We start from the raw sequence: 144,179 nt of genomic DNA, 5'->3' as shown, positions 1-144,179 counted from the left end.
GGGGACTATATTAATTCCTGAGATATGATGGCTACTTAATAAGTTTTTGTTGGATGAATGAATGAATAGATGAATGAACCATATCAGACTAGGTGCCTAACCATCCTGATAAAAATAATTGCTAATAATTCTCTTTTAAGCAAATGTACTTTTCAGTGGGTTATAGAAACATGCCTAACATACTTCATCTCCTACTCCCAGTCCAATGCGTGCTATACTCATTCACCTCCCTCCTGATAGTCCATCAAAGATCTTAAAATGATGTGATGATCTACATACCTGCTCTGCAGCATGTGATCCCATGATAAGCTGCCTCAGCATTTCCTGGGAGCTCGTAAGAATTGCCAAATCTTGTGCCCTCCCTCCTCAGACCTACTAAATCAGAATCTGCACTTGAACAGGTTTCTGAATAAATCTGAGATCCTGAGCAAATCGACCCTTGAGAAACTTGAAGAGCACTTCTCTGGGTCACTGATTTCCCTGCCCTCCCCTTCCCTCCTCCTTCCTTCTTCTTTCCCTTCCCCTCTTTCTTTCTTTCTTTCTTTCTTTCTTTCTTTTTTTTTTTTGGAGACAGAGTCTTGCTCTGTTGCCTTGGCTAGCGTGCCCTGGCGTCAGCCTAGCTCACAGCAACCTCAAACTCCTGGCGTCAAGCAATCCTTCTGCCTCAGCATCCCCAATAGCTGGGACTACAGGCATGTGCCACAATGCCCAGCTATTTTTTTCTATATATTTTTAGTTGTCCAGCTAATTTCTTTCTATTTTAAGTAGAGACGGGGTCTTGCTCTTGCTCAGGCTATTCTCGAACTCCTGACCTCGAGCGATCCTTCCACCTCAGCCTCCCAGAGTGCTAGGATTTTAGGCGTGAACCACTGCGCCCGGCCCCCCCTTTCTTTCTTGAACAGAATACTTTCTTAAAAATAAAAATTAACAGAGAATTTGATATATAAAACTGTTAACATAATATTTTGTTCCTATGATTGTCCATATAAGTTCAAATTAATAATAATTGCTTTTAAAACAATAATAGAGTTGTCACAATGTACACAATACTGGTTACTGGCTTTTATGGTTGTCAGTTATAGCATTCAAATCATTTAATGTTTCAGCATTCAATTTATTTATATATTTTCTGCTTTGTTGAGTAGTATCAAGAAAATGTCAATCATTTGGAACAGTTTTTACAGGTGTTGACTGTTTTTTTTTTTTTTACCTTGTTTTACAGTGTTGGGATTATCTGTAACTGAACAAAAAACCCAAAGGGGAATTATTAGGACATTATTTTGTTATAAACCCTAAAATTGTAAACCATATTTTACAACTGGTAACATTCCTTATTGTAATTGTAAAAGGAAAATGATAAGGAGGCAAAGCTTATCTTATAAATGGTAATACAGTAATGTGCATTAAAAAATGATGGACTGTTCTATGTGAACTTATTGAACAACTGTCTTGGCAGAAGCTGTCTTTGAATGATATGCCTTAGCCTTGACTAGCTTTTTAGATTAACACAGGGATGCTGGTACTGTAGCCCCTCGATCTTCCACGTGTGTTCTAGGGATGACAATATCAGTATCTGTCATCTGGGAACTACAGAGATTCAGAAATGCAGACTCTCAGGCCCTACCTGGAGACCACTGCATCAGAATCACTGGGGCTGGGCCCAGCAATCAGTGTTTTAATAGGGCACCTGTATGATTTTGATGCTGTTCAAGTTCAAGTTTGCTGGGCTAGAAGTCTATGCACTTGGACAGTATAACTACATAGACATACATAAGGCACAGATAACATAAGAGGCCAGTTTAGAAGCTCTAGTGTAGTACAAGTCGTAATAATGCCTCATTTATAACATTCCAAATATCTGTGGGGAGAGGGCAGAAGGAGATGCATTTAAATTTCCGGCTGGGCGCAGTGGCTCACGCCTGTAATCCTAGCACTCTGGGAGGCCAAGGTGGGCGGATCGTTTGAGCTCAGGAGTTCGAGACCAGCCTGAGCAAGAGCGAGACTCCATCTCTACTAAAAAATAGAAAGAAATTATATAGACAGCGAAATATATATATATGGAAAAAATTAGTCAGGCATGGTGGCGCATGCCTGTAGTCCCAGCTACTCGGGAGGCTGAGACAGGAGGATTGCTTGAGCCCAGGAGTTTGAGGTTGCTGTGAGCTAGGCTGACGCCACGGCACTCACGCTAGCCTGGGCAACAGAGTGAGACTCTGTCTCAAAAAAAAAAATAAAAAAAAAATAAAAAAAATAAATAAATTTCCGTATAAAATAAATTAATTTGAATGCAAATGGATATTCCAATATATCCATGTTATAATATATAACTAAATAATGGCTTTGATTTTTATTATTATTTTACACATAGATAAGTATATTTCAAACAGAAATCTGGATCAAAATTTCTGGAAATTCTGAAATTAAAAATCCATCACTGCTGTGTAGTTGGTCACAATTTGGTGGGAGAGAAAGGCAAGAGGAGAGACAGTTAAGTCTCTGGAGCCTCTAAGAACCAGGAAAAAGGTATTATGAGATAGAAAGAGACAACCTCTGGCCAAGAATGTGGAGAGAAAGGAAGTCTTCAGGCAGCGGCAGGAAGGAATTGCAGAGTTAGAACTATAAGGCCATGGATATGACCGTGGGGTTTTGTACTCTGATAGGTAAAGAAAAGTCAGATTTTTAAACTTTTGATTTTCTAACCACTTTATTGAGATTTAATACACATATCGTAAAATTCACCCATTTCAGGTATACAATGCAGTGGTTTTTAGCATATTCACAGTTTTATAACCATCAGCACTATCAAAATTTAGAACATTTTTATCACCCCACAAAGAAACTCCTGTATCTAATAAGAGTTAATACTATTCTTTCCCCCACCCACCAACCCCAAATCTAGGCAAATTCTACTTTACTTTATGTGTCTGTGGATTTGCTTATTCTGGACTTTTCATATAAGTTAAATCATCTAATATATGTCTGTTGTATTTTTTATGCCTAAGTTCTTTTACTTTGTATGTTTTCAATGTCCATCCACGTTACAGAATGTATCACTATTTCATTATTTTTATTGCAGAATAATCCAGTATGCAATTATATACATATAACAAATTTTAGTAATCCATTCATTGACTGAAGGACATTTGGGTTATCACAATAATACCAACAGATGGGCTGAAAACTGTCCTAAGGTATCAATTACCCTCACTTGAATTGTTTCACGACTATTTGAAAGTCCAAAACAGTCTGATTATAGTATTGTAGGTAAATGTGTGTGTGTACTTACTCAATTAAAAGAAAAGAATTAAAGACTCATATCCAAAGCTTTTACATAGCTAAGTGTTTAAATAGCCAAGGGTTTCCAGGGAGTTTTGGGGCACTATACCTCATACTTTGAGAATTGCCACCAGATGATTTGTGAGCATGTCTAGTGTTCACATGAAGCATCAGCAGCAGAAAGATCAACATCCATGAGCTTATATTCACAGTCTGGACAATGCTAAGTGCTTGTCAAAATCTTGGCCCCAAATGTAATTCCTGGGAGGGACATATTTAGGAGACATCATTGTGTTTTTCCAGTATCCATGGACCAACGTCTGTTTCACAGAGCCAGAGCCCTGGAAGAGCCCTGTGTCAACTAGTGAATCCATTTTTTCCACAGCCACATCTAACTGGTCAACCAAAGATAGATGAGAACCATGACTGTTCTGAAAGCTCTCTGGAGAATATTTCGCAAACTCAGCCATTCATTCTTGTGTCGAGTGACTCTTGCTTGTTAAGGAATTCTTCCTTGTGTTTAGCCTCTGGAGTCTGAGGCTAAATCTGCGTTCACTATTACGCCTTAGTGGAGATGAGAAAAAAATTAGTTACTGTATAATTATGGCCATTAAGCCCCTTTCACCTTTGTCTCCCGTGGTTTACAAACTCATTTCAGGTTCTTTCACTTTCTTTGATTGACATATATCTGTTTTTATCCTTTCTTAGTGATCTTGAACATTCTTATATTTTTGTAAAACAAAGATTTACTGTTGGGAAAGGAGTTTAACCTTTAGGTTCATTGACTCACAGGCTAATGTTCTTTTTGCTTACTGCATTTTAGGTCTCTAGAACAACACCTAGCATTTCTAGAACACAAAATTTCGGCAAGTAAGGGTTCAGAGTAGTATGGTTATTTGAGGAAAGGTGGTAGCTGTTAGGAGAAAAGAAAATTGATTTATTATTTAAAGACTTGAGAGTGAGAATCAAAACAATGGTGGGTTTCCCATGCCTCTGAGGCAAGCCTGTTCTACACTGCCTGTCATTCTCTAAACAGGAGTGTAAACATAGTTGAGTTTATGGTCATTCCTGATCTTGGTTCAGGGTTTTTGGTGATGCTAACACTAATCATTATGTCCCTCCACTGCTGGTTCAAGCACAGGATAGCTGGAGTCATAAAACCTGCTGGCTTCAACTCTTACTCTGTGAGTGTATCCTACAGCCCTGGCCAAAGAACACTCCTCACCTCCTTAAACACCTACTCTGTATTTTTATTTATAATAAAAACAGAACAAACACTTATTGGGAGCTTATAATATGCAAGGTATTTTTCTAAGGATCTTATATCGATTACGTAATTTAATTCACTCAACAATGCTACCAGGTGGGTACTGGTTTTTTCATATATTTTACTGATAAGAAAATTGAGACATAGAAACTTCAGTAACTTGGCCGGGCGCGGTGGCTCACGCCTGTAATCCTAGCACTCTGGGAGGCCGAGGTGGGTGGATCGCTCGAGGTCAGGAGTTCGAGACCAGCCTGAGCAAGAGTGAGACCCCGTCTCTACTAAAAATAGAAAGAAATTATATGGACAATTAAAATATATATATACAAAAAATTAGCCGGGCATGGTGGCACATGTCTGTAGTCCCAGCCACTCGGGAGGCTGAGGCAGTAGGATCGCTTAAGCCCTAGGTTGAGGTTGCTGTGAGCTAGGCTCACGCCACGGCACTCACTCTAGCCCGGGCAACAAAGCAAGACTCTGTCTCAAAAAAAAAAAAAAAAAAGAAACTTCAGTAACTTTCCCAAGATCAACATCTAAAAACTATCAAGGCTGAGTTTCGAATCTATGTTCTTTTTATCCACAGCCATGAATTCTTAGCTTTCTCTTTCCTTCTGATACTTAAATTCTTCCTGTTTGTGATGGATTGATTGTAAATAATGGTCCCAATTTTTAACCCATCTCTGTCTGTCCATTCTTTGCAAAGTTACATTGTAGCTTCTTTCATTAAGAGATAGGTTTCATTTACTTACTTTCCTGGCCTTATGATTGGTTTTGGTCAATAGAATGTTGCAGATGCAACAGGGTAGTAGTTTCAAGCCAGAACTCAAGAGATCTTATATAATTCTACTCTTTCTCTTAGGGACCTGCCTAGCTGCCAAGTGAACAAGCCCAGATTAGCCTGCTAGAGAATGAGATACATGGTGGAAGAGATCCCAGCTGTCCCATCCAAGGCTGTTCTTACTCAGCCTGCAGCCAGCCGTGTGAGGGAGTCCAGCTTAGATCAGTAGAACCTTATCAACCTGCATGTGACTACAGGTACATGGATGAGCCTGGCAGAGTCCCGAAGTGCCCACTGACAACTAGAGAACAATAATGAATACATATTGTTTTAGGCTGTTGTATTTCTGAGAGTTTCATTATATAGCCAAGTTAATAGATGCATCACTCTTGAAGTCAATGGGTCAGATGACTGAGCTCCCGTTTAATCCCTCCAATTAGATTTAATCCTTTACCTCATATTTTTTTACTCTAGGCGAGGGAAGCAGGATGGGGCAAGGGAAGAAGCTAAGCAAATGTGTGACCTTAGCTCGACACCAGTTTTGGCCTGATCCTATGGGAGCTCTGGGTCACGAATTACACCACAGAGTTGGTTCTACCTTGGGGCAGGTGGCTCGAATACTCCTGTGCAGTTGCCTAGGGGTGTGTGTGTGTGTATCTATACGTAGTGTGTGTGTGTGTGTGTGTGTGTGTGTATGAGGGGCTCCTATGAGCCATTGGCTCTCATAGCATCTAGGGTAGGGCACACTGGTCCAGTGAAGGGACTTGGCAGGGCACCTTTAGCTTTTCCCGAAATTTAGTTGAAAAAAAGTGAAATCACAGACTTTCCTTGACCTATTCACAAGATGAAGTAGGTCTGCTGCATGCACGTAGCCTAGGACAGAAGAAAGAATCAGCAACAAGAATGTGTGTGTGTGCATGTGTGTGTGTGTATAAAATGCATATAAGAGAAAAATTAAAGAAGGGTATATAATAGAAAAATATAACTGTGTATATATTATATACATGTGTATATGTATAAAATGTACAGTTGTCCCCTGGTATCCAGGAGGGACTCATTCCAGGACCTCCCACAAATATCAAAATCCATGAATGTCCAAGTTCCTAATATAAAAAGACATAGTATTTGCATATAATCTATGCATATCCTCCCATGTACTTTAAATCATTGCTAGGCTACATATAATACCAAATACAATGTAAATGTTATGTAAATAATTGTTATACGATATTGTTTGCAAAGTAATGACAAGAAAAATGAGCCTAGACATGTTCAATACAGATGTGATTTTTTTCCAAATATTTTTGATCTTCAGTTGGTTGAATCCATGGATACAGACCTCACAGATATGGAGGGCTGACTGTGTATATAAACAAAAATGTATATACATATACATGAAAATATGTAAACACTACCTAAATAGACACACAAAAACACATATATCCCTTTATGTATAGAATAAGGTATGGAAAGAAATGTAACAAAATATAAATTGTGATTATCAAAGACTTGTGGGATTAGGATATTTTTGTTTACTTTGTGCTTTTCTTCCTTTCAGAACTTTCTTAGTTGAGTATGTGTGGATTTAATAATTACAAAGAACAAGAAAAATGTTGGAGAAAGTAATGTAGATTCCAAGCATGCAAAGCAGTATAATGTTTTAAAGCTTTTTATATACATTATCTCATGCACTGCCCTATTGGAGTCACCAGACCCCATCGTAAATAGATAAGGTTTTGCTTTAGAAGTCCTTTTCCTGTGAAGTCTCTGTGACTACAGCTTTGATTTAGGGAAAAGGCCAGCTTCAATGAGAAAGAATTCTAGTTCCCATAGTAAGTGAACTAGGGGCAGCTCTCTATAGCTTTAAGCAAGTATAAATAGAGCATTAGACAGTCACTTAAACTTTTTATTTAGATTTTTGTTTTCTCACATGTAACATAGGAAATTTGTACTAGTCTTTGAAGACGTCTTCAAACCTCAATATATAGGATCCTGAGTTTATACAAATTCTATCTCTAAATGACTCTCAGAACCTCCCAAGGAATAATGGATTCAAAGATGAAGGATAAATGAGAACCTTCAATTTAAGTCCCAAGAAGCACTTTAAGAGGAAAGAGTCACAGGACAGCTCAATTTATAGTAAGAGAAAAACTTTTCAGTTTTTACTAAAAACCACCTTTAGTGGTTTTTTTGTTTGTTTGTTTGTTTGTTTTTTCTGCTGTAGTTAAAAACACCCAAAACGAGAAGGGCTTGTTTGGTGGCTTTTTGGACAGCTTGAAGGGACAAATGCAAATTTACCTAAAAAGACACAACTTTGTGGAGAAGAATCTAGAAGGTAAAGTGGGTAGAAAGCACCAAGATTGAGAGGTCGATGATCCAAATTCTTAGAATCTGAAGGAATAGAAAGCATGGTGTGTGGAGGTATTTTCAGAAAGATACATCTACATTGTCTCCCAGAACATAAACCCATCTATGGGCTGAGAGTGTTCAACTTTCTGTCTTTAGGCCATGTGTTTCCTATAAGCCTGAGATTCAGACATCCAATTATCCATTTAGCATTTCCACTCGGATGTCCTGTAAGCATCTCAAGCTTAGTATGGCCAAAATAGAGTCCTTAGTTTCCCCCTAGAGCCTGGCTCTCCCCAGCCTTTTCCATCTCTGAAAACAGCACTACCGTCAACCCAGTTACTGTAGCCAGCAGCCTGAGAGTCATTCTTGACTTCTCCCTTTCCGACATCTCCCACATCCAATCCATCAGCAAGTCCTGTCAATTCTCTCTCCAAAATATACCTCATGCCCTTCTATTTTTCTCAATCTTGAGAACTCCTGGTCTATCTAAACCATCACCATTTTTACCCAGACTCCTGCAATTGTCTCAAGATGGGTTTCTTCATTTCCACTCTTGTCTCTACAGTTCATTGTCCACATCACAGCCAGAAGGATCTTTTAAAAACTTAAAATCAAGTTACGCCACTTCTCTACCCTAAATCCATTATTCTTAGAATTAAAACTATGCTCCTATCCATGACCTACAAATGCCCTTATGATCTGGCTCATTCTCTTCATCTCCAGCTACCGTTCTTTCTTTAGAAATATGTATGAGGTCTGACTTCTTTTTAAGTCTCAAAACACACCTGCTTATTTAGGCTATAAGGCCATTCTCTCTCTTTCATCTTTCTGGAATATTTTTCCCCCCATGGATAAAAGCTCACTGTGGCTTGCCTTTTCTGCCAGTCTTCGGCTTTAATTTCATTTCACCTAATAGGGTGATCACTTTTTACAATGATTGTCCTACTGGAAATTGGACCTTTCTCATTCTGTTCCATAACACCTTGTTAATTTTTCTTACAGCACTGATACTTATCAGATATTATCTATTTGTTGATTTGTTTAATTGTGAATGGCCAGTCTATTCCATTTTAGTATACGCTCTCAAAAGACAGGAACTTTGCCTTCTTTGCAGGGTCCACAACCCCTACACAGTGCCTGGCTCATAATAGACACTTGGTAAGTCTTTGTCAAATGCATGCATAGATTTGTGAACTTGAGCCTCAACTGGTAGGAGATTCAAGCATATTTTTGACCATGGCAGGATCACAGAATGGAGAGTAACATCTTCAGAAGTGACTACTTTGAAGATTGTTCTCAATCTGATGCATAATCATTAGAGAATTTAGCTGAAGAAAATAAATATATCTTAGTACATTATCAGACCTCTTTCTGTATAGTACCTGCTGATTGGAATGGATTCCAGATCAGTAGTGACAGCTAACACTTTGCTGGCATATTCCCAGAGGAATTCTTGGTCCCCCACCCTGTTCCTGAAATCTATATTTCAAATAAAGACCCTCTTCCAAGCCTGTGCATTAAATTCAAAACACAGTTCAAAATTCAGTTTTTCCCAAAAATATTTGTGTGACTTTAGTGGTCAATGACTTTCTAACCTTTTATTTTCTCATCTATAAAATAATGGAGGGAGGGAAATTTGGAAATATTTCTCCCCAGTTTCCTTTGAACTCTAATGTTTCCTGATTTCAGGAGACAGATTTATTTCCTTTAACCTACAAGTAGCAGGCACTAAGGTATAGCATGGGTTTTTCAAGCACTTATGTCCTCCAGTTTTTTACCATATACAACTGCCATCTATACAATAACTGATCAACATCTTTCTTTAAACTGAATCACCTCTGTTTTGTTTACAATATCACTGACATATACGAAAAAACAGAATCATCATAATTAAAAGTAAAATTTAAAAATGTAAGAATATGTTAAAATTAAGTATAATAATTATTTTTATAGCTTTAATAATAATTTTTATCCTGGAATCCACATATAATAGAAAAACATAGTTTAGAAGTCACAGACTTGGGTGCAAATCTAAGTTCTTTCAAATCCAAGTTGGGAGATTTGAAATAAATTTTTTGAACTATAGCTTCTTCAGCAGCAAATAGGAATATAGATGCGTATGGATATAGGCATAGCTTGACTCAACAGAGGGGCTAAACTGGTAAAAGAGGAGAATTCAGAGCTAATTACTTTCTTATTGTGTCTTGAGCCCCCCTTATTGTCTGGGGCAGAGAACCAAACTGACAAAAACAACCCTGCCATACCTACAGGAAAGCATGTTAAGACATTCACTGAACAAATGCCCAACAGATTCATCAAAAATGTTCCATGTGCAAAAGCAACAATTAAGACCTTAAAATGTTGCATTGCCATTGTGGCTTTTTACAAGGGGTGCTTATGAAAGTTGTTAATACTTACTTTGGCTGCACCTGTTCTATTTAGCAAAAAGAGGGATGTTTTTTAAAAAAAAATAGATACAGAAAAGATGTGAGAGTCTTTTCCACTGCTGTGGTTCAATTTTAACCAAATAATTTTCCTCTGCCTCATGTTTACGGTGCAAACAAGTCTAGCTCCTAAGTCTTTTACTCCACGACTTAGCCATTCACTTAGTATCCTTAAAACTCCAAGAATGTGCTTGTTAAAGTCTTGAGCTACGTTGAGCCTGGCCAATGGTCCAAAGCAAACGTTACATATTCTACATGAAGCATCAGCTGAATTTCTCAGCACACATTGCTGAATGTCCTTCCCATGTCATGTTTGCGTTTTATCCAATAGCCCTTTACTAAGCCTATATAGTGGTCTTTGCCAATGATGTAGTAGTTTATAAGGATACGAGAAACTTCCTAATTCTATCTTGTGTAATTTCAGACCTAGAGGAGAGTTATGTTGCAACAGACTTTCCCTGGATTCACAAAGTATATAGATGATTTTTGTTTTGAGGGCTATTTTGCTCATACTTGTAAATAAGTACCTCCTCCAAGACATAGTCAAAAGAACCTTCCTTTTTGCTCTTATTCATTCTTTTCTCACTCTTCACAGCAAGGTGGAGTCTGAATCTGAACCTAATTGCCGAAATCTTGGCCCTGTTAATATTTTCTGTCTGGTAAGTTACATTCATCAGAGTCAACTGAATTTGTAAGCCCTCCTAAATGGCCTCTGGAAGAAAACAGCTCCTGGCAATTAAGAAAATAATAATTTGTAATCATCATATATTGACTAAGGTTGGTCATAATATTTATAAATAACCATAGAAACACATGACTAACAGGATCTACACAGTTGCTTCCAAACCTCCTTCCAACACCAGGAGAGTCACATAACACTTATAATCTGAAATGCCAGGTGATGGCAAATATTACTTACATGAAGATAGAGAAACTAGACCTGCTGGAGTGATTCCTTAAGAAGTTCCTTTGCAAACAGCCCAGCCACATTCTCAGAGTTCTGATGACGGATGATCAATGAAACCTCAGTCCAAACATGCCTGCTGAGCTGAGAGAAGGGATTTCAGCAACAGTTGAAATATTTCAAACAGAATTGCTTTATATTCCATCCTATAAGATAGTAGAGGCAACTTTTGCACGTGGAATGGAAGCCATTCATTCAGGATCCAGACGAATGTAGTATTGTCTTGGATAATGAATTAAACCAAGGCTGTGTGAGCATCCTGCCACCAGACAGCTGTGGAGCCGAGTGTCAGGGGACGGGTGCTATTTGGGAAAGTTGTTTCTACCTAATTAAGCTTGACCTATGAAGTCACATTGGGAAATGCATTGTCCCACATCATTTACCCAGGGATGACTTAAGGGGGCTGGAAATAAGGATTGTCTGGCACTGGGATGGGATGAATGCAAGCTGGTTTTTCACGATCACAAACGTTAGAACTCCTGCCTGTTTTGATGCCCTGACAAGATCTCGTCCTTCTCAACCTTCATTTAAGCAACACATTTCCATCAGGTTTCACATATCCTGCCTCCTAATTTAAGTATTGAGGCTATGGCAGTGAACACATTCAATGGTCCTGGCTTGAATATGAGGGTGGCTCCTATAAGTTAGTCGTCTCAGATAATTGACTTTATTGACAAACAACACTGTAAGTATTAGTAAAGTGGTATGGACTTAATTTCTATCAGTCTAAAGTTTACTTTGGAAATACTGGCTTATGAATAAGGTGCCAAATTGGAATTCTTTGTTATTTATTTTTATTTTAGTCTTTCATAACAAGGTAATTCTATTTGAGATGTGTAGAATCATTTAACCTTAGATAGATCTTCTATGTTTTAGGTCATATTCAATTAAAATTGAAATACTATATATATACACACACACACACACACACACACATATACATATATATAAGTATGTGTATGTATGTGTGTGTGTATATATATATATATATATATACACACATTACTCAAGGGTAGGAGTTCCAAATTTGAATCTTTTTATGCTTCTAATATATTAATACTGGGAAGGCACTAAATAAACATCAGACAAAATTACACAAAATGGATCTTTTCCCTTGCTTTAAGAATGACTTTCCTGACTGCTTTTTAATTTGACACATTTAAAAACTGTAACTTGGAGACTAAATTGGTATTGCCCTTTGATTTAGGATCTTTCAAAGTCAGGGGCAATAGATGTACTGCCATTATGTGTGTGCGTGTGTGTGTGTGTGCACATGCATTTCTATTTATACGCATGCTTATTTCCTCAAATGTTTGAGGGTAAGTTGTGAACATGATTTTCTCTTACTTCTAAACACTGATGTGTGTGTTCCCTAAAAACAAGGACATTCTCTTATAACCACAATACGATTATCAAAAGCTGGGGCGTCAACATGTATACAATAATATTATCTAATCTACAGATCTCTTCAGATCATGCCAACTGCCTGCAGTGTTATTTTTTTGGCCCAGGATCCAATTCAAGATCCTACACTATCATGGCTTTCTGGTGAAAGTTCATCTGAAACCATTTGGGGCCCTTCCTATTCCATCATGACCCCAACATCTCTGGAAAGCACAGGATGGTTGCTTTGCAAAATACCCTTGATTCAGGCGTGCTGTTTCCTTATTATCAGATTCAGGCTGGCAGGAATACCACAGAATCAATGCTGAGTCTCTGTTAGTTCATCATATCTAGAGAATGAGTTTTGAAATTATAAGCCACAAATATCAGGCAGTGTGACCTGGGGCAATTATATAACATGTCTGAACTTTAGTTAATATTAATAGGAATATTAATACGAACCTCACAGTGTTGCTAGAACATTGATAATAGAGTTAATTACTTAGCCCAATGGCTGGCACATACGAATTGCTCAACAAATGTTAGTTGTTATTGCACCCATCTTAGAAGGTGGACATAAGTAGGTCTTCAGAAATTATGGTAATTGGTACACAGGTTCCTTAGTACCTCCCCAAGAAAGCAGCAGAATCCTTGTGATTTGTTATTAGTTTTGGCTAAACACTCGGGAGGAGGCAGAGGTGGCTGCAATTGCTGTTTCATGTGAGGTTTAGGATTAACTGAATCATTCAGTTTAGCAGACTAAACCAGTCCATGATAACTCATGGAAACCTGGACTTCAAGTCGTTATCCAGCAATACAGTCAACCTAAAATTCATTTCCCACCCTTGATCTGCAAGTCCAATTTGGATGAAGGGAAAATGGGAGGATTTGGGGGTCTATTTGAGGGACCAACTGAGAGACATGAGATACATACCTAGCCACATTTGTCTCATCCAATGAAACTTTATTTATTTAATTTTTTAAGGGTTTAATTGTCTCCTGAAGAGGTCATCTTAGTCTAACTGTCTAGTTTTTCTTTTTTTAATGGATTTTATTTTTTGGAAGAGTTTTAAGTTCACAGCAAAATTAAGCTGAAAGTACAGGGATTTCCCATAGATACACTGCCCCCACACATGCAGAGATTCTCCCTGTACAAAAGTCCTGCATCAGAGTGATACGTATGTTATAACAGATGAACCTATATTTACATGTCATGATCACCCACAGACCATCATTTACATTAGGGTTCACATTTGGTGTTTTACATTATATGGGCTTTGACCAAAAATGTGCAATGGCTTATATCAATCATTACAGTATCATACAGAGTAGTTTCACTGCCCTAAAAATCTTCTGTACTCTGTCTATTAATCCATCCTTCTCCTCAACCCCTGGAAACCACTGATTCTTTTACTGTCTCCATAGTTTTGCCTTTTCCGGGATGTATAGTTGGAATCATACAGTCTACAGTCTTTTTAGACTGACTTCTTTCACTTAGTAATATGCATTTAAGTTCCCCCTATGTCTTTTGATGGCTTCATAGCTCATTTCTTTTTATCACTGAATAATACTCTATTGTCTAGATGTTCCAGTTTATTTATCTGTTCATCTACTGAAGGGCATCTTGGTTGCTTCCAACTTTTGGCAATTATGAATAAAGCTGCTATAAATATTTAGGTGAAAGTTTTTGCAAGAAGTATAACTCATTTAGGTAAATACCAAGGAGTGCAATTACTGGATCATATGGTAAGAATACGTTTAGTTTTATGAGAAACTGCCAAACTGTGCTCCAAAGTGGCTGTACCATTTTGCATTCCCACCAACAATGAATGGGAGTTCTTGTTGCATTACATGCTCACCAGCACTTGTCAGTGATTTGGATTTTGACCATTCTAACAGGTGTGTAGAGGTATCCTATTGATGTTTTAATTTGAAATTTTCTAATGATACATGGTTTTGAGCATCTTTTCATATTCTTATTTGCCATTTGTATATCTTCTTTGGTAAAGTGTCTCTTCAGGTCTTTTGTCTATTTTTAAATTAGGTTGTTAGTTTTCTAACTGTTGAGTTTTGCGAGTTCTTTTTGTATTTTGGACAAATGTCTTTTATCTGGTATGTCTTTTGCAAATAATTTCTCCTAGTCTGTGACTTGTCTTCTTGTTCTCTCGACAGTGTCTTTCACAAAGCAGAAGTTTTTCATTTTAATAAAGTCTAGCTTGTAAATTATTTTTTTTTTCATAGTGTGTTTCATTTCCTATCTAAAAAGTCATTGTCATACCTATGGTCATCTGGGTTTTCTCCTATGTTATTTTCTAGGAGATTAATAGCTTTCCATTTTACATGTAGGTGTCTATAATCTAGTTTGATTTCAATTATTTGAAGCATACAAAGTCTATGTCTAGATTCTTTTTGCATGTGGTTGTCTATTGTTCTAGCACTGTTTGTTGAAAAGGCTGTCTTTGCACCATTGTAATTGCCTTTGCTCCTTTGTCAAAGATCAGTAGACTATATTTACATGGATCTATTTCTGGATTCTCTATTCTGTTCCACTGATCTATTTGTTTATCTTTTACCAATATCACACTATCTTGATTCCTATAACTTTACAGTAAATTTTGAAGTTGGATAGTTTCAATATTCTGACTGTATTCTTCTCCTTCAAGAGTGTGTTGGTTATCATGGGTCTTTTGGCTCTCCATATAAACTTTAGAATCATTTTGTCCATATCTACAAAATAACTTGCTGAGATTTTGATTTTGATTCAATTGAATCTATACATCAAGTTGGGAAAAACTGATACCTTGACAATTTTGAGTTTTCATATTCATGAACATGGAACACATCTTCATTTATTTATTCTTTGATTTATTTCATCTTCTTTGATTTGCTTCATATAGATAGTTTATACTTTTAGATTTATACCTAAGTATTTCTTTTTGTGTGTGTGCTAGTGTAATTGGCATTGTGTTTTTAATTTTACATTTTTATACTAACCTTGCACCCTGTAACCTTATTGTAATTACTTACTAGTTCCAGGAAATTTTGTTGATTTTTTTTTTCTTTTTGGATTTTCTACATAGATAATCAGGTCATATGCAACCAAAGACAGTTTTATTTTTCTTTTCAATAAGTTTACCTTCTCTTTTCTTTTCTTCAAAGATGCTCTTTTTTTTTTTTTTTTTTTTTTTAGGAAAAAATAAACATGAATAGAAATGCCATATAGACAAAATGAAGGAAGGGTACGGAGGGAGGGTGTCATCAGACTGCAGGCTGTGTAAAAGTCTACCAGGCAGGATTTGATTTGGAGAGCTGTCATGGTATGAGGATCTGCTGATAATTCCTTCTGAGTCTCAGCTGTTTGAATGCCCTGCATAGATGTGGGGGGCAGGCTGTCGAGATGTTTGCTTTAAAAATCCTATACCAACTGTATGGATGATGTTGGATTTTCTCACGAATTCTTAAAACTCCCTGTATTGGCTATCCGTTTGTCACCACTCCCTTCATCATTTGTCTGTCTGCTGTCTTATCGCTTCCTATGTTAGTTCTGTTTGTTATCTATTGTTGTGTAACAAACAACAACAAAACTTCAGTGTTCTGTGATAATTCGAGTTTATTGCTCATATGTCTGGAGTCACTTGGGAGTTGTTTGGGAGTCTTTGCTGAACTATACTGTACTGACTTACATGGCTAGGGGTGCCCGGCTGTTGCCCTATGTAGACTCTTTTAGCTCAAGCACCTGTGTAGCGGGAACAACTTGACTCTGTTTCATATGTCTTCATCCTCTAACAAGCCATCTCAGGCATTTTCTCATGGCAATGGTAGAGGCAGTAGAAAGCAAGACCCAATGAACAAACCCACTTCAAGGTTCTGCTTGCATTATGCCTGCTAACACCTTATTGGCCTGAGAAAGTCACAGGACTGAGCCAAAGTCCAGGGGTGGAATGAGCCACCCCAACCCTAGGTGGAGGTCCTTGCAAGGTTACATGGCAAAGGATGTGGATACAGAGAGGGGTGAAGAATTTAGATAATCCTTTCAATCTTCAATAGTCTTCTCTTCCATACTTCCTGCTTAACTTTTTATGAAACAGTTTGGTATGGTTACAATTCCTTTCTTTTTGTTTACAATTCACTCCATGCAACCTATGTCCTGGAAATCTTGCATGCTATTACCTTTGCTTAGGATGTTCTTTCTGCTCTTCCTATTAATCTTTTAAAGTTTGGTTGAAATAATAGCATGTACAAGCTCTCCTAGTATAATATTTATTTGTATGCAATGCCACAGACTAATCAAGAAATCAAAGGTAGGATCAGTGTGTCTTTCATCTCAGCATAACCCACTGTGCTTTGGACTAAGAGAGTCTTGAAAAGAGCATGGCTCATTTTATGAATAGAAGGCCTTGCCAAGAGGTACACAATTGATGAAAGAAGTAGCAAAAATATGAACTAGATTGAAAAAATTTTTTTACTTCTTTTATGAGTTAAAAATGAAAATCTGCAGAAGAGGACAAATTTGAATATTTAGTTAGGACTTAGATGATAACCCATATAGCATTGGGTGTAAGGGTGGAAATATCATATATTTTAAAGTCACTACAACTTGCATACAAATCAAGATAATTTCATTTGATTATTTGTGTAAACTTAGGTTATGAACTTTCTAAGGCTGTAAGTTTTCTCATCTTTTCATATATTTATTGTGAGAATTCAATGAGACATTTAATCATATATACAATGACATAAATTATTTTAACATAAAATATATATATGTGTGTAATTTTTAGGGCAACTGACATATTACAGGCATTCAGAAATGTCGGTTTACAATTCCTTTTCTTCTTTCAAAGGAAAGGAAGCAAAATAACATAAATTAACTTATAATTTAATCTTTCCTTTAGAAATCCCATGTACTCAGTGTGACTCACTTCTGACCTTGTTTCCTATTCTATCATTCCTCTAATAGCCACTAGAGTATCTTGTGGCACACACACAGAAAAGAATGAGGCACCTTAACCTCTGACCACCAGTCATTTTGGCCAATGCTGGTCAGCTCATGTAATGTCCTCTGTCTGAAGTATCTGTCACACAATCCAGGTGGTTGGCAAAACAAAGTCTGAAAACCCTCTGCGAAGCTTTCTGTGACATCTGGAGATGTGCGGATGTTTGATGTCCTGATCCAATCCATCAAAGACCTTGTGGAGAAACCATGAGTCTGCGCTAGCGTCTGCATGGAATTCAAATGCACTGCCCTTGGGCCAAAATAACTTGGCAGATTCAGAAGCAAGAAAAAAATAAACTGATGGTGGCTCCAAAGTGACCCTAAACCCACCCTATACCTTGTTCTGACATTGCTCACCTACCCGGAGGTTTGTTGCCAGTCTTGTAGAGACTCAAAACAACCCTCTAATGGCTCCCTGAAAGTGATTTATGTGCAGTGGAGGAATATCACAATACCAGTTCTGTGGTCAAAGAGAAGTGAATTGTTAACCTTGGTGCTTTGGGTTTTGGTTTGTCAATTATGTAAAGAAGCTCCCTGCAGTATACTTGTCCCTCAAATATGAAACACCTGGCAATCTGCCACATCCTGTGGAGTAGAGATCTTGCTTTTGATTTGAAAAGCAGCATCATAGTTGGGTTTCCACTTAAGTGACTTTCAGCTGTTTTTGAATTGCCTGAAGTTGAATGAAGCTGTGTTTTACCAGGTGTTTTCCAAGCAAGAGTGCTCAGAAAGTTGCCAGAGGAGCTAGGAACTGATTTGTTCATAATCATGAATGGGCTCTTCAATCTCTAAAAACAAATAATAAAAATAGAAAGACGTAGTAAATCTGTAATAAAACCATTCTTTATATGTTATGAGAACAGGTTCAACTTGTATTTAGGCTCGAGAAAAGCAAAGAAGTCTTCATTTAATTAAACCATACCACATAATGGAAGACCAGGAAGCAAATACTTATTATTCTAGGTAAACTCTTACTTTCTGCTGGGATAAAAATAACAAGAAGCATTTTCTTGTGTGGGTTCATGCATGAGGCAGCTTGATAAAGTAGAAAAAATTAATAGGAGTCTTAGCTCCTAGTTCTCTGAGATAGAGATTAGCATAGAGCATCTCACTCATTAGGGATGCTTTCATAATGAACATCGCAAAAGTGAGGGAAACGGAGCAGAATTGGACAGAGGAATGATATGGTTTGAATTTTTGCCCCCTCTAAAACTCATGTTGACACTTAATGCCCAATGTGACCATATTGAGAGGTGGGATCTTTAAGAGGTGATTGGGTCATAGGGGCTTGTCCACCCTCATGAAAGGATTACTCCATTTGTGAATTAAGGGATCAATGGGTTAATGAGTTACCATGGGAGTGGGACTACTGACTTTATGGGAAGTGGATGAGAGCTACCACACTCAGCTTTCTTACCCTTGATGCCCTGTGTTGCCTAGAGACTCTGCAGAGTCCCCACCAGCAAGTCCCCGCCATCCAGCCCTGACCAGATGTCACCCCTTGACCTGGGATTCCTCAGCCTTCATAACTGTAAGAAACAAATTTCTTTTCTTTATAAGTTATGCAATTTTTGGCCAATCATGGTGGTGATTCCTGTAATCCCAACACTTTGGGAAGATGAGGCAGAAGGATCATTTGAGCAAAACCCCAACTCCACCAAAAATAGAAAAAATTTAGCCTGATGTGGTGGCATGTGCCTTTAGTCCAAGCAACTTGGGAGGCTGAGGAGGGTCACTTGAGCTCAGGAATCTGCAACTGCAGTGAACTATGATTGTTCCACTGCACACTATCCTGGGTAACAGAGAAAGACCCTGTCTATAAAAAAAAATTATACAAGTTCAGATATTCTGTTATAAGCAACAGAAAATGAATGGACTAAGAGAAGGGGGATTTCAGTTCCAATAAAACAGTAGAGTGCTGGGGCTAGGATAGTCCTTTGGAGTTGATCCCCATTGAGATTAGAGGACTGCATCTTTATAATTCCTTTTTGATCAGCCACTGTATGTAGGCTGCCCAGGAAGGAGGCATATTCTTGGACAAGGCTGTTTCTTCAGCTGAAGCAATCCCCAAGAATGGTTGGCAGTAGAAGCTGTCTTCTAGCAGCACTTCCAGCAAATGGAGGGATAAGTCCTTCATTTCTAAAGGGGCATTTGGACACCATAGGATCCACCACAATACCTCACCACTCAATTTATTTTTTCTTACTACTTGAGTTTCCAATCCATAAGGTTTACTTCCGTCACTGCCTATTTTCAAGCATCAAGAAATGATCAAAAGTGCCAGATTCATAGATAAGTTTGCTCTTTTTATTTTTACAAAATGATATTGATTCAAGACTATTGATTTATATTAATTGAGTGTTCACATACTCTTTGAATTCGGCAAATATGCAAGGTGTTGGGGACACTTTGGTGAACAAAACAAAGTCCCTATGCTCATGGAGCTTACAAAATCATGCATGATTTATCCTATCAAGTGCAATTAAAGAAGAGACAGTCTTAGCACATTTCAAAGAGAATTTATGTATGTACCATATACCATCTACGTGAAGACCTTAACCTCTATCAAATTCATGGACTCTGTTTTTGCCTCTGAGTAGTAATTGGCATCACCTTTCAGGATCGCACTTGTTGGGCTTTTCTCTGTCAGTTCCTCTCCATTGCCTCACACACCAAAAGCTCTGATCTAATATGTGACATTACTTAGTATAACATTTTATAATATGAAAGTTACCAAAAAATGTCTTTATATACTATTAAGGAAGTGCCATCCTAGAGTATTAATACTTTTCTGCCAGAAATTAAGTAAAAGATAATGGAACAAGAAAAAATAATAGTAAAAAGAAAAATACCCCCCTGAAAAGATAATGAAAACATTTTGTTTTGCTTCTTTCCTCAGTAGTGATTCAGATTTTATTTCAATTATTTGTTTATTTAGATCATTATAGACTAAGCATTCCCCAGTTAAGGTGTATGAGAAGCTACTGTATTATTTTAGGAAACTAGCCACATCCCCTCAATTGACACTAGTGGGTCGATGAACCACAGTATATTTCAAATTATAGAAGGGTGAAAATATTGAAAATATATAGGGCAACTGTCCCCATTCTTGACTTCAATTTATGAAGTATGTCTGTCATAGAATGGCTTGTGATTTGGGACCACAGCAGAATAAATAGAAGGCCTTTGAAAAGCAATGTAGTTTTTCCTACTTTCCATCATCAGACCAATAGGTCAATTATGTGGCATAAACATATTTGTAATTTACATTAAAAACAGAAATCCAACCATATATTTGTAAATAAAATTTGAAGGATGCCATGTAGCCCATGACTTTCTAGTGCTATTTATTAATAATATTCACTTCTTGGTTTTGGTGTATTAAGTTGAGAAAATACTTTGAAAGAAAGGGTTTTATCCATAAAGAGAAAAAATACTCAAGACATTAAGCCAAATGAGAGGTTTTTTTTTAAATTAGTTAACTGTACCATTCTTATATTCTTCAAAATTAACTTAATCACTCTGGCTTAATTACTCCTCATTCCATTGTAATTTTGATATGAATAGGTGAGGAATAGGATGGAAATTATTGGTTAGAATTCCTCTCCTCTAATTAGCAAGATTCTTAGTAGCTGCTCTATGATTGTGCCATATTACGGCTCAAGGGTTTATTTAACAGTGGCTTGAGAATGACAAGTGACAAAGCCATTATAACAAGTGTGTTCAATGCAAGTAGAGGCCTCTTTTCATGGGCACTCTTTTGGTTACTACTGATGTGTAACAAGCTGTCCCCAAATTTAGTGACTTAAGACAACAACTGCCTATTGCTCATGATTTTGTTGGTCAGAAAGTTAGACTGGATTCAGCTAGGGAGGTTCATTTCCATTCTGCAATATCTGAGGATGACTACACAACCAGGAGCTGGAAACATCCAGAGTCACCTTTATTCTCATGTCTGGCATATGGGCTGTGATGGCTCTAGGACTGCCAATTGGAGTGCCTATCAGCGGCTTTTCCACATAGCTTGGCCTCCTCAAGTATGGTGGCCACAGGATAATTGATTTTCTAACAGGGTAGTTTAGGACTCCAAGCATGAGTATTCTAGTGGACATGAGGTCTTTCGTATTCCTAACTTGCAGTAACACACCTAACCCCTTAATCTATTGGTTGAAGTATTCACAAGCCTATCCAGGTGCAAGTAAGTGGATATAAACTCCACTTTTGTATAAGAAGAGTCACAGTGTCCCCATGTTTAAATTTGTCCTCATGTTTAAAAAAAATATTCCACAGATATCATAAATCAAAATTAGAGAGCCGTAGAAGGAATATTCTACATCATGTAATCTAGAAAGAGCATGAAAAAATTAAGGGGTGGAGAAGCACACAATGCATTTTATCTCTTTTTACACCCATGACAACCCTGTGAAGCATGTCTCGCTGTCCTAATTTTACAGTTTAGCCAATTGAGGTCAAGTGAAGCTAAGGGACATAAACAAAGTCTTATGGCTCACATTCTTAAAGCCTGAATTGCAATTGTGGTTTTGGATGCTGCATCTCTTGCTTTTCCACTCCAGCATACTGAACTCTTTCTGTGATATCCTGCAGAAGGTTAGAAAGAGAAAAAGAAGTAATTCATGTGCAATCTAGAAACAGTCATGTAAGTGGAAATCAAGTCAGTTGGTATGAGATAGTCAATGTCTTTGGACTTCAGTTTTCTCAACTCCGAATTGAAAAGATTTGCCATTTCTGAAGATCCATGCAATATGGCTTATGGGAGGCTTTTTGAGAAAAAGTTTCATTTAATAGGCAAATAATTGAGAATTCCTGCATTTCGTATTTCATTTCTGGACAATATACTTAAGTATCTCAGCAGAATTGCAGTAAGAAAAGAAACTTTTCAGCTGTGTTTAACATAGCCTTTCTCAGATCTCTTTAATTATGAAATATTTGCCCAATCTCCCTCATACAATAATAGCTCCTGTTGGTTTACCATAGAGTAATTTGCTATGGACTACATTTTGGACATAAAAAGTGTTATGATTTTGAAAGTGCTCTTAAACTCTAATGAAGTCTTTCTAAGTTCTAATGTTATCTAAGATATTAGATCCACTTGGAAATTTACATCAAAGTCAGTGGACTAAAATTTCTTTTTTTTGAATTTCAAATTTCAAGATTTAGAGAATACACATTGAATTACATTACATGTTTATATTGTATAGTGGTGAAGTATAGGATTTTAGTGTACCCATCACTTGAATAGTGTACATTGTACCAAATAGATAATTTTTCATCCCTCATCCCCTCCCACCATCCGCCCTTTTAAATCTCCAGTGGACATTATACTATTCTGTGTGTCCTTGTGTAGCCATAGCTCAGCTCCCACTTATAAGTGAGAATATGTGGCATTTAATGTTCTGTTTCTGAGTTACTTCATTTAGGATAATGGCCTCCAGTTCCATCCAAGTTGCTGTGAAAAGCATTATTTCATTCTTTCTTAGGGCTGACAGCACTCCCTGTTTGTTTGTTTGTTTTTTAATCCACTTATCAGTTGATGGGCACTTAGGCTGATTATATATCTTTGCAATTGTGAATTGTCCTGGGGTAAACATACAAGGGCAGGTATCTTTTCAATATAATAATTTCTTTTCCTTTGGATAGATACCCAGTAGTGGGATCGCAGGATCAAATGGTAGATCTACTTTTATTAATAGTTCTTTGAGAAATCTTCATACTGATTTCCATAGAGGTTATACTCATTTACATTATAAGTACCATTGTATAAATGTTCCTTTTTTATTGCATCTACACTACCATCTATTGTTTTTTGACTTTTTAGTAATGGCCATTCTAACTGGAATAAGATTGTGATTTAATCTACATTTCTCTGATGATTAGTGATGTTCTTCATTCTTTCTTATATTTGTTGGCCATTTGTATATCTTCTTTTAAAAAATAACTATTCATGTCATTTGCCCACTTTTTAATGGAGTTGTTTGTTTTTTTTTCTTACTGAGTTGTTTGAGTTCCTCATAGATTCTGGATATTAGTCCTTTGTCAGATATATAGTTTATGTATATTTTTTCCCATTCCATGGGTTGTCTATTTGCTTTTTTGATGATTTCTTTTGCTGTGCAGAAGCTTTTTAGTTTAATTAAGTCTTATTTGTCTATTTTTGTTTTTATTGCATTTGCATTTGGGATCTTAGTCATAAATTCTTTCTCTAGACCAATGTCCAGAAGAGTTTTTCCTAGATTTTCTTCTAGAATTTTTATGGTTTCAGATCTTACATTTACGTCTTTAATCCATCTTGAGTTAGTTTTTGTTTCTGATGAGAGGCAGGGGTCCAGTTTCATTCTTCTGCATATGGCTATCCAATTTTCCCAGCATCATTTATTGACCAGGTTCCACTTTCCCCAGGTTGTCTGTTTTATCTGCTTTGTCATAGATCAGCTGGTTGTAGGTATCTGGTTTTATTTCTGGGTTCTCTATTCTGTTTCATTGATCTGTGAGTGTGCTTTTATGTCAGTACCATCCTGTTTTGGTTACTATAGCCCCTTGTAGTGTAATTTGAAGTTAGGTAATGTGATGCCTCCAGTTTTGTTCTTTTTGCTTAGGATTGCTTTGGCTATTCCTGTTCTTTTTTGGTTTCATATAATTTTATGATTATTTTTTCTAATATTATGGCAATTTGATATGAACTATATTGAATCTGTAGAATACTGTGGGCAGTATGGTCATTTTAACAATATTGATCCTTCCAATCCATGAGCAAAGCACGATTGTTCATGCCTATAATTTCAGCAGTTTGGAAGGCTGAGGTGAGAGGATCACTTGAGGCCAGGAGTTTCAGACCAGTGTGGGCAACATAGTGAGAGCCTGTCCCTACAAAAACTAAAAAAAAAAAGTTAGCCAGGCATTGTGGTGTACCTCTGTAGTCCCAGCTACCTGGGAGGCTGAGGTGGGAGTATCAATTGAACCCAGAAATTTGAAGTTACAATGAGCTATGATCAGGCCACTGCACTCCAGCCTGGGTGACAGAGTGAGACCCTTTCTCTAAAACAAAATAAAAGTTAAAAAAAAAAAAAGAAATTCTTTTTTTTAACTTAAAAACTCTTAATTGGCTATTTATCTCTAGGAAAAAGTTCAAGCAAAAGTACTGACTTCTGTAATTATATAGTTAACTCCATGTGGATTGGAGTTAACTTCTAATTTATTTTTATTTCAATCTGAGCCACTCTTTGTAGTATCTCATTTATGGCAAATCTGCAAACAAATTCTCTCAGCTTTTATTCATCTTGGAATAGCCTAAATTTTCCTCTATTGTTGAAGGAGAGTTTTGCCGAATATAAAACTCTTGACAACCTTTTTTTCTTTCAGCCCTTTGACGATGCCATTCTGGTCTTTTATGGCCTCCAAAGTTGCACTGAAAAGTCAACTGTTAATTTTATTGAAAATTATTGATGATAAGTCACCATTTTCTTGCTGCTTTCAAGATTCTCTCTTAATTTTTGCCTTTTGTCAATTTGTTGATTATTAATATGTGTGTAGGTGTGGATCTCTTGAAGTTCATTACGGTTCTTGGATGTATAGATTGTTTTTGTTAAATTTGGAGAGTTTTGGCCATTATTTCTTCAAATATAGTTTTCTTCTCTTTCTCATTCTCTTCTCCTGGGACTCTCATTATATATATGTTGGTATGCTTGATGTTGTCCTATAGGTGTATGCAGCTCTGTTCATTTTTCCTTTATTTTTTTTTCTTAATTTGTCAGACTAAACAATTTCTATTGATGTATATTCAAATTAATTAATTCTTTTTCTCTGACACCTCAAATTTTTGAGGCTCTGAGTAAATATTTTATTTTAGTTGTTGTTCTTTTCAACTCCAGAAATTTTATTTGGTTCTTTTAAAATATGACTTCTATTTCTTTATTAATATTCTCTATTTGGCAATACATCATTGCCATACTTTCCTTTAATTTTTAGACATGATTTACTTACTTCTGTTAATGTATTTAAAATAGCTGATATAAAGTTTTTGTCTGCTCAGTCTAATATTTGGCCTCCCTCAGGGACTTTTTCTGATGGCTACATTTTTTCCTTTGTATTTAACACTCATTTGTATTTCTTTTGCATCTCTCATCATTATTTGTTAAAAAGTGAATATTTAAAATAATATATGGATATAACTCTGGTATCCCATACCTCATCGCCCCCACCCCACAGGGTTTATTAATGTTGTTGCTGTTTTTTTCTCTTGTTGCTGCTTTCCTGGACTAAGTATATTGATTCTTTATTATCTACATTGTGAGAACACTGAATCTTCTGCTAGCTTTATTTTTTTTTAAGTTTTCATTTTTATTTTTAAGGCTTAGCTTCCTAGGGGTTACCACCACGTGTTCAGTATAATTTAGTAATAAGACCATGATTTGTCAAAAGATTTTCAATGCCCTTCCTTTATGTCTTTCACATTTTGTTAAGGGGATCTGCGAATGAAAGTACACCTTTAAATTTCAGGAGGTTTAAAAGACAAAGATTCAGGTTTTACTTCCTGCTTGTGCAAGTCCTCAAGGTCAGCCAGAGGTGAATGTCTAAGGTCTTACACTTTCCTGTGTTTTTACTATACACAGGACTGTGCATGCCAAATCCATTTTAGATCCCCAGGAATATGTTGGAGCTTTTCAAAGTTCCCTCTGGTTCTCAAGTTCTCCAAGAGTTCTTTTAAATATTTGTCCAAGATCTAGCTTTTCCTAACTCAAATCACTGCCTGAGGCATCTGCAATGTTGCTAGCAGATTGCTATTTTCATTGATTCCCATAGATAGGACTTTTCGTTTTTTTCTGCTGAGCTGAACTCATCATTAAAAAAAAAAAAAAAAAAAAAAAAAAAAATAGCTACACAAGTCTGGAAATGGAGCTTTTCCAGGAAGCTACTCATTAGGACATAATATTGACTGTGCTTTGAGGATGCGGCTTTTAATATAGCTCCAAAAGATGCCAATCCTTTACTGTGAGGCTGCTGGCTTTTCATGACTGCAGTGCTGCTAAGCTGGTGAGAAAGAACGTGGTGGGAAATAGCCTCAAGTTAAATGCCACACAATCTGTTGTCTTACTGAGATTTAGTCATTTCTTTTGTACAGCAATTATGTTTGTTTGGTGGTTTTCTTTAATTTCAAGAATTATGAAATTATTGGTATTAATAGCTTTTTCAGTAATTTCATTGTTTTTGTAGGGGAGCAGGTTCACGGACATCCTCCCTTCATCATTCCATAACGCCTATCCAATCCTGAGTTTTAAAACTTCATGGCGATGTGCATTGGTGTGATCTTTTTATTTTATTTTATTATCTTTTACTGTCCTAGGCTTTTCCAATTTAGAAACACATGCTCTTTACCTCTGGTAATATTTCTCATATGATTTTTAGAATGTTTTCTTTTTCTTTCTTTGCCTTTTTCTCTCCATGTGAAATGTCTATCTCTCATTAATTTCCCACATCTCCTTGTATTTATCTCATTTTTGTTTCTTTTCTTTGTCTTTCCATCTCCTGAGATGTTTCCTGGTATTATCTTCTCAAGTTACTTTTGAATGTTTGATTTTGGTGATTGTTTGCTTAATTTCTAAAAATTATTTATCCCCCATTATTTTTTGAAAACAGCATGCTATTGCTGTTTTGTGAATATAACAATTTCTTATGTTGCATTGTGCAAACCAATTAGCATTTCTTATAAAGTTTTGCTTGATGTTCTCTAGGTTTCCTGGAGTTTCCTTCTTCCCCTGCTTCTTTGGTCACTCTCTTTTAAATTGAGAGCGTATTTCAATTTCTGGTGGTCCTTGGTTGTCTATTCCATATTGAGAGTGAGGAACTAAAATTTATTGGTATCTTTATATGCTTTTAGGCTGATGGGCTTTGCATTTAAGTGATTATTTAGTTGTGAACAGAACATTTAGCTTGGGGACTCATGCTAGTATGCAAGAAATATTCTTTACTAGGGCCATTAAGCTCCTTCAGAGAAGAAAATTTTTACTACTTTCATTGGAGCTGGAAGTCTGGTCTCCATCATCCTATATACAGATTTTTACTTAAAAAAAAAATTCTTATTTTTCAGCTCCACACTTTGGCTGTTCTGTTCACTTTAACCACCATATTGTTATCTCTGATTACCATGTCTTTCTAGGGTTCTTCAGGGAAAATTAGCCCTCTCATTTTCCCTGTCTTCTTCCTGGTGACATAAGCTGTATTTTTCTGCATCTGCTAACTCAGTTACCATCCTTCAGCTGCTTTCTGCCTTTCAACTTTTTGAAATCTCTTATCTGTTAATGAAGATTATCTCTAAAAGAAGAGGAAAGAAACCATTTTTAGATGGAAGTCTTTTACATTTGACTTTATAAGCAAGACTTTTGGGCTATTTTTTATATTAGGCTTGTTGTTAACCATTATTAAGTTCCAGCATGTAGGCAGCTTTCACATTTGGGTTTGAGGAATATTTCACACAATGTAATTTGTCATATTAGTGACATTTTGAAATTAAAATTGTTAATTAAGTTGTAACGTAAGAAGTGTATAAATCATGTGTCCGATTAATGATTACATACGCAGACATCTACTTTATCACCCAGAATAAGATGTATTCATTTACAGCATTACAGAAGGCTCTGCACACTTCCTACCAGTCAATACTTCTCTTGAACACACTTATGTAAATTTTATAGCTATATATTAGCTATGCTTTTCTTGGACTTCTTATGCATGAAACCATACAGTATGAACTCTTGTGTATGGCTTCTTTGAGTCAACATTGCATCTGCGAGATTCATCATGTTGTTATGTGGTGCACTAATTAACTTTTTATTTCTGTATGATATTTACTTGTATAAATATGCCATCATTTATTTATCATTTTGTTGTTGATGAATGTGCTGTTTTCAGGTTTTTTCTGGTTATGCATAAAACTTGTATAAACATCTATCTACAAGTTTTAAAAAAACAAATATTTATAAGGCCATTGGTACATATGTAGCCAGTTAACAAAAATTAAAACAGCATGAAAGGAGAAATGGATTTGATATAATGATACTAAGACATATGATTATCATATGAGGGAATTAGTGTGATGTCCTGCAGCTGGTATGGAGGGCAGAAATGCTGGAGCTTTTCAAAGAGTTGGAAAAAAGCTATTGCCTAAAAAAAGAAAAAAAAAAAGCCATTATGAACCTGATAAATAGTTTGAATTACTGCCTTCTTGATAATCTAGGTATGATCATGCAATTCTCTTTCCCTGATGCTCCACCTGCTCAAATTTTCAAGTGAGCTGTATGAAATGAACCAGATACTTCGCGAAACTGATCATAATCTGTACCATTTTACAAGGGTTACAATTTCACCTAAGTGCCACATAAGTGGTTTATTTAAACATCTCAGTTATATTTTATGAGTTGGACTTCTTGTATATTTGGGAGGGAAATGAAGCCATTAAGATTTGGTCTTTGGCACTGTCACTGGTATTTCCATTAGTTTGTCAAATTAAAAATTATATAATGCTGTTAAAGTGGCCAGTTGTATTAAACCAATTGCTCTAAGATGTAAACATGTAAAATGCTTTATTTATTCTGCCTGAAATGGTCAGATCAATGTAGTCACATAAGACATTGGTTCTCAAAGTAGTGTCCTGGTACTAAAAGCCTCAGCTCCAGCATCACTTGGGAGCTTGCTAGACATGCAATTTGGGGGGCTCCCCACAAGACCTACAGAATCAAAAACTCTGGCATGGGTGCCCAACAATCTGTATTTTAACATGTCCTCCAGGTGGTTTTGAATATACAGTACAGTTTGAGAACCACTGGCTTATGTCATTATTTTTCAATCCTGGCTATGCATTGGAGTCACCAGTGGGACTCAGAAAATGCTGAGTCTGAGCCCCACCCCCAGGGGTCCTATGTGAATAATCTAAGGTGGCGTGGGCATTTGGATTTTTGGAATCACCTGAGGTGATTCTAACATGTGACCAAGGTTGAGAATCATCCATTTAACAGGATCCAAAGAAATAGTATCCTACATTTGCAAATATTTGATCATGCTAGAACAAGAGCTAGAAGTTATCATTTTGCATTTTGAAATAGGTCTTTGATACAGTCCCTTTCTTCATTTGAGTCCGATTAAGAAAATGTGGTGCCTCCAGAAAGCAAGGGGACCACTGATTGTTAAAAGTGGCTCTCTTGTTCCCATTTAGTAGAAAATTCCTCAGTTAAGAAAATAGAAGTAGCTCATTCAGTAGTGTGTATAAAACGAGTATTGTAAAATGAGCTTTTTGGCTTAATGAAGAGCTTCAGTCAGCAAGGATAATCAATTCTGGATTTTGCTAGGTGGAGGGAGTCTGGAGGGGGTGCTACTCTGCTTTGTAATTTTACATCTTGTTCTTCAAGGTAATACCATGCTATGGGCCTCTCTCATTCTCGGAGCCCTCACTTAACACATTAACTGCCATGTGAGTTGTATTTAACTCATGCTAGTTGTGAGCCCAGGGCCTGCAGTTGGTTTGTGAAAATCTTACTGGTTGATATTCTTATTGTTACAATTAATATTGACAATTTAATTGCATGTAAATCACATACAGAAAACAATAAAAAATAACAAATTTTTCGTTGAATTAGAAAGAGTCATTTTGTTTTTGAAGTTTTTATTCTATTTTCGTAATAAAACACTATGGCCCCAAGGAAAAAGGTTTTTTTTTTTTTTCCTAGTGTGGCAGTCAATGTGTTAAACCAAGACTCACGCAATAACAACCTGGGTTTCCTTTCTTTTAGTTTGTTTTGCGTTCTCATAAATAGCAGCTTTAGAGCTGCTATTTATTTGTGAAGCATGGTGGGGTGGGGAGCCATAGATATTCTAAAAATCAATATGTGCAGGAAGGTATTGATACTTTAGTATCAACTCATTGATATAATACTAAATGGAATGTTGATACTTTAGTATGAAACCATTCACAGCTAATGGGTTGATATTAAAGTCACACAACAGCTAAGAATTTACAAAGTGATGACCTCCTACTCCAACCTATCTGAATTAAGGGAGAAATTTGCCAAACTAAAGGTGTGTTATTCTTACACTGATAACATCTCCTATTAAGGTGAAGAGAAGGGGTTGTGAACAAGTATAATGGAAGAAGTTTTTCTCTAATTTACAGGAGCTTTATACAGATATATATTTTGCTGAGATAATCTTGGGACATTGTTGCCATTCCCAGGAAGCCACAAGCCACAAGTTTGCAAGCCAAAGGAGTCTGACATCTCTGTCACAATAGCAACACAATTACCTAAGACTCTGAAGGTTTAACAGGTTCTCCTTTCTCTCACTTCATGTCTTCATCCACAGTGGACACAGCTAACTCTGCTAAGTCTCTGGGTGATGTCAGATGATCAGGGAAACAGAATGCCATTGCCCTGCTCTGTGTAGGGTGACCTTGGTCTTCTGTAACTATCAGAGAACTAGTCTGGATCTTGATCAAAAGGACCCAATGACAAACACCTTGAGAATTTCTCTCTTCTGGGTTTAGTACTGGTTATATTAATAATGAAGATCTAGGGAGACAGGACAGCTGTCTTCATCAGTTTTCTCTGTTGGAAATTCAGCCATGATTTACCTGGATAGTGGTTTTTCTCTGACCAGAGAGCCTTGTAGTCATTCTGTGAATGTTTATAAGTTACATAATTATAAAACTGGTGGTCTTGGAATTATTTATATAAGTAGATATTGGCTGCCTGTGATTATGCCAAGTTTCAGAGATATAATTACTTACTCTTCACTTGTTTAGTGGAGCTATTATAGCAATCCAGAAATTATGCTAATATAATTCTGTCAAATTCCTTCAAATGTGGGATGATCAAAGCTAGAAAAATTTTACCATAATCTTAGCTTACTACAACTAAATTCATATAAAACTCCACTGGACTTCCCCAGGAATTAGGGGCTTTTTCCTCACTCCCTGTCCAAGATTTCCAGTGATTTTCACTTTTGAGTTTCATAAAAGTTTCTCAGAGTAAAGGTGTTCTGACTCACTATAGAGTTTGATAGGGTTCAAATCAAGTTAGATGTGTTTTCCATCAGCATCTAGAAAATGTTATTCCAAAGTGACCTCAGATTATAAATATTTGCAGGATTTCCTGGAAATGAACAGATTTGAAAGAAAATATCCTAGGCAGCAGGGCTGAAGTGCTGAATTTTTAGCTGCTTTTGTGATAAACTGGGAACTGGATTTCCCTGGAAGTTTTAGCAGGAAGGTGGCTGCCATGGGCCCTATTATTTTTATGTCTGGTTAAGTAGTATATCTGGTAAATAGTTGCTACATCAAAGTATCTGAGAGAAAAAAACCCAACCATTTGTCTGTCCAACTTCTCTGGACTTCCTCATGTTAATGTTATAAGACTCTGGATGCATTTTTTTTTTTAAATGAGAAGAGTCTTGATATTTTAACATACAGTTCTCATTCATTCCCAACATTGTCAGTGTAGAAAAACACAGAGCCTGAGAATGGTTGTTTCTTTCTTCTTACCAGCAGCTGGGTGGTCCAGTCCAGACCATTTGTTAAGCATTATTGAAGGCCACTGAGTACAGATAAACACTTCTTGGCAGAAACAGGAGTCAGGTAGTGGAAGCTGCTATATCCCGTGAATAAAAATGGATATTTATATCTTCATTTGAAATAGCCTGTTTGTAACAATCCTGTGGAGAGGACAAGATGCTTCTCTCAGATGAAGTCATGATTTCTGAAAAATAATACTTCTTTTCTGGTTTCATTTATTTATTTAGTTTTGCCCCCAATTTTTGTCCCTCAAAGTGCTGTCAGGTTGTTCGGGAAGGGGGTTAATGAGTGAGGCACGTACCCCTGGGTGGTATATATCTTTTACCTCTCATGACACAGAATGTGGAGCCCTGTTCCCCTCATTCAGAAGTTCTGGTTTCCAGCCCCAGCTCTGGATGAACCAATTAATGTCTTTCTATTCCATGTCCCCTCCACCAAAATGAGGTGGCCAGTGACTCTTTTCAATCTCTCAGGAAGGTAACAGTTGAAGCTGACACTTGAAGAAGTGGTGGTGGCTCTTTGAAGACAGGCTCTATGTAAACACCAGATAGTAATAATAATGATAAAAACTTCAAGCATCTTGTGTACAGGCAAAATTAATTTAGGATGAAATCACATCTAACAGAGATTTTTTTAAGAGCTACTTCCTATTCTACATTTATCTTTGATGAATCTAATCCAGCCTAATACTCCACATGTGCAGCAATCTCTGCAGTGGGCACTGGAAGTCAGGGGTAGGGAGAGTAGGGAGGTGAGGGATTGGATTTTGATGCCCACTGTGGGAGTTGGATGGTAGGAAAAATATCAGCCATGGCCTTTGCCTTTCCCTAATGACAACTCACTTAATGGGACCCTGCCTATGTCAGAGGCTTTTTATATTGTTGTATCTATTATAGAATTATGATTATTTGTGGACATACTTCCATTTTCTTCTTGACTGTCTGTTCCTGGTATTAATATATAAGGAATATGTCTTGTTCATCATAGTGATTGCAGTGTCTATCCAAATGTCCTGCACATAGTAGGTGCTCAAGATGGGTTTGACAAATGAAAAATAATGTTGACTTGCATTTAAGAACCCAGGCTATTTGTTAGGTGCATTTCTAAACAATTTTACAGGTGACAGCACGTGAAATCCCCACTATAGTCATGGATACACTCACCATCACCATTATGCAGTGTAGATATAAAAGAGATATCATTGGGGGAAAACATATGAGGGCCATTGTGAATATAATGAGAATGATTAGTGTGGCATTGATGTAACCTGGCTGCCAAGGAGAGTGGACTGGAATGTGCATGCGTGAACAACGACGACTTTACTGTACTAATCAATGGGACATTAGATGCTGTTGAGTGAGCACATGTACTGTGTGGCTGCCACATTCAAAATGAGCAAGTAGAGCAATGAATCTGCATCAAATTTTTCATTAAGCTTGAACAATCCTCTGTGGAAACTATTGGGATGATTCAGAAGGGTTTCAGGGACGATACAGTGAGTGCAGCACAAGTAAAAGTGTGGCACAAATGCTTCAAAGATGGTGGAGAATCTGTTGAAAGTGATCCACATTCTGGAAGGCCTGTAACAAGCAGAACATCTGAGAATGGTGAGTGTGTATGGGTTAGGTTAAGAGACATTGGGAGAACTGTGTGACTCCCAAAGTGCCTACTTTTAAGAGGACTGAGGCATCATTGTATGTACAACATTTCTTGTATCTTCTTAAGTAAATATCTCTATTTTTCATATTACATGGCTGGATACTTTCCAGACAGGTCCTATATAGTCAGAGAAGTAGTAAAGTGTGCGTAATCCTCAGGCTTTCATGATACCCAGTGGTTCTGCAGAGAGGAGTCCTGTCCTTAAAGTGCTCTACATCAGTGGTTCCCAAGGTATATCTCAGGTTGACACCAACATTACTTGAAAACTTGTTAGAAATGCAAATTTGGTCTGGCCAAAGGCAGACCAACAGACTCTGAAACTCGGGGGGTAGGGCCAGAAACCTGTGCTTTGTCAAGTCCTCCAAATGGTTCAATGCACACTGGAGTTTGAAAAATTATGATTGTACATCACTGTGGTGGGAGTCAGACTTGGGGGAGAATATGCAGGGAATGTGTATGGGATTATGAAACAATGGAAGTTCCCAGTTGGGCACATGGCCACGTGGCCACGTGAGAGGTGGGTAGAATGAGGCTGGGGCTGGTATTGAACAAACTAAGAGCTGCTGAGTCAGCTCCCTGCTAAGCTTACCAAAAATGAAGAAGGAAAAGGGTCTCTAGGGCCATTCTTACCATCCCTCATCAGGTGTGTCCTACCTTCTTAGCTTTACAGATGTGGAAAGTGAAGTACAGATGGGTATGTAACTTGTCCAAGGTACACAGTTGATGGTGGTGAAGGCCCAATTCAAACCCATAGAGTCTCATTCTAGATCAGTGGTTCTCAAAATCGGTAGGTATCACTGGGGCAGTCAGTAACTACAAGAGGCCAGGCTCTGTTCTACTTCAAAGTTGCCCTATGTGTCGTATCAGCTCTCCAGATGATTCTGAGCCTCTCCAAAGTTTGAGAAGTGCTGTTCTAGAGCATTAGTTCTTGATTCTTGCAGGCAGCATTGACAAAACACAAAGGCTCAGGTTACACCTTAGGATAATTTCATCAGAAACTCTCTGTGTGGAGCCTTGGCATCAATATCTGTGAAAGCTCCGTGGTGATCTCAGATTTAACCAAGGCTGGCAACCACTGCTCTAGAATCCATGCGCCTGACCAACAGCCTGCAGCTGCCACCTAGTGAAGGCGGTTTCCAAAGCACCTGGTGCAATGCTGACATGTAGGTACACTTGGTCAATGTTTGCGGACTTGAAATTTTCTTACACTTCTCAAAACTATTCTCCCCAGAATGGGTCTTAGGTAAAGTTTTGTAATTCTGAGGTTTGTTTCTAGCAACTGCTTGCCTCTACTTCCTTTTCATCTTCCCTTATTTTCTGGAATATCTTGCACTCGGGATTACCTATCACTCTCTGCTTTTTGAGGCTTCTTTACTTCAGCCAGAAACCCCTGCCAAATTCCTACATTACTCAAGTTTCTCAAATACTCCCATCCCTCAAATTAAGTGGCCTTCAATAGAGGCATGATATTAATCATCATTAGTTTCTCCAAGTCTTGCGCACAGACTACCTGTATCAAAAGTACCCCTGCAATGCCTGGTGAAATGCAGATTCCCAATTCCTCTACAATTTCTGTGAATCAGACTATTTGGTGTTGAGTCTCAGAGATCTGCCTTTTAACGAAATTTTCAAGTGATCCTTTTTCACATCTAGGTTTGAGATTGATGCCTCTCAGCCTAGCACAACGTCACATAGATAGTAGACTTCATAGGCATCTGCTAAACTTCCTAGAAGGAGCAGCTAATTTTGTGTCTGCTAAAGTAGTGTCTCCTATGGCGTTGGCAGGTGTGTAACTTTTCCAGTGGCCCTTTATGTTTAACAAAAGCTGCTTAGAGCTACCAGCCTTGAATCCTTACTACCAAGGATCACTGTGCATGATCATTCAGAAAGGTCTCCCAACAACACTCTTTAATCACATTTATTTATAACTATCTACTACCCAGACTTATGCTACAGCATACTCTATCGTCCTCCTTTCCCTACCCATCAAGGGGTACTCAAGGACATAGCAGGTGTCTTACTTTTCCTGGCAGCTGTGTATCCTCCACCTGCAGCCTAGAGACTCTGGCTCCTGTATTTGTAAATATTTTTAGAGTTTTCTTATTACTAGTTTCTGGGATAGCATAATAGGTAGGGCCTGCTCTATATTTGGAATTGATGGTTTTCAAAGACTCGATTTCCAAATTAAATACCTAAATTGGCACCCAATTCCTAATTTGCCCATTGATTCTCAAAATATCCCATGAACTCCACCAAGTTGAAACGGGAAATGAACTAAAACCTGCCATCTGCCTACCGGACAGATGCTATTTGAAGGAGTGGTTTCAAAATTTCACTTTGGTTTTAAAGATTTGTTACTTGGAAGAGGCTGTGTACTTGGCACTATTTTATTTTGATGGGAAAATAATTGTAGAGTATTAGTGTTTTTCAAGAGAGTTTATTTTACTGAATCTTCACACTCACAGTTTTGTTCTCAAATATAGACAAAGTTTTCTACAGTTGACAATATCATGTGAAGATAGACATTACATTTTAAGCATCTTCCATGATTGATCGCAGTCATGGTTCTCAAGTCCTCAACTCTCATTTTGCATCAGAATCAACAGTGAACATTTAAAAATTATTGCACCCCAATTCCCACACCCAGAACTTCAGATCAAATTGGTCTTTGGTGAGAGCTAGTTACGTGTATTTAAAAGAAAACAAATCTTCCCAGATGAGTCAAAGGGATAACCAGGGTAGGAAACACTAGACCAGAAATGAAGTGTTTGAAATTAATTAATCTGATGGCCAAGATAATAGACTTTTTAGTTTGTTATACAACTATTTGTGAAAAAAGATTCCTTCATTTTAGCTTTTCCTACATTGTTTTAATTTTCTATATAAATGTAAATGAAATCACCTTAAATTATTTTTGGAACAAAATGAGCATAAATACTTAATTTTAGAGTAGAAATAAATAAAATATTCAAGAATTCTGATTTCTAATGGAATTAAGAGAATAAACTTAAGGTGTATATAGACAAGGCTAATGGAAGTTGAAGAATTCTTTTATAACACAAAAATTGACTGAGGACTTTAAGTGCTAGATATTGGGTTTTTGCTACTAGAGGTTCAAACATACCCTGTGTTAGGGTTCTTTGGTTGCAAGCAACAGAATTCAATTTGGGTAACTCAGGCAGAAAATAAATTTATTAAAGGGGCTTAGGGAGTGAATGGGAAGGTATGGGAATGAAGGGGGAAAAAAAAAAGAAGAAAAGGAAGAAAATTCAAATAGGATAAAACCAGGCATTCCAGGGATCTCAGGAAGAGCAACTATATAACTGTTTTGTTTGGGTTCCAATGTTGGAATAAACAAACTCCAATTTTTTTCAACTTTTCATTACTCAGTTCAAGGTACAAAGTCCCAGGACAGAAAGTCCAATTTGTTGAGCTTAAGTAATGTGCCCACAATGTTGGCAAGAGAAGCTGGGCACCTTGATTTATAGCCTCACTAAACAGGACCTAATGAGGAGAAATAATTCCCCAGGAGGCTGTTACCAAAAGAAGGATGCTGGAAAGCCAAAAGCAATCCTTCTCCAGGTCCTCATTAAATAATTTAAACTCGAAGGCAGACACAGATATACAAGATGTGATCTCATAAGAGCCACGTAAATGATATTTACTGTGGGCGAATTTCACTCATTTATACCTACCCAAGCCTGGAGAGGTAAATGCTGTTGTCCTAAGTTTTTACAAGATAATGCAAAAATCAAGGCACAAAGCCATTTTGTCAGTTGACAAAGGTCACAGAAGTGGCAATGTCAATGCCCGGGTGCAAACTGAAAACTCTCAGATGCAATTGCTACACACATTTCCACCTACTCATTCCTAAGAAGTTTAAAACTGTGGGAGAGAACTAGTGAAAGACGATAGGTGTTAAAGGAGGGAAACTTTCTTTGGGGAAACCGGGAAGAGCTTCAGGCAGGGTTGGGACCTGTGGAAAAATAGTAGTCCAAGTGAAGCCTGTGGTTAAAACGTATTTTAGGGAAAGAAAAAAGAGTGAACAAGGGCTCAGGGGCAGTTCAAATGCATCCATGACGGAAGTGTTGGTTATGTAGGTTAGGTGGGGTCTTGGGTTTGCATTGTATTTGCTCAGAAATAGGAAACAGTCAACACTTGTTCATCAGGGGTACAGAAGGGAAGAACAAGAAAACTTATGTTTAAAAAAAGTCCCTTGTGGCTGTGTGGGGTGGCAATGGGGTAAGTGGGGCTCTGAGAGAAAGGAACAACTGAAAGACAATGAAGCTAATGAAACCTGTGTTAGAGAGCTGTTGGTGACAGGGGAGGGGAACTGATGGGACACAGCAGCTGAGTGGGTGTCAGGGGTGGTGGTGGGAGGGAGGGAAATGTCAAAAAAGTCTCTAAGGTTTTGAGCAAACACGGCAAGCTGATGGTGGTACCATATTGTGGGCAAGTTAGGAAGAGGAGAAGGATGGAGATGGTCAAAAGCCTTCACGTCTAGGGGACTGGTGCTTAGAAGAAGGAAGTATCCTAGAAAAGATATGGGAAGTTATCTGCGTAGAAATCATGCTTGAAGACACGGCAGGGACCAGACGGACTGAACTTTTGGTTACTCAGTTGAAAAATGATAAAAGCGTACTAGTACAGCTTTGAAATGCTCCCTAAAATTAATCTGATCCAACCCTGGTGGCATGTAAAAGTCAGAGCTAATTGAGAGCGCATTTTTATATGAGGAGCCTCCTAGTGTTTAAAGCAATCATTAAAACTGTTATTTTATGTCTCAAGCTTGAAGGATTACAGACAACATGCATATGTACCTTTCCTTAATTGGACCCACTATTCCTACATTGCATTGAACTGTCTTATATGAGGATGGAGTAGATGAGAAAGAAAATCATCTTTGCTACAAGCAGGCAATTACCATAGAATAGCAGATCTGGAAAATAAATATATCAGAGCTTTGTATTGGTTCAAAGAGGCTTTGAGGATCAAAACTTTCAAAGTAAAAGTTTTATTTTTACATAATTTTGAGGTTGTCTATTCTACCAGATGAAAAAAAAAAAAAAAGACCATTTTGCCACTCTATAGGATCAATATCTTAACTAAGTTAACCCTGGTAAACTCACAGAGACTGGGCCCTAATCAAGTGCAAATAGCTAATCAAATAAGTTTTATTCTCCTAGACTAGACCAAAAGTCCCCAAATTACAGTAGATCAAAATTCGTTCACTGGATACTTCTTTTTGCAAATAAAATTTTGGGGAAGAAAGCAATGCCCATTCATTTACTTCTTATCTATGATAGCTTTTTTGCTATGGTTACAGAGCTGAAGAGTTGTGACAGAGAGTCATATGTGGTCCTCACAGCCTAAAATGTGTACCATCTGACCCTTCACAGAAAAAAGTTTCTTGTCTCCTGGCATAGAGAATGAAATGATCTTTGGGTGGACTGTCAATGAACACGAAATCGTCGTTTTGCCTATTTGTACATTTTCGGTAATTTCTCTCAATAAAGGAAAGGAATGGAAATATTGACAATGGAAATCTTGTAGTATGAGAATACAAAAGAGCAGAGTCGAGGGTACCTGTGTAATTTGGGCAAGATCAGGGGTCACGTCATTAATGGGGGGAGGGGAGGGAGAGAGAGAGAGAGAGAGAGAGAGGAGAAAGAGAGAGGTCTGTCTGTATCTTTGCCTCAAGCACCTGGCCTGAGTATGTCCTCCTGAAGCTAAGAGTGTGGGTATTATTTCCTTGCCCCAGTCCTGCAATTCAGGACAGCCACAGAAAATGGGTTGGCTAAGGTGTCACTCCGAGAGCCAGAAGACCTGCTCAGACAGAGGCTCATTGTTTTAAGATTTGTATTTACTTTGGGTCCAGAGGGACCTGTGTTTTCAGCTCCTCAAACACTCAGCACCTCCCTTCTCAGAAATGGCCACGGAGATGAACCACATTTTCTGCCCACAGAAACACTGAACTCAGGCTCAGAGTCAATCCACTTGGGGGGCAATGTGCCTGCCCAGTTCTAGAAGAGAAACTGAGACTGGCTGACCCCTGCTTTTCCAAAATCGGCATTGTACTTCCAATGGTACATTTTATTCTAGAAAAAACCAGGAACGTGCTCTCTAACAAAGTAGAATTACCACTTCTACTCTTCTGGGACAAGACAACATTGGCTTTCCCAAAATGTAACAGATTAAAAATCCCTGAGAACGTGTTCTTCTTTTTCTCCCAGCTGAGTGTGACCCTGTAGATACCAACTATTATTACTAGTGGTACCCATCGCTGTCACTACTAGAAAAACCATTCTCATTCATCTCTTTAAGAAACATATTAATTAGAACAGTTTTTCTAATTGACCTTATTTTTTTTTTTTTTTTTTTGAGACAGAGTCTCACTCTGTTGCCCAGGCTAGAGTGAGTGCCGTGGCGTCAGCCTAGCTCACAGCAACCTCAAACTCCTGAGCTCAAGCGATCCTCCTGTCTCAGCCTCCTGAGTAGCTGGGACTACAGGCATGCGCCACCATGCCCGGCTAATTTTTTTCTATATATATTTTTAGCTGTCCATATAATTTCTTTCTATTTTTAGTAGAGATGGGGTCTCACTCTTGCTCAGGCTGGTCTCGAACTCCTGAGCTCAAACGATCTGCCCACCTCTGCCTCCCAGAGTGCTAGGATTACAGGCGTGAGCCACCACGCCCGGCCTCTAATTGACCTTATTTTATGTCAAACTTGAGTTTTAACAAATAGATTATATTTTTGTGTTTAAGTAGTTAAAATATGCCTATATTTCAGAACCAGAAAGTAGAAAATGACATAGGATGAAAAGTATTGCCACCTAATGCTCCCCTTAAGAAGAAATGTTTCCAGTTTCTTTGTATTCTTCTAGGAATAGTGTGTGTTCTTATAGGTGTATTTAAAAATAATGCTATTTATGTAAACATGTATGCTACATTCATTTTCTTTTAAAAGTCATCATAAAAATATGATGCAACAAAGGAAACACAGATTAGCCTCTAAGGTGTGGTGATCATGCACTATTGTCAGAATACTTAAATGTGCTTTAATTTTCCAAATGTGAACTCTGAACAGAGGATACCAGAAACAGCCATAGTGATCATGGCATTTAGGTTCTCCAGTATTTGAGTTTATGCCAGTTGTACAATTGTTGAGTGAGCAGGCAAGTTGGAAATTTGGCTGTCATCTTGGTTTTAAAAAGTAGGGAATTTTGAAGCTTACTTAGAGAGATAGTTGTGAATGTCATCATATTAGTGACTATCTGCACCAAAGTAAATTCAAGTGGGCAATAATATTAAGTTCACATAGTGGAAATGATATGTTCATTTTAGAAGATTCAGCTAAGGTACAACTCCGTTTATCTTCAGGCTAATAATGGTAGATTCTTGTTAGTAGAATGACCATGAAAGTTGTCATTGAATTGTCACATAAAGTCCGTATAAGATATTTAGAGTTTAATCAGGTATAACTTAAAATCTATAATGGTTATATAGTCCCAAGAAGATAAGAATATAGAAATGTTGGATTTCACCAAGATTAAACTCTTAATATTCAGAGAGAAGACATATGTATACTTCCTAAGAGTCAAATAAACAATGAAATACAAACTAGAGATCAACTCACATTGGAGTTGCAGACTTTATCGTGTAGTATGAATTGAGAAATGTTTTGGACTGAGTGGCTACTCCCTCATGTAATTGTGGGTTAATTGATATAGCAATTATAGGTAGAGAGAATCCACTCATGTCTACACTAAGAACACAGTCAAATTCTTTGACCAAAACTGCTTGTCAAGGACACAGAAGAGGCAACCAGTAAAATTATATGACATGATATAATAATTTATGTAGTTCCAAATATTATCATTGACCGAAATCTCTGGTGGAAAAATAACTTCAATTTCTTTGGATTGGAACTCTCTTTCTCAATGAGTAGATATCTTTTAACGTCAATGAGATTTAGAATTAACTATAAGATGTGTAGAAAAATCAAAACTGTATTATCATTATTATCTCATTAAGAAATCTGTTAGTTTAATATTTTATAATTTTGTAATGTTTAAGAATATTTAACCTAGTAGAGCACAGAAAAGTCCAGTTTTAAAATTTATAATCGAGCAAGTATTTAAATTTTGCCGTTTATATATAGAACTAGAATATTTTAGTAGTACCAATGTTTCACCAAAATTTTAAATTAATATATTAAAATTTATATGAATCAAAGGATAGATGCTTTAGCAATGGAAATATTTAAGGACTGAACAACTAAATATTTAAAATGCAGTTAAAATGTTTGAGATTGTTTAGTAAGGAAGCAATATTATTTAAAAGTCCTTTAAATGCAATTGCTTTTAAACTTTGCTAAAATATAGGATTTTCAAGCTAAACACATAATAACTTACAAATTAGGTTCTTGATATTTTAGCATTAGTAAATTAAATGTTAGTTGGTTGAACACAAAATGAACTTCTGAATAATCTTCTCTGCATGCAGAAATTATACTTATGAACACCCCTGCCCTAACATTGCTCATTTTGGAATTAAAGAAATGGTATCAAGTAGAAGTAAGGAGTAAAGAGCTAGAAAAAGAAATCCCATCTCGACAGCCAAATTTTTTTTTCAGTGACATTATTTTATCAGACATACTGAATATGGGTGATGCTATTTTAATGATTTATTATGTCAGATTATGGCTTTTTATTTCTCATATTGGTATATCAGTTCTTTGAGATGTGTGTAGTGTTATTCTAACTCTACAGTGACTTCACTGTTATAATTTTCTAATGGCATTTATTTGTGGGTATATTGAGAGCGAGACTGCACTTATATTTTTCTTAAATGAATGTCTAGCTTAACTTTTCCATACTAAAATATATAAATCTATTGTTAATAGAATTTGAAGTACAAGAAGAATTTGAATAGTTTCTATACTAAAGGACACCAAGAGCATAAATAGAATTTTAAAAATTCTATTGTATCAAACATAATTATTGGCAGCTCCCGATTTATTAACAGCCACATTCAAATCTATCCTGTTTGTAAGCAACTATGCCGCGCTGAAATAAAGTTAGGGTGAGTCAATGTTTAACACAAACCCTTTATTGTCTGGAAGTTGGTAAGGAGACAGGAGACAATCTGATCAAGTAGGAGAACCTACAAACTCTCTTCATTTGGATCTTGTCTTGGAGGTGAGCATTCAGGAAGAGGGGTTATGCATTCGAAACCCTCTTCCATGACCTAGTAGTTTGAAGCGAATTAAAAAACCAATTACAATGGAGATTGACACAGACAAAAAGAATACATGAGACATACATACTGTGTACATTTTGAACTTCATAGGATGGGAGTTTTAAAATATACCTCAAGGTAGAGAGAACAACCTGGACTCCACAATTATTGCTATTTTACCATTCTTATTTCATCAATCCACATATATATGCATTTGCATGCACTTTTCTTTCTCGCTGTAGTATTTTAAAGTGTATCCCAAATATCTTACCATTTCACCTATATATCATCTTTATATCTCCATAACTCTATATATCTCTAATAGATAAGAATTCAAAAAACAAAAACATAGCCACAATGTCATTTGCATACCTAAAAATTAATGATAATCTAATCCATGTTTGATTTTTCCCAATTGTATCAGAAATGTCATTTTACATTTGCTAAATTAAGATCCAGACTAGGTCCTTATGTTACATTTAGATTCAATGCTTCTTAAATCTTTGTAAATGTATAGCAGCTCCCCTTCTTTTTCATGCCATTCATGTATTTAAATAAACTGTATATTTTTTTCCTGTAACATTTCCAATGTTCTGACTCTGCTGATTGTATCTTCATGGTGTGGTTTAACATCCTATAGTTCCAAAACTGCTGGTGCTAGAATGGTGTGTCCAGTAGAACTTTCTTTGGTGATGGACACACTCTGTATCTGCTCTAACATGTTAGCCACTGAGTCCCATGTAGCCATTGAGCACGTAAAATACGGCTAGTGAAACTGAGGAGTTGCATTTTTAATTTAATTTAAATTAAAGTTAAATTGCCACATTTCTAGTGGTTACAGCAGCCATTGATGATCGTTACCAAGATCCATTGTTTCATTAGGTATTGCAAAATGCGTACCATCTACATTTTATCTTAACTTAATACTAATTTGAATACTCATCTGTCACTTTATCATGGTAGGGCCTAAACTCTTTCTTTGAGGATAGATTTTCCTGCTAGAGTTTCACATCATCTTTTAGCACAAACCATGCTCAAAATACAGCATCCATGATTAACAGTTTCAGTTTGATTGAAGAGGGATGAGCCCTTTAAAACACTTGGAGAGCAATCTCTCTGCAGAATCCTTTTAGATCATTATGGTTCTTTGTACAAGCTTCAACTTCAACAAAGTTTTGATGTCTCCATTTAATTGTATTATTCCAAAACATTCAACTTTGTTTTTATAACAATTCCTTTTCATTTTGAATGTAACATTTAGTTAAATTACTTAATCACAGCATAAGAACAATTGACCCAATTAAATTTGGGAACAAATAGCACTGATTCTTGGTAAGCAAATTACAACACAGATGAGAGCAGAAGTTCATGGGCATTATAGAGTGGCTTATGAGCCATATGTGTTCGTCAGTCAGTGTGGTTCATAGAGGGAAAAGAGAGCGCTAGTTATCCTATGCATTGGTTGGGAGGAGGCTGGGAAAGTTTCTCTTGAATCTGTATCACTTCCAGCTTCCTGGATCTACAGGCTTAGATGAGAGCCCCGTCTTTTTTAAATAATGTTATTATATTCTATATGAATATATATTTTGAATGCAATACCTCATTGACCATATACATTATAATTACTTCTCTGAGTCTTTGGATTGTCTATTTTTAGTGTCTTTTTTATACAGAAGTATTATATATTATATTTTAACATAATTAAATTGATCTTATCAATGGAAAAGATTTTCTTTGTTTTGTATTTTGTGCCTGTTTTAGTTTTGCATGTCTTAAGAGATCCTTCCCTTTAAGAATACCTTACATTTACTCTCATTTTTTTTTTTAATGCTTTGACTTTCACCATCTAGGTCTGATATTTGTTTTTGTGTGTGATGTGAGATAGAAATTTGATTTTATCTTTCTGTAAATGTATGGCCAATTATCCTTTTATGATTTACTTAATAAGCCATTGTTTGCTTACTATTTTTAATGCCATTTCTATCACATATCAAGTGCTAAAGTGTCTGTTTCAAGACTCTCCTCTGTTCCATTGTCCTATTTGTCTTTTTTATGTGACTGTACCTCTTCATTTTAATGTTCATGTTTACTGATTCCGAGGTGTCATCATTTTTAAAATGATCAATTATTTTAAATATCAGTAACGAGGAAAAATGCTGTGAATTAAACATAAACTGTCATTAATAATAGAACAGATTCTGATTTCAGAGATGTTAAAACATGACAAAATGAGGAACTGTGATAAAGTAGATTTTTAGTAAATCTTGAAATAGAATTTTTGGGGTGAATCATTTTTCTTCAAATTAATCTTATTCGTCCTAGGACTGTTATTTTTCTGTGACTATTGGGGTGTACCTGACAAATTTCACCAAAAATTCTTAGGGAATTTTAAATGAAATTGCATTGATTTGAGTAGAATTGCCTTATTTTTAATATCAAGTCTCCAAGCTCATGAGTATGTTTCCCTTCATGTAAGTTTAAACAAATGTCTTTCAATAAAACTTTATAAAGATTTCATTTAGAATATTGTACAATTCTTGCTATAGTGGTTCTTAGGTTTTTATATTTTTTGTTGCTATTGGAAATATCATTTTTTTAAAAAGTTATATTTTCTAACTGTTGTTGGGGCATTGGTTTTTGTGAATGTCTTTTACTAGTTCTAATTTGATGAGACCGTATCTTTCATGTAGGCAATCACATGGTGAATAATAAACAGTTTTGTTTCTTTCTTTCCAATCCTCTCACCTTTCATTTCTTTCTCTTTTCCTACTGCACTGCCTTGGATTGTCAGACAATGCTTGCTAGAAATAATGATAGTACATATCCTTATCTCTTTTATATTTTCAGTGGAATAGTTTTAATGTTTATCATTACCTGTGATCAAGTTTATGATTATCTAGGTAAGGAGATTATCTGCTAAAAGCGTTTTTGCTTTTTAATAAAGACTGGGGCTATGGTTTGAATGTTTCTCCTCCAAAATTCACATTGAAACTTAATCCCCACTATGATGGTAGTAATATGTGGGGCTTTGGGGAAGTAATTAAGTCATGAGAGTGGAGCCTTATGGATCAGAGCCTTATGAAAGTGGTATAGGGCACTAGTTTAGGCCCTTTTAGGCTCTTCCTTCCCTCTGCCATGTGAGAACACAGCCTTCAAGGCGCCATCTTAGAAACAGAAACTGAACCCTCACCAGACCCAGAACCTCCTGGCACCTTAATCTTGGACTTTCCAGTGTCCATAACTGTGAGAAATAAATTTCTATTCTTTATAAGTTACAAAACCTAAGGTATTTATATAGCAGCACAAATAGACTGAGACAACTGGGTGTTGAATTGTACTAATATTAAATACATTCTGTGACTCTATTGAGATTAAAATAATTTCTTTCCATAATTTGTGAATGAGATAAATAATATTACATATGTTAATGTTATAGTGGTGAAATAGATTGATATTATATTCAATTTAAAAGAGTTAAATAATTTAATTAATCATCTAACATTTAATTTAAATAACAAATATTAATATAATTTAATGTACATTTTGCTAATATTTTATTATGATTTTACATTTGTACCAATAAGTGAAAATTAACTTGTATTTTTCTCCTCATATATTTATTTTCTGGTTCCAGCAGCAAAACTTATAAAACAAACTGGATATATTCTTCCATTTCGTGCTTTGAGTTTCGGTTAAATTTGTTTGTAAACTCCCTGAGCCTAGTGTTTATTTTTGTGATTTTTTTTTTTTTTACACAAATGATTCCCATACTGTAATGGTTATAGGTCTATTTAGATTTTCTTTTAGTAAGATTTATTTAGATTTTCAACTTTAGTAAGTTCTATTTTTGCTATTAATTTTTAATTTGCATTTTCAAAGTTATTGGCATAAAAATAATGAATAAAAAGCTAAAAATGAAAATAAAAATGAATATTATATAAGGGACACAATTTAAAAACAAACAGTAAGGTGGTAAATTTAAATCCAAATATATTAGACATTACATCAAATATGAATGTTCTAAATACTTCCATTTAAATACAAAGATGCTGCCTAAAGAAGACAAACCTTAAATATAAGGATGCAGAAAGGGTGAAAGAAAGTATCTGGCAAAATGTATATTATACAAACATTAAAATAAAGTTAGTATAGACATACTAGCATCAGACAAGGCAAGAAACAGAGATTAAGGGAGATATTTAAGAAAAAATGATATCACCAGGAAGATATAAAAATTTTAAATCTGTACATACAAAATAGCATAGTATCAAAATAACTAATAAAAAATTGACCAAAATATTAGGAGAAATAGAAAAATTCATAATCATAGTTGGAGATTTTACCACCTCTCTCTCAGGGTAACACAGGGAGAAAAAAATCAGTACAGATACATTAGCTCTAAATGACACAACTGATTATGCAATTTGACAACCAAAATTAATAAATATGGAATACTGTATCAGCAACTGATATAAATGTGTTTTCCTACAAAAATTGAAAATTTACCAAATAGGTCAAACACTGGACCATAAAACAAGTCTCAAAAAATTTCAAATAATGCAACCATATAGAGTATATTCTTTTACCGTAGTGGAACTAAGCTGGAAATTAATCATAATGTAAACATTAAGAAATATTTTTTTAAATAAGACAGGTGTTAAAAAACAATCCCATGGAAATTAGAAAATATTTTGAACTAATTGATACTGAAAACATCATGTAACAGAACTTGTGGGATCCAGCTAAAAACATAGTTAAAGAGAAATTTATGTTTATTTATTAGATATGAGAAACCACTTGAGATGAATCCAAGAACCCATTTCATGATGTTAGAGAAGAAAGAACAATTAAACCCAGGATGGAAAAAGAATAACTAAATACAATAAAGGAAATGAGGGGAAAAAAAGAGCTGAAATCAATAGAATTAAAAAACAGAAAGTATCAAGAAAGCCAAAATATGGCTTTCAGTGAAGACAAATAGAATGATGCCCAACTAGTAAGACAGGTAAATAGAAAAGATACTGAAAAAACAAATAAATAATATCAGGGATGAACAGGAGCATCATTATGGACCCTGCAGACATTGGAAAGATAGCAAAATAGTATTATGAACAATTTTATGCTAATAAATATAAACATACAGGAAACAAAAATATTTATAGGAAAACAAAACTTTCCAAAATTGACATAAAAGATATAGAACATTTGAATACTTGCATATCAATTAAGGAAATTGATTCTGCAATTCAAACCTACTGGAGAGGTGGGAGACAACTCTGGACTCAGATGATTTCCCCAGTGAATTTATTTATTTATTTATTTTTTATTTCATCTTATTATGGGGGATACAGAATTGCAGGTTACATACGTTGCTCCTGTACCGCCTTTCCCCCCAAGTCAGAGCTCCAGACGTGTCTGTTCCCCAGGTAGTGCGCGTTGCACCCATCGTGTAGGTATATATCCCTCCCTTCCTCACCCCCCCTTCCCGAGTCAGCACCTTCAAGCGTTACCAATCCCCAAATGGTGCGCAATGCACTCATTGTGTAGGCATACCCCCATCCCCTCCCCCACCCCCCACCTCAGTCTGATATCCAATTGGTGTCGTTCCCAGATTTGTATTTAGGTGATGATCAGGGAAACCAATTTTCTGGTGAGTACATGTGATGCTTTTAATTTTTTTAAATTTTGAATTAATTACAGACTCATAGGAAGTAACAAAAATAATTGAATCCTGTATATCATCGACCCAACTTTCTTATATAGTACTATCTCACGAGTTAATTTTTATCAAATATTTAAAGGGGGAAAAATAACAGAAACCTTATGTAGACTTCCAGAGAATAGAAAAGAGTCATCACTTCCCAGCTTTCTTCCTGTGGCCAGCATCATCTTGACACCAATTCCTGATAAGGACAATGCACATAGGGAAACTATAGGTCAACATCTCTGATTCAAAAATCTTAAAGAAAATATTTTAAAAAACAATATTCAGTGATTTATAGAAATAAAAGCATATCATGATCAGACTGATGATTTATTTGAAAATCAGTAAATGTAATTCCCCACATTAACAGAATAAAAGAGAAAACTCATATGAACATATGATGAGAAAATACGTGTGATTAAATTCAAATCCATATATAAAAGAAACTCTTGTCTGGGTGCGGTGGCTCATGCCTGTAATCTTAGCACTCTGGGAGGCTGAGGTGGGAGGATCACTTGAGGCCGGGAGTTCCAGAGCAGCCTGAGCAAGAGTGAGATCCCATCTCTGCTAGACTCCCCCCCCACTAAAAACAGAAAAAATCAGCTGGGCATGGTGGCACACAACTGTAGTCCCAACTACTCTGGAGGCTGAGGCAAGATGGTCGCTTGAGCGCAGGAGTTTGAGGTTGCAATAAGCTACGATCACACCACTTTATTCCAGCCAGGTGGACAGAGTGAGATTCTGCCTCAAAAAAAAAAAAAAAAAAAGACTCTTTAATCTGATAAGGTATATCTCCAAAAATCCAAAAGTAAGCATGCCATGATAAAAGGTTGAAAGCTTTCCTTCTAAGATCAGAAACAGTGGAAAATATTATGCTTTATGTTCTAATAGTTCTACATCAAGAAGAAGTGACTATTTTAGGGCAGTTGGGCACTTTTCCCCAGGGAAGATCCGAAAACCTATGGGCAGTATTCAAAAGTAGGCCTGCCAACAGTAGTTTCCTATGAAGAAATCCATTGTCTTTTAAAGGAAAGGGTTTGACCAAAAGGCAATGACCTAATCCAACTATTTTAAATGGCTTAATTGTATGTTTTGTTCTATTTGGATTGGAAGGTAACTATGAAATTAAAGATGATGCATTTTGTTAATGTTGAAATCTGGCTGGGCTATGATTAATGAGACTCCTCATATTCTAGTCATGCAGATTGCCTTAATCGTTGTCCATCTATTTTTTCATATATTAATTACAATATAAATTTGTGTATTTTTCAGTAGACTGACGTTTTCTACACAAGGGAATGAGTTTAACTTAGATGAGTTGTTAAGAAAATTGACTTCAGGGAACCATCTGATACTTATCATCCATCTTCATGGATTTGATGTTATTGAGAAAAATGATTAAAAAGTCTAATGTATTTCACATTAAGGTAAAACCTAGAAAAAGTTTTGCCTATATGAGGTCAGTAGTGAATTTTCCCACATTTTGTATGACTACATTAGTTCTTCCTTGTCTGTCTACTTAATTTTGTTGTAATAATACAATTTTTATGTTAAGGATTTTAGAATGTGTAAATGATCAACTTGCCCCCAACACTTTGTAATCAGACTTTATCTTTATATTATATTATATTATTTAAATTAAGACAATTTTGTGTCTTTCTTTCAAATCCTTTGTGCTATCTTTTGGCTACCCTCTTGGCTAAGTTTTCCATATAACATGTTGAAGGAAATTAATGCAAGCAGAGTGGTCATCTTGCTTCAGGGTCTCTCCCAAATAGAAAACTGTCAACATTTTACTATTGAGTATTGTTTGCTATATGTATATTTTATCAGTTGGAGATTCTAGAGGCAAACAGAATCCATTCTGAGTGGTTTAAACAGAAAGGATATTTATTAAAGGATGTTTAGGATACTTGATAGCTTAGAAAATTTCCAAGAGGGCAAGATGATCAGAGATAGGAGCTATATATCAGGAAAAATGTACAAAAACTGTGGGAGTTGTTACAGCAAAGAATCCATTGCTGGGAGGAAGGGGAGTGTCTAGCTGAGCCCAGCCTTCCAGCTATGTCCACTAAGGCACCAGGCATGACCGTTGGGACCAGAACAGCCATCAGACGCATGAGTTACCCCAATCAATACCACCTGGAGTGGAAGAATCATCTAGCTAAGTCTTGCTCAAATCTCTGACCCACAATTCATGAGATATAATAATAAAATGCTTATCTCAAACAACTAAATGTTGGGGTAGTTTGTTAAATATTAATGAACCATTTGTGTGTATTACTCTCTAATATCTACATTTCTTTCCATCTCACAGCTGCAAAAAGCCCAAACCTTAATCATTCCTGAACCACTTCTAGGACCTATTATTTATCAATCTTGTCACTCGCCTTCTTTATCAGATAAATTCCAATGTGAATCATAACTTCTTTGGCCTCTCTGGCTTTGTTATTCGAAACCCCACTTTCTGTTAAGTCCATCTCTTCTTATACTACACCTGCACCTATGCAGATAAATACTGACTGGAGGTAAAAAACAAGTTATGCTGATGGGTTTCATTTCAAATTTATCACCACTAACTTCAAATGGGTCTTTAATTTGCTCAGCGATCATTCTGTGTTTTCCTAGATCATTCACTCTCACTCACCCAGTTCTCTATTTGCAACTTTTCCTTTATGCTCAAGCTTTACACTCAGCTGACAACCTTTGCTTCCTATTTCCTTGAGAAAACAGAAGCAATCTGATGGGAAATTGTGGAATTTCCCACAAATACCCACCTATCAACATCAGTACCTTTTTACTCTCTTATTTCTAGTAATTTTCTGTCTTTGCATCCAAAGCAAACATTTCTCCTTTTTTAGTAGATTATGTCATCTTTTACTTCTAACAGAAAAACTCCAGCGTTTCTTTTACCCGGCTCCTACATCATCAGTTTTTCCCTGTCTACTGGATCCTTCCCATACAAAAATATATCTGCTCTAAGTTCTCCTATTTAAAAAAAAAAAAAATCTTCTACTGACTCCACACCCCCTCAATCACTGTGTATTATTTCTAATTTTATAGATGAAGATACTGCATTTCTGGTGTTAATGAATTTGTTCAAAGTTACACAGGTGAGGTTTTGAACTGAGGCAGTTGGATTTCAGAGACTGCTTTTTAAATTGTTATATTATAAAATATGCTAGGATTTTAACCCTGTCCTGTTGTCATAACTAATCATGTAAAACAAAGTAAACAAAGGTCTTTAATCATGAGGTTGACCTAAAAGTTATACATTAAATACCGTGCATAAAAAGGGTAGTTGATGCAATATATGGCATTCATATGTAAAAGTGGATCCCACCCACCAAATGACTGGGCTCAATTTTGATTCACCTTGGGGGAAGCAAATGGGGAACATGTCCTAATCTCAATGCAACAGAATATAGGACTTTGGCTGGGCCAAAACTGTTCTAATTTTTTGGTTTGGGAATATCTGCATAACCCTCCATGGTAGTCACTGCTGGTAGTGTATCTAGTAGACTGCTCCCTTTTTCCATTCTACTCCCCAAATTCTGCTCCCCTATCTCTCTGCCCTTATTAATGGAACTCTGAATCTTGTCAAATAGTACTCTGTTTCACAAAGAGATTCTATTGGTATTTTAGGAAGGGAAAAAAAGCCTTTTTAAAAAAAAAATCATTGCAAATGATTTTGTTATTTAAATATAACAGAAAGTAAGTTATAAATTATAAGTCTATAAATTAATCAGTAATGTTTAAAAACACAATCTTGCTTGAGTTTAAAATTTAAGTGAGTGAATTTGTATTTAGCATTTGTCATTTAGTAGAATCACATTTCTGAAAGTATTTATAGGAAGAAAAGTCTTTTGGGTATTGTAATCACATGTTTCTCTGCCTTTGACTCAACTTCAAGGTTTCACTGAAATCCTATAAATAAAGGCTTCCATTTTGATTTCAGGTGTAATTGCAGATAGACTCTGTTGTAGTTCAGTTATTAGAATGCCAATCACTTTCCAAAAAATTAGATTCTTGGAAGTACGGTTCTGTAAAAATGTTTTTGGGACATTCCAGGACACTGGGAGTCACCAGTACTGTTTCCTTTGGCAGCATTCAAAGACATAGGTGGCAAGACAAAGGATAGGAGTGATTCAGCCTGGTGGTCAATACATCCTATTTTAAATCAGGGCTGCTCACCCTTTTACTTAAAATATAGTAAAATAATCCACCCATCTAGTATTATCAGAGAAGGGTAAACGATGATAATATCACTTTTAGGAAATGTGACACAATTGTTTTTGTTGAATAAAATTAACACATTCTATGGCCTTTTGGCGCATTGTTTGTATTCTCAAAGAATATCCTAATATTATGGCCGTGAGTATCTATTTCATGGACAAGCTTAGAATACCATGTACCTTGTGTTATTTCAATTGTGCTTTCCAATTTCTGAGAAAGGGACTGAAAATATTTGATTAAGAAGACAAAGGTCTTGAGAAAACATACATCATGCTGTGTCCTATTTAAATGTTGATCTTTTCCTGGGGCTGGGGGTCTGGTTTTATTTGGGGACAACCTTTGAGATGTCCGGAGGTCACTGGAAGGCAAAATGTATTCTCATAGCCAAATTGATCTAATCCAGTGTGAATCTTTAAAATCTTCAAACTGGCATTCCTATGTAAGTACTTACCTGTTTAGATTGTCACCTAATTCAATTGCTGGAGAAGTTTCCAAATATATATTCTGTGGTTATATTAAGCACAGACTTCAAGGGAACTGGCCAAAAAGTAGGAGTCAAATTGCCAATGAGACAGTCTCCATTAACCTTTAAAAATGGGTCTTTCCTTCATTTGCATACAGTACTGCTATCAGGGTATGCAGAAAAAAGAAGTGGAGGGAAAAGAGGGAGGGAAACAGGGAGAAATCATGTCCTACTCTTCTGTAAGTTTCAAGTGGAAGAAGAAATGGGTACTTGAATGCAATCAAATGTCTACCTGAAGAAGACTAAAGTTGTAGTAACCAGATTATGCTACACAATGCAGCACTTAACTGTTTTCTATTGGAATGGACTGATGCTCCTCCATTAATTGATGATTTTAACTTTTCTTTCTATTTTCCCATAGTGGGGTGGGTGTTCTTGGGAGATAAGAGAAAAAAAAAAAAAAAGAAAAAAAGTTGACAGCATTTATTACAGAAAATTAAAATATCCCCACTTAGTGTATCCCTGAGTGGAAACAGGTCAGTCAAAACTTCTACCCTAGTTTAAAAATAAAAATAAGAAAACAGAATTTATTTGATTTAACTCCCACTTCAGGAATTAAGGAAATAGAACAGTTTCCTTTCAAATAACTCAGGGAAGTTGGTGTTGGGGTGGTGGTTGTATCTTAAATGTGTGAGAATGCAGCTTCCCAGGTGGGCCCCTCTCTTTCCCTAGTGTTCCTTTACAAATTCAGCCTTCCCTGGGAAGCACATTTTTTCCCCATCTATTCTGACTGCTCATGAACACTGCCCTCTGTCTTAGTGCCAGGTGACACCTGTAGGGTTCACATCCACAGCTTTGGTCCTCTTTTCTACTTCCTGTATTGGGGGTTCTTTCTTATGTTTTCAGTTATTTTTGTGCTTAACTTTCCAATTATCTTTGTTCTGAACTGAGAAAAATGCTCTATTGAGGCACACACCGTGAATAGTGATAATAACAATTATTATTATAATATTACAATAATGCCCATTTATGGGAGCACTTCCTCTATGGCAGGTGCTCATGTGTACCATTTTCTTCCCACTTTGTTCCATTGCACAGGCTTTTTCCTCCCCCTGGGATGCTCTCTTCTCCATCTTCCTGGACTTTCTCGATACTTCCTTTCCTTCAGGTCCCTGCTGACTGGCAATTTCTCAAGAAATCTTTGCAAAGTCCCTCATGCCATTGTGAACTGCTTCTTCCTAGCTTACATCACAATTGTAGCTTGACTTTTATTTGAGTGTAAGTTTCACACACCCCTGCACTTGTGATCTGCCCTCTGTCCATCCTCCTACCAGCCCTCCCCATCTCAACCAACCTTCTTTTCCCATTAGCCCAAGGCCATTGACAGCATGAGATGAGGGGCAGGTGAGACCACCAGGAGAGGAAAGAAGAATATTTCCCAAGACAGCTCGGACAAAGTTTGGGGTTTTTATGAGTGATGGGAATCCATGGGAAATGACAGAAGGATAACCATCCAGGTGGTTGATTTGAAACATTCCAAGGATCCCCAGAGACAGAGCTTGCATGTAGCTCAAGCATGGACTTTAATTGGGGGTTGCAAGAGAGATGAACACCTGGACAGTAAGCCATTAAGTAATGATTGGGGTGACCACAGGATGACCTAGAGAGCCTGTGTGACTACTCTGCTTTATGCACAATCCCTGAGCCCTCCACAGATCATTGGTGTGAGGCGAGAGTTGGCATTAAGAAGACTTGATCAAATTTTTCACCCTCTAGGCAGCATGGTATATACTCTAAGATACAAGGAAAAGAAAGAAATGCTTCACTTTTTGCATTCACATTTTTGGAGCAATATTCATACTGACAAAGGGAATAGTGGTGGCCCAGCTTTCACTGAGGAGACTTCAGGAAGCTCATATCTGAGTTATTTCTTGAATAAAGTTACTCTTAGCACTATCAAGGTTGTTGGAAGGATAAAGGAGGCAAGTAAATTTGTCATTGTCAATCCTTATCCCACTTCACTACTCATGCCTCTGTGACTTAGGGCAAGTGACCATACTCCCTGGGACTCAGCTTTCTCATCTTGAACATTTGAATAATCATACTTTATGTATGTGTGTATATATATATATATATGTGTATGTGTATATATGTGTGTGTGTATGTATACATATATACAAGCACATACACACAATATATTTTGGTAAAGAAGGTAATGAAGATTCTCCAAATTAGGCCACTTTTATTTAAATGTCTTCAACATTTTAGAATTTTGGGCAGCCTATCCACTATAACCATCTAATCTAAGTTAAGGTTACACAAGCACATAAGTGCTAGTTAAGAAATGTGAGAGTGCAGTGAATTGTGGTTGTTGAACAAAGGAGCAGGGTACTGACCAGTAAAGTTAAGAGAAATTTCCAATTCCATTTCAAATCCATATCCAGTCTTAACTAAATTTTTCTGATTATTTTGGATGCTAATGTTTTTATGGTCTTCATCAGTTGTTTAAAGTTTTTCAACAAGATATCATACTAGCTCATAAATGGCACTGAAAGCCCAGAAAATTCAGGATTGAGTCAATGGCAACAATAAACTTGCCATTTAAATTTGTACAATAGCCCTCTATCACCAAGGTCTCTGTGTAAAACCTGTGGCCACTCTATATGCACTTTGTTTACTCTTTATACAAATAAATATACTAAAGACTTTAAAAAAAAAAAAAAGCCACCAGCCATCATCTTTTCTTCCTTTTCTTCCTATCCATTTTTAGTAATAGGGCTGAAGAATTCAAAAAAACTAATCAATAAAATATATTGGCTAATTGATTTGGTATGCCTATCAAGTAACAATTTTATCTGTTTCTTCCCTCCCTCCCCCCCTTCCTCCCTCCCTCCCTCCCTTCCTTCCTTCCTTCCTTCTTTCCATAATTCTTATGTGCAGTGGTGTGCTTGGAGCCCGCTTGCACCAGATAGCAAAAGCTTATTCTGCACATCTTTTCGCAATTTCACCTTCAGTGGCCCCAATGTGGTAGCTTGAAATTGGACATGATGAGACTATTTACACAACAGAAAGTAGCAAATGGTATAAATCATCACCTCCCTTCCCCAGCCTTTACCACTCCCAACACACAGTGAGCTGGTTGTTAAATATTTACAAGCACAGCATTGTTACACCACTGACTCTATTTGGGACAGGTTTAAAAATTAAACATGGTACAAAATAGATGATAAACCTGAAAATACTGGGAAGTAAACTAAAATAAGCTGTAAATTGAATTCAAACTTGAAAGAGAAATTTTATTTTAAAACCCTAAACCTACAAACTTGAGGGGAAAAAAACTATTTTCTTGCAAATGAACTGAGAAAGAATGACATTTTTTTCTTTAGTGTTATAAAAACCACCTTTGAAATGGGCAATTCTTTGGCAATCTACAAAGGCTAAAGTTATAATATTTTAAAACACATATATAGTTTATTTTTGAAGATTACAAAAATATTTTACTATATCAAACTTTTATTTTTGTAGCTTCTTGAATTAAATGGCTAGATTATTTTACTATTAGTTATCATTAAAATATTATTTTCCACTGAGTATACATTTAGAAAATTTTTAATAAATTTTTAAATGTACTCCTTAACAGTTATCATTATCATTATTTTATGAATATTCTAGAGTTTTTAGTTTTTGAGTTTTTGTTTGCCCAGTTACTCAGGAGATTTTTTTTTCACTTTCCAAGTAGTTTGAGTCTTAAGTGTCATTATTTTGTTATTCAGTTCTAGTTTTTATTTCAGTATGATCAGAGTATGCGGCCTGAGTAAGTTCTACATTTCAGAATACGAGAATGATTTTTTTTTTACTATAGTAGAATTGGTTTTTATGTATGTCCCATGAACATGGGTATGGTTATATATGTAGCTATTTAATCAGCTCGTTTTTCAAATCATTCAATTTATATGACTTTTCTACATAATTTTTGTCTTCCTCATCTAGCATGGATGCAGTTAGATCTATGTCGAGTCATTGCAGTTGACTGACTTTGTATCAGTATTTTAATATTACTTAAGTCTAACCATTTGTGTTTTACATGTTTTGAATGTTACCTGATGCCTAACAGTTTCACTATTACTTCTTCACTGTAAACTACACCTTTATCAATGTAAAATGTCCCTCTTTTATAAACTTTAAGAATTTTGCATAGCATGCTATGTTTTCTTATATTCACTCACTGCCTTTGTTCTTTATTTGTCTACAGTTTCCTCTCATAGTTTGCTCGTTCGTCTGTTTTAAAAACATTGTGTCATCACATTTTATCATTTTCTCAAACATCTAAAAAACATTAATGTAATCTATAAATACTTTCTTTTAATTGATGTTAACTCTATATAAGTTTACTGAGCTTTCTCGTGAATTTCATTTTGTGATTTTGGCATTTATTGCTTCCTTATTGTTTCTCATCTTATCATAACTTCTATTTATTGAAATAGTGCTTAAATTTTCTTAACTCTTTTTTCCCTATAGTGATTTTAAGTTATATATGTTGTCTTTACTCTCTTTGATTATTTTCAAATTAAAAATAATCTATGTTGTTAATTGAATTGTACACACTGTGACGTGGGAACCCAGGCATGCTCACTTATCTCTGCCATGCCAACTTTAAGCTAGGTCTTTGCACAGGGAAGATGCTATACATTTATATCTTAAATGAATAAATAAATCAATAAACTATTGATAAAACAGAATTGATTTACTGTATCTGAAGAAGAGGAGAAGCTTAAGAATAACTTCATTTCTTCCCTCCTCCTCACTCCTACTGTTACCCTGCTTTTACTGAAATAAACTGAATGTTGCCATTAATTTATTTTTAAACAGTATGTTCTTTCCCATCCAAGAATTACTTTTTGACATTTGTCAAGTTTCATAACTATGTTTATAACAGTTACTCAGATACCAGCTCTGTGTTGAGTTAATTACTCACTGCCATTTTTGTTTTGAACTACACATCCCCTCAGATTGAGTTAATTTCTTGGTATTGATTCATTTCTTGGTTGAATGAAGCACTTCCTTGAGTAATTTTTTCAAGACAGATAAATGGGTAGCATATTTCCTTCCTGAGTCATTTCACGTCTGAGAAGGTTGTTGTGTCCTCACTAATGAAAGTTGACTTGGCTGAGGTTAGAATTCTTGGGTCACAAACTTCCCCTTGAAACTCTGAAAATGTTTCTCCAGTGCCCCGTTTCAGGTCGTGCCAAGGAAGAAAAGTCTGATGGTATCTTGACAGTTCTCACTTTACTCTTTTCTGCATTGATGCTTTTAGAATATTCTCCTTATACTCAAAGTAATATAAAATAAGTAGAATCATGGTTACCAGAGGCTGGGAAGTGTAGTGGGGAAGGGTGGATGAGGAGGGGATGGTTAATGGGTACAAAAATATAGTTAGATAAAATGAATAAAATCTAGTAGTTGGTAGCATAATAGAGTGACTATAGTAAACAATAATTTATTGTATATTTTAAAATAACTAAAAGAGTGGAATTAGATTATTCCTAACACAAAAAAATGATACATGCTTGAGCTGATGGATACCCCAATTACCCTGACTTGATCATTACACATTGTATTGCTATATCAAACATCATATGTACCCCATAAATATGTATAAATGTTATGAATCCATAATAATTAAAAATAAAAATTATTTAAAAAAGTAATATGAAATAAATCATCACTTCATCATTGTTTATTTTTAATTGAAGGTTGATTTTTTATTACTATCTAGTATTCTTAGACCCTTGAACTAAATGTTCAAACTTCCTTCATCTCAGAAATGTTAACGTTTAAAATTAATTTGATTATTGCATCTGTTTGCTTTCTAGAATCTTGTTTTACACTTTGTGTTAGTCAGGCTTGTGTTACTATAAAAGAATACCTGTGACTGGGTAATTTATAAGGAAAAAAAAATTTATTTGGCTCGTGGTTCTGCAGGCTGTACAAGAAGCATTGATTTAAAAATTTGATGGTAGTAATTTTCACTTGTAAAAATCTTTCCTAATAGCAGGATTTTCTTTCCATAGATGTTATGTTCTGTCAGACTGAATTAGGAATGAGGAGAATTAAATATTTCTTAGAAGGAGAAAATAATTTTATAGATAATATACATGTTATAATGCCTTTGGAAAGTCCTTTATATTGAACTGCTATATTTTTTTCACATATCATTGCGTTTTCTGCACAAACATGGTTATAAAACATAGTCTGTGATAATACAATATGTGATTTGAAACACATTCCATTAGATACTATGTGGGACATTAACACAGAAAAAATCATAATCTCAAGGAGGAAAATATGCTTTTATGTTTCCTATATAGTTTTTTAAAAAACTGTTTTAGGATCTAATCAGCCACAAGAAATAGTGGAAAAACTCTCAAAATCTGGAGTAATCTGGGGAAGTTCACAAGATGGTTTCTACTCAGCTGCTGTGTGTGCGGATTTGTGAGTGTTGTTCTCAGAGTAGTTCTTGAAGTTTTCGTGCCTTGTGTTGACTGAACTTTGTCTATACTTAACTGCATCTTCTGTGTATAATTTAAAAATTACCTCAGCTCTATGTGACAGAAATCCCAAATAACAGTCACTTCAGTGAATAGGCTTCCATTTTTATTTTCATTGTTAAATGAATGAATGGTCAATGGACACATAATAATGTATTTTGAGAAAGGGAGAGGCGGGATCAGGTGCCCAGTTATGGTTTTTGAGATAGAATGGAGGAAAGGCAGATGCCTCAACAAAGAAATCTAAGTCAGAATAGCTTCCATGATTAATTTGACAAGAACACTTGATTATTAGCTGTGCAGCCTACTCTTAGTTAAAACTATCTTATCATTATCATCCACAGATATTGAAGCCATGTTAGATATTGCCGTGAACAAGACTATGGGCCAGAGGTTCTGGCAGATTTGGGTCTAAATCTTGTCTTTGTCATTTTACTGACCATGGGACCTTCAGCAAGCTTCAGCACCATTCTGTGTCTCAGACTCCTCACATCTAAACGGGGTACATAGACTCTCTTAACAGCATTATGGACACCTGCAAAAATACATGTGAAGTGAAGTCTGACACAGAGAAAGTACTCATTAAATTTAGATGTTATTGTTATTTTATCATATATAATGACAACACTATGTAGTAGGCATTTAGGTTATCACTAAACAAGAAGGAAAAGAATATCTCACTTAGGAAAGTATGGCATTAAGAATAGTAGTCGCGGGTACATTCACACCTAATGGGTGCAGTGTGCACCGTCTGGGGGATGGACATGCTTGAAGCTCTGACTTGGGTGGGACAAATGCAACATATGTAACCTAAACATTTGTACCCCTGTAATATGCTGAAATAAAAAAAATTAAAAAAAGAATAGTAGTCACATATTCTTAATTTTAAGAATGTTCTGATTAATATCAAAGGCTATAATTAATGAAATGCAGAAACTTAATAACTTCTAAGAACTCTCACATAAAAAGTACATGGTTTTCATTTGTTACAAAGAGTTTCAAACTTGCCTTCACATTAGAACTACCTAGGGATCTCTCAAAAATTCCAAAGCTCAGGTAATACCCTAAGCCAAATAAACTATAATTTCTGGGGTTGAGCCAGAGGCGTCAGTATTTTTGAAGCCCTCCAGGTGATTCTAAAGTGCAGGTAAGTGTGGAAACCACTGTTCAACATATAATACCCTTATCTGGCATTTAGTTTCCTTATTTGCAAAATGAAAGTAATACATTTGCAAAAATGTGGACTTTAAAATTGAGGAATGTGAAAACAAATTTCTAAATATCATATAATTAGGGGCTCAGTGAAAAATAGTTTAATTCTACAAACCTAATTTTCTTTCAATGGATATTTTAAATGATTTGAAAGCATTCAGACAGGTTTGAGTTTTATATCCTCTAATATCATTTTATATCCTCTTCTTAAAAATCTTCAATGAATGAAAAATGTTAGCACCCATAATCATATTAAAAATCCTGATTTTTAAAAGTTTTCTCATATATTCTTTTGTTACTAAGAACATTAAAAAATGTTTATCAACTATGACTGAAGAGTGAGCAATACGTCGGGTACTCTTTACGAGAGAAATACCGCATTACCCAGCGCACCATGCTTTATTGACGTCAACGTTCTGAAACAATTTGTTTGCTCAGAGTCTCGCCAAATCAGTGACAGTAAAAGTCTCAAGAATTTTTTAAAAATGTGGTTTGTGGCCAGTGTCAAAAACCACACAATATCCATGAATGTCTGGAACCGTAATTGTTCTTTGAAAAATGATCTGCACACAAAACAAGTAAAAGGACATTTAAAAAATGACAGGTACTGTTATTTATTTTCAAAACAGGCACCTCCATTATCTTTGGCTTTTAGTATAATGGATGTTTATCTGTTATATTCACTTTTATGACATGGCACAGCCAGGAATGTGAAGAAGAGAAGATAGACCACCTATAACCACTGAGGAGACAGACACTCAATTGCAGCTAATTTCAAGGATTTAGGACATAAGATCTTTAAAAAAACTTTTGGTCTTTTGTAGGACAAGAACATACGAGCAAACAGCATCTCTGGAGATAATTTGTTAAATAAATTGTTGGCATCACCCCAAATATTACATCACTTACTTCTCTAATTTCATTTAACAAAATGGAACTGATGTGTGCTCAGTTAGAATCAAATGAAACTACCCTCAAACATGCCTTCTACAAACCTTGAAGGTAACAAATACAGAGTCACAATGTATCATTGATGTGGGGGGAGTTAACATAAACATCCTTTGACTTAATATGTTGAAATGTGTTAAAGGCAAAGTAGGAAAGGGAACCACTAGTAGAAACTATTTTACATTTGACGAGATCAATAAACTGTTGATGGATTTGGCTTAGGAAGCCTGCAAATTCCAAGATGGCACCCTTCTGAGTTTATTATAGGTCCAATAAACACATATTGTAAAATTCTTACTGTGGGTTTGATAGAGAAATTTAGATTCCATTATTAGTGTGCATTTCATTATGTGCATGAGCTTTCTTGAAGTTAGAGTGAAACTATTTAACAAGAATTAGAATTTTTAACACAGGTGTAGTCTGTTTCTGAGGAAGTGAAATAGGCTTTCGAAATTTATCAATAGTACAAGATTTCTCCTACCACATTGACATTAGTTTTAACTGCCAGATGCAGAGAATATTGAAAATAGATTATGCTTCAAAACTTAAGAGTGAATACAAATAAAGCAGGGTAAACAATGTTGCACCAACCTCAAACACTTCTCTTGTGAGAACCTGCAACAACTCTTAGTACTGCAGTGTGTCTTTTGAAAGCAATATTTTGTCATATTGAGAAAAACAAATAAATACTTTCCCATCTTTCTGGGACAACAATTATCTAGGAATGGTTCACTGCAGGAAATGGAGTTAGGTGTGTTGGGAACTACGGAGCTGGGCTACAAGGTCAACAGAAATTCCCCCAGAAAATAGGCTCAGAAAAATCTGCTTTCTTACTTATAGGTTTCCTCCTCTTCCTTTTTCATACTGGACATTCTCAGACCAGGTTATTCTTTACGTTCTCATCTCATTGCACAGTGCAAAGCCACGGTGGGGCTCATTTTTCAGACACGTGGGATGATGTTCAAGACTCGACACATAATCAACAGTAAGACCAGCTCTCTGGCCAACGGAGTGGAAATATTCCCTTTGAAAAGGCATATCATAAACCAGAGTATGAGAATCACATTAAAGCATACGTCTATAAAACACAACCTCTGTCCCCAAAGCTGACATTTGACCTGCAATACTTGCACATAAGAAATTATTTTCTGCTGCCTAAACATGTGTTTCAGGAATTGATCTGAGAAGAATTGGTGAACCTTTTCATACATGGATAGAATTTCAGAAAGCCATGCTTCTCTCGCAGTTCAGTTTCATTTACTCTCATTGATAAAGCTTAAGAACTAGAATTATAAATCTATGAGGAATATAATAATATCTTCCCTGAGAGCTTTATCTTTGTGCTACGAGAGTTAGCTTATGCAATTGTTCTCCACTTGTGGATGGTGTTGAAGTCAACATATCAGACTCTTCTCCTTATTTTCCATAATTAATCTTCTTGCTCAGCACTTAAAAATCTACTAAATATTGATGTACTGGAGAGGAAACTTAGACCGTTTATTTTATCCTATTGCTTCTTTTTATCATTCAAAATTATTTATGATACATTTTAGAATTAGACATTAAATGATGGGGGGCTCTTTTGTTTCCTGTGGATCCTGAAGTCAACTGTATGATTGAAGTTTTAGTCAAATTTGGATACTCTCTTGTCATATGTCACTTGTGTCACCACAGTATGGTGTGAATAAAAATGACTGTGGCAACTAATGCCTTGTACATACAAAGGGATGTAAGAATATAATCAAAATGGAGATATAAATACTGCTACTTTCTGATGTTACTAATGCTGCTCGGTAAGCAGGAAGGCTTGCACATGAGTAGATTTGTGGTGATGTAGCTGATAACATGAGTGACCTGCCTGGACTCCATCAGCCTCACCACTGTGGTGCTCAGTGGCTCAGCTTTCCACTGCCTGAGGGCTTTCTCTGGTGAGCCCTGAGCACGGTCTGTCCAATACAGGCACAGCAGTCATGAGGTGCTGGAACATTAATGTTTCTCCCTCCCTTGCCCAGTACCACTCAATCAAAGGTGAATGAGAATCAATGAATAAAGACATTAGCTGCTTCACCCCTTGGGTGAGATCCTTGCGAGGCGTGTGTTCTACACCGTATCCCTTTGTTCTGGCAGCTGATGAAGCTACAGTTGCCCATAGTGGTAACTTGCTTGATAACGCCTTCTTGATCAACTGTCTTTCCTTCTCTGTGTCACATCTCTCCTGCTGGTGTTTCCTGGGGTCACCTCCCAGTGGAAGCTTTGTCTCAGGGTCTGCTTTTGGGAAACTCAAAGACAAGAGACTTCCACTGTCCCTCGAGCCCTGCAGGCTTAAACCCTCTTGTGCCACTCTCTGCCTTTGCTCACTTCCTTTCAGTACCACAGGTTTCTTTCAATTCCTCCAGTGTATCCAACCCGATCCTCTCTCAGGACCTTTGCACACACTGTTTCCCCTCATTGGTTTGAATTCTACCCTGTATCACATACACAACAGTTAATAGCTGCTCATTTTTCTGATGTCAGCCCCTAAATTCATTTTTCAGGGAAGCTTTTCTTGACATTCCAGCCTGCACTGGTTTCCACTTTTACATACTGTCTTACCCTTATATTCTCATAAATACAATTATAGTTTATAATTATATGCATACGGGGATATTTGACTGTCTCCCCAACAGGAGCATGGAACTCTAAGAGGACAGAGATCATTTCTATCTTACTCACTATTTTCCCCTATTTCCTGGCAGAGTATTTGTTGACTGTTTATTGAAGGAATAAGTATTATAAGCAATAGATTGTATGTATGTGCGTGTGTATCACTGTATTTATTTATTTAATTTTAGCATACATTCTGCTTCCACATGTTTCACTTAGTAGCCCTTCCTTTTAGAACAAAAGACTCCTGGGTCTAAAATTCTCATATGTCCATTGTGACAAAAATGAACCTCTCTATGGGCAGAGGTGACTTGGTAGGTTGTGGGCCCTGGAGACAAGAGCTGTTATAGCAGCTATGGTAGGCAGGTGGCTGGCAGGTGAGAAGGAAGTGACATAGACACCTGTTGCTGGTGAAGGATTCAGTCTTTGGGTCAGCTTGTGGAGTTGCTTGTGGTTGGGGTTGAGCACCGGAAACCAAAATCCATTTTTCCAGTGGCTTCAGATGCTTTCCTTTAGAGGATCAGTTTCCCTTCATTACCCTAGGCTTACTCAGTACATGTTTTCATGCATGTATCAGAATTTAGCCATATGAGAATTGTGTTATCTTACAGTTTCCTTGGTCCATTAGACCCTTCCTTTGCATGGTTCAGTCTGTAGGTATAGACTGTTTAAAGGATATTGATCTCATGGAAACAGAGAGTAGAATGCTGGTTACCAGAAACTGAAAAGGGTAGTGTGGTGGGGGGATAAAGTGGAGATGGTTAATGGGTGCAAAAATATAGTTAGATAGTTAGAACAAACGACATTTGTTAGCACAGCACAAATTTGATAGCACAACAACATTTGATAGTCAACAAGGAGTTATGGTACATTTTTAAATAACTACAAGAATGGAATTGGAATGTTTCTAATACAAAGAAATGATAATTTCTTGATATGATGGATATCCCAATTATCCTGATTTGATGAATATATATTGTATACCTGTATCAAACATCACATGTATCCTATAAATATATACAACTATTATGTACCCACAATAATTAAAAATAAAAAAATTTAAAACCACATAGGAACCTACATGAAAATGTTCTAATATTCTAGTGGAATACCAAAATCCCAAATAAAATTATTCAGTCTAAAATGTGAATCAAAATATATCCTGAATGAAATACTGTTTTAAGGTATATGAAAAAATGCTCAGTATCACTAACCATAAGAGAAATGCAAATTAGAACCACATGGTGTGAGCAGCCTCCAAATGGAGATTTTTCCAGGTTCTTGGTGATCGTTGGGAGGAAAGCATTTCAAGATGCACCATGTAAACCAAAGCGACAGTTTTTGTAACTGAAAGGTAGTTTTGAAAGTGAAAGAATGTTCTAAAGAGAAGAGAGACGGCAGGCTGGAAAAGAGTATTTGCACCGAAAGGAAGGGGTTTTTGGTCTTATGGTGTTTCACCAATTGAGGGGAGGAATATTCAAGGAAGGGGCGAAAGGGCTGGTGTTTACTAAGCATTTGGGTAATAAGCCCTAGATTTGGGTTCCCTCCAATTTTCATATTTTATATAGGAAGTCAGTTCTTATCTGTGGTTATCAACCCCTCTTAGTTAGACTATAACAGCTGTACCCACTATGCAATCCCCTGTATCCAGCTTCTAGCTTAGTGACTAAGTTAGCTTCCACTTGAGGGTTGCTCATTTCAACACCTGCACCCCCTCTCCAGCTCCTGCATCTGGTCTGAGCCTTGTCTCCTAGTCTCCTACTCTAACAATAGGATATCATCTCACCCCTATTAGACAGGCTGTTATCAAAAAGACAAAAGATAAGTGTTGGCAAGAAAATGGAGAAAAGAGAACTCTTGTGCACTGTTGGTGGGAATGTAAATTAATGCAGACATTATGGAAAACAATATAGAGATTCCTAAAAAATTTAAAATAGAATCATCATATCCAGCAATCTCACTAATGGATATATATCCAAAGAAAAAGAAATCAGTATGTTCAAGAGATATCTACACTGCCATGTTTATTGCAGTATTATTCACAGTAGCAATGATATGGAATCTGCCTAACTATCTATCAACAGATGACTGGACAAATAAAGTGTGGTATTTACACACAATAAAAAAGAAGGAAAGCCTGTCAATTGCAACAATATGGATGAACCTAGAAAACATCATGTTAAGTAAAATAGGCAAGGCATAGAAGGACAAATATCACTTACATGTGGAGTTTTACAAAGTTGATTGCATAGAAGTAGAGAGTAGAATGGTGGGCTGGGGAATAACCACAGAGGGGATTGGGGAGATGCTGCTCAAAGGTTATAAAACTTCAGTTAAATAGGAGGAATAAGATCAAGAGATCTATTGCGCAACATGGTGACTGAAATTAATTAACAATGTATTGTATTCTTGAAAAATTCTAAGAGAGTAGATTTTAAGTGTTCTTACCGCAAAAATGACGGCTATGTGAGGAAATATAGATGTTAATTAGGTTAATTTAGGTATTCCACAATGTATATTGTAAATTTCAAAATTTCCTGTTGTACATGATAGATATATACAATTTTAACTGCCATTTTAAAAACAGAAGTTTTTAAAAAATTTCTACCAAATTCTCTTGGGAAATAGTATTTATATACCCTGGGAATAGCTAACGAGTAAATTCCAGCAGTTGACCCTTCTGGAGGACTGAGTAGAAAAACTTCTTGTTAACTTTGCAAATGAGAGGCAATGTCTCTCACCCTCCCTATGTTTGTGCATGCCAAATTTGTAAGGGGAGAAAAATCTACTTGGTTATTGGGATAACACAATCCACTTCCCCAGCCCTTGCCCCAGAAATCTCCAGATACCTGAAACCAAATAACAAAAGTGCTTCCTATTTTTCTATTCTGCTTGATAAATGACCTCATTCTTGACTTTGTTTTGCGTGTGTTGACACAGTCCTTGTGCTCTAAGCCTGTGGTCCCCAGCCCCCTCGGGGCCACATAGCAGGAGGTGAGAGGCCAGTGAAGCCCCACCTGCACCCACAGCAGCTTCCCATCGCTCGCATCACCGCTGGAGCCGGCTCCCCGTCGCTCAGCTGCAGCATCAGACCCTCATAGGAGCATGAACCCCACTGCAAACCACACATGAGAGGGATCCAGGCTGTGCGTGCGCTGCGCATGAGAATCCAACCCCTGATGATCTGAGGTGGAGCCCAGGCGTCGACCTCTCCTCCCCTGGTCCGTGGAAAAACTGTCTTCCACGAAACCGGTCCCTGGTGTCCAAAAGTTTGGGGACAGCTGCCTAAGCAGTTGTCCATGATCAGCTGTACCAATTAAACAAATCACTCCCCCAGCTCGGTAGTCAAAAATGCTGGGAAGGATTACAATGAGCCCTGGGGAGCAAACTCACATGTACAAGTGAAATTATAATAATATTCAGCAGAGGGTACCTGTTGGTTTTTTTCTTCTTTTCCTAGAGCAAAAGAAACCTTAGGGGAACTGAACACCTGGTGAAATGGTTTGCTCAAATTCACTTAGCAATTTTTTTTTCATTCCTATAGGGGAATTAGCAGAGTGTTAAAGGTTTTAAAGAATTCAGATGAAAAGCCATCTGTTCGCTGGGCTTTGTTCAATCTCAATTTAAGGATGGCTTTGGAGATTTCCTATTCCCTAATTAATTCCTCTAGATGAGCTTGTGGGGTTGGCTCAATTTATGTTTTGAAAGATGAAAAAAAAAAAAATGCTCCCATCAATTAGTCCTTTGTTATGTTGTGACTGAGATGGAAATAGCTTTTTGCCAAATGGAGTGAGGAGCTAAAAGATGCTTGCGTTTGCTGTGGCCAGGTGTCCTTTGTCATTAGGCCTGGCTTTGATGTAAGTCTCATTCTCCGGGCTTTTCAGATAATTGGTGAGAAAGCACTTGGCCTTGCAGAAATCTGAGTAATATTTAGCCTGGGGCACAAAGATAGGGAATCCAATGCATTGAGTAAGAATCCTATTTTAAAAATCGTAATTGTTCTAACAATTCTTTGGATTATCACATGCAATGAATTTTATATGGAGGCTGCTTGAGTACTGTTTTCTAGAACCAGGTTTGTTGTGTGGACAAGGACTAAGGGACAACATGAGGGTTAAGTGACAGTGTGGGGAGTGAAGGGGAAGGGGGGAATAGAGAGAGAGAAAGAGAAGAGAGAAAGAGAGACAGGAGAGGAGAGTTGGAGGGAGAGAAACTCCCCAATAAGTGGGCTATGGATTTGGCAAAGTGTGGCAAAAATGTACCAGCCCGACTGCCTCAATTCTGTCTCCTCAAAGATTAGAGCATCAAAACCAGGGCTTATGTGGGAATCTCCATCCAGGAGGAGAAACAAACAAGTTCAATGTTCTCTGCCCCACAGGCTGTAGAGAGTGAGTCCAGTCTAGTACTTTCGCCTGTGTGGGTTGTGGGAAGGAGAAGGGAATTGGTGAGGAGGGAGGGAAGCAGGTCAGATCCATGAAATGTCTTCAAATTCTTGTCTCAAATCTTGCAGGGTGCTTTTCTGAAATCAGATGAGGGAAAGAAAACAGGTGTAGTTACCTCTTTTCGAGTTTGGGATTTTGGGAAGATTGCTGCTCTTGGCTGGTGAAGCGCAGACCCCTCCTCTGGCAAGATTGAGGGTGGGGGGAGGTGGAGTTGGGGGCTAAGCTGCACTGTTGCCCAGCATCGATGGGCTTAAATACTGGCCGTAGCGGGTTTCCCACAGGACATTGCCGAAGAATAGTTCCCTTTTGGAGAAGCCAGGCTGCAGGGGCCAGTCTTGGACAAGTTAGCCCCTATCTCTCAATTGTTAGCTTATTCATTCCCAAACTTCCTCTCCTTTAAAGGTGGGGATATAATGGCACTCTTTGATAGAACTGTTGGGAAGAGCAAATTAAGTAATGTGCATAAAATCCTTGGCATAGTTCTCAGCAGATGATAAGAACTCAAATTTTACTATTATGTTGTAATTCTATGATAGTTAAGACAATCTTATTGAGGGCTTGCTTACAATATTTAAGAGAATAAGACTTTCTTCAAGTACTAAGATTCTTTAGACTGCAATATCCAACTTCTCTTTTCTCTTTCTGAGAGTCCAACTTCCTGAGTAGTATGTTTAGGTCCCATATCTACTACCCTGTTCTCTATTGGTTTCCTATATATGTTCTGATTTCTTAACTGGACTGTCAAATTCACATCTTATACTTCTATTGTGTCCTATCCCCCTCACTGTGTACCTTGTTCTAGACCAGAGACCAAAGAAACTCAACAAATGTGTATTCATTATCAAGATAGTTATAAATCCCTTAAAATAGATTCCCTGAAGCAAAGCCAATGAGAAACTCTGCTATACAACTTTGGTATATCTCATTCAGGTTTTAGAATGCACTTTAATATATTTACAAATTTCAAATCAGTTTTTTTTTTTTTTCCAATTATTTGGTGTCTTCGTCTGTTTGTGCTACTTTAACAGAACACCACAGGCTGGGGAATTCATGAAGAACAGCAATTTATTTTCTCACAATTCTGGAGGCCCGGGATGCCCAAGATCAAGGTGCTGGCAGGTTCAGTTGTCTGTTGAGGGCTGGTCTCTTCTTCCAAGAGGGTGCCTCGTTGCTGCAGCCCCTGGAGGGGAGGAAGGCTGTGTCCTCACATGACAGAAGAAGGGTAGGGACGTGCAGCCTCTTTTATAAGGGCCTCAATCCCACTTATGAGAGGTGGAGCCCTTGTGACTTAATCACCTCTTTTATACCTTTTAATACCCCCACCTTTTAATACCATCACATTGGCCTTTAAGTTTCAGCACCTGAGTTTTGTAGGGGGCACATTTAAGCCATAGTATTTGGGTTTTTTTTACTAGTTTTAAGTGGCTGCAACTAATTTGTAGCATTTTCACAAATATATTTCTTATTATAATTAAATATAGAGTGTAATGTTTAATGCTTCTCCAGAGCTGCACTGAACTCGTCATACTCTGGCTCAGGAGGCATCTACACTTCCGAGCGTGCCATTTCCATGCCACTGCACCCCAGCCTACCCATGCAGACCTGGGTCTCACAACATCCAGTTCTTCATTCTGCCTATGGGTCTGCAAACCAGTTCCTCCTGCAGCATCTAATCTAGAGGAACCAATTAACCTCTCTGACAATTTACCAAATACTTTCCACATGCATAATTGTTCATATCTTCTTTCTTCTGTCTTCTGAATAAAACTAGTCATCCTTTAAGAGATCTAGTTTCAGAATCCTGATTCTGCCACCTATTAGCTTGATGGGCATTAGCAAATTAACAAATTAATTTTTCTGCAGCTTAAAGTCCCCATTTTTATTATAAATTAATATAAATATCTACCTTACTTCTCTGGAGATGAAATGAGAACATGCATAAAAATCTCCTAGTCCAGTTATTTAAAAAATCATATTTAAATGTCCTCCTTGTACCTCCTCGGTCTTCTCCCCACCAAAATTTTTATGTCTCATCCAGTGCAAAATATACCATGGTGATTGGAGACAGTACATATTAGCTCTTCCTTTACAACTTGGATCATACTACAGGTATTACCCTATTCCTGACTATATTAAGATAATTAGTATAGTTGGCATAAAATTCTCTAAATGATTTCATGCTTTTCTATCTCTCTACCCTGCTCACCGTCTGTTTCCCAGGGATAGAGAAGGGTTTAGCAGACATAATTGAAAATGAAAGAAGAAAAGTGTGGAGAGAGAGGAAGGAAGAGAAAGAGAAGAGGAACCCACACAACATGAGCATGACGGTGAATAGAAAAAGTGTGTGTATTGGTAGTGGAAGTTAGGGATGCAGGTGGGAGTTGGCAGTGATAAAGGGGAGGTGAATAGTTGAGCCTAGAACGAGGCATTTCCAATCAGGTGATATTGCTGCTGCTGCTCATCCACAAACCACGCTTTGCAAAGTAAGGTTTTAGAGAAAAATAAAGTGTGCTTGTAGCAGGAGAGTACCATGTGCTTTCGGGGCCCTCAGGGTGACCAATAGCCCTGGTTTGCTGGGACTGAGGGGTTTCTTGGGGGGCAGGACATTGAGCAGTAAGCACAGTGAGTTGGTCGCCTTAGGTGGAGTGGAAGTGCAATGGGCCAAATTCAATAACAAGAAACTAAATGAGAAGGCAATGTGCTGGCTGCTTTGGAGAGTGGGTCCAGAAACTCAAACCGCTGGTTATTAAAACATTTCTTAATATTAAAAGGAAAAATTATGGTAAATCCCTTAAGAATGGAAGCCAAAATCATTTTCCATAAAAAGAGACCTGAAGATGAAAGGGGGAGCTCTCCCCGGCTTGTGGTCAAAGAGCCACTGTCACCTAAGTGTGAGGAGCAGACGTACACCAGCGTGCCAGAATAATCAGGCTCGAGTCAGGCATGGTGGAGACCCAAGGAGTCAACTCCAAGTCACTGCTCCATTGGTGAGTCAACCCCACGGGCCAATTACCAACAGGGCAGTCATGGTGGGCGAGGCCGTGAGTGCTGTTCTTCCTGATCTCTGCTGCTGCTTCGGGGAAGCAACTGAATTAGTAAGTGTCAACCTGGAGCATCACAACTATATCAGGCCTTGCTGCAAATATTTTCTTCATATATCGTTGCTACAGATAAAATGAGAAACGTTTCTGGAGAAGAATCTTGATATTTCTGACCCTAGGGCACACGGAAAAAGAGTGGCATCCTATGAACCTGAAATCAGGGTTTTAAAATCCTCAAATCCATTGGAAAAGGAGAATTTTCGGCTCTGTTTATTTTTTCCATGAATGTTAGGGTAATTTTTAAAAGGATTTTCAAAGTATGCGGTGATATCATCAAGTGAACAATCTGGAAAGCCTAACATTATAAACCCATGGAAGGACCTTGAACTATCATTAGTGCTGGAGGCAGGCCCGCTGTCTGCTCGACCTGCGCTCATTTGCCACCCGTTCCGAGGCACACTCACTTCAGTTTATTTTTTTCAATATCAAAGCACTGATAGAACCGGGAAAACCCAGATTCCTTTCTCTAAGTCACTGGCCTCCGGACAAGCTATATTAGACATGCCCTTGTGGTGAGGGGATTAAAATATTACTAGCTTTGTTTTGAAACTGTGACACAGAGTGTGTTTTTGGAATCTTTCTGAGGTGGTTTGGGCCCTTGACTTGCCTGGTAACCACAGCTTCTGGACTAATCCAACTCGCAGTTTGGGAATTTCCAAAGTGACTACTAACGGGGGCCTTGGTTTATGTAACACTGTGCCCGTCTGCAGCTTGCCTTCTAACAGGTGAGCAGACTCTTTCTTTCAACAGCAGGTGGGGGACTTCTTTACATTTCACCTTTCACATTTGGAGAGAACCTCTGATGCAAGAGCTTCGCCAACTTTCATGTGCACAGAGATCACGGAATCTTCTGGAAACCTTGTTGAACAGTTAAGTCTAGAACGAGGCAGTTCTAATCAGGTGCTGCTGCTGCTGCTGCTGCTGCTGCTAGTCCGCAAACCACGCTCTGTAAAGTAAGGTTTTAGAGAAAAATAAAGTGTTCTTGTAGCAAGAGAGTGCCACGTGCTTTCAGGACACTCAAAATTTATGAGTCTAATTTGTCCTCGGGGGCCAGTGCAGCAATGTCAAGTTGAGTAAATGTCCTCGGCTGTAATAAACTTGCCTGAATTTATGTATTATGAAAACTCCTCTAGAGATCATTTTCTTCATGACATTTACGATTCTCTGTTAGAGTCTGGTGGCATCTCTTCTCTGTTGCTCAATCGGATTGGGAGGTGTTGCATGTTTCATTTCTGTAGCTATATTTGCTGTTCTTGCTTATTACTGCACAGAGGAATTGGTGTTCTATGCCAAGGCCCAACACATGGGCTTTCTGATACACTACCTAGAGAAGAGGCATAGGCATAAAATGTGCATCCTCAGGTTAAATGAAACAGAAGGCTCTTATTCAAAGAAACTGTCATTCAAAAGGAACGGACATTTAAATAAGTGTGGTTACCAATGTGAAGAGAAAGTGTAAAAATAAAAAAGTAAAAAGCATATATTCAAAGTCAAAGCTAAGGAGTCGAAGACTGGCGTGTTTCCCTTTTATCTCACCTGACCTCATGAAATAAGGACCACAGGGGTCCACGGATCCTGACACCAGTCACAGAGCATTAAGGCATAGGAATTGGGTTGAAATACTCTTGGATCAGAAGCAGAGAGCTTTCATTGTAAAGAATTAGAATTTATAGGCCGGGCGCGGTGGCTCACGCCTGTAATTCTAGCACTCTGGGAGGCCGAGGCGGGTGGATTGCTCGATGTCAGGAGTTCGAGACCAGCCTGAGCAAGAGCGAGACCCCCGTCTCTACTAAAAATAGAAAGAAATTATCTTGCCAACTAAAATATATATATATAGAAAAAATTAGCCGGTCATGGTGGCTCATGCCTGTAGTCCCTGCTACCCGGGAGGCTGAGGCAGTAGGATCGTTTAAGCCCAGGAGTTTGAGGTTGCTGTGAGCTAGGCTGATGCCACGGCACTCACTCTAGCCCGGGCAACAGAGCGAGACTCTGTCTCAAAAAAAAAAAAAAAAAAAAAAAGAATTAGAATTTATACACTTTATCCTGTGTCGGGGGTGTGTGTGTGTTGCCAACAGCTGAATATAGACCGGACTTTGTCCAGTTTCTTTAGAACACATGATCATTTGGAAATCATTTCTATTTTTGTCAAGAATTTAATTCACAGTTATTCCCAACAATGGAGGCCTGTCAAATATTACTGAATTTAAAGGAAGCTGTTAACACCAGTCTTCACCCCTCCTAATTCACTGTGGTAGTCAGCAGCAGCTTAAGATATGCAGTTTCCCCCCAGTGTATAAAGGAGTGGAAATCTGCTTCCTAGCACAGCTTATTGCTGCATCTCCGTGTGGTTGTTAATCAGAGGACAAATGGACACTCACCAGAGCCTTCTGTTTGCACATAATATAAAAGCCTTGTGGTCATGACTGCTTTTGTGCTAACCAAAATAGAAAGCCAAATGGAACAGAGAGCACAGGAATTGTTTAATTATGTATCGTTACAGGGTAAACCTATGTGAATACCTCTTGAATATGCATTGATTTTATATCTTCTTTACACAGAAGTGGTCAATTTCAGTTTCTAAGTTTTTGTCACCAACTATTTCTCCCTTTTCCATGACCCCAGCTTCTAACTGAACAACAGAAGATTTGAATCATAAAAGAAGAGTCCAAAAAAACTTTTATTTGTTTGAAGGAAATTCTTTCCATGTGTCCCTGCTCCTTCCTCTGCTAATTTGGGTCATGTGCTTTGCCTTAGTCATCTGTCTCAGGCAGAGGATGGCCAGGGTCCTCCTCCCCTCACCGCAGAGAGGTCTGGAGGTCTACAAGTGGTAACTGAAGACTGCTGGGCTCACCACATCCTACAAAAACTGTAATAGCTGCTTTAGGCTGAGAGGTTCCACTGGAATTTGAGGCTAAGAACAAAAGTAAGCCAACAACTAAAAGGTCTGCAAGGCAGGGTGTGAGTTGATTGAAAGGGAGGAGGGAAGAGGGGAGGGAAGAACAAGGAAGAACCAATATCAAGGGTAGAGAGGATGGACCAGGACAAAGCCAGAGAGCTTTATGTTTGAATAACAGCTGTGTTCTGCACACCTGGAGAAAGATGACTTCACTTCATATTAAGAATGAAAGTCAAGCTATTGGTACAAATTGCTGCTCCTGAAGATAAAATTGCATGTATGTTAGGTAAACAGAAGGACTGACCTCCAAGACCTCTCATCAATGATTTCTCCCTATTGATCTTGTGAAACTCACTGCCCCTACTTACTTGGCAGTTATTCAAGATGTATTGAGATGTGCATCGTTGTACTGCTTTCTGGTATTTTTTTCTCAGTCCTTGCATTGTTACTTGCATTTTGTTCTACTTCATTTATGTTGGTTTTCTCTGTGCCTAGGAGAGTCTGTTTTAAAACATGCCTATGCATTCTTTTATATTCTCACTTAGAGGCACGCTACATTCCCCCTTCTGTTGAATCTGGGTAAGCTTGTGACTGCTTTGATCAACAGAGTTATACAGAGTTCTGCACAGAGTACAGGAAAAGTGACGTCATGTTACCAACAACACAGAGCTGCAAAAGCACAACTCACTCCCAACGGTATATCATGAAAGACCATGTAGACTCAGCCTTGTTTTCTGGTCAGATTCATTCTTGGTGCCCTGAAATACGATGTCCGAAGTTTGACCAACTTGAAGCTGTAATGCTGTAGAAGTCACATGTAGGTATTCCAATTGATAGTCCCTGCTGTGTCTGTCCTTTAGTTATTCCAATGCGGGCACGTTATCTCTGCAGGAAGATATTATATTCAAAGAGTGTCCTCCAGCATCAGCCTTTAGAGTTATCCTAGCTGAGGCTCCATGTATCATAGAGCAAAGCCAGAGCTGCTGCATCTCTCTGTGAGCACATGAAATGGTTGTGGTTTTACAGCACCGTGTATTTAGGTAATTCATTACATAGCAATGGATAACTGGAATGAAAGAGAAGAACTCATAAAAACTACATCTCTCATTGGCTTGAAGGTACAATAATTATTAGTGGTAGATTCTAGGGTGAGAGTACAGGATCAAACAAGGTATTTTTCTCTGTCTCTCTTTCTGTGTATCAGGCAGAAAGAGTTAATTGTGTCTTTTTATGGTTCCAGCTCCTGGCAGGTTACCCTTGAAATGGCTGCAGCAACTACCTGCAGATGCCACCTCCTAGTCTCTGGGAGTATCCTTTCCCTTTGACTCTCTGGTCCTAGGGGCAGTCACAGCTTTCTGCTATTGTTAATCTCTGGGTTGGTGTACTATGTCTTGACTTACCCTTCAACTCTTTTTTAAACCAGTTCCTGATATTAACTTTCTTCTGTTAAACTACTTGTTTCCTTGACGGGGCCCTGGATGATACAGGCTGCAACTCATATTTCTTTATATGCTCAACTGGACACAGAAAATATGCAACTGATTTTAGTTGATTGATTAAATACAGACCAGTCTGCAGAAAATTCATCTTCATGGGGTGGGGTTGGAGATTCTTTTGTAGCATCAGATTGACTGTAATCCGCCCATAAGTCTTCCATCACCAATATTAGCTAGAACTAGCACTTGGGTATGATTTTATGGGAACTTCTATGTATTTGGCCAATTTCTTTGCAGGGGCAGATTGGCAAAAGTTTTAATGAGTCTCTGTTTCATTTGGAAGAAGGTTATTTGAGCCACTGTTATCTATAGGGTGTTTCCAGCTTAACCTTTGACTTTTCTTAAGGGCAAGAAAATGGAAAATGGGTTAGAAGCTAATGGAAAGCACAGGTTCATAACTGCTCTGCTTGAGCTATAGGGCTTATTTATCTCATTGGTATCTTTATTAAAAAAAAAAAGCTTAGACCTTATAAAAAGAAAATGTATCCATATATCTATATTGGTATCACATAAAATTGTGGTTAAGACAGATATGACATCCATGGAAAAATGTATTCCTTCTAACCTCAGCATATTAGCTAATACATGAATGTAGCTTGAATGACCTATTATCATAGCACAGATTCAAGAGCAAATAGCCTCTTTTACATCCCGTAGTATTGAGTTTGCTGTAGTGGGCTATAGTCATGGCTGTGTAGACCTGCTGTGTCACCATGCCTGAATCACTTAATCTTTTTGGTCCCCAGAGTTCATATGTGTAAAATGAAAGGGCTGGACTCACCCCTTGTATCATTGCAGCTGGAACATTCTGAATCATTCCATCTCAATACCTGATTTCATGCTCTTTTCTAGGGAGCTTCTTTCTTTGTCATTTCTTTTAAACCATCATAAAATCATTGGTTCCTGATGCAAATGAAGGGATGAGGTCCCATGATACAGGATGCTGAATTAAAAGCAGCTTTATAATAGCACCTAAACCTGATGCTGCAGGACAGGACATTTCTCTAACTGCTTCAATTCAGGTTTGGATTGGAGCCTCATGTAAGGTGCAGCTCACAGCCAGACTTTCTCATGGATTATCAAATATATACAACACTGGTTTTAAAGAACATGATTTGTTTAAGGACTTTTCCATTGAAATTCATTATAACTTTTTTATGACAGGAAAAAAATGCAGTATGAGTGAGAGCTACATCTGTGTAGGTTAATGTATGAAATGAATTGGTTTCTCCCATCTGATTCCTAAGACTAAGATATCAAAACTAATTTCTTCCATTGAGCATCAGGATGCCCATAAAAAATTGGAAGCATGAAATGATTTTGGGTGACTATCCCACCTTTCTCTAAATAAACAGTCTTCACAGTGGCCCAAAGGCCATGGGTTTTGTAGAGTGTTTGAAAATCCAAGTTAATACTGGTGGGTATGTAATATTTTATTTGTCATTGTTTTATTCTTAGAGTGAGTGCTTTGTAGTGATAATTTCTAGATATCATATTTCTAGACCTCATAAAAAGTGGTTTGGAGGCTTTTTCAAAAGGTTTGTGGGTCTGTCCTTATTGACCAAAGAGGTTCAGTTCTGAAGTTCAACCAGCTGGGTTTAAGTCCTTATTTCTTCACTTAGCCACAGGATAAGTTTTTTAAGCTTTCTGACCATGATTTTGACTTTTATTCTAGAATTTTTCATATGCATTATGTAACAGATATATAATGCATCTAGCACAATGCTAGCTCATGAAAGACATCTGATCTTCAACATTGCTTTCTTCTTCCCCCTATTACCTGGATACTATTAATAGAAAACTTCCCTAGTATATATTTTCTTTGGGTAAGATATATCGTAAAACATATTCTGCTCAAAAATTAGAGTAATATTGAGAGGAAGAGAGGGCAATTGAATGTGATGACTAAAAAGTTACCGTTGTGTGAAATTTATTTTGGCAATAGAATTTTATTTATTTTTCAATTTTATTTTTTTATTTATTTAAATACACTGTCATTAATTTTTTTTCCAGCAAGGTGGCCAGGTACATCATGGGACTTGAAATTGTAAATCCCAGAAAAAAAACACGCTGATATCTTTGAACACTGGGATTTTTATTATCTAGCTAAAAAAATTCTTATTTTCTTGATTTCTTTTCCTTAAATAAAAATTTCAATAGATGTTCTCTTATGATGCTAAGTGCCAAAGGTACTATATAAAAGGAGTTATGTGTCACACTAATGTTTTCCTCTTCATTTTCTTTTAATACCTAAGCAGATTTCTCTTGAACTATCATTTGTGTAGATTGAATGTGCTACCTGAAATACTGTAATACTATTCAGCTAACACTGGCAGGCGCTAAACTTCTGACCTAACTAAAGGTTTTTATCAAAACACATTCCACACCTTGCTAAATGCATCTTGGTGGTAAATGTATCAGTGGGAAGAGCCTTAGTCCCAGCTGAACTTTGGGCTCTGAGGCAAAGGTTTGAAGGACTATAAAGCAAGCCTCCATGTCTGGAAGTAGCAATGAAGCAACTCTGCTACATACACAAACTAAAGGATGGTGTAGCAGTTAAGAGGTCTGAGAGACCCTGTTCTAAAACCACAACATTTTATGGGTTAGAGCTTAGAAGCCTATTACGTATCGATGGTAAGTTTATTAATGGTGGCAGACTTGGGTTCAAATCTAGCATTTGCCTTTTGCAAGTTGTGGAACCCCAAGAAAGTTATTGAACATCTCTGAACCATGCTTTTTCAAAGAATAAGGGCATTGTTCAAAGCCGGGCGGTGTAGTTATTATCTGTAATTTATAGCACAAAAAACAAAGTTGTATTGTAAAATTTCTCCTACCTTTGTACCCTACACTTTTTGATACCAAAACTGACACAGATGCATCCCAATATAATGAACGTGGGTGTGGTCATTATATTTTTCATAATTCTTTCTTACCTCCTACTCTGTGGGTTGTATGTACTTCCTCATGCCATTGTCTTGGGGTCATGTGACTTACTGTAACTGATAGTACTGGCTGCAGTGTCAGTTCTGAATGGAGGCTAAATACTAGATACTGCCATGTCTGCCTGAGAGTTCAAGCCGGATGTGGTGATAACAATAGCATACAGGAATCTAAGATGTAGTATTTTCATCTGGCAAGGATAAAGGTTACTATGATTTCAAATCTGGTGTCAATATGAATAAATATTATTCTTATTGAAAGTTGAAAGTGTTGTTGCACGTTCTTGGTTCCACAGAAGCGACTTGACAAATCCTTACTCCAATGTTCAGTTATTTTTGGTGAAATAATAGAACCAAGAACCTCATCTCCTCCAATAAGAGTAAGCTGTTGCTACCATGACTTGTGGTCCATGCACTGACCAAACGTGTGTTCTTCAATCAAAATTGCATCTAAGCAGTGACAATTCTGGGTCCTTACATTTATGCATTTAAAAAAAAAAAAAGAAAAACTCACAAAGCCTGTTAAATAATTATTAATAAATTTTGTGTTTAATGCCCAAAGTTTAGAAAATGTAGAAAGCCACAGCAAATAGTGAAACCAAGACACATGTAAAATACCCAGATTTAACAAATGTTACTATTTAGTCATATTCATGTTTTTTAAATAAAATTATTAGGGCATTAAAAATAACATTTTTACTTTTCCCTTCCTAGTCCTTTTCTCACAGGCAAACATTGTAATGAATTTGGTGTGCATCTTTTAGTCTATGTTTTTATATTTTTTTCTGGGGAAATTCATAATTTATTCATAAAAAATACATGGTATTGGATTGCATTTTTAAATTTACATACATGTTATCATATGCTATGTATCATTTTGTGAATACTTTTTTCAATAAGCATTTTGCTTTTGAGATCTCAAGTTGCAGATATATCATATATATGTAAATAAATAAATACATATTTTTTATTTACTTTAAGTGTCTTATAATATTGTGTTATATAATTTTAAAACAATATCTTTATCCATTTCCCTTTTCACATTAAGTTTCAATTTTTTATTGCTATATAGAATGTTATATTCTCCTATGAGTAAAGCATAGTATCTGACACTAATATGTTTTTATCACTTTTGATATGTGAAATCCAATTCACTTTTCTCTATTTAATTATACTGTAAAGCATCTCACAATTTTGGTTTTTTTTTTAGGAAAGAATGCAATAAAATGCAAAATAGAAAATTATATCTCTGAATGAAACAACTGGGAAGAGAATGGCTGGACACTAGCATTTGAAGGAATAAAGACTTGGTGAGTGTTCTGTGATGTTTTTCTGAATGAGATCCGAACAGTTCTATGTCCGTGGGTGAGAAATGGATTGTGGTAAAGGATATTCTTATGCAAGCATTTTAATTACTTCACACCAACTCACTGTCACTAACCTCAACAGTATGTATTTTCTTAACAATTCTACTTCAAAATCAGTGTTTCAGTAAGAACAGGAAGGGAATATTCCCCAAATTTTCAAAAGGTACGGGTATTTGTAAAAAGGTATTTTAAAAATATTCCTCTCTTTTTTACTTAACCACCAGTCAACATGTCTTGACATGAACACAGATATAATGATTTACTTCCATCAGGGCATTTGGCTTAAAAGATTTTTTTCTTCTGTCTTTTTTCTTCAACTTGCCTTAAACAATTGGTTTCACAGTACTCTATAGTAAGTTTAGTACCTAAGGAAAACTGAAAATACCTATTATCTGGGAATATCCTTTCATTAACTTTAAGTGAAAAAAGTTTTATAAAAATTATACAAGAGGATACAGAATTCTCACATAAAAACCTAATGGGGTGATATTTTAAGCATGTAGGTAGATGGCTTTTATTTATGTCTGTATACTAGGACAGGAAATGCTATAAATTGATAGTTATTTAACCTTAGAGCTCACACCAAGTCTTTTAGTTAAATGTATAGTAGCTGCCTTCGTGGTTGAGGTGGCAGAGAAACTCTTCATGCTTTTCCTTGATGGAATAAAAATATGTGCATTTTCCCCCTCTACATACCTCAGAAGTTATTATTGCCACGATTCCTATAAGAATAAAACTTCATTATTATTATTGGAGTTTTTCTATTTTAAGGCCCATTTTATATAGGTTGTTTTATTCAAGGGAGAGAAGATGACAAAGGAAAAGATCATTCTGTAAATTTTAAAAATGAGGATTTTTCTGAGCAAGATATTTAAAAAAAATGGCGAGCATTGTATAGAACTTATTACATGTCAGGCACAGTTTAAAGTATTTTAGAAATACAATGTTATTTAATCCTTATAATATCTGTATGACATCTCTACTTAAAGCATAAGCAAACTGAAGCAGACAGATAAAGTCACTTGCTCAAAATGATCACACAGCTCCTAAGTGAAAGAGCTGGGATTTTAACTCAGGCAGCTCACATTTTATATCCCTAGACTATGCTGGTTGATAATATATCTGAACAACTGTGGGAATCACAATTTTCACAGTAGATGAGCATCTCAAATGGTACATTGATGAGGGTGTGCCGGATTTAAAGAAGAAATTGGGCAAGTTAATTTTTGTAAATAAAAAAAAAATGTAGAACAAAAGGAAATGTGCAAAATGTCCTTGAGAATAATTTTGGTTAAGTACAAGTCAGCATTTCCTAGAAAATAGGGTCATTCTTAAGGCTGGTAAAACTTTTTTCTATTGGATTTGAATATGACCATTCCTGGAGGAAGGCGGTGGATAAGATGCTTCAATAATATTAATTCTGACCTTAGGGGTTTCAAAATAGATGCCATCTTGGTGTGTTCAGGTTTTGGCCTGGGATCCTACTTTCTTTCCCTAAAATTTGCATCTACTTAGACTCTTGGGCTGCAAATATCACTCTAAATATCTCTCTTAAATTATGTTTCTGTTCTGATATTGCTTTTTAAAAGTACTGGACTTGGTTCTATTATCTAAACTTTCCTAAATTTTGCATAACTGAACTAAACTCCCTTAGATTGCTTTAGATTTAAACTCCCATGAACTAATTGTTTTTCTATTTCCCCTAAATATCCTTATTCTCATGAAATTACACACACACACACACACACACACACACAGAGAAACAGAGAGAAAACACATGTGAATAATTTGTCGATGGGCTTCATTTCTCAGTATGACATAGTTCCTGACAGAATAATATGGTTCTTAAGATCCAACTGCATTTGCAGCAATGTCTGTATATTGTAAAATAATTGAACTGCAATTGGTGGTGGTAGTTTTGTCTGCCTTTGTAATAATACATTTGGGCTGTATCACATCTGGCTAAAACGCAAGCTGCTGGCTGATGACTGGGTAGATTCTGCTGCATCGGGAGTCAATTTGCCGTAGACACATGCTTGCCAGTTGATCAAAATAAAAGGAAAACATAAGTCATTAATTTACATAATTCTGGGCTTTTAAAAATGAAGTAAATACTTCCACCCAATAGTGTAAATTTTTATTAATTAAATGAACGTAGGTCATTGGGTTAAGTTTAATTCTTAGAGCAAGTAGCCTGGTTATTATTTTTTTCTAAATGCTTCAGACCAAACAGGGTATTTATTATCTAGAACTTACTTTAGTATTTGCTTATTTTATTAAATTTGTTTAAAAAGTACTCTTTTACTGGGTAGCAGAAGAATATATTCTGTTTTTTTTTTTTATTTTTATTTTATTTTATTTTTTTTTTAATTTAATTTTACAGAATCAAAGAGTCTAACAGTATATCTTGTTAGATACAGTATGTCCTCATAATGTATACATTATTTCTTGTACAATGATATGAAATAATATGGGAAATATTCATGATAAATTATTAAGTGAACAGTGCAAGTTAAAAACAATAGTTTCATATTTTTTTCCCCACCCCCCCTTTCCCGAGTCAGCACCTTCAAGTGTAACCACTCCCCAACCGGTGCGCAATGCACTCATTGTATTTTAATATTTTTCCAATTTTTTGAGACTGGCTTTATGGTCCAGAATATGGTCTCTCTTCGTATGTACCTCCCTTTACATTTGAAAAGAACATGTATTTTCTTGTTGTCAAGTGGAGTGTTCTTTAAATATGAGTTTGTTCACATTAGCTGAAAATGTTCATCTCTGCGGTATTCTTACTGATTTTCTATTCACTTGTTTCTGATAATCACTAATATTTGTGGGTTAGTCTTATTTTCCTTTCAGTAATGTTAATGTTTGTTTCATGCATTTCAAAGCATTGTCATCAGGGGCATGAACTTTAGGGTTGTTGTGTATTCTTGATGAACAGAACCTTTCATCATTATGAAATGTTCCTTTTTTTTTTATCTCTGATAGTATTCCCTGTCCTGAAGTATATTTTGTCTTATATTAATGTAACCACTCCAGCTTTCTTACGATTAGTGTTTGTATGGTATGTTTTTTCATCCTTTTAACCTATTTGTGTCTTTTTTAATTTGAGTGGTTTTTTGTAGAGAGCAATTATGTCTTTCTTTCTTTTTTTTTTTTTTTTTTGAGACAGAGTCTCGCTCTGTTGCCCGGGCTAGAGTGAGTGCCGTGGCATCAGCCTAGCTCACAGCAACCTCAAACTCCTGGGCTCAAGCGATCCTACTGCCTCAGCCTCCCGAGTAGCTGGGACTACAGGCATGCACCACCATGCCCGGCTAATTTTTTATATATATATATATTTTAGTTGTCCATATAATTTCTTTCTATTTTTAGTAGAGACGGGGTCTCGCTCTTGCTCAGGCTGGTCTCAAACTCCTGAGCTCAAACAATCCACCCGCCTTGGCCTCCCAGAGTGCTAGGATTACAGGCATGAGCCATCGCACCCTGCCATGTCTTTCTTTTTTTAATCAAGTCTGAAAACTTCTGCCTTTTAAATGGAGTGTTAGGTCGTCTACATTCACTATAATTGTTGATGTGGATGTGCTTAAATCTAGCCTCTTGCTTTTAACTTTCAATTGTCACAATTTTTTTCTCTTTTCTTTTTGTCCTGCCTTATTTTAGCTAAATGAGTGTCATATTTCATTTTATCTCTGCTATTTGCTTATTTGCTATATACATCTTTTCTCTGGTTTTGAGTAATGGTTTCATAGGGTATACAATTTGCACAGAATCTTCAAATAATATTGTACCACTTAAAGTGTAGTGTGTTAACCTTATAAATCATATTCTTCCATTTCTCCTCTTCTTTGTATGACTTGTCGTACATTTTATTTCTACATATGTAGTAAACTCTACAATAGATTGTTGTTGTTATTTTTTAAATCAGGTGTCAGCAAGTTTCTTTGCCTAAAGGTCCAGATAGTATATATTTGAGTCTGTGTAGATCATTATACTGTCTCTGTCAAAACTACTGAACTCTGACATTGTAGTGTGAAAGCAGTCATAGGTGATACACAAATAGTGTGACAGTGTTCCAATAAAACTTTATTTACAAAAGGAAGTAGGGGGCCATATTCAGTCTTTGGTCCATAGTCATCTAATTTTTGCTCAAACAATCAATTCTCTTCTTGACATTAAAATATCAAGAAAACAAAACATATTTACCATTTTTGGTTCTTTTCATTTATTTAAGTGGATTTGAGTTTGTGTTTGACACAATTTTCCTGCTGTAAGAAGACTTTTCTTTAATATTTCTTATCATGCAATTTTGATGCAAAACAATCAATCAAATAAACAAACAAAACCCTTCAGAATGCAAACAAATAACAACGTTTCAGCATTTATATGTTTAAAATGATTTTATTTAATTTTGTTTTTTGAAAGATATTTTCAGGGGTAAAGATATTTTTATGCAGTATAATAGTATTTTTTTTCTTCCCATATTTCAAAGATTCCTTTGATTTCTGGCTTGCCTTGTTTGTGACAAAAGGCTGTTGACATTCTAATTTTTGTTTCCCTATAAGTAATATGCCTTCTCTCTTCACCCATGCTCCCTTCCCTCTGGCTGATTTTAAGATTTCCTTTCCATCATTATTTTCCAGAAATTTGATTATAATGTTTCTTGATGTAGTTTATTCTTCCCACTTTATTGTGCTTATAGGATTTGTCAGTTTATAGTTTTTATCAAATTTAGATAATCGTCAGCTACTTTTTATTTAAAGCTTTTTATTTGTTTTTCTGCTGGTTCCCTCTCTTTTTTCTTCTAGAACTTCATGGTAGACTGAATAATGGCCCTCCCCAAAGATGTCCATGACCTAATCCCCACAACCTGTGAATATGTTACTTTGCGTGGTAAAATGGACTTTACAGATGTGATTACATTGAGAATTTTAAAATGGGATAATTATCCTAGATTATCTGGGCAAGTCCTGTATAATCACAAGGATCCCTATAAGAGAGTGGGTGACAGGAGAGTCAGAGTGAAAAGATAATGTGATAATGAAAGCAAAAGTTGGAGTGATATGCTTTGAAAATGGAAAAGAGGCCAGATACTCTGGAATGTATTAACTACTAGAAGATGAAAAAGGCAAAGGATTAGATTCTTTCCTAGAGTTTCCAGAAGGTATGCAGCTCTGCCAAGTCATTGATTTGGGCCCAGAAGATCCATTCTTGGACTTCTGACCTCCTGGATGCTAAGATAATAAATTTGGTTTTTTAACCATTAAGTTTGTTACAATTTCTTACAGCAGCAATAGGAAACTAATACAGACTCCAGTTATATGTATGTTAGACTGCCTGATACTAGACTCATAGGTCATTGTGGCTCTCTTCATTTTATTGCGATGTTTTTAATTCTTTGTGTTTGATGGCTATTTCCTGAAGTTCACTTACCTTTTCTTTTGCAATGTCTAATCATCTGTTAAACTCATCTCATGATTTTTAAAATATATATATTATTTTTTTCTGTAGCTATTCTATTTGATTTTTGTATCTTGTTTCTTTAACCTGATATTTATGTTTTTCTTTAAATCCTTGGGTTTATTCATAATAGCTCTTTTAAAATCTTCATCTCTTGATACTATTATCTTTATTTCTACTATTTCTATTGGCAGATTTTTTTCCTTCTATTTATTTGTCATAATTTCTTGCTACTTTATGTCTTACTATTTTTGATTAGATAACATATATTGTAAATTTAATGTTTTTGAAAGTCTGAAGTTTGATATTTTACCTTTAAAATATGTCAAACTTTGTTTTGGAAGGCAGTTAAGTAACTTCACAGTCAGTTTGCTCCTTTCCATGACTGTAAAATTTGTTAGGACATGTCTATACTATCCTTTACATAGGGGTACTTTAGCCTTACTACTAAAACTAACTCTTTTAGGCTCCCTACTGAATGTTCTACATCATCACTGAAATCACTGCATTCTGCTAGACAGAACTTTAATATCCTCCAGTCCTGTCTACACTCTTAGAATTATTCAAGTTAAATCTTCCTGAGAATTCTTTGCCAAGCATCAGGAAATACCACCCTATTCATTCAGATCTTACCACTTGGAAATGGGCTCCAAGAGATTCTTATCCTGATTTCTGGAACTCTTTCCATGTGTAGCCCCTTTGTCTATGGTATTCTGCCCCACAAAATCAAGTTATTTCCATCTTTCCAAGCCTAACTTCTGTCTTCTCATCTCAATGGGATCTTCTAGCTCTGCTTTGGGCTCTTCCTTACTGTGTCATATATAGTCTGTGGTAAGGCTCAAGGCAAAAAGCTGGCAGATTTTAGGGCTCATGTCATTTGTTTTACCTTCTGTAATATGTCACAGTTATGCACTGATAGTAGTCCAATGTCTGAGAGCCATTCTTCCATATATATTGTTCAATCTTCTAGTTGTTTCCACTGGGAGGGCAAGTTCAGATCCAGTCTGGTCTCTTTAACATGGAAAGTAGTAGAGATCTTTGTATTCTAACTAGTGATTTTTATTTCAGGTCTTTTCGAGAAAGATGTGGATTAACCAAAACTGATTTCGCAAATTGTGTCACAATTAATTTCTTAATGTTTCTCTTTTCCAAAGTCAAGGTGAATTTTATAAGAATGTCTATACCTTTTTTAAAAAAAAAATCTTTCATGAAGAATTTCAATTTTTGGCTCCAAAATTTTCATTAAACTCATTTGTAAATTTGCAACTTAAACACTTGAAAATGAAAAAATATTATTTTTTATGCATTGTTTTAGCAAGAGGGTTATCCTTGGTGTAAGAGGAATAATTTTTTAAAAGAGGAAGAATAAATCTTTTGGCAATGTTATACAAATACATGCCACTTAATGAAATTTCAAATTTATTTTTAAAATGTGGGGTTATTTTGTTCCAAAGACAGGTTAATTCTTCCCTAACCACCTTCTTCCTCTCTTGGTAAAATAATAGTTAAAGATGGCATTCCTATCCCACTGTTCCATATAAATAACTTTTCTTTGAGGCCTATATGGGCATGATATGAGCATCACATACTTATTTTTCTAGTCACTGAATGCTTTGTTGGTTGATCTGGGTCCCAATTTTCTTCGTGACCTGTAAAATTGTCTTTTCCAACTTTTTGGCAGCAGCTACTTGCAGGCTTGATGATGTTTCATGTGGCTGGCCCCTTTCCTTGGCTCAGCTCAGATCATATGTCCATCATCGGAAGTGTACAAAATGTGGTCTAACCACGAAAGAGACTTCCAAGACAAGATCATAAATAGAGATGCTTTAGTTTAGAAAGCCAAGTTATCTGTACCATCTGTGAATTCAGAATTTGCCAAAGAAAAATAAGTGGGAAATATATGGTTTTCCATTTCAACTTCCATATTAAAATAGGCTCAGTCTTTTACTGTGCCATGTCCTTTATATATTATTTTATGACGAGAATATTAGGGGCTTAAGAATATAATTACTAGCATAGCCCATTAGTGACAAATATGAATTATTGAAAGTTAATCAGCCTTTTAAAAAACTGTGCCTTGAAGTATTAATATTACACACTGACTGGATTAAGTCGAGAAGTGCTTGAAATAATATGGGGCAGGGAGAAGGAGACCTTGTAGAAGGAATACTTTCTACCCAGAAATTGCACTACAACTATTCAAATCTGACCAATGGGACATGGCTAGGTATCTTGGACACTTTGAGCCTTGAGCTGTCAGGTATTTTTTAAAGTTAAAATATATTTTAAATTAAAATAAACAGGTGAGATAACTGATAAGACATTTAAAAATGTGCAAAGGAGTGCACTATATAAGAGTATTATACTGCATGTCTTATTTCTTACCAGGGAGAACAATGTAAATAAACTGCCGCTTAGAAAATGAAATCTTTCCTGGTGGTTTTTGACTTCTAAATTAGGACAGTTTGGTTGGTTCATCTTAGCTCATTCATGTTTTAGTTTAACTATTTCATTAGACAAAAATCTAGAAAATACAAAATGATATATAAAGAAAAATAATTCTTTCTCTAGTTATTAGTGCCAGTTGCTATAACAAACAATCCTTAGATTACAATGGTTACTACAATAAATGCTATTTCTTTCTATATTATGGTCTAATGTAGGACTGGTAGCTTTTTTTGTTGGCTTTTCCCCAGGTTCTAGCTCAGCAATCCAGGCTTTCTTCCTGGGTCTCTGCTCTTTCCTAGGCCTCCTTAGAATCCAATGCAGATTGTCTGCTTTCACTTGACTCAATGAGCAAAGAGAGAGAAGTTGGAAAAGGCATTCTGGTCTCTTAATCATTGCAACTGGAAACTGACACACTTAGCTTCTGCTCATACATCCTTGGCCAGAACTTGCTATGTAACACATATCTAAGTGAAGAAAGAGTGGAAAATGTCTTTCTGTACGTGAAAAAAGTTGAAACAGTGTTGGTGAGCATCTAACCAGTTTCTGGCATCTACTTTTTCCTTGATTTCCTAGTCTATAAGGCCCATAGCTACTCTTTTTAGAAGAAAATGTGTATTTGTATGTGTGTGTATTCATTTTTCTTTTCTTGAAACAAAAGTAGTATGCTAATATGCTCTTTTTACTATACTTCCCTTTATCATTTAATTGATGATCATTTAACATGTTGATCATTTTCTCTCTATATAGAGAGAAATATACATATATACATACATTTTTATTATGTAAATATATTTAATATTCTTGTTAATGGCTGTATAGTATTACATTCTAGAAATATTCTATGCCATATTTAGCTATTTCACTGTTGATAGACATTTAGATCATTTTATCTACTAAATAACAATTTGAAATAGATAACATTTTATTAGTAGTTAATATATGCCAGATAGTGAACTAAGTTCTTCTCATTAGTTAATCTTGTTCCATCTTTACTATAATTCTATAATGAATTCATCTTACCCTCATTTTATGGTGGATGAGACTGACTTTAGAGATTCTTGGTAACTAGCCTAACAAATCAGAGAACTTAGGTGGTAGAATTACTACGTAGACCCAAAAAGTTTCATTCGGAGTTAACAATCATGACTGCTGTACCACACTACCCCTCAAACTGTACATAGTTGAGGGGTACAAATTGCTACAAAATGAATCTAAAATTTCCTTTTATATCCAACTTGTCAAGGCAAAAGGCTACATTAGTATACTCACTGGAAAATAACTCTACACCAATGTTGTCTGCTACCCTCATCACCCCTCCCCAACCAGCTATTTCTGAAGATTTTTCTGTATTTGTGTCCTCTCACATGGACTGTGGAACAAATCCTCAGACTCTCTTCCCCAAAATGCCACATGCTGCCTTTTTTCCTGTCTCATGGGCCAGAATTAGGTTGAATCAAGACCTAGCTTCAGGGGAGTCTTGGAAAACAAATATTCCATTTCATTACATGAACATCTAGTTGCAAGGTAGTCTAGAAAACGTGGCATTAAACATTCCCTTAGAGTTAAATGGTCAAGCAACATATTTCTAATTAAAGAGATGCATGCGGCAATTCCTTAGTCACAGATACATTTGGCCTCTGGGGACCACCAAAGGGCCCTGTCTTAGTTTTCAGAAAGGAAGTGCTTCTCTTCAAATGCCCTGCAACAAAATTGAGAGCATGTGAAGCACACAGTGAAGGAAGTCTCCAGTGGTTTTTCTGGCCCCTTCTCATGACAGATGGGATTTTATTGGCTCAAAGTTATTAAAAATTATTCTTTTCCCAGCACCAAAAATTGCAGATCAACCAAACCATTAGTCTTTTATTTTTAATTATTTGACTATGAGCAGACCAGAAAGGTATTCTTTTACGAAAAAAATTGAAATAAATACTGTTTTGACATCTGATTTGTGGAACATGCAGAAGTTAGCAACAGAATAAAGCTATCATCACTCCTAGAGCTGAAGAGACGGGAATAAAAAGAATTAACAGAGTCAATTAGGATGAGGAATTGCGGAGGAAAGACAAGCAGGAGTAGAGGGTGCAGCTGCCACTAGGAATTGGTTGTTAACAAGAGGAGAAAAAGGGGAAGAAACAGCAGGTAAGTCCTGCCACTGGCCAAACCCAGCTGGAAGCCCAAGAGCAAAGGAGCCCAGAGAGTAAACTCTGCAGCCTCACTGACATGGAGTTGATCAGAGGAGGGTGAGGAATGGATCCCGAGGAAGAGAGAAATCAAGGAAAACCATCACAGACGGAAAAGTCTTTTAAGGTAAAAGGCACTTCTGAGTTCTCCTTAAATATCAATATATAGGCAGAGCCCTGCTTTGCATAACATAGGATAAAGGAGGTTTTGATATTTTTGTAAGTAGACTTTGTAGAACCAAGGCTCTGATTTTATTGCATACTTTTCGGTGTTGAACGCTTGTGGGGTAGATCTGGGTGGGCAACTTTAAAAGTTAGAAAAGTTGTTTTAACTTTTAAAAACTTTGTGGTAAATTAAAGAAGGTATAAGAAAATTATTTGCTATTCCTCCTACCGAGAGGTGGGATTGATTTTCCCTACCCCCTTGAATCTGGGCTGGAATTAGTGACTTGCTAGACCAATAAAACATTGCAGAAGTAATGTTTGGGGCTTTGGAGGCTCAGGCATAGGAAGCTTTGCAGCTTTCATGTGGGTCTCTGGGAACATTTGCTCTTGGGACACTCCCTCTCCAACCACAGCTGTCACACTTTGAGAAAACTCGGCCACATGTGTAGCCCATACATAGGTGGTCTAGTCAACCTCTTCAGCTGTCAACAGCCCGTGTCAGCTCTCAGCCAGGTGGGCCAGCCATCTCAGACATCTAACCAGCAGAGCCTTCAGGTGACTGTGACCACTGTAGCCTAATTGTAACTGCCTGGGAGGCCTCAAATAACAACTTCCCAGCTGAACCCTGTCAACCCACAGAATCAAGAAAGATAATAATGAATTGTAGTTTTAAGCCACTAAGTATTGGGGTGGCTTTTACTTAGCAATGATAAGTGATTAAAAACCTCAAGGCAATAGTTTCATAATTTCTCAAAAGCCCAAGGAAAATAGCCCGTGATTATTTCTCCTATCACTGACACAGAGAAGCAATTTTAGGATTTGGTTTCAAATTGGTATTTTTATCTAAAACTTGGAAAATCTTTTTAAATGAGAAGTTTGTAGACCCTCCAAACCAGGAAAATTCTTATTTTTCAAATCATTGTTTACATGGCCATTTTTCTTATGAAATATCTCATGAGGTCTTCATGCAAATGATGATCTTTTCTTGTTCTTTGCCTCCTGAAGATGGACTCAGGATGAGACTAAGCTTAATGTTTCATACATAGCAACAAATACTCTAGAGTTGGGAGGTGTGACCATGTTTACACGCTTAATAGAAACTCTAATGTTTCATGCTTTCAAGTTTCAATATGCATATTTTTCACCTGGGGATCTTGTGAAAATATAGATTCTGATTTGTTGACTTGAGGTAGTTCCTGAGAGTCCGTACTTCTCATATTTCCAGGTGATATCTATGCTGATGCTACAGGTACACTTTGAGGAGTGTGGACTTAGAGGACCCCAAACTTGAAGAACAGTAGAAATTTAATTCAAAAAGAGATGAGTTTTGCTCTTGGAGGAAAAGTAATTCACCAACAGGTTAAGTGATTATCATTAGTCAGGTTTTATTACATTAAATTGACCATTACCAGTAATCAATATAGCACTGCAAGTTTATATGCTTCCTGAACTTGGCATATTCCTTAAATATCAAGCCTTATCATCATATCACACAAAAAAATATATACCCTCTGTTTTCAGCTTCAGTTTTCTGTGAGAGATTGAAGATTATGTTGAATTCAGAATATAGACATACTACATTTTGGATCTGACTAGCATGTTCATACTTTTGAGTACCCTCTGGTTCTTCTACAAAGAGTTTATAAAAACAAGGTAGCTTGTGATTTAATTTTTATAAATTGCCTAGATGATTTGTAGAAAAGTAGGGTACCATTTATTACATAAAATCTATAGATGTATATGCACAAGGCACTGATAGTGGAGCTAACATGGTTTACGATTACAAATCACTCTGGTGGGGTTGTTAACATTGATGGTCTATTTAAGATATAGAGGAACCAAATGAAAAATGCAAACTGAATGTTCTGTTTTAGAATTTCATCCCAAATTGTGGTATTTGTTCTCCCTGAATATCTATCTCCATGCCCAACCAAATTTCCATTTTATTTTTCACCTATCAAAATGGCAAACATTTTTTTAAGTTATAGTTAAGAAATTGCAAAGAACTTGACATTCTCAAACATTACTAATGGAAGTTGCATTGGTTCAATAATTTGAGGGGAAGTATAGCAATCTTTATCAAAATTTAAATTTTTTTATGCTTCCTTTCTAAGAACTTAAGAAAGCAATCATGGATATATGTGAAGATTTATCAAACAGAATGGTCATAACTTAATTTAGAAGAGTCAAAAAAATAGCAAGAGGGAACTGCTTTAAAAAATTGTGGTGTATTTGTGTACAAAGAAATACCAAAAGTTAATTGATAGGATAAACACAAGACTGTTCAAAGTCAATAATATATTACCTTGTAAGAAAAAAAGTCAGTAAGAATATGATGTGTTTGCTGCCTGTTTATTAAAATTTGTATGTAAACTTCATAGAAAAATACCAGAAGCATATCCAAATATTTAAAGGGCTAGAATTTAAAGGATGTGGCTTTGGGTGATTTTATTTTTTTCTTTGTCATATATATATATAGTCTTAATCATTTTAATGAGTATACTTTATTGGCAATCACATTTAAAAACGTTTTTAAGTAGCTTTGAAACACTATTTTAACATTAAAACATTTCTTCCATTTGATTTTCTATTTTCCTTCTTTTCTTCTTTAGCAAGTTTGCTTTCAAAAGAAAACGTCATGTTCATAATTCCATCTTAATTATCTCTAATAACTTCTCTTCAGATATTGTGAATATACTAATCCCAGCTCTTTCACCTTTATTTTAGTTATTCTGTTTTTATTTTCTAAATTTGTCTTATCGTATTCATTTATCTTTCATGCAACCTTTAGTTGAGCACCTACTATCTGTCATGCGCTGTTCTTGATTCTAGATTGGGCATCATTATTTTGTTTTGTTTTTCTGTATCTGCCAAATGCGTCATCTCCTCTTATCTATGCATTTATTCAACAAATGTTTTCTCAATACCTACTGTATGCCACGTCGTTCTAAGGACACAGAAATGGGTGAATGAATGGAAAACTCTGTTCTCATAGAGCTCACATCCCAACAGGTGGAAAAACACAATAAATGAAACAAATAAATGCATAACATATCAGAATGAAATAAAGTAGGGCAGGGGTATTGATAGAGCCAGGAGTGGGGTGAGATTATGATATAAAATAGGGTGCCTCAAAGAAGGCCTTTCTGAAAAGGTGTGATTTGAGCAAAGAGTTGAGGGAACAAAGGGCTAGGGGAAGGAAAAAAGTCTTCAGATGCTCATATTCTTGAGTTTTTAAAAATAATTCCTCTTAACACCCCAAATTCCAGATTTAGCAAATAATTAGATTTTCATTTTCAGATTTTGAACATTGGCTGACCAGAGAAAGATAATTTTGAGAAAAAATCTTGAAGAGAAAAAACAAACAAAAACACTTTGAAGAAGACATATTTCATCATATAGGAGTCCAGAGGCCCAAATTAATAGAAAGCACGTGTCCAAGACAGATATCCTTTCCCGAAGGCAATGACTGTGACCTTGACAGCACTTTTCAACTCTTTAAGAGTCATACATAATAAAGCAGAAAGACACCAAGTTAAGCATTGATGAATTAAGTCACTGAAAATAGATGAAAAAGTTGAAAAAAAAAATAAGAGGCTCTTTATAAAACCTCTCTTGAAATTTATAATCAAGAGATGGTAACTCATTTTTATGGCATCTCTCTTTAATAGATGATTAAGAATAAATCGCCTTGAATAGCTGAAAGTCCAGATGGGCTTCTGTTAAAATCTCCTACTGTGCATTCGTTGCTGTAGACGGTTTCCTGTCAGGATACTGTGTAAATTAGCAGCTTGATGTTCTAAGACTGGGTTAAGTGGTCTGTTTCAGACAGGGAAGAATTTATGGCATGAAAATACAAATGCTTAAGTAATCATAAAAGTATTCCATTTTCTGAGGCTGATTTGACATTAACACTTGGCCTATCATATAGCTCATCATGTCTTCCCTTGTAATCAGGAGGACATGTGTTCTTTATCCCAGGAAGGCACTGGGGCAGTTTGAAATCTTTTTCATGAAAAGAATCTTGTAGTACGATGGGGAAGGAGGTTAAGAAAACAATAGATGTGTAAATGTCATTGGAGGGTATACATCTGTAAACCATTCCCTCCTAAAATGTTGGAAAGATTGCAATATAAATACTGCTCCATCACATGTTTTCCTTTTGTCTAGCTCTTCTGTTGTCTGGAGTCTCGTGAGATGAAATGCACACCCTGAAACAGCCTCCCCTACGAACCACAGTGGGAGGATATTACACTATTTTGTGGCCCTGCCTGCTCTTTGTAGCCCCTGGTATTTTCTTCTGCAGGTGCCAGGTCTGGTTCAGGGATGAAGCTCAAAGTGAAAACCAAATCAATCACATACACAGGTGGTTAGATTAGAATGTGTTTGAATCTGAAAACCAGGAAAATGCTTTACATTAGAATGCTTCCAGAAAAATAGTAGGAAAAATCTCTAGGGTGAAATGATGCCAGCGTAAACAGTCGTGGGCTGCTTCAAATGCAATTGACCCTCCTGCTGTCATTCCTTTTATACATCTACTTTGCTGTTTTCGGGTTTAGGACAAAGCAGAAAAAATAGAGTGTTTTGAATACAAAGGAGGGTTAGTTACACTGGCTAGGCATGAAAATTAAAAATGGCAATGATTAGCTCTACGTTCAAATTGCAGAAATTTTACATATATGAACAGTGATAGGGTTCCATGTTCAAGTGCCTATTTGGGTTAGACAGGTTAAACAAACAGGTGGGTTTAAGATGGTTGGGTGTGGTATGATCTGTGGCATACTTGAAAGCTTACACATTACCAAAATAAGTCAGCTACGAATTGGGTTGCTTTGTAAAACTGTGAGCCCTGTGTTGCCAGATGTTTTAAAGAAGAAAACAGAAATCTGATTCTGTGCATGTATGTGCATGTGTGTAATTTTCTGTAATTTTGTTACTTAATTTGATTCAGGGGCAGTCAGATTGAGTCCACATACCTGTGAGTGTATCAAAGGCCTTTAAGAGCTTTGTGTCTCACCCACAAGCCCCTGACTGATTAAGAGTTAAGTGGGCAGGCAAACTTAACATATCTTGGCTGCATTTTTTGTTTCTTAGTAAAACCCCAGTTGGTTATCTTTCTATAGAGAGATACTATTCCTTTTTAAGAACTAATATATTTTAGCAATATTTAAAAATAATTGTCCATTTCAAAACCCAGAGTTTTTTTTCTTTTTTTGTAAATAATTTTCCTGAAACCTTGGTATTGTAGACCTTAAAATTTTTCTACAAAAGGCGCATTAAAAGTCTAATGTAATTCAGAATACAGTTTAACAACAAGTAAATTTTTAATTATTTGTGTTAATCTTGAAGATGATTGTAAATATGCTTGCTTCTCAAAAGGATATGGTCAGACAAGCTCCTGTTGACTCAGTGGGTGAGGACAATCTAAGTCACCCAGGGCCAAGAGACATTTCAGTTCAGAAAAGGACACCAAAAGCTTATGGTAAAATGACAGAATTGAGCACTAGAGGGACCCACCAGATAGGGCTCCCAGAAAGTGGGTTGATCAAACATCAGGGCATCAGGGCAGTAGTCAAGAGGCTGAGAAATATGAACAGAGCCCTAGGAAGAGTAATGCACAGTGGTAGATTCCGAAAACCCGAATTTCATTTCTAGCTTTACCATTTAATTCATTGGATTAGCTTATTCACTTCTACTTTTAAGTTCCAAATTCTACATCACATATTTTTGAAGATCTTGAGAGCCCAGCCATATTTAGATCACCACTGAATTAGATTTAAAAGAGTTGCTATTTTGATTGGAGAATAACCCTGGGAATGAATTATATATGCAATTGAGCTAGGTTTCTCTAAGAGTATGTTTAATTGCAAAAGTCTAGGATCGGTGCAAAAAATTTTATTCTGACTTGACCCAGGCATTAGTCATTACTTGGATAGGATTTTTAATCTCTATATTTAGCCTTGTGAAGGCAGGCCCTACACTAACTTTTCTGCCTTAACACAATGCTCCTTCATACTCCTGTGGCACCTGAAAATATCTTGGCAATTCTTTATTTTGGGGAATGTTTCCCGACATCCGTTCACAGGTCACTAAGAATATGCATGTGAACGGAAGAAATAATTGGCACATATAGCAAATGGAAAAGATAACTAGCAGAAATTCAAGACAATTTCCCATTTGGAAAGAACACCTTCTGCCATCAAATAGATTTGGTCACATACTTCTGGTTGCTTCCTGCTGACTTGTCTTTGTTTATGTTCAAGGAAATATGGGAAGAGTTACTAAATTAGCTACAAGACTAGTGGTCATAGGCGTCAGCTTTCTATTATCTATAAATATTTATCAAGCACATGCAACATCTGTAGGGCTCAGTGGAGAAAGTGGCTGTGGTATCAGATAGTGATATTGCACTCTGGGATCTCTGAAACTAGCAGGGATATGCAAGCAGCATGCACCAAGTTCACTAGTGAAACGATGGTTGCAAAGTGCTTTGGCAGTTGTAAAGTTACCAAGACACCAGGGGGCTTCATGATAGAGATAAAGACCTTGGAAGAAGACTGGGGAGAATGTGGTGAACCACTGGGGAAGGGTGGCCATAATGAGCCTGCTGGTACCTCTATTTGTTGGACATCTACAAGACCTATGCTGCCTCAGCTCTGGTTGCAGACACTCTCTCTCCCTCCCCCAGGGTCACCCCTACACACTATAAGACTCATTGCAGTCCTTTGCTATTATAGGACAATTCCCTTTTTATAAAAATATTTGGCTTTGCCAAATCTTGCTAAAAACAACATCAAAGGAATCTTTGAAATGGAACAGGAATCACAAAAGGGTTGTCACATGATCCCTGGGTTTTCTTTGTGAGGAGTGGGTGTGTGTACATGTGTGCAAGAGAGAGACAGAAAGCGAGAGAGACAGAGAATGATTTTGTAGCTTCAGAGACAATCTTGCTGCCATTTTTCTCACTTGGAACTCCTTTTGTATCCTAATTGTAGGCTGATAAACCAGACCTTTTTTGGAGGAGATTATCTAGTGCAAATAAAACCACCTGGGTTCAAATACATATTCCCTTACCTACTGTGTGTGTGACTGGTGCAAGATACTTAAACTCTATGGACTCATATCAAAGAATAACTGATAAAATTTTAATTGTCTATTTGCAAATATACTAATAAGGAAGAACATTTAATAGATTATTATCAACGAAAAGTGGAAAAAAGACAGATCATAAGACAGAGGAGAGAGGGGAAAGGGAAAATTGCGGACAGTCTGGTAACAGTAAATATTGCTTTAATAATTTTGTTATTGTCATTATAGTGATTAGTACTTGGCAGCTAGCGAAGAAACCATTTGGTCGTGGGAGATATGTCTTTGATCAGAATGGCCAGGGTCATTGATAATCACAATTTCAGTTGTTGCTATATTCTTAATCCCCCTACACCCCAAAACAGCCCTGAGAGTTAAGCTGTGGAGTATACATGATGGACCAAATTTCTCCTTTTTGTTGTTCTATCTTAGTTAGCAAAGATCTGCTAAAGTTAATACCATGCCATGGGGCTTTTATGTGGGTCAAATGAGATATTACATGCAAAGCCCTGAAAATGAAACTTGGCTCAAAGTAAGCAGGTAGCAAATGGTATATCTTCATCATTGTCATCATTATCATCATCATCATCATTATCCTCACCACCACTACTAAAGGAGCCTGATTTATAGAGCACACAGGAATTATTTGAATTTTCCAAACCCGGAAAAACCTTCTGATATATGAAATAGTTCCTATATCTTGGCTAGGAGAACCTAACACCTGCCTGCAGCATCCTCCCCATAAAAGTCTAAATGAAAGGACATTAGAAAAAAGATGCAAAGTTTATCAAATGTCTTTAATAAGAGCACTCTTTGCTTAAGAATAAGATCTCAAATGATCAGAATCTCCTAGTATTTTAGGATAAATTCTTCATGGCTCTAGCTCTAACTTCCATTCTCCCCTTTCTATTCTGTAATGGCATGAAGTGTTTTCAAAAACATGTCAAAGAGTCAGGTCTCTAAAGGAAGGGCAAACTGTGTGAACATCACCCCGAAAAGAACCTTCAGCCAAGTCCCCAAACCAGTCATTCAAGGATGAAATTCCATGTCATGAGCAAAGAGCTCAAACATTTCCCCATCCTTTCCTCCAAACTGATATAAACCTCATCTGCCAGCACTATTGCTAACTTCTCCAGAGAACACAGGGTCTGCCTATAGCCAAAAACCTTGACCACATCATAGCAGGAAATAGTTGGCCCTAGAGTGTTGTCTTCCCGTGTTGCCACTTAGTTTATTAGTGGCAGTGGAAAAGAAATGACAAAATAGGTTTGAAAGCTTAATATGTTATACATATACTTTCCCTTCTCAAAACATTGTTTGTGTTATGTTTTGATTTCTAGCTTTGTCTGAGGTCCTTTCCTTTTCTTGGAAAAGTCACTGATCTTGTCCTGGAAGAGTTAATGGAATGCTATTCAATTTTCCAAACTACTTTCTCTCTTTCCTTGCCTTTCCTCTTCGCCTTGTCTTTCTTTTCCCTTTTTTCCTCCTTCCTTCCTCCGTCTCTCTTTTTTAATAACTTTATTCTGGAAGTGAACAATTAAAAAGGATTCCTGCAGGACACCATTATTTACAATGAATAGTTATGGCAAATGCCCTTTCTGCCTTGGGCACAATTCAAGATTTAATTTACCTTGATGATTAGAATGAACTCTACTTCTCATTTTATTTGGAGAAAAACTACACAAAGGGGTTTTTGGTCTGACTTTCAGTGTTGCTTATCTGACAATTTTCTGACGAGGCAGGGGGGAAAGAATCCCCTGAAATCTGGTTCTCTTCATCCACTATTGTGTCAGAGTATAGATAGTATTGATTCGGTTCCAGAAGCACATTGAATAAAGTCAGGAGTACAAATAAGACTGCATGGTTAACATTGACTGAGCACTGACTATCTACCAGGCAAAATGCAAGAGTTTTATGTGTATTAACTTGTTTAAAACTAATGCCAGCCCCTTTTTAAATATCAGAATTTGTATACCTAGAGAGTTTAAATACCTCTCCAAGAAGCAAATCTCCAAGTCTGTGTTCCTAAGCTCTTTGATATACTACCTCTTGTTACTGCCTGTGTTTTTTAAAGTATCAATGTGGACATCACTTGAGGAAACATTTAAAGAGTGATTTACTTGGAGAGCAATACGATCTGAATGTGTTTTTATTAAGTATAGATTCTGAGTATTTTGTCATGTCAAGCCTCTTATTAGAAGCTTCTGAGATATTGAATAATGTTTGACGGGTGAATTGAGGTTTTAGACACTCAGAGGGGGATTTAATGATGCTGGTCATTTCTTTTTCTTCTTCTTTGTTTTCAATAAATATTTCACAAATGTTTACTCACTAACTCATTTCAACAATTATCTCTGCAGCTAAGAAAACTCTATTCCTCTATAAGTATTGAATCATTTCTGGAATTTTTGAGCTCATCCTGGATCTTTATTTACCATTTGATTGATTTACCCTAGGGGAGAAGACACCAGTCTTTATCATTACCTCTGTTATCTTGTGCCTTATCTTTCGAATCTTGGGCAAAGTTTACATGACTGCTGATTAGGCAGTGCCATCTACTCTGCAGAGCTCACGGGATGATTGTGAGAATTAAATGCTATAAACTATATGCTTTGGGGGAAAGTGCAAAGGGCTTGAGAGTGCAATGATTTTACTTCATTCAGGAATCCCTATACAGGCCTTCAATAGCTTTCATTTTCTCAGGCCGTATGTTGTATTCAGGATGGGATGAACAGAAATGGCAAGATTCTCTACCACTTAGGGGCATATTTACTCCATTCAAAGTAGCTCAAAGAAATCCTACCTCAGATTCCAATCAGAAATTATTGAGTAACGGGCATGAAGAGGTTTATTGCTTATTTTGTGAAAACTAGCAGGACTACAATTATAGAGCAAGTATACAAGCCCTACAAGTATAGGGCTATAGTAGCTGTTGGAACAACAGCAGGAAGTGGAAAAAAATATTTTTATCGCAGTAGTCAATAATACTTTGAATTAAGAGCACAGCAGACATAAATCTTGGCATTACAAGTTCAGGGATAAGTTGACGTTACCTACAGACATACCTTACATTGTTTTCTGTGTATGCTGAATGCAAGCTCTAGACCTTTGTTAATCCAGATGAGCTTGGCAAATGACTGAGGTCTGACCTGAATTTTTGCCCTTTGATGATTGAAGGCAGACACACTGATGTGTGTTGTTGCATAAGCCATGCAGAGAAATGGCCCTATAAATCCCAAGCAATAAAATGTACTGCAAAAGAGATAGATCATGGGATAAAGACAAGTTACACATGCAATACATTTTTCATGATTTGTAAAACATCATGCTTCCCTGATTAATGTTTTAGTATTTTAGATGTAACTGGCATCATACTAAAGCATATATCAAATGACCTCTTGCTTTCATATAATATGTCAAATATAAAAGGACCAGAAGCCAGTAATTTAAAAGGACATTTGTATATATTGCATTACTATACTTGTATCTCAAGAAATAAGAATGTCCTGAGCCAATGATGGTGAATAAATTAATTTTGCAGCTCCACAGGTAGAATAGGCAGCTTATTCCCCAAATGGACCACTCCCAGCTCCGATGCTCTGGCTGTCTCCTAACCTCTGAAATTCCAGATGTAGGGAGAACCTCTCCACTGGGCTGTCTTCCAACACCTTAAAGTTGAGCATGCAAAAAATAGGACTGTCATTTCTGCTACTATGTCTCCATTGCCAAACGTAAACAAGGATGGAAATCCAGCAACGTGTCAGGTGTTGTGTTCTGGCAATACAGCCATGCATATTACAGTGTGTGCCAAGTGTAATAAAAGGAAATGTGCTGGGATCAGATGTACTAGGCTTAAATTTCTTTGACACTTACTTGTGTGACCGTGTCTCTTCCCCTCCTCCCCCTAGAATCCTCTTCCTCCTAGTCTTTAGTCAAAAGTGGCAGCTATCATTGCATTATTAGGAAGCTTACAACCTAGACGGGGCAGGAGGCAAAATACATGTACAAATAACTATAACTCAAGGTTTCCATGATGCTACAAGAAATATTCAAAAAGCTACAGAAAGTCAGAAAAAGCAAGATGGCTTCCTTTGTGGGTAAGGGATTGGATTAAGAAGAGTTTTACTGAGACAACAGCGTTTTAGCTGTGACAAGGTAGATTAGGGAAAAGGTGAAATAGTTTCTGACAGGTGAATATGAATAGGAGGACATTCCTAGTTGACTAATAGATTCGACATAGTTTGAAAGGGAAAAATAGATGTTGTTTTACCAACATGAAGTCCTACTATATGGTTGTGGCTTAGGGAACTGCCCATATTGGTAGCCTTTCAAGACCTGCCTCAACATGATCTATTAGAAAATGGGGAACAATTGAAGGTTTCTGATTATATGCATGAGAAAAAAAAATCATTGAAATTTACAAATATTTAATGTAAATATAGTGGCATAGAATAGACTGGAGAAGAAAGAAGCTAAGCTAAGAAGATATTTAAATAATTATCCAAATAGTTTTGTAGAAGGTCAAAAGTAGGTTGAGAGGTAGAGAAAAGGGAAACAGTTGGAAGGTGACATTCTCTACCCCCTCCTTTTGTGTTAAAGCTTATGAATATATTTGACTCTTTTTCCCTTTATTCTCTTATTGCTTCAATTTATCATATGAAAAATACCACAGTATTTCTTAAATAGCAATTCCACCAACCTTTTTTCCCTTGAGAATATTTAGTGGCTTACTATGCCTCTAAGAATAAACCTACCTAGGTTCCATATATTCACCCTACTAGCCGCTACCTCCATGACATTATCTCCCTTTGAAACACCTTTGCATCTGTTTACTGATTAGCTAACTCAAACCATCCACTCATTCACTCAATTATCCATTTATATTACATATATTTAACAAATCCCATTGTCTGCAGGGCTCTCTGCTATGATAGGCAACATAATAGACATCCATATCTTCATAGAACTTACAGTTTAGCAGTTATGGAGGTTCTGCTATATGTTGGGCATATTGCTCGATGGCTGAGTCAAATGAGATGTGTGCCTGAACTTAGGCTCATGTTCTTATGCAGTGTGCTCAGGATCGAAATCCTGGGCCCAGTGATTATTGATGCTACAAATTATGGTCAGTTATTTGTGGATTTTATTAACGTTCTACTGCTTACATATGAGGGTTTATCATGTTGATGATGGGTATTTTTTTCTATATTCATATCAACAAGTCCCGTTCAAAGAAGGGAAATGATCAGATTTATTTAAAACCAATGTCAAAGCCCATCAACTTTAAATAGTCTCTTGGGTGATAAAAATGCAAGATAACTTCTGTAATTGTACCCCAAAAGCCAAAAATTATGTATCCCATTGGAAGGTATTAGTAAGATTGCCGGACTTCTAAATTATTATTTTTATTTATTATAATTCTAAATTAAGAAAATTTACAGAAGTAGATCCTACCTCAGAAGGACTTTATTCATGTTGTTTATCTGAAGTGAGCATCTTTAAGCTATAGTTATTGAAGAATTGTAATCATGTGTGGACTAGAGTCCTTGCCATTTCCCAACAAGTTGCAGGCTTTTGTAAAAATGGACAAGTTTCCTTATGTTCATACAATATTAGCAGTGCTTTCTAATTTTTCTCAGATTATTCTGTGTGCCCATGTTTTATCTCACCCTCACAGGAATTGAGGAAATTCTTGCTATCAGATGGTAAAATGTGGTAAAACCTGGAGATAGAGATTTGTGATCATTTTCCAAGGAACAAAACCCAGTTCTCTGACTTGCCAGTCTATTTAGTTAAATAGTAGAAAACTCTCTGAAAGTTTAGACTTGACTAGAAGGATTTATCTGATTACAGACACTGAATTTGTAGAACAAAACATGCCTTTCTCTGAGTTCCAAAGGAATCATTGAAATCTGGGAAACTTTGAGTGACTGAATTAGAACAATTTCAAAGTCTCGTTAGAGGATATTCCTACTCCCCAGGGTTTAATATCAGCCCTTGCTATTGGAAGGATAAATGGTATTTTTCAATGTTTTAATTTGGTAGAGCTGGATATCTTGGGTCAGTGCCTCTTTCAAGTTCAAGAATTTATATAGTATGCCTTGACCTTTTGAGATAGAGAATAATGAAGAACTAGAATACACTAAACTACACCCAATTCTGCAAATGACTTTAGAGACAGAGAAGAATGGCTACAGGGCATGACCTTGAGGACTGGATGTATGTGATAAGAAACGTCCAAGTGTGGAATCCTTCTTAATATGCTCAGAGAAATGGAAGAATGCTACTTTGTGGATTGAGATAATGTGTGGAGTGGAGGAGTGATATGTATTTTTAGAACTATTCTCTCAGTTCTTACATTTTTAATATCTTACATTTACTGAAGAATATTTTCATTCTGATGACTTTATTCAATTTCAAAAAAACACTTGATTTCCTCTTTAAATTCTTTTTCTAAGTGAGAGCTGAATTCTCTCCCCAATTAATCTATTTTTTTATTCTTTTGAATTTCCAAGTTTTCAATAGCACAGCTAGATGAGTAATTGTGTTTATCTCAAAAATATTTCACATCATGGTTCTCAGAGAATGTGTTCCCAAAATATATGAGTAAATACTAAGAGAAAAGACAAAATAATGAGAGATGTTTTCATCTTTTAAATAAATCTTATCTTTTCAAATAAGAGAAATAAAAGTAAGACATAGGGCTTTAAAGATGTTTCTTTTTCCATAAATTGTCTTTTATTTAGAGGAATCAGCATTGCCTTCTGTCAGTTTTATTAAATAAAAAGGAAGACATCACAAAAGCAAAAACAAAGACAAAACTCTGAAAGGCGTGTTTCCTTTTTTTATTTTGGACAAGAGCAGCTAAACTGAGACACACATTTACTTACTAACTGGTCATAAAGCCCATGACAGGACCTGGTGGGGTTGAGCCAGATGTTCTCTGAAAGGAAACAGTCACATCAGGGTAAAAATAGTCTCCTTAAGGAAGCAAGGAGGGCTCAGAGGAGGCAGTTTAAGAAATGCACTGGGGCCTTGAGTGGCCAGTGGTCAAACACCTCACGTGGGTGAGGGCAGTTCACTCTTAATATGTCCACAAGCTCAATGCTTCCAATAACTCATATATGACTAGTGTCTGTAGGAAAGTTTCCAAGGGACCATGGTGAAATGAGAATAAAAAAAGATTGTTATCTTTCACAACATCAAGTTTACTTCAATTTAAGAACTTGCCTCCTTAATTCTGAAAATATTTTATGGGCTAAATTTCCCTTTCTTTTAGAAAGCCACTTTGATAATTGATGGTTGATAAAGAGTTTGTGCATGTGTGAGTGTGTGTGCTTGGCCAACTAGGATATTAAACACACATACATTTTATTATAAATAAAATTAGTAGTCTATGAAATCCAAAATTCTAGGGGACCCTGCCCTATTTTGCCCAATGATAATATCTGTTAAAAGAATCAGAGCCATTTTTTTTTTCCTTTATTTTTCATGTTCTGTAGTCAGAAAGGAAGGCTGGCATTTAGGAAATTGATTAGTGTAGAAATAATTCCTGGTTTCACTTGTGTTTTGGAAATAGTTGAACTGAACAAGAGTTAAGCTAAGGTTTTATAATTGTGGAATTAAGAAAGCACAATCACGGGAGAAATTCTAATGATTTTGAGATGTTTGTGCTATAAAAAAAAAAGAACAAAACATTTGAATATCATGAAAATGGTGGGAACCACTGCCGATTTCTGTTTGTTGCCTGGAATAAAAACAGCAGCAATGGTAGCTTGCTACCCTCTGTGTAGGAAGGTGGGGGGCAGGTCTTAAAGTCATTGTCTGGATGCTCATGGCAGCTCCTCAGAGGACGAGAGGGCAGGGAAATCAAGGTTGAGATAGTTGAAGAGAGTTTTCCTGTGTCACAGAGCAAGATCAGAGCTCAGAGTTGGCTCATCTGTCGCCAGGGGTGATTCCTACCCCTTTTACCACCCACATGAGGTAAGTCCAGAATTCAACAAAAACCAACATGGGTGAGCTGTAAAAATCATCTCAACCTTTACTGAACTGAACTCTTTAACACTTCCTTTTGAATTCTGTTAAGTATTATTGTCAGTAATTTTATCATAAAAATTAATGGATAAGTTTTTTTTTGTTGTTGTTGTTGTTTTACAATTAGATGGGCAGTGCATGTTTGCAGCCCTTTGATTCTTTCATTTTAAGCTCTTCCCGCCAAATATGGGATTTAACTTCAAGACAATGGGCTTTGGAATGGTATCGCTGTGAATTGTGACCACAGCTCTGGACCTTGAATGAACTTCCTGACTTCTCTGACCCTCGGTTGTCTCATTTGCAAAAATTAAAGTAATTGTATGAAAAATGCCTAGCATAGCAACCTATCCACAATAGGTGCTCAATAAAGGTAGCTGCCATCATCATCCTCATTAATAGTATTAAAATAGGGGGACCTCAGAAATGCAAGTCAGAATTGATGAAAAAAGGGAAGGAAGAGGGATAAATCAAATATTCTCTTCTTTTTAATTGGGAGAGAAGTGCTGAATGGAGAAAGCAATGATCTATCTTGGAGAAACTAAACATGAAAGATAAAATAAATCAGGAAAGGTGAAAAATTCAACTCCAGGATCCAGGGTTGATCTATTAATTTTGGCTTCAGTTCACCTCAGTCTATGTCAGAAATTTTACAGGCAGGAATTTTGGTGAAAGTGACATGGTATGGAAATATTCTCTTTTCCTCTAATCTCATTTTTATTTTCAATCTCTCCTCCTAATTCCCACCTCCCAATTTCTGGCCCCTAGACACCTTTCTTATTTTACCTTCTTGTTCTCTGTCACCATCTTCGTCCCTTCCATAAACGCTGCTGCCATTCTTCTTGCTCTAAGAAAAATGAGCATCAAGGTATCAACCATTAGTTGACTAGATTGATGATTTCAGAATAAATTCTTCAGGTATGAGATTTAATTATTTAAAATAACTATTTATCTTGAAAATTTTCAAATCTGCGGAAAGATTGCACAAGTGGTAAAATGCATCCATATACCTTGAACCAAGATTCACCGATTTTTAAGCTTTTACATTTGATTTATACCTTTCTTTCTATCTTTCTCTCTGAGTCCATTTTTTTATTTTAAAAATATTCAGTGGAATATAATCATGGATAAACTGTGGTTATAATTTTATTCATTCAAATTCATGTTGATAATTCTTCCTGCAATCAATTTGGGGATGAAGCACACCCTCACCTCCTCCCTCCTTACTCCTATCTTCTGGGAGTCCAGATACTCAGAAAGAAAGAACTATAAATCCCATTGAAGTACTTCATACTAAAATGTGAATGAAGTCTAACCACCTGAGGGAGCATTTGCACATAATAAGATGAGGTTGTCATTGGGGATGTGGCGTAGGTATGTTAGATGATATATTTGAATAACAAAATCCTGGTGATCCTTGCCTCTTCCAGTCCAAAATTATGTCCTTTGACTCTTTCCCACATGGGATATGCATTTTAACTGCACACTAATTTTTCCTGTGTCCCTAAGTTATCCTTGAAAGTGGCTCTGTGGTCTGTATGTGGCATATAAAAAATGGGACATAGACTTTGAAAATCATAAGTGACCCAGGAAATCCGTTTTGTGTGTGATTCCTTTTTTCTAAATTCCTGAGTAATATAGTCATCTCTTTTGTATAAATTACGGTTTGCAGAGATAGGCAAATGTGATTTGCAACAACAAATCGCTACTCTGGGTATGGGGAGGGCCTCATGTATTTCATAAAGGAAGGCATGCCCGTGTTCCCATTTCCCACAAGCATTTTGGTTAAATAACCCTTCATGTGAATCAGAGTTCGTGCTTCCTCTTAGACATGCTGACCTGGGCCTCCCAGCACAGCTGCAAGCTTCTAAAGAGGTTGCACTGCAGAGTGATCCTACATATCTGATGAACCACAGGATGTCAACAAGGCACACCCATTGTCCCACATTTGGCAGGCTCTAAAAAAAGAATGCAGCAAGAGCTTGAAGCAAGCCAAACCAACCCTGACCAGAGTAATAGCCTCTTCCAAATGGGTGCGGCCAAGTGGATCACATTGAAAAAGAACAGGCCCTAGGATAAATCTGTATTAAAGAAAAGCAAAACAGGGCTTAATGTCACAAAGAATGAAAAGGGAGCAATGGACCCTTTCATCCTCACCAGGGTTTGAGAGGGTGTTGACTGAACAATATTGTTCTAGCCTCAAGATTTTCCCTCGAATGGAGACTCTGAAGAGTGAGGGGAGGTGGTTTAAACTCATGGTGGCCATGCCACACCTCAAAACCCAGGACGGGGTGAGGTTTTTTGGTGGTAGCTTGATGAGAAAGGCCCAAATGACTTTTAATTTGGACTCAGAATAAAGGAAAGGTCATGTCTCATAACTACTATTCATTTTAGTACACAAAGGAAATAGAAGTCTGCTCTTCATCTCACGGTGTGCTGTTTGATTATCCCCTTGCTACATGCACATGCACACATGGTCAACACACGGATTGATACTAAGGAGTTGGTGTAAGATTGTATGACTGTTATAGGTACAAGTGAGCACACAGGTAAATATCATGTTATTCCATATCACGTATGCAGAGTAAAGAAGAAATATATACTACACAATAATTGAGGAAAAATCTGCTCCAAAAGTTTGTGGAATCTAAATGTGGACTATTAGCAAAAAGATATGTGTATCCATGGCCTTGAAGTGTTCTCTGAACCATCAAAGATTTGGATTTCTGTTCCTGTAGTTTGAGTTCTAAGTCTAATCTATTGTGTGCTACAAGCTTAAAACCAATGAATCCAGGTGAGTACCTGTGATGAATTCAAGCTAATTCTCCCATCTCTCGTCAGTGGTCTTAGCCTGCTTTTTCTCATGCGCAACCTACATCCAGAATGTTAGTTTTTTCCCGCAATCATGTTTCCCATTCATTTTTGAAAGCCCACAAATAAAAACTCAGTGCTTTGTAAAGCCTGGCAGGATTACACCAGCCCTCAATTATGTGTTAAACTTTTCACCAATAATAGTTTCAGTCAAACACATTACACACATGAATATTGCCTTCAAATGCTTGCTGTAGTTTTGGATGGGTTTGTCTGATCAATTAGAGATGGGAAATTCTTTCAGGGAAAGGACCATGCAATATGAATATATTTCCCCATAAAAACTCTGAAACAACTAGCTTAATACCATATACAGCATACTGTGATCAGTTAATGCTTATTTTGGAATGAATTAAGATTGATGATAAATATGAATATGGATATTTATAAAAAACATCACATTAACCAAAGCATCTCAAACTTAGCTTTGTTCTGGACAAATAGAGTTTTTAATCTGTGTATGTAATAATACTGAAAAAAAATCATATCAGTTTCCACTATAATTTGGAGTTTCCTAAGAACTTTCTTACAGAGTAGAACATTTTTTTTAACACATGGAAGTACTATAATAAGGTAAATGTTATCACCATTTTAGAGAAGAGAAATCTCTGTTTCAGAGAATTTGATTTGATTAAGATCATACTCTGACTCTAACCTAACCCTAACCCTAATTTTAACACTGTTCCAAATATAACCCAAGTTCAAATCAAACACTAGGCTTAAATCTCACCCTCATCTAACCCTAGGTTTAGCCCTATATTTAAACCAGATCCTATCCTTAACTTTAAACTTAATGCTAAACATAGTGCCAGCCCTTGCTCTAGCCCTAACCACAGCTCTAGTCTTAGGTCTAACCCTAATCCTGACCTGAACAATAATCCTAATCCTAGTTCTAAACATACCCCAACCCCTAATTATAGACCTAATTCTACTCCTAGCCCTAACACTAGCCATAAGCCTAACCCCTAGCCCTAAATCTGACCTTCAAATTCACATAGCTAATGTATAATTAAAAACAAGAAAGTCTTCCCAGAGGCTCATGAACAAAAGAGGTGCTGGTACAAATAGCTCAGTACCAGAGATGTTTGGAAAGCAATCATCACTCTTTTCTTAATAGTTGTCTAACTTTGAAGAAGGGAAAAACTCAAATTAAGAAAACTTTTTTAATGAATAAATAGTTTTATACAGGTGCTCAATAAGGTTATATGGGTCTTTGACAAACAAATTAAAATCAATTTTTTCTTATGTTTAGGGTCTGAGGGTTGGCTGCAACTAAATTAGGCAAGATGGATTTAGACTCAGCAATTCCCACTTGCCATGAAAAATGTAATGAAAAATTGATCAGAGACTTAAGGTGGACATCACAGTAGGTTGAATGGGGATCGCTCCTAAACCATAAGTCCATGTCAAAATCTGAAATCTGTGAATGTTACCTTATTTTGAAAAGAGTCTTTGCAGATGTAATTAATTTGATGATCTTGAGGTGAGATCATCCTAAATCCAATGATGATTGCCCTTACAAGAAACAGAAGGGAAAGCAGATAGAAGAGGAGACAATGTGACCATGTGAGTGGAGATTGGAGTGTTGTAGCTGGAAGGGGCAAGAACCAGCATCTCCCCTAAAGCCTCCAGAGGGAGTGCAACCCTGCTGACACCTTGGTTTTGAACTTTTGGCCTCCAGAATTGTGAGAAAATAAATTTTTATTGATTTTTAAGCTACTGAGTTTGTGTTAATTGGTAACAGTAGCCCTGGGAAACTAACAGAGACATGTCCTCATGTGGTCAACTACATGAAAACCAGACAGGTAAAGTTCATGAATTTGCTGGGCTAAAGTTCCTGAAATAAACCACTGGGCAAAGAAAGCTTAATCAGAATAAGGATTGCTAGGGGTGAAGCTTGTGCTCTAATGAAATTGGATAAGTGTATAAGCTTTTTGCATGAAAGATGATCTTTAATGTTACCATCTTCACCACCTACTACAGACTGCACATGCCACAGCTGAGACAAAAATCAAATGACAAAGTTGCTGCTCTTAAGAATTTTACAGGCCAGGGGAGGAATAAACGTATAATTAGGTAATTCTAAAAGAATAATATGGACAAATGAGTAAGGAACCCAGGCAACATCCTCTGCTAGAGCAGGGGCTGGTGGGGTGGTGGCAGTGGACTGTATTATATCTTCTCATTGTATTGATCTTTTCATCATTATGTAATGATCTTCTTTGTCATTTTTTTTTTACTGTTGTTGATATAATAGCTCTTTTATCTGATGTAAGAATAGCTACTTTTGCTTGATTTTGTTCCATTTGCATGGATTATTATTGTCCACCCTTTTACCTTGAGTCTAGGAGAAACTTTCTGAGTTAAGTGGGTCCTTTGGAGACAGCAGATATTTGGACTGTGTTTTTTTTTTTTAATCCATTCTGATAATCTATATATTTTAAGTGGGGCATTTGGACCATTTACATTTAATGTTAATATTGACATGTGAGATACTATTCCAGACATTATGTTGGTTGTCACTTAATTGCTTTATGTTATCTTTTGTGTTACTGTTTTATAAAAGCTGTGAATTTTTTACATTTGGGTATTTTTATGCTGGTGAGTATCAACCTTTGGTTTCAATGTTTAAAAATCCTTTGAGCATTTCTTGCAGTGCTGCTCTGGTGGTGACAAATTCCCCTAACATTTCCTTGTCTGGGAAAGACTTTGTTTCTCCTTCTTTATGAAACTTAATTTTGCAGGATAAAAAATAAAAAATTCTTGGCTAACAGTTATTCTGATTAAGAGGATTAAAGATAGAACCTCAACCCCCTTTGGCTTTTAAGGTTTCTATTGAGAAGTCTGCTGCTAGTCTGATGCTTTCATCTCAAGCTGGTAGGCTTTTCTCCTGCTAGTTGACTTTGGCCAGTCTGATGACTTTGTGCCGTGGTAATGTCCTTTTTGCAATGAATCTTCTAGGAGTTTGTTTAGCTTCTTCTGTCTGGATGTCTAAATCTCTAGCAAGACCACGAAAGTTTTCCTCCATTCCTCCCTCAAATAGATTTTCCATGCTTTTTGCTTTTTCTTCTCCCTCTGGGATATCTGTGATTTTTATGTTTGGGCATTTTACATGATCCTATATTTGTTGAAGACTTTGTTCATTTCTTTTGATTCTTTTTCTCTTTACTTTTGACTGACTGGATTAATTTAAAAGCTTTATCTTCAAGCTCTGAAATTCTTTCTTACGCTTGGTCTAGTCTGTTGTTAAAACTTTCCAGTGCTTTTTGAAATTCTCTAAATGACTTTTTCATTTCCAATTCTGTTATTTTTTTTTAATCTATCTTTTTAGTGAATGTTTCTTTCCTATTCCGAATTATCTTTATGGTTTCTTTGTGTTGGTTTTCAACTTTCTCATCAATCCCATTGAGCTTCTTTGTGATCCATATTTTGAATTCCATATTTGATATTTCAAAAATTTCCTTTTGGTTGGAGTCCATTGCTGGAATGGATCTAGTAAGATCCATTGGGGGTGTGAAGACAACCTGTTTTTTTCTTTTTTTTTTTTTTTTTTTTTTTTGAGACAGAGTCTCACTCTGTTGCCCGGGCTAGAGTGAGTGCCGTGGCGTCAGTCTAGCTCACAGCAACCTCAAACTCCTGGGCTTAAGCGATCCTACTGCCTCAGCCTCCCAAGTAGCTAGGACTACAGGCATGCGCCACCATGCCCGGCTAATTTTTTGTATATATATATTTTAGTTGTCCATATAATTTCTTTCTATTTTTAGTAGAGACGGGGTCTCACTCTTGTTCAGGCTGGTCTCGAACTCCTGACCTCGAGTGATCCACCCGCCTCGGCCTCCCAGAGTGCTAGGATTACAGGCGTGAGCCACCACGCCCGGCCTGTTTTTTTCATATTTTGGGAGTTCTTATACTGGTTCCTTCTCGTCTGGAACCTCTTCCCTCAGCTCAAATCAGAAAGCTTTGCAGTTTACCTGTTCTCCTCTGCCAGGAACTCTGTTGCTCAGTGTAGAAATGGAGAGGTGTGCTGCCTTTTGATTTGTACAGGGGGGTACCCACTGTGGGGTTGCTGGCAATTTGGGTTGGCTGGACCTCACACCCCTGGGAGAGTGTTCCGGTGCCAGCAGTGGTGGACTGGGTTAGGTAATTAATAACCCACACATCCCTGGATAGCATGCTGGGGGGACCAGACCAAGACTGGCTTGGCGAACTTGCCATCAGGCCTCTCTGAGTTCAGGTGCTGGCTGTCATAGGAGGGGCAGTGTGATCTCCTGGTTTGGAAGAATGTTCAGGCAGGAGAAAGGTGGATGCACTGTGAGCCTGCCACAGGAGGGGCAGACCCCTCTTGACAAGATTAGCAGAGGCAGGCAGCTGTGGGCTGCACAAGCCACTAATACCTCCTCTCTTTTCAGTGATGGTGTTCTCTATCCTTTGGGGGTACAAAAGTGCCAAGATGCCCAACTCCCACCCTGGCCCAGCTGCAGCAGTGGTGGTAGAGGCAGCTCAACTCATGGCTGGGCTACCGGAATGGCTGTGGACTGCAGCTAAAATGATGAGGTTGGGTGGAGCCCTTGTGTCACAGATTTGCCTCCAGGGAGGGCAGGCTTCTTCCCATAGAGGCTGAGGCTGAAGGCCAGGGCTGCTCACCTTACCCTCCCTTGGCAGAGGTGATTATTTTTGTGTTTGGGGTTCAAAAGTGCCTGCATTTCCAGCTCCTTTCCTGTCCTGGCTGCAGCAGAGCTCATACCCCTGCAGAGAAAGTTCATACCCCTGTGTGTTGGGCTCCCAGAATGGCTGGGGGCTGCTGCTGAAACGCTCTGGCAGGGAAGGGTAGTTGTGCTTGAGACTTGCCTACAGGGAGGGTAGGCTCCTCCTTAAAGAGACAGGCAGCTCGGGGAGGACTGTTTGCCCTGCCCTCCTCCTTCAGCAGAGTTGGTAGTCTTTGTCCTTGAGGCACACAAAAGCGCTTGCGATGGCTTTTTAAAGAGAAAGGAGTGACCATACTCGCTGTGGAAGCCTGGATGTGATAGGGGCCCTGTCAGAGGTGGGGCAGCCACTCCCAAGTGCCGTGGCTTGATCATCCTCTATGGAGCTCTGGCTGCCCTGAGTGGAAATAGCGGTGGCTGTCTTGGCGGTAGTGGGTGAGGGTCGGGAGGAGGAGAAGGCTCCAAATAGGAGGGGTCCCCTTTGTACTGAGGGGTCCTCTGGTATGCAAGTAGCAGCCTACGCAGTATGCCCAAGCTCCAGAAGTCTCACAGTTTCCTTGGGACCCACCAGTTCCCAAGGCTGCTGCAATCCGAGGGGGTGCTGGGGAGGATTGGCTATGGCTCCACAGATGTATAGACCCAAGGGCTGAGATTTATTTGTTGGGACAGCTGCAAAAATGCTACCTGTACATGAAGGGAAGGAAAAGATCTGCACCCTGTGCAAAACCCAGGCATGGTAAGCACATTATTATTGGGGGTATACCCCCTCTACAAGCCCAGAACTGGCTGTCCTGCGGCATATCCGTGCCCAATGTTCATGCTTTGGAGCAGATGCAGCCATGTCTTCAGCAGTAGGTGGTTGGAGGAAGAGTCCTTGTCTTCACATCCTTTCCTTGGCTCTGGTGCTACTTTTGTTCTGGGATGGGAACACTCTCCTACCCTATGGACTCCACTCTGTACCTGCATCTCCACTGTCAGATATGCACACAACTTCGAATCAGAATCCAAGGGCTCTGAGGTGCAAGACAGTGCATGGTCAGCTTTCCTTGGTCTTAAAAAGGATTCGTGGCACTTCCTTACCCCCTTGGGGCTGCCTGCCTTATGGATCAGAACTGGGGGGATATGGCTGCTCTCCTGTATCTCCCTGTTTCTTTGTGGTTGTCACAGTCCATGTGGGTGCTGGGGAATGTTTATGTGATCCAGTGACAAGACACTGAGGGGCTGTGACTTTCCCAGTGGGATAGGGGCACTCGGTGGTTGAGCGAGAAATATGGCACCTGCCCCTCAGCTCTGGTCTGTGGTAGGGGGAAGTGTGGGCTTGCAGCTCTGTTCTTAAGAAATCCTCAGTTTGCTGATGGCAGCAGCTCTTGGACTGCTGAGGGTAGAAAGATTCTCTGACAGATTGAGACCTGGCAACCGCCTCAGGTGTGAGGGGAGGAAAAGTAAATGCTTCCCCCTACCCTCTCTGCCAGACTCCAAGTCCCTTGGGGGTTGGTCTCTGCCAAAATTTTGCTCCTTCTTCTGCTCTGAAACTTCTTCCTGTAGGACCTCTGCTAAGGGTAAGTTCTGGCACCTTTCCCTCAGTATTTCACGTGGGCTACGCTTTTCCACCTGGATCTTTTTTTTCTTCTTTTGGGGAAGATCTGGAGACCAATGTCTCTAGTCAGCCATCTTGCTCCAATCTCCCTACTGGAAAATTAGTATTATTGTATACTTTTTGTTAATCCTTGAAGTTTTTATAAATATATTTATTACACTGTATTGGTAAATAGTGAAACAAAAATTTCACTATTACTGCAGGAGGAACGGTAAATAATTATACAGCCTCCTCACACTGCATTCATCGGGAGTGCATATTTTTATTTCCTTAAATTCTGATTGGAAGGAGAAACTGAACCTCCTTTATCTTTATCTTTTAAAATTTGGTGTCCTCTCACTGGAGTCTCCTGGTCTCCTGGACTTTTCAGGACTGCACTTGACTCTACATCAACAAAAGCTCAGCTCAGAATTATGGAGCAAAGAGACTGGAGGTAAGAAGAATTCAGGAGGTAGTTAGTAGCTAAATTCTCCTAATGGGCAATTGGAGAATTGGAGCTTTCTCTCAAAAGAAGATTTTAAATAGTGACTGTCATGATTAGATTTTCATTGCAAAATATATGTTGATGAGTAGATGGCATTTTGGTTGCAGTGTAGAAATTTAATTAGAATAAAGCAACGTGGAGGTCAAGGATTTGAAATCAAGTTTCTAGTCCCAATATATGTGTGTTAAAATGATCTCTTAAGCAGGACCAATTCTATAAAAAGGCCAGATAGGGAATCTATTCCTCAGTGTGATAAGTTTAAGGGATTCTGGGAAGCTGGCACCCTAAACTTAGCTCCCATTCTTAGCAGTGCTGGTCTTTGATATCTTTCTGACAAAGAAGCATTTTGCAACACTAAGAATTCACTTTTTATGCAAATTAAAGTAACACTGTGATCTTTTGCCTTGGGAAACCAGATTAATAATATATTTCCCAAATTCCTTAAGAGAATATCTAAAAGGGCATCCAGATACTCAGGTTATGACACAAAAGTAGGTTTTCAATTAATCTTTAATGAATGAATAAATGGACAAATAAAGAGAATATAAGAATAAATTAAAAGGGATATTTGGGAGTTGTGGGGTATTGGTGGGAACAGCAGTTGCCCCTGAGAGAGACAGTAAGAACATCTGAACTTAAATTCTTATCTTGTCAGGGACTTGCTGGTGACCAGTCCTGCTATATGAAAATACCTTCTATCCAGCAGATATCAGAAGTTTCCCAAAGAATAAAAATAAATGAATTAATTTAACCAAAAAACAAAAAAGGGAACAGTTTATTGAATCCTGATATAGGTATAACATGGAAAAGTTGTGCTATTTAAAAATAGAGCAATCCTAATTGAAACCCTAGATTTTCTACTTCTCTCCTCTTGTAACACCCCTCCCCTCTGTTACTTATATCATCCTTATTGTTTGTTAAACTTTGCCCTATATTTGTCATCATGGTCTGAGTTTAACCTGGAGGAAAAACGGGGAGGAAATGAAACTTTTTCTTAAGAAATATTCCTTACTAAACACAGGAACAGCCCCATAGTGACCGGGAAGTAGAGCTCCTCATGAATTCAGGCTCTATTTTTGAAAGTCAAAAGGATTCCAGGCAGGCAGGTTTAGTTTAGATAAGCATCCGGCTTTGGGAATGGTTATCTGAAGCCCTGCCTGTCATTACATTTCACAGCCATGAAACAACATCTACGCTTAGTTTCTAAGTCAATGAAGGAGATTCAATGAACGTCTCAGTTTGTTTTCTTGCCCAAGTCACTGTCATATTCCCAGATTTGCACTTCGCCTGTCCAAGTGTGCGGGTATCAGTGTGTGATCAGCACTTCCCATCCTGTTGGTAGATATATTGCTTCCTACCCAGACAAGGGCCTCTTAACTGATCCTTAAAATAGAGGTCAGGATGAAAAGGTGTCCTTGCTGTTACTCACGAAGGACATTTTAATGGCCAGAGGTCCAGATGCTGAGAAGCTAAAATAACAAAGGGAATTGTTTGGAAAAGAAGGTGAGAAATTTCTTATCATGAGGTATCATTGCAAGACTGGCACATCCCTTAAACTGAAGGATAGCTACCAGGAAAAGCATTCAAAGATAATAGGATGGAGTTAGAATAAATTAGCTACAAGAAAGGAATGTCTTCTGGAATTAATTCCAGTTCAGCTGTGCCTTGCTTCAAAAAAGGTATTAGCTATAACCGTGAACATGAATTCAGAGTACCTTTAAGATGCAGGTAAATTTTGGCTTCTCAATCTGAAAGCGGTTATGCAGATATGAGTTATTAGAGAAAACTCATCAAGTTTATGATATATATGCATAATTTTATGTATAAATGTTATGATATGTCCATAAAAATAAACAAAAATCTGCTACTTATCTATTAGGGAAAACTGCAGGAAGTCACCACTAAACTTTTTAAAACAATGTATGTTTTACATTCCACTCAACACCTACTCCCCACTTGTGTCCCTTAATAGCTTTCCCCTAAAATCAGGTTTTGGAGTGTCCTCTGGGTAGTGTCCATTCATGGAATTCTGTCAAGATTTTTTGGGCAAAATGGGTCAAGAAAGGAAGATCGGTCATGGGACATTGTTAGACTTCATTGTTTTTACATATTGAGGAGCCAGAGGATGATGAAAGAGACATACTCAAATGTAATAAATATGAAAACAATTATATATTGTGCTTGCCTTCAGTCACTGCTTGCATAGCTGTTAAGAACTGATATTATCTCTTATGCTAGAAGGGTGGAGCTGTTACTATTATATGTGGGCAGGATGTGGACAGCTGTAGAAAAACATTCTGCAGGAGATAAGATCTAGAAACCCTTTTTTCACTGCTCCTCAAATCCTTTCACCCACCTCATGTGTCCCTCGAGATAACTAGTCTGGTGGACTTCTCATTATGAGTTATGAGTAATGTCTTTCAATTATTATCTCTCCATTGTCCTGGTAGTACAAAACTGTATCTTTCTTCTTCTCTGGTTTTCTTTGTTCTTCTGGACTCTAATCACCATTCCAATGCTGCTGTTAAGGCCAAATCAAGGCCAGGTGGGCCAGAGCAGAAATTTTTTATTTCAATGGACTTTTGAGTTTCATCAAGGAATCTTAAGAACTCCTGGAATTCTGTGCAAATATTACATGTATACACACTTGTGCATTTTCTTGAAAGTAAGTCTCTAGCATTTATCACAACTTTTCAGATATCCATAGCATGCCCCCTCCCACACACACACACAGCTTAAGGACTACAAGCCTGGATTCTCTTCAACAGAATTTTGATACGTCATTATATTTCCTTTTTATTTGACTTCCTATAAAGCCGATATATTCTTAATAAGAGACAGAGTTTTTGTGGTTCCAAATGGGAATATCCACCTCCCTCGCTGGTACTGATCTCCTTTAGAGGCAGATGTACCTAACACTAACACTTAGCTATCATGAGTAGCTATCATAAGCTGTCATGAGTAGCTAAATTGGTAGCTATCCATTTAGGGCTGCCACTTTCTCTGGAGAGTTAGCCTCCATCTAACTGTGAGGTCTTGCTCACAGGAATGGGAAGAGCCCAGAGCTAATGACCACTGACATGGAGTACCAAAAGCCTGCCCCAGTGCTTCAAGGAGGCACCAAGTCTGTAGTGCAATTTCATACTTCAGAGTATTCTTTGGGATCAGGCTGAAGCTCAACTCCAGCTGAAACCACATCCTTGCTCAGTAACTTCTCCTGCCCAGTCTACTTCCCTTGTTCCCCTTTTCCTAAGCACTTGAATCCCTACCTCAGGCTCTGCTTCTGTAGAACCCAATCTAAAACAATAGTCCAAGCTCTTAAACCCTTAAGTGAATTGATGTTGCTGGTTATCTTGTAGGGTGAATGTTCTAACTGAGATGATTCTGTGGGATCATTAATTCCAAATTGGTTCTATGATTAGAGTAAAAACTTTAATTATAATACTCTTAAATATTTTCTTGGTCTGTTTATTTAGAAATAAAAATAATATTTTGGATTTAGGTAAGACTGTTTTTCATGAACTCTGAGTGAAAATTGCTATTATTCTAAATGAAAATAATTAATTTGATCTTTTCAAGTTAACCAGAAATGGAATTATAATTTGTCTACTTTCTATCGTATTTACTACTCAATCTTCTCTCTTTCTTCCATATTGCAGTTATACAAGTACTTTAAGCCATGTTCTTAGATGACAGTTCAGCTTGCAAATTTGTAGGGCTAGCTCAGTTCTAGAAGGACACTCAAATTTTGAAGGAAGGCAAATTATCTTGGCACCCTTTACAACTCGGCTTATTCCTTAGCTGTGAGCCAACAGGAAATTTATTCCTGATCACCTGTTCATGTGACATAGGTCCTTGACTATAATAAAATGACTATAATTTCATGAGTGCTTAAAATATGCCAGGCCCCATGCATGCATTATTTCATTTAAGGATCAAAACATTCCTATGGTGCAGGCACAAGTGTCTCTACAAATAAGAACTTTATATATGTTAATAAACTTATGTGTATTTAAGTGACAATTGAAATACAGATTGTAGCATCATTTAATACTCGAGACAATTGTATTTAGAAGTGGAGAGTGAAAGGAACTTGTCTTCATCTGGGTTGCTATAACCTGAGGCTGGGTAATTTATAAAGAGTAGAGTTTATTTGGTTCACAGTTTTGCAGGCTATACAAGAAGCATGGTACCAGAATCTGCTTCCAAAGAGGGCTTCAGGAAGCTTCTACTCATGGTGGAAGGTGAAGGGGAGCCAGTGTGTGCAGATTACATGGTGAGAGAGGAGCAAGAGAGAAAGAAGAGGAGGTGCCAAGCTCTTTTAAACAACCAACACTCAGGCAAACTCTTGCAGGATCTAATAGAGTGAGAACTCATTCATTACTGTGAGGACAGTACCAAGCCATTCTTGAACCAAATACCTCCAACTTTGGGGATCAAATATCCAAACTGTACCAGGACCTACGTAGAAGTAAGTTTCAACGCTTCACAGAAGTGGTGAGGCACTGATACCAGTAGCCTTTGATAAGTCACATATGCATATTATAACACTGAGAAAAATCACTGAGTAGAGTGGGAATTTGAATCTAGGAAGTATGGATTTAGAGTCCATGCTTATAAATACTATGCTACAACTTTACGTTCTCAGAAAATTGTGACTCATGTCTTCTACAAAAAGTAAAGTTTTCTTTAAATAGAAAAATCACAAGTTTGATTCCTGATAGTAGCACTGAAAAACACTTTTACCATGTTCATTTAGCCATAAGTATATTAAGTTGGTATTTAAAAATGTTGATATGAAATGACAATTCAAATGAGTTAATGTGGAACAGATAAAACAAAAATCATAGTTTATGCCTTTATTATCATTTTCCATTTCTTCTAGATGCTACATACTTTACTTAAGAACATTGGAGATTTTTCAGCAACATGCAAATTATGGATCTAAAATGGACTTGTTTGAACTTTGTTTTACAATGTGGAGTGAATAAAATGAAACCCAGAAAAAAATGTGAAAATTAAAGTCACATGTTTTTGGCACTTAATGAGTGTTAATTAGCAATGGTAGTAATTTCCGTACATTATTTCATGTCACAGAACTTGTGCATGGAATATTGGCTTCTTGCCCTCATTGTCTTTGGAATGTGGAAACTATTAGAAATTATTGCTCATGCAAAGAAAACCTACCATGATGTTTTAGGAATTTCAGGAGGTTATGAATAATATAGGTTGAGTAAGTAAATGAATAATCATGTGGCCCTTCTTTATAGTTTTTGCTTTTCTGAGTTTGAAGTTATAAGCTTGGCATTTTATCATTCCCATGACTTTCTTTTGCGATTAAAAACTGTTTACTTAGTAGTCCCAGGAAGATGGGAGAATGTTCATATTTGATATTTCTTGCTGAAAGGAAATATAGAATTGCTAGAATTTAATAATCTCTTAATGAAAGGCTACTTTTCAAAACACTTATCTGATGCACTCATCTTTTGAAGTCCAGCTTCAAAAAGTTTGAAGAACATAGAATATCAATCAGAACCTTTTCTTGCAGTTTGCCCAGCTGGCGACATCTAATGCCTCAAGTCATACAGCTAAGATCTAGTAGAAATGAATTCATACCCAACTCTGTCTGTCTCCAGACCTCTGTCATAGTGTCTCTTCATTAAGCAGAGTAAAGAGTTTTGTCATATGTAAAATAGCCCAGAAAGCAGGACTCAGACTTCCTCCCGATGGTGAGTCAGAGCTCATTCTTAGGGAGTCCCTCCTGAGCTAACCCTGGGCCTTGCAGCGTGGCCTACCTTGACCTTGCAGGAGGCCAGATTTTGCTGCTTCTCTAGTTGCTACACAAGCCCTTTCTACCTCCATAGCCATAGTCCCAGTTACTTCCAATAAATATTAAATATGGTAAAGCCAGAGAAGTAGAGATGCAGGAGTGATTAAATAAACATAGCCCTTTAAAATATAATTTTAAAAATGTATCTAGGTGTTGGTAATTCTGATTACTCAACTTGGAGCAAAGCCCAAAGAAAGGAATCAAACCTTTGGCTTCATGATATTTTGATTTTTACTGCCTTGCAGTGACACAGAGAAGAATCATACTGTAGTAGATACTAGTGCCTTGCCAAGATTCCATTGATCTTCCAGTACACTGTCTCCCAGCTGTTCTGAGAGTTGGCTGCTCATGGCTCACATCTGTCTTCGCTTTTCAAAACTTACCTTTGGCCAATGGGCACCATTTTACCCAGCAATGCCTGGGGAGTTATGCTCCCATGGGAGAAGAGAGCTGGTAGCCAAAGCCTGAGTGGTAAGAGAGTACAAAAGCTCCGCCCCTTGTAACCAACCCCACGGTGTCATTCGCATTCCAAAGCTCCCCAGGGGATCAGACTGAGGCTAGACTTCAGCAGAAACACCTGTCTGCATAACTTCTTTCTTCTACTTTCCTCATTCTCTTATGGGTTTCTCCTGAGAATGCTCCCTCAGTAGATTATTTTCATACACTCATGCACACACATACACAAATATGTCAGGCTCTGCTTCTAGGGAATTTAACCAAAACAAATACTTGTTGAGAGCCATCAGGAAATCATAATAGAAAGGGAATAAATCTCCATGTAGACGGAGACAGATAAGAAGAGAGAAAGAAGTTGCATTGAACAAAGGGATAAAAAAAGTTACTTCATATCCAGTGCTCTAAAGCCAAGAATGCTCTGAATACTTAAACAATATGGTAGTATATTATCCCTGGAAGTCTATATTTTATAGATTTTGTGAGCTACAAATAATTTTTAAGATTAGAAGTCTTTCGAAAATAGGCATTATGTTTATGCACGCTATGGAAGAAGCCTAGAGATTCTTTACAGATAAGCATTAAGACATGCCTAAGAATTGGTTGTTTTTCCTTTCTACAGATTCTGAGAGAAGAACATTTATAACTAACTCAGCAACTCATTTCCATTAATGATTCTTACAGTCTAAAAAGTCTTCATTTTAACTTAATGCAATTACTTGCCATCCAGTTTAAATTTTTTTTCCTCTCTTCTGCCCTGTGTAGACTTGAGGAATTGCTGAATTGCAATGTTCCCTTTACTTTTGTCAGAATTTTTCTTCTTCCTTTCTTTCTTCGGTAGAAATGCCATGAGGGTTCTCTAATAAATGGACAAGGCTCTCTTAAACCTCCTTCTGGTTACAAACACATAGATATTCTAGATAAAATATGCTACTGTAATATCTGAGCGTGAATGGCAGAAAATAAAGGTTCTGGAAACACAGAGGGAATTAATGCTGGAGTGGCAAAGCACAAGCTGATAATTGGGTAGCCTGAAACAGTTAGGGGTCTAATATATATATATATATGTATATATATATATATATGTGTGTGTATATATATATATATGAATTATAGGATTAAGGATGGAGTTGTAAAGTTGTCGGGAGCTCAGCTGAGCTGGGAGAAAGAGTTGAGCTGCCAGGTGTCAAAGGAGCCAATTAAAGCAACAAGCCAAAAATGAAAGAGTTAAGCCTTTAATCACTTTCTGCAATGGTACATACAAAAAGCCCAAATCAGACAAAGCACCTCCGACTCCCCCTGTTCCCTGTTTCCCATGGAACAGCACACAGGTGGAGGGTCAGGTGGATTGGTGCAGAAGTGGGTGACGGGGTCTTCTCATTGCAGAGGGAGCCCCCCAACAAAAGACTCCAGCAGTGTTGTGGACCCTGAAGTTGCAGAAGGAGGGTGAGGAAGAAGGGCTAGGAGTGGAAAGTCCTGGGTACTGAACCAGAGTGGGGACAGCATCTTCAAGGTTGCCCTCTCCTCCCCCAATAGGGAGGCCTCAGCAGAGGTGCCTGAACACCTCTGCCCAAGGCCTCAGACACGGAGACCTAGGAATGAAGGCTCCAGGGCTAGAAAGGTAAATAACAAGTGAAAGAGCATAACTGGTGAGGGGCTGAACCCTTGATTACAACTTCCTGGGAGATTCTGTAGCACTGGGTGTGCCCCAAGTCCGCTGTGGGGAGGGCAGCCTTCCCCCGAGGCAGCCAGGTAAAGTCCCTGTCATTGCCTCTGGCTGGGCCTGAAAAATGACATACAGGTTTTTAACCAGAAACAGGACTCTTCCAGTGCCCTAGGCACAGGTAATTTTTTCTTGTGCTTGTTAAAAGGCATAGCACTTGCAACTGATAGCATTGCTTTAAGCTAGGACCCTGAAGAGCTTTCTCTTTGGTAAAAGGAAGAATAAATTAACTTTACCTACAAGGCCACAGAAGGGAAAAATAAAACTTCTTTTAAAAAAATATCTCTATATGGAATAAAATCTCAAATAAATGCAGGGCTCGGGGCTATCTATCCCTCTCTGTGGGTTTGGAGTCCAATTTATACTATATATGTGATGGGAAAATCCCCTCAAATCAGTTAGGATCTGACAAGTGAAAGACATAAAGAACTTGGTAAGTGTTAAAAGAAAAGCCTCAGACAAATTAAATTCAACGATGTTTAATTGAGCAAAGAATGATTTGTGAATGGGGGCAGCCCCCCAGCCAGAATAAGATCAGCGAGATGCTGGCACTGCCATGTGGTCAAAGAAGATTTATGGACAGAAAAAGGAAAGTAATGTACAGAACATGGAAATGAGGTACAGAAACAACCGAACTGCGTACAGCTCAGCGTTTGCCTTATTCAAACATGGTTTGAACAGATGGACACCTTTGATTGGCCAAAACTCAGAGACTGGTGCAAAAGTAGGTTACAACCTGTTTACACATCCAGTTAGGTTACAGTTCACTATGTACAGAGTAACCTTTAGGTCACACTTAAAATATGAAAGGAGGGAGCTTTAGGCTTTAGGCTAAACTTAATTTATCAGTAGCAACCTTTCCGGAGCAAAGAGTACACAAAATTTCCACAGAAAACATTAAGTAACCAATGTGAGATAAAAATAGTTGATAGTAAAAAAATTAACAAATAACACAAAGAAACAGTCCACAGTGAAGAAAAGTTATGTGAATAATTAGTCATACAATAAATACACACTTATACACCTAGTAATAAAACTACAGAACATGCAAGACAAAGAAAAAAATTTCATAAGAATTCAGAAAGAATAAGCATGTTTTCCAAGTAGGAATAACAAACTGATGGCAAGATTTTCATCAAGAAAAAGAGAGACCAGAAAACAGTGAAAAAGTATGTTCAATGGATATTTGGAAATAACTGTGAGACAGAAAGATATCAAACTGTAATTGTTAAGACCAACTCAGAAAATCAATGCCGTATCTGTACATTAGCCCACACCAATTAGAAAATGTGATTCATCTTATAAAGGTTCCATTCGCCATTGGAGCAAAACTCAGAAGGTATCAATGAGTGAAAAGAGTAAAACATGTTTATAAAGAAAAGTATTAAATTTTATTGTAAGTCTTTAAAGAAATCCTTAATATATTGGGTGAGATACTGAAGGAAATCAAAATATTTTACTCCAAAATACATTTCTTTGACATAGTTTGTGATGGCTGTCAGCCTGCAAACAGAAATAACACTGCAAAGCTGTCTTTTGTGGGGGAAGTTTGCATCTGTAGAGAATCTGTGTTAATGCAGCCAGGTATTTTTTTGTCTGGATCTATAAAACATTAATTGAGAATCTGACACCTTTAAAGGTCTGAAAGAAACATTTACCATCTATTCTCTCTAAGAGGTGCTACCTGTGAGGTTTCATCTCTATAGCAAGAAAACCTTTGGTAGCTAAGCATCCTCTTCTCTCCCTCCCATAACCTGGTTTACCACAATCCAAGCCTCCATTCTTTCTGTAACCTCAAGATGGTATGTAAGTTTCTGCACCCTACTGGGGGTTGAGTAATAACTGTGTACGTGCTCCCTGTGTACGTGCAAATAAATTTTACATATCTTTTCTCCAATTAATCTGCCTTTTGATAGTTGATTTTTCAGTGAAACTTAAGAGGGTGGCCCCTCCAATATCATGTCCATGGGTGGAAAGACAATGTTTTAATTTCAATAAAATAATCAATGGATATAATATTTCTAATTAAAGCTACAAAATGATTAGAACATTCTTCTCACAGATCTTGACAAAGAGATCTTAAAATATTATGGGATAAGAAATGTTTTAAGACTTAAGATAAATTTGAAAAAGAGCAAGAAGAGCAACTCTATCACCAGATACTATTACTCAGTGTGATGCCTACCTGACATGGTTGAGTTCCTACCCCTGCCCTAATACTGCTTATCTTTAAGAAACAGGATGCCTGCTGTCAAAGATTCCCCTCATGACCACACCAGCTAAAACTGGTGGGATCCAAGATGGCAGCTCACTTGACCTCTGAAGAACCTCTAACTTCATTTTAATCTAATTTCCATGCTAAACGACACTTCCATACTCAAATTCCAAGAAAATCTCCAGTCCGTCCCAGAAAAAAAACATGAATATTCTTTCCTCTATTTTTAATATCCAATGCCTTCATTATATTTTAACCCTCTTACCTCTCACAAGGTGAGAAGTTGATTTGTAAGCCACACTCCCTCTTCTCCATTCCTTGACAAATTGAATAAAGCTTGACCTGCTTACTGCTTATTTTCAGTTTCGTATATTGGCTTCATGACACTAGACAGGAAAGAATTCCATCTTTTGGGAAAAAGTTGACAAAGTTGGTTACACCACCAGTGATATAGTGATCAGATGGTGAGATATTGATATAGATAATAGACAATTGTGATGGGTGTACACATTAGACTAATGAAAGAATAGAGAGCTTAGAAACAGGCCCATGTATGTATATGAGTATTTTCTTTGTAACAGAGTTGGTATTATAAATCATCATGGACAGAATAAAATAAAAAATAAAATTATATTATGGCTCCCACATGATACACAAAAATAAATTTCAAACACAGTAAAATTCTAAATGTGAACAACAAAAACTTTAACACTTTTAGGAGACCCTATAAGAAAAATCCCTTAGTGGCCACAAAATAAAGTGGAATTTTGTAAACAAGGCAAAATGCACAAACCACAAAGGAAATGAATGGATTGACCAAACTAAAATGAATAAAATCTGTGGGAAAAAAATACCATGAACAAAGTTAAAATACACACCACAGACTGGCAGAAGATATTAACAATGAACATAGCCACTATAGGATTAGTAGCCAAAATACATAAGGCATTCCTTCAAAACAATGAGAAAAAAATAAATAATCTGATAGAAAATGGGCAAGAGATGAAGCTGCAAGTCAAAAAGGAGAAAATCAAATGCCAGTAAACATGGAAAATGCTACTTAATCTCAGTAGAACATAGAAATACAATGTGGCACAATATTGAGATCTGTATAGTCATCTGTCTTATGAAAATGAAAATAGATTAACAAATAGAAGTCTGATAACTTCAAGAGGAGGTTATGATAGAGGGAAATGTACATTAATTAAGTTTGTAAGTTGAAATTGAAATTCACAATTGCAGTAGCTTAATACAACAAAAGTTCATTTATTGTTCATGTCCCAGTCTGGTGGACATGTTCCTGGTCCTACATCATCTGATGAGGTCATTCAGGAAGCCCAATTCCTCTCATCTTGAAGCTCAGTTCTCTTTGAGGTCCTCAGAGTAATCTCTATTCTGTTGATATATGGGGGAAAAAAACCATGAGGAAGATTCACTTCTTAATCACAGTGACTGAAGGACCACACATCTTTTTTTACTTACATGTCACCAATACAGTTCTTTGGCAACACCTAACTGCAAGGAAGACTAGGAAATGGAGTGAAGCTTTTTGGTACGGAGGAAAAGGAAATTAGACTTGGTAAATGTCATAATCTCTTGCCTCACTGAGACACTTGTACATCACTGGCAAGACCATCCATTAATACAACCATTCTGGAGGGCAATTTTTAGTCAAGTGTAGTTAAAATGAATGCTAAAAATTAAATATATCAGTGTAGCTACATTTGAAAATGTGAATGAAATTAACATAAGACCTTCAAGGATACACAAAGTACAAAACCATGCATGCTTTCTATGTATGTTGTGCATTTTGCCATACTAGGGATATCTTGGGGGCATAAAAATCAAACAAAACAAAATAGCAAAAATGAAACATTGCCCGCACAGAGCTTACATAGTAAGTAAAGAAGATATTTTTTGATTCATCAGTGATCACTAATGCAAATCATTCCTATAATTAATGTGTTCTCCAAACTAACCAATGATTCTATGTGGTACTGAGTAAGAAGTAGTACTAAGAAGGCAAATGAATGTTTCTCCCTGGCTTGGAGTCAATAATGTGGCATTCCTTTGGGCCAAGGTCTCTGCCTGATTCTACTTCACAACAACTCCTCCTCAACAAAGTCAGAGAATATAATACCTTTTTTCCTAAAAACAAAACAAAACAAAACAAAACAAAAAACGAATATCCACTGTGACTTTAAATCCACAATTTGAACCTGTGCTCTCTTTTCAAGTCAGTCTGGGGCTGCCCAACTTGTGGCCCTCCAGCATTCAGCACCATGGCCAGAGCACAAAGTTTTTTGAAAAATAAAGTCTGGGGGAAACTATATACAGGGGGCCATAGGCAAAGATCTTACTGCCTTCTACTTAATGCTAGCCTCCTGAAATGCAAAGTGTGACCTAGGTTATTTAAATTCAACTGAGTGGGTGATACCAGGGTCTGCAGGCCTAAATGGTGGTCTGGCAAGTTTCCCTTTATTTCCGCACATGCAATTGTTCTTATTCCTATGGTTTACTTGTAAAAATGTAAGCCCCTCTCTCCCTTCCCTCCTGGGACATATTTGCATTAAGTTTAATGGATTATCATGCTCTTCATTCTTATGGTGATCTATAGCACATATTTCACAAAGTAGAATTCTGACAGGGAAATTCATCTTGTTTACTTTGTATAAGTCAAAGAGATAAAGATACCTAGAAATTATGTAATATAAAACACATGCTGATTTACTAATTCAAGTGTTCAGGCTGTTCCCCAAGTAAACTGTTTATTACTTTTTACTGTACAATTCTGCATCTCTTCCAGATATTATGTATAATAGTAAATTTTTACAAATGAAGGGTCCAGAGTCTATACAAGATGAACTAGATCATACTTGGTATAAATATTGTTTATTTTTCACTGCCAACCTCTCTTCTTCTGGAGGCAGGGCTAGTCTCTTCCTTCAGGGGAATCATGTTTTACTGTTCATTTCTGGAGTAGGTAGGTAACTCAGGCCTGGCCAATCAGATCCATGTATGTAAGATCCAAGTTGGACCAATTGTGTCAGCTCCATGACTTTTGATGTCTGTCTTGTGAAAGGGATTTCTTTCCCTTTGAAGATCATAGGTACCAAGAATGTCACATTGGCAATTCTAGGCCTCATCTTTCCTACTACATAGAGAGCTCATTTGTAGATGAAGAAAAGGAAAACAAGTGAGAGAGAGAGAGAGAGAGAGAGATATCAGATCTTCTAATCAAAGTTCTGATCTAGCTATAACCAATTTACTCCTAGACATTTTAATTATTTAGGCCAATAAATTCCCCATTGGGATTGAATAGAAGTGAGATTTTCCTCCCTTCCAAGAGAAAGATTCTTAGCTGATAGAAATCTATTTCACTGCTTTTATATTTCAGAAAAAGTAAAACAGGAAAGCAAAAATATTTTCCCAAATTCCCATAACTAATTATTTACAGTAGCAGATTTGGTACTTGGGATTAACACTGGTACAAAAGTTCTAACATTCAGTGTAATTTTATGTTATAGAAAAGAATTGAAACAGATAAGCATTTCTGCACATGAATGCATGGTAGTATGAAGATTGGCCCAGTTTCAGCAAATTATGCTCCCAAGTATAACAGATTTCCTGGATCAGTTGTTATGATGACAACAATTCCCAAATAGTTTTGTTATTGTGCTGTCACTAGGTTTTTCCTATCGTCATGCGCTACTTGCATTAGATTAGGTATGGTCTATAAGTTACTAACTTTATTGAAATTTAGTGATAAATAAAAATAATGTTATAACCATTTTGTCATTGCATTCTTATTACAAACCAGAGACAATAAGACAGCTTTCTTAGGCTTTTCTTAAGTATTAATATGGAAATTTAGGATTTAGAATCTCTTCATATTGGTTACCCCATAATGGGGGGCCACTGCTTACAGGGTAAAAGTTACTTGTAATTACTTGTAGATGTAGATCAAAAACTATCTTAATGTTTCTAAACATATAAGTCCACTTATTCACTAAATATATTAAAATGCATATGGGAATAGATTAAAATATTTATATGTAGTGTAAAGCTTTTGACATTGACATTATTTAAATATAATGTCATCTGTGTTAAGGAGAAGGTGAAGTGTCCTATGGAGGCCAGTGTATGTTTTGAAGCCAGAGTCCCAATATTGTTAGCTGTGACCTCAAAAGAGTAACTTAGGTTCTCTGAGCTTCAATTCTTTCATCTGGAAGATGGGGGACAAAGATAACTAAGTAGTTTGTGATTAGGAATAGAGATAATATGTGAAGTGCCTAAGACACTATGTGGAATATAATAAGGGCTTTGAAAAAAATATATAGTATTTCCTGAACTATTGATAAATATGTAATTTCTAATGGAATACATAAATTGAAGATTTATATTAACATATCCTATTTATCCAATAAGTAAAAAATAAGATAGTTATATTCATATTATTTCCTTTGAATATGAGACAACTAAGCTCTACTGACTCTGATAACTAAGGAAAAACCTCACATGTGATAGCTCAGTGCCTGAATTTAGAATGCTCTTGAATGTTTTGCTTGTATTTTCTGCTTGCCGACTAATAAAGCACCCTCCCACTTTCCTCCAAGATAGATGACAATGGATAGAAATTAGGTCTGTAACATTTCAAGAGACAAACATCATTTCCCAGTTAGAATTAGACTCCCTGTTCACCCTAAATTTGCCAATGGTTTTCATAGTAGTCCCTACCTAATTTGCCCTGTTATTTCTTTGGAGAAGAATTATTAAGGTACTAAAATGAGAGGACAAAATAGAGAAGACATAGAACACACCTAGTTTTCTTCAGAATGGGAAAAACCTGGCAAGAATCCACGATTTTTCCTCCTATGGGTCTCACCTAAATCAATGGTTCGCTCTATTAGTCTTTGATACCTCTACTTATATATTAGAGTATCCGTTTTTCTCCTGAATGCATGTGGCAAAGCAGGATATCAAACCAAAACCAGCATGTTTCATTTGCTCAACTTCCCACAGCCCTCTGAGATGTGTGGTTTTGTGATATTGGAAGAAGGAGATGAGTTGGAATTTGCCAGACAAAATATGACGCAAATCGTTTTCTAAGGCTGGGCCAGTGTGTTCTCTGACCTCAGCATTGCTAAAGAACAGACAGAAGCAAAGGACTCTCATTTTCTTCAGGCCAAAAAAATAGAGCAAAATACCTAAGCTTGCTCTACAGCATGTTTCAAAACATTTAGTTGAATATTTCTTCTCCTGGTAACCATTGACACTGAAAAAACTAACTAACTAAAAACAACCACCACTGGCTCCATTTTAAATCAGGATCTCATGTTCAATAGTTGAGCCATCACGGTATTTTCCAAACAGTGACTTTTACTAAATCGATCAGATAGAGACATAAATATCTGATCCATTTGTCTCTTTTTAATTTGTTCTGAACAGAGGAATATGGCTTGTTGTTTTCACTGAAATTAAGGTTATAGAAGGTAGATTCCCAATAAAACTAAATAAAAAGATAAAGAGGACTTTGGTTTAAAATCCAGATTTACCGTTTGGACAAGCCAATGCCTTGTGTCTCAGTTATTAGACATTAGAGTTAGTAATGCACATAAGAGTTATTAAAGGATTGTTTGGAACAGGGCTTCTTAAGCTTGAATGCAAATGAAGCACCTGGGTGTCTTGTAAAATTAAAATTCTGATTTGTTAAGTCTGAGGTGGGATTGAAATTCTGCATATGCAACAGGCTTCCAGATGATACTGACAGAAAGAATCAAGTTTATGATCACACTTATAGGGTTTAGGGATTCACGTGGAATGGTATATATCAAACAGGGAGAACAGGTCCTGGAATAGCTTTCTATGTACTCCATTCTGCTCTGATACTGTGTCCTTGTCTTTCTTCCTACTGGATGAGTAGTGGATTGAAAGCAAAGTTGTACTTAACAGTCAGAAGGATCCAAAGGGATATGGTATTAATACAAGGAGCATTACACATTGCTCCTTGCAAAAGTATTGCTTTCATTGATCCAGATGCTTTTCAGGATCTCTGAACTACTAACCTAAATATAAACAAGTCAAGGAAAACTAGCACAGCCAGCTTGCAAGTTATTACTTTATTTTGATACCATTTAACATCATAAGCATAGCTCTTTTAAGTCTATGCCTCATAATTGCAAAATCTGAAGCTCCTGTGGATATTTTTCTTTTGTGTGTTAGTTACCTTCTTCCATGTTGACTTATCACTTAATGTTATCAGCCTTTTATTATGTGGATGAGATTTGTTTATAAACTGGTTTGCAAAATAATTAGAGACCTCAGATAATAGATGACTTTAACTTCCTTCAGAAGGGATTTAAGTTGTTCTTTGTTGTTGTTGATTTCCTGCTAGGTCACCAAAGGCATTAGTCTCAAGGATTTTCTTAAATTTCAGAGCAATTTGAAAATGAGCTGCAGTCATTATGAGGGTTTCTTAACTCCAGAGACTTAGATTACAAGCCTTTGGTGTTTTGTTTTCATCAGATTTCAATCAGGAAAAGCAAAACTATTCCGGATTATGGAATAAGAGAGTTATTAAAGGAATTTGACTTTTCACACTTTGGGAGGAGCCGGAGAACTGAAAGGTTGAAAGGAAGAATTTTAGGATCACAGAATCAACAATCGTTCCATCTGATAAGCTTATCATCTCTAGCCACGAAGTGGTATCATGAAGAGGGAACTGGTTGCGAAGTTCATAAGAAGCTGTTGCTTTTTTTTTTTTTTTTTTTTTGAGACAGAGTCTCACTCTGTTGCCCAGGCTAGAGTGAGTGCCATGGCATCAGCCTAGCTCACAGCAACCTCAAACTCCTGAGCTCAAGGGATCCTCCTGTCTCAGCCTCCCGAGTAGCTGGGACTACAGGCATGCACCACCATGCCCGGCTAATTTTTTCTATATATATTTTTAGCTGTCCATATAATTTCTTTCTATTTTTAGTAGAGATGGGGTCTCGCTCTTGCTCAGGCTGGTCTCGAACTCCTGAGCTCAAACGATCCACCCACCTCGGCCTCCCAGAGTGCTAGGATTACAGACATGAGTCACTGCGCCAGGCGAAGCTGTTGCTTTTGAACAACACTTGTTAATTAGTAGGAATTGTAGTAGTGAAGAACAGTTGAACACTGAGCAGAGGAGATTGAGGGTAAGCTGGAATTTTCAAGCATCTCTGCATATTTCACCCACCTAATCATAACAATACTCACAGAGTAATGCAGTGTTTCATTTCTACTTCCCTAATCTTCTTCAAGTTCCTTTTTTGGCCCGCTCTAAGCAGTATCATGCAGAAAGGGATATTCTGGGAAATACAGCTTCCATCTTAACCAACTTGATAATAGAACATCCCTGCACAAGGTCCCAACATAAATGAGAACTATTCAGGATTATCTATCTCTTTATCTCTGGAATTCAGAAATATTACCAGCATTTGTCTTTTTATTTTTCCCATTAATCTTTTGGTGATCCTTCTTTGCTGAAGTTTTGATGTTCTTGGAATTTTTTTCCTAACATAGCTTTGATTATTTTATGCCTGTTGGAAGAATATTTTCCATGGGCCTCTCATGTTTTTGCACATCTTGTGAGCAGAAACACTGCCTGCTCTTTGTTTTAGACTATCTTTTTCAAGTACGATTATAGAACAAACAGTCTAGGAATATAAGATAGTGTCTCTCTCCAGAGCAAAGGGCAAGTACTCATATAGCCTGGGAAAGTAGAGATGGTATTGCGCTTCAGCATTAAACACTTGCATGATTGTTGCCCTTATAAAAAATTTAGATTACCTAAATTTGGGTTCCTTTTCTGCAATGCAACCTATTTTAGGAACAGACATCCATCTGGACCCATCCATGTCATCCTGCAGGATTTGGGGGAAAGAGAAACTGGTACATATATGCTGATACTCATGACTATTAGAGGACTTTATCTCTGATCCAGTAGTCTTATGTCTTCTGTCAGAATCCATAAAACTATATCAGACTAACTTCTTAGTTTGAAAGTAGGGTAAAATCCAAAGTTCACAGTTTGTGACACTGCCCTATTTTTTTCCCTGTTGTTTTATTTTCTTATTGAATTGCTATTAGATGGATACTGTATTTGGTGTGCTCATTTCCCAATCCATTAGGATTTCTATCCCCACTTGCTAGCTAGTCATCTTGTTGCCCTTCATTTTGTAGGACTTAATTTACCCATTCTTCTACATGACTAATTATCTTCTCATCTTGTTGATTCTATTATTTAGCTTTTTTATTAAATGTACTAGCAATTTAAAAATTCCAAAATAATATTCTTGTCTCTTGTTTAGTCTCCTTTATAACGAAGATTCAGGCTCTGATTGGCTTCTCTACTAAGGCCCTGTTGGTGTGCTTGGAGCACTTCCAAGGTGGATTTTGCATTTTTAAAGGATATAGTACTTGAGACGTTAGTTAGGAGTAAAAGATTGATGCCTGCCACTCTGAATATGTGGGGAGTGAGAGGAAATTGGACATTGCTGAGAATTACTGATCTGCTGGTGGTATGTTTTCTTTTGGAGGCAGAGTCTTGCTCTGTCGCCCTGGATAAAGTGCAGTGGGGTAATCATAGCTCACCGCAACCTCAAACTCCTGGGCTCCAGGAATCCTCCTGTCTCAGCCTCCCAAATAGCTGGAACTACAGGCACGCACCACCACACCCAGCTAATTTTTCTATTTTTAGTAGATATGGGGTCTTGCTCTTCCTCAGGCTGGTCTTGAACTCCTGAGCTCAAGCGATCCTCCTGCCTCAGCCTTCCAGAATGTTAGGATTACAGGCGTGAGCCACTTTACCGGGCCATGTTTTCTGATTTGCAAGTATTTTTACATATTTTTTATTTCTAAATAATATAACCTTGTTTTAGTGAGAATTTTAGATAGAGAAGAAGTAAACAAAAGTGCCCACTCCACAATTCTTGAAACCAAATTATTGGAAATTTTTTTTCACTCATCGTTCTTTAACAAATATGGTTTACTAAAATGAAAAGAGAAAAAAACATGTATTCAAAATATACTATGAGTCCAAGACTAGTGGTTCCCAGTTTCTCTCTCATTTTTTTTTTAATACATATACAGCCTAGTTTGTGTAGGCATTGATCAATGTGGATGGCATGGACTCTATATTAATAACTCATCCCATACTATTTCTTTGTATGTAATAAAGTTTAGTTTTCTAATAAAGGAGGATAATAAGAAGAAAAGAAGGAGGAAAGAATTTTCAGACTAGCCAAATTTATAGCTATTACTGAAGCTCTCAGTCTATGTTTTTTCTCCAATCACTTTAGCAGACATATGAGCATCCTCTGACAAACCAGAGAACTCCATGTACACCTTGCAGGGGTATATTCATCTTACAATCCCGGTGGAACTACAGTGGCAAGCCATAATTGTCCAAGTGGTTTCATAACTTGTCTACCGTTTTGGAATCAGCTGTACCTCACATCTCTACTTTTGAGTCCAACTCAAAAAAGTTCCCTTGGTAGGAATTCTGCAAATGGATCATTTTATTTTAATTTTTACCTTTCTCTAATAATTCAGTCAGGTTTTACTAGACCAGACACGCAGGAGATGAGTTTTCCATAACCCTTTATTCTTGCCAGGAAATCTCCAGGCTTGGTTACGTTTCTGTATTCTGGTGCTAATTCCATAGCTTCTGTTTTTTATTTCAACTGGATGAATTCCTTCAATGTCAGGTCCATGACCTCGGTGAGCTCATGGGCCTCCCTCAAAGATGACCAGGACACAGGTTTGTAACTTGCTCAGAGCATTGTTTCCAAAACACCCATGTCCAAGCTTCCATGTTCCCTCAGGTGTAAGCCACTGTAAGGAAACCTGTCATCCAAATTCTCAGATCGTTTATGAATCCATTTTTGCCCAAATGTATTTACCATTCAGTGAACCTGCTAGGAAATCCAATATAAGAGGTTAAAATGACAAGCTTTGGAGCCAGAGCTCCTGAGTTTAAACCCTGACTCTACTATTTACTAGCAACGTGATGTTGGGGAAAATATTTAATATTTTTCATAACACTTAACGATTCAAAAATGTGTAAGTGTTCCTAACTTGTATCAATAAAAGTCTAAATAACTTTGTCTGGATTTCAAAGCCATCTGGAATATGACCCCATCAGATACTTCTTCACCACAAGTTGGCTTCCTCCTTACATTACAAATTCCTCTCAATTATATCACCCACAACTTCTAAAATATATTCCTTCTCCTTTCTACCCATCTAAATACTTCTCATCCTAGATTCTGGTACAAACTATACTTCCTGTATGAAGTCCTTCAAGATTATCAAACTTCACATTTGTATCCTTTTTCTCTAAATACTTGGATTGTTTATAGTCAGTACTTCCTTGTATTATCTAGTATAGCATTTTCTAAACATAATTTTTAAAATTTTCCTCTATTCAGCAGAAGAAAAAAGACTGATGTTCAATAAAATTGAGACATACTGAAATAAATGTAGTTAAATATGCTGCTTAACTGCAAGACTTTTGCAAAATACTCTTAACGTATAATTTATTTTCAAAATGGAGCTAGAGTCTACAACATTTTCTAAAATTATTATAAGATAGTACATTCTAGAAAATGAAGCCAGCAGTATTGGTCAGGAGAATGTTTTGGAACAGGATATTCTAGGTTAATCTGATTATTTATAAAAAGTTGGACCCTTAACCTTTTACCTAAAGCATATATTTCTTAAGGGTCTGCATAGCTCCATAATGCTTAGAAAAATAAATGACCATTGTTGGGTAGATATTAGGGACATACGGAAAACACTTGCTAATTCTTTATCTGTCTACCTTTTAATTTCTTTTTTCATTTTGAAATTTTCCTCTTTCAATTCCTTTATAATTTCTAGTGGGATTTACTCTCCATTTCCGCACTGACTCATTAGCACTGATACATTCCATATACATAAGAAGGATTAGATAAGGGAAGAAAACCCTTGTGAGTGACAAGGAATAAATGATTTATTATAAACATTGCTGTAGTTCTCACACAACTATGGGATCTGGAAAAGAAGTCTAAGGAAGGATGTTGCCTCGGCATCTGGTGGTGGGCCCAAAGTTGTGGTAGGCAAGGGCCAGTGGAAAGAAACCTGGACATGTAATAGGGAAGAGTGAAGACAAATTGGAACTAGGGAACAGGGGTTCAAAGAAGAGGTCTTTCCAAATAAAAGGACCAATCAAAACCCACAAGGACAAACTGGGAGCATGCATTTGTCTACCAGTGCCTCCAACCTTGACATTGTAGAAGCTGACACCATTTGCTGCAGAGCTACACAGTTCGTGACTCAGAACTGAAGAGACCTAAAATAGGAGATCCAGTGGGGGGCTGGGGAAGCTGCTGACTCACACTAGCAAGGTTCAGATCTTCCAAATCTTGTGTAAATTTTTCTTAAGGCCAACCCTAATTTGTAACCACCTAGGGAAGGAGTATTCAGCAAAATGACGTTCCTATTTAGCTATGTTGACACAGTGTAAAACACCACACCATGGAGTCATAGGATCAGAAAAGATATTAGAGTCGATTATCCTCATCTTCCCAACCTACAGAAGAAACTGAAACTCAGAGATGTTGTGTCTTGTTTAAGAATCATTGTTAGCTGGAGTCAGAGTGGAAAGATGAATTGGTAGCTCTGATTCCCAGTTCATTCATCTCTCCTGCTGTTTGTCTAGGAAACACCATGGTCCAGAATGGATTTCATACACCATTGCACCCCTGCACCCTCTGGGGACTTCACCTAGTAGAACGTAATTTTATACAACCAGATGGATCTAAATGTTTTTCTTTGGCCATGACCTTCATTACCCTCTTCAGCAAACACATGACTATTACACATGATTAGTCTGGGATCTATTTTATTATTTGTAAGGTGAGCATTTCTACCAGAGTTAAATTTCTAGTCTAGGGTTTCTCAGTCTGGGTACTCTTGACATTTGGGGCTGGCAAATGATTTCTCATGCCTATTGTTGGGGAAAAGGGACTGTCCTGTGCATTTTAGGATGTTCAGCAACACCGTTGGCCTCTATGCACTAAATACTGGTAGTACCCCCTGAGTTGTGATAATAAAAAATGTCTGCAGACATTGACAAATATTCCCTTGGGGTGGCAGAACAGGAACAATTTGTCCCTCATTAAGAAGCACTGGTCTAGCAGTTATTTTATTTAGATAAATCAAAACAACCTTCTTTTTAAGCACTGTCTGTACAGCAGGAACACTGATTTTTTTTTTTCTCAAACTACAAAAAGATTCCATTCTCTGAATCCCACACCAGACCGTTTCCATGCATTTTCCCTGTGAAGCTATTTTTCTTCTAGCTGAGAATGGAATCTATCCTACAGTAAGAATATACAAAGAAAGCAGTGAGGTCCCCTATGAAATGATTTTATGCATATCCTATACTAAATTGTTTATTTAGATAATATCCTGGAAAAATTAATAATGGGGTTGTGAAATAGACCAGATGACATTGAAAATAAGGACTTGGTTAGAAGGTGACCTATCTCCTATTTTACAAGGTGTGTTGAGGCCACTTTCAGAGCCTGCATACCTTCTCAGGCATAAAGCCACAGCTGTAGCACATCAAATTGCATGTACTCTAGGACAACCTTGATGTAGTATCAACTGATACTGTTGATAGGACTCAAGATATTTTCTTTTTCTAGCTGCAGTTTTCTATATTTTTGATGGAGTATACAATAATAAAGAGATATCATTAAAAAAAAAAACCTAAAACACAAAAAAACCTCTTGTTTCAGCCAAAATGAGGCCATAAATTTGTGAATTGAAATAAAATCTTAAACTCCCCCCACCCCAGCTGACTGAATGGACCCCTCTTGGCCAAGGGGATGTTCTAAAACTGAGCTTCTGGCCATAAGAAGGAAGTTCAGACAGGCCTCATCATGCCCTCCTCCCTTCCTATGGATATCCTTTGTAACTCATTAATAGGCATAAGGCTATAGAAAACAAACCAGCTGGTCCTCAATTTACATAACAAATCTCTTTATTTTTTATTTATTTTTTTGAGACAGAGTCTCACTTTGTTGCCCAGGCTAGAGTGAGTGCCCGTGGGTGGCTCACAGTAACCTCAAACTCCTGGGCTTAAGGGATCCTACTGCCTCAGCCTCCCTAGTAGCTGGGACTACAGGCATGTGCCACCATGTCCGGCTAATTTTTTCTATATATATTTTAGTTGGCCAGATAATTTCTTTCTATTTTTAGTAGAGACAGGGTCTCGCTCTTGCTCAGGCTGGTCTCAAACTCCTGACCTCGAGCGATCCACCTGCCTCGGCATCTCAGAGTGCTAGGATTACAGGCGTGAGCCACCGTGCTGGGCCAACAAATCTCTTTAGTCTGGGTATATGCCCTGTGGCTTGTCTCTCATTAGCAGACTTCCTTATCTTGAGATAAAGCCTTCCAAGCCTCTAGACAAAGCTTCATTTCCTTAACCATTTACAAATCAAAGAGTCTTTAAACCCACCTACAACCTGTAATCCTCCCCACTTTGAAATATCCCACCTTTTTGGGCCAAACCAATGTATGTCTTCCATGTATTATTTATGACTTTACTTGCAATTCTGTCTCCCTGAAATGTATAAAACCAAACCTTGATCCAACCACAGTGAGTCCACTTGTTCAAGCCTTTTTGGGTGTGGCTCTGGGCCATGGTCCTCAAATTTGGCTCAGAATAAACCTCTTTAAGTTATTTTACGGAGTTGGGCTTCTTTTCCATTGACAAATTCAGTATTTATCCTTATCCTGTAGAAATTCAAGAACCAAAAAAAATAATCAGTAAAAATATCAGATTTCTTTGGTAGCCTCTTAAAACTTTATCCTTTACAGACTCCACTGTTTTTTTGTTTTTTTTTTGCCTTTGAATATGATCTTCCTATATTTAATATCCACCAGTTATTCCCATAACCCTTCAGTGTTGGTGGGCATGGGGGGGGGGGAGTCCATGCCATGATCTAGGAGACAATATTTGATTTGGACTTGACCTTATCTTCCATCATTCTTCCTTTTGAGAACTATATTTTTGGCCAAACTGACCTTTCCGTTCCTCAGAATCTGCCAACCTTATTACCTCTGTATCTGCCGTTCATTCTGTCTGTAAAGATCTCTTTTCCTTTTTAAAGATTGATTCTTTCTGATCTTCATGTCTGTTGAAAATTAAAATTCCCAGGCTTCCCTTGAGAAATTCTTCTTCATTGGTCTTAATGCCCAGAAATTTGCATTTTAATATGAACCTGAGGCAATACTGATGCAGGCAATTCATACATACACATTGAAGAACCCTAATTTAAATATCTTGAATAGTACAATTGTGTTCCCTATAATCAGTAGAGACTTCCCCCTACTTCCAAGGAAATAAGCCCTGGGGTGGACATTGCCCGGAGTTCTCGCCTGTAGCTAGAAAGAAGTAGCAAACCCTATGCAAAATTCCACCTAATCAGCATTTCATATGGCACCTTTTGTGACATCTGCTTCTTCAAAGATGCCTGACCTCTCACCTCTTCCTACCAAAGCTGTCATTCCTTACAGTATGCTTATACCTGTATTTGTTGCATCTTTGGATTTAAGGAAGGCAGCTCTTCTCAAAATGTTAAGCGTCGGCCTATTCATTATCTGTTGGTTCAACTTCCACTCTTCACTTGATACTATTATTGAATGACTCTTTTCAAGGAAGCCTGTTATATCACTTATATCACCCTCGGGACAAGCTATTTGCTTGCCTGTAGTATTTCTTTCAAATCCCTTTTCAACTTTTGCCACAGCAGTGAGGACTTCAATGTAACAGAGCCCCTCCTGTCCATCTTCATCCCCTTGCCTTCATTTATATTTCTTCATAGCTCAGAGCTCTACCCAACATTATAATTTTTTTATTCATTTATTTACAGTCTTTTTCTCCCATCCCCATTATAATATAAACTCCACGAAGGGAGGGACATTGTTTGTTGCCTCCTGCTATATCCCCAGCATAGTTCTAGAACATAGTAGGTGCTCAATACGTAACAAAGAAAGAAAAATATATTTTTTAGCACTTTGTTTTATAATTTTTTTCTGTTCATATGTCTTTTATCCTCAGAAGAATTTTAGATTCCATTAGCATTGTCAGAATCTAATATAGTGCCTGACATATAAAAGATACAGAATAAATCCTTACTGAATAATGAAATGTTAATTAGAAAAACTTTTCTACTGCAAGTAAGAGATTATTTGATGTGTCATGTCTCTTCAGTAAAAGGTTGAATTTTGGTTGAGATGAGGCAGAAGTCTTGGGACATTTTGACAAATGTCTATCTCCTAAGATGTTATCAATGGGATGAAGCTAGAAGATTTATTTTTCTGTTGCATGTAACTGAGTCCAAAATAAATGCTATATTGCTGACAGTATGGTGGTCAAAATGAGGACTTAAGACCTTAACCTCAATTACAGAGGGCTTTTGTGCTCAAGGGAAATTTCTAGCTTCAAGATTATTTTCAAACTAATAGTCCCAACTAAACAAAACAAAATAAGGATTCTAAAAACAGCATCAGGGAGAAATATGAGACTATGTGATTGATCTGCCTTATAGTGAAAACTTTACCTGTAACAGGGGTCCTAAAGCCTTCTTGGATCGTGTACCATTTGAAAAAGAGGAGAGCTCTTTCTCTTTACCCATTTTTAGGCTCACCCATGTTAAGCCCTCCTGTACGAGAGATACCACAGACAGAGGGGAAAATGAGGCTCGGGCCCACTCCCACTTCAATCTAGCTTCACTATAAAGCCGAGAGAAGTGCAAGTACAGAAATCCCTGGGATCTGCCATGGATTTTCATCACCAATGGTGTGGGTTTTAAAAGAGGGATAATTTAAGTTTAGGCAGGGAGAAATCAGAAATTTGTAAATGCATGAAATTTGGAGGTATTAGTAAGGAGCATTTTAATTCCCTCCCCACCTTTGGTCATTCTGTGTTGATATGGGCGATAGAAATTAACAAATCACTTCCTATTCCCCAACCTCCCAGGCTGAAATCCTAGTGTAGATCTCTTCATGCTAGAACAAGGCCAGCTGTATTCTCTGCAGGTGCTGGCCTTCTGAGTGTCCCTCTCTGTGTAAGCACGGTTAACCTGGCACCACGCTGCCATGACCACCACATCAATGCTTACACTTCTTCCACTCTTTTTTTCAGTTCAGGCTTTGGAACCAAAGTCTATAAATGTATATGCCCAACTCGTATTTCCACTTACCTCGTTGTAAGACTGTAAGTCTTATTTACTTAACTGATGCCCACCTCAGTTTCCTGGTTTTTAAAATGCAGTTTGTTCTAAGAATTAAAGAAAAGAAATATAAATGAATGAGTCTGGCACAAAGTTGGCTTCTTTTTTTCCATCCTTATTGAGAAAATCTCCATTTGCTTTTTAAATCTTTTTGCTTTTTAGACACTTAACGTTGTCATATATACGAGTGAGGGTGAAAAAGTATGTCTGTAACTCCAAAACTACCCCATTTCATATCGGCTTACTTATCTCTCTCTCTCTCTCTCTCTCTCTCTCTTACACACACACACACACACACACACACACATGCATACATATTTTTTACAAAGTCAAGAGTCTTATTGATAGCACTCTTGTTACATCTGCTGTCCCACCTGATGCACTAGCAGTTCTTCTTTATTTCAGCATATTTTGAGGGTACAAATGTTTAGGTTACATATATTGCCTTTGCCCCACCCAAATCAGAGCTTCAAATGTGTCCATCACCCACACAGTGCAAACCATACCCATTAGATGTGAATATACCCATGCCCTCCTCCCCACCGCCTGCCCGGCACCAGATGAATGTTACTGCTATATGTACACATAAGTGTTGGTCAATTAATACCAATTTGATGGTGAGTACATGTGGTGCTTGTTTTTCCATTCTAGTGATAAGTCACTTAGTAGAATGGGCTCCAGCTCTATCCAGGATAATATAAGAGGTGCTATATCACCATTGTTTTTTGTGGCTGAGTAGAACTCCATGGTATACATATACCATATTTTATTAATCTACTCATGTATTGATGATGGGCACTTGGGTTGTTTCCACATCTTTGCAATTATGAATTGTGCTGCTATAAACATTCTAGTGCACATGTTTTGTTTTGTTTTTTTCCTTTGGGTAGATTCCTAGTAATGGGATTGCTGGATCAAATGCTAGGTCTCCTTGTAGCTCTTTGAGGTATCTCCATATTGCTTTCCACAGAGGTTGCACAGTTTGCAGTCCCACCAGCAGTGTATGAGTGTTCCTATGTCTCTGCATCCATGCCAACATTTATTGTTTTGGGACTTTTTGATAAAGGCCATTCTGACTAGACTTAAACGATATCTCATTGTGGTTTTGATTTGCATTTCCCTGATGATTAGAGATGTTGAGCATTTTTTCATATGTTTGTTGGCCATTGTTGTCTTCTTTTGAAAAGTTTCTGTTCATGTCCTTTGCCCACTTTTTAATGGGGTTGTTTGATTTTTTCTTGCTAATTTTCCTGAGTTCTATATAGATTCTAATTATCAGCCTTTTATGGGATGTGTAGCATGCGAATATTTTTTCCCATTCTGAAGGTTGTCTGTTTGCTCTTGTGATAGTTTCCTGGGCTGTGCAGAAGCTTTTTTCTGCACTAGCACTTCTAGAAGTGGATTCAGTCTGATAGAATAAAGGCAAATTCCAGTGTATCTTCCTAGTTTTCAAATACTCCCACCAAATCAATTTCTCAATTGGTAAATTAAGATTGTCAAAGCTGTGAAAAGAAACTTGAGATTTATTGTTGCCCATTTTGGTACATGTGAAGTAATTTTTCACAGCTACTGTCATTAAAATCATGGAAGGTTTCGGAGTGTGTCTGGGATGGAAACTATTCTTACCCTAGGGAGAAAGTACAGAGCGTACTTTATGTAAAGTCTATTGCTTCAATTCTTATGCTCTGCTTTCTGCCAAAA

This window comes from Eulemur rufifrons, chromosome 20 (genome assembly GCF_041146395.1).
Source record: "Eulemur rufifrons isolate Redbay chromosome 20, OSU_ERuf_1, whole genome shotgun sequence".
Lineage (NCBI taxonomy): Eukaryota > Metazoa > Chordata > Mammalia > Primates > Lemuridae > Eulemur > Eulemur rufifrons.
Note: the sequence above shows the minus strand (reverse complement) of the source record.